The sequence below is a fragment of the Betta splendens genome, chromosome 14, assembly GCF_900634795.4.
Source record: "Betta splendens chromosome 14, fBetSpl5.4, whole genome shotgun sequence".
NCBI lineage: Eukaryota > Metazoa > Chordata > Actinopteri > Anabantiformes > Osphronemidae > Betta > Betta splendens.
In genome coordinates this window covers 14258598-14390944 of record NC_040894.2, presented here as the reverse complement: position 1 = coordinate 14390944, position 132347 = coordinate 14258598, and the positions used below count along the sequence as shown (strand labels likewise).

Below are 132347 nucleotides of genomic sequence, written 5' to 3'. Positions count from 1 at the left end.
AGGAACTGCGGACTAGAACGGCCTCTACTTGGCCGACGAGTGAACTAGAACTCGGCGTCCTCCTCTGAGGAGCCGACAGGAACTGGGGCTAGAACGGCCTCCATATGGCCGACAGGAACGGAGCGGCCTCAATATGGCGACAGGAACAGGGAGCGGCCTCAATATGGCCGACAGGAACGGGAAACTGAGGCCTGGTGTGACTGGCCAGGGGTGTCCGCTAGCTGGCGTAAGGATGGAGCTTGAGCTTGGCGTGGCGGGGCCGAGGCCTGAGCTTGAGCTGGAGCTGGGGCTTGAGCCTGACGTAGCTGAGCTGAGGCTTGAGCGGCTGCGGGCTGAGCTGAGGCTTGAGCGGCTGCGGGCTGAGCTGAGGCTTGAGCGGCTGCGGGCGAGGCTGAGGCTTGAGCGGCTGCGGGCGAGGCTGAGGCTTGAGCGGCTGCAGGCTGGGCTGAGGCTTGAGCGGCTGCAGGCTGGGCTGAGGCTTGAGCGGCTGCAGGCTGGGCTGAGGCTTGAGCGGCTGCAGGCTGGGCTGAGGCTTGGCAAGGCTGAGGTGAGGCTAGGGCGGGAGTTGCTGCCGCCAGTGATGCAGCCAGGGACGCTGCCGCCAGTGATGCAGCCAGAGACGCGGGGGCCAGTGGTGCAGCCAGAGACGCGGGGGCCAGTGGTGCAGCCAGAGACGCGGGGGCCAGTGGTGCAGCCAGAGACGCGGGGGCCAGTGGTGCAGCCAGAGACGCGGGGGCCAGTGGTGCAGCCAGAGACGCGGGGGGCCAGTGGGTGGCAGCCAGAGACGCGGGGGCCAGTGGTGCAGCCAGAGACGCGGGGGCCATGTGGTGGCAGCAGAGACGCGGGGGCCAGTGGTGGCAGGGCTCTGATGCAGAACGGGGTGCAGGCTCTGATGCAGGAACGGGTGCAGCTCTGATGCAGGACCGGGTGCAGGCTCTGATGCAGGACCGGGTGCAGGCTCTGATGCAGGACTCGGGGTGCAGGCTCTGATGCGGACCGGGTGCAGCTCTGATGCAGGACCGGGGGTGCAGGCTCTGATGCAGGGACCGGGGTGCAGGCTCTGATGGGGGTTCAATGAAACCCCAGGGCCTCGCGCAGCGCAGGCTTCCGGGCGATGAGCAGGGCGGCTTCACGGAAGTGACGCTCCTTGCTTACCGGGTCGGGTCTCTGCCTCAGGCGGAGTTCAGCCAGTGTGCAAACAGGAACCAGGACCGGAGGGGTGGGCATTGGGGCACGGATCCGCAGGAAGATACTGTCCTGGGATGCCTGCGATGGAGATGGGCATGTCGTATGATGGGGCGAGAGTGCCCTCTGCTGGCGAAGGAGGCAGTCTGATTTCCGTGACCGAGGTCTTCTGGAGCCTGGACAGGGGGAAACGGCTGTTCGTCGCGCCGTCTGGACCTCCGGACGACTAGCTGTGGGCTTCTCAACTGCCAGGGCTGAAGCAGAGGCTGGGACCACGGTACGGACTGGATCTGGAGAGGAGCGAGCTTGACTCGACTGAGCCGCGACAGGAACGTGAGCTTGGCTTGACTGAGCAGCGACAGGAACGTGAGCTTGGTTCGACTGAGCAGCGACAGGAACGTGAGCTTGGCTTGACTGGGTGACGACGGGAACGTGAGCTTGGCTTGACTGAGCGACGACGGGAGCGCTTTCCGGTGCAGCAGGAACAGCTGATGAGACGCCGGCGGGCGCCGCGCGCAGAGCGCGTGCCAAATCCCTCCGTACTGCCTGGAGCCTCTCAAAAAGCGTCTGCACTTCCGGGTAGTCAAGCCACCAAAATTCCTCCTCCAAGGATAAGCGAGGCCTTGTTGATTACGCGGAGCCGCGCCTTCAGACTGGGGGCTTCCGCGTAATTCCTTGCGAGCTCCCCGAAGCACCAGCGGAGGTCCTCCGGCAGCCTCGAGCAGGAAAACACATCACGACTTGCGCCGTCCGAGTACACAAAACAAAATCCCTTGCGGTCCTTAAACCGATGCAAGACGCCGGCTGGGTCCGAGTGTGGCCAGATTGTACTGTCACGGACTCAAGGTAGCGGACCCACACGCACAGCGGAGACAAGGCTCAGTTAACAACAGGGTTTATTCGAGCTCGTGGTCAGGCAGGCAAGGGTCGGTACACAGGTAGATCATCGGTAGCAGCACAGACGAGGATAAGGCAAGCGGATGTCAAAAACAGGCAATGGTCAAACTCACACAGGCAGACGGGATTATCACAGGCTGGGCTGGAGACGTGGTCAGGAACAAAACAGGATCAAAAATCACGGCAAGGTAAAGGTAAGAATGCTGGAAAGTTGAACGGGTGAATGAACAAACAATCTGGCAAGGTGCAGGGCTGAGAGGTGGTGCTTAAATCCTAAGTGATGATGACTAAACGACCGGCAGGTGAGTAGATTAGAATTGGAAGCAAGGCTGACTGAAACTAACAATGACTGAGACAGGAAGTGGTGACAAAATAAAACCGGAAACGACTGAGTGCAGTGGCTAAATGACATGAGCTGTGACAATGACAGGTACAAGCAAAAGACTTGATGAGCCATTTGATCAGATAAGCTTAATCAATCATGACTGCAACCTCTGTAATGTGGGCAACCAGTGGACATCTGCACAACTAGACACTCTAGACTTTTCTTCTAAAAGCCAAGAGACTATGGAGTCAATCCAGTGTCAAATAAAATTTGTACTTCTGCAGATTTCTGCGTCTGAAGGCACAGGGCAGTTTCATGTTGTTATTCAAATAAACTAAAAAAGTCTAGAAAAAAGTTTTTAAGACCAATAATGCAATGCATAATGCATTTTTTCTGTTCATCACTCAACTACAACTCTCACAAGGTCATCTTTAGGTAATGGTCTCCCAGCCATAGCATCTGATAAATAGATACAGTACAAGTCTGTTGTATAATACTGTAATCTCAGCAATTAATCTGTGACTCACCTTTTATGTCAGCATGAGTTCACTGAGAGGTCACTGGGACAGGTTTCTGTTCCCAAACCTCACAGAGGATGTGCATGTGAATTTTCTTGGTTCCACCATTTCCAGCATCCAGGACTAAAGTAATGTGACCCTGGCCCTCTCAGAAATAGATCCCTCCTCTGTACACTCATACTGTATTTTACTGAATATTTAAAGGTACAGAAAAAAACTAGATGGAAAACAGATGGATGCACGAGCAAAGGTCAATCCTGCCGCGGTGTTCCCTCGGCCCGGCAGTGCAAACAGAGAAGGGTTTAGATTCAACTTCCTCCCTCTTCGAGGGAGGGAGTTGGAGTGTCGGGAGACATTAACCCTTCAACTTTGACCCCTGCTCCCCACTTTAACTGTGTCTCCCAAGGTGTGGAGCGAAGGAAGGCCCTCTCAGGGAGAAGGCAGGTGCAAGTGGCGGTGGGAGGGCCGCGCTGGAAGTCACACCATACTGTAATCTTTGAACTGGAGTGAGTCGGGGCATGCTTGCGACATTCCCCACGTAACCAGCTGCGGGAAAGGTTTGACTGAAAACCACATGACGCCGCAGAAACCTGCCCACACACAGGGGTTTGGATTCTTCAACCATTGTGCTTGAATAAAAGTCTTCAGAGGCCACATATTTAATTCAAGAAAGCAAATAAAGGAAGGAGTTCAAGGCTGTGGGAAACAAGGGAGAAACAATTAGGGATTTCAGGGGAAAGGAAATGAAACTTGAAGCAGTTGGTAAATACTCAAGGCTGGACATCAAAACCTAAAATGGTGTTAAGCTGTGTTTTAATTTTTTGTGCGGTTAAATTTAAAAAAGGAGCAACTGACGTGCTGGACTTTCTGCAGCATCCTGCGAGCGGCATCGTTTCCATGCCGGTGTTACGACGAGTAGATTACTCATTAACAGACTGTCTTTATTGGAGCAACAAACGACAAAACGGAGAAGAAAATCCGTGACCTCTGTTCAAAATCAACAGGACGAGAGTGATTATGACTGGATTATGGCGGACGTGTTAAACAGGCGCCTCGGACGCCTTGGTAAATATTTCACTTTTGCCCTTGAAGTGTGTCAGAGAGACGCGGCTGTGTCCGATAGACCATGTAGATAATTGTGCTGTTTGAGAGGCGATACATGGAAGTCAGAGCTGTGCCAAGCAACTGATTACACGTGATGAACCTATCTCTGCTCTCACAAAAGGTTCTGTGCGTTTGGTGTGTTCCTTCGTGACGCCTCTGCCAGGAACAGGGCTCCAGGTGAGCAACAGTATATCTCATTGAGGTCATTGCAGGACGTTAAGAAGTGTCTTCTGGGGCTATTGACACTCAGACAGTTGATACCGTGTCCACTGTCCAGGTATGTCAGTGTTATTTAGTGCAGCGGATCAGTGTTAGGTTACCCCCTAATGCCAGTGAACTGACTGAAAGGATCCACGGCCTTCTGTGAAGGGATATCATGATGACAATGGGATGGTGTCTGCTTTCCTATTCAATGGTTCCTTCAGTGTGCTACTGATGCTCGAAGAATAGGTTTCATAAACACCCATGGCTTCGAAAAAAGGAGCGAAAACCTCTGCGGCCTTCCTGTCTGAAGCTGTTTTGTTAAGGTGTGACAGTGGAGCAGCAGAGATGCTATTCAATAGTCTATGACCTGAACTCAAAGAGCACCTGAGGTTTGGAGGTGAACGCGACTGGTTTACTCCACACGAGGAGCTTCTCATCACTTTGACCCAGCGAAGCAAATGCTCTGCCACTTAGTCGATTGTGCGGCGGCTGACAGCTGTGGGAATGTTTACATCTCCCTGTGTCTGTCCTCGCATCTTCTGCTTAGCATGAACCCAGTTGCTTTGAAAAGAGGGGAAGGAATCAAGAGGAATTTTGGAGTTGTTTTTGGATAACTGTCAAAATACGGGAAAACAGGTCACTCTGTAAGCGTGGCTGCCTCTGTGTGAGAGCACGGCGTTGGTGTTTATGTGGGAGAGACGAACACAGACACACACACACACACACACACACACACACACACACACACACACACACACACACTGAATTCACGCGTGTGAATAGCTTCGCAGGCAAAGACTAGGCCGGCTCCTGTGTGGGTGAGTTGCCTCATATTCCCCCGTACATGCGCTGGCCCTGCATCTTGTTGACCTAGTTGGTGCTCTTTGACTAATCCCTGACGCTTCTGCGGGTGGTCTGGGAGGAGCTCTCCTCTGGTTTCCTTCCATTTGAATATCAGATAGCAAAGGCGGGGCCTTGCGGAAAAAAACATCTCTGAACTGCCAAGGGATTTGACTGGAGAGCCAGCCAACACAACACGCAATGTTTTTAGTGCTCCCTGCACCTCGAGTCCCTGTTTCCTGTGTCTCTGTCTTGTGTGTGTGGGTTTTGTTCGACATAAAAGGCAGCCATATTTTTTGTCTGTATTGACCCAGTGATTCAAAGTGACATTGATACTTTCCATGTGTGTGTGTGTGTGTGTGTGTGTGTGTGTGTGTGTGTGTGTGTGTGTGTGTGTGTGTGTGTGTGTGTGTGTGGAGATCATGTAGCCTATCAGTGCTCGTCTCTCGCTTTACACATGTAACAGGAGTTCTGTCATGCTGTATTCTTGTATGAGCCTTCATTAATGATGTTTGCTGATCTAATTAGTTTTCACCTTGTGGTTTATGGCTTTTCTAATACACTCATTCTCCAGTATGCTCCATTTGCGAGGATAATGGGTCTGTTAATGCGTGCGCCACAAGATTCCTGCTCAACACCTTCGAAGTGACATCAAGAGCCACATTGAAACCAGCGCCAATTTTCTCCCACTGCTTGTACTAACCTGCGTTGGTTTGACAACTGTAGCAATGGTGCGACTTACCCGTTACTAACACAGATGGTGGTGAGTGAGGACAGTAAAAGCATAGCTCAGTGTCCCTGGGCCCTCGTCCTTCCTCCACCCATCCACCACCAGCCGTTCCCACAGGGCTGTTAACATCCTATTGACCCTGCTCACTCATTATCAAATCAGCATGGAACACGCTGGGACACTTTAACCCACCCTGCATATCACACACAGACACACACACACACACACACACACACACACACACACACACACACACACACACACACACACACACACACACACACACACACACACACACACACACACACAGTGAGAGATTACTCTGCTCTCAGAATAGTATTTTGGCCCACTGCTTCATAGCGACCCCACCCTCAAACCCACAGTAGGACACTAAGCTAGTTCTGGCAATCACTCCTCATTGTTGTTGCGTTTCGTAAGACTGCTCCACCGGGAGCTCGGTGCCCACTGGTACGTCTCCTCCGCAGATGCCTGCGGGTCCCGTGGGGACGGCCGAGGCTTCCCAGCATCTGCCTGCTGATTGTCACTGAGCACGCTGACATGTATGGAGTGTGGCTACTAATGAGCTGCCAACCACCAACCACACAGCTCCTAAAGTCCTGTCAGTAGCAGACAGTAGCTGCCTTTACCTCATTATACTTCGATGTCCAACTGAAGATTAACTCATATCCACTTGAAGGCCAAATGGTCGGCTGTGGCAGACATTAGAATGCAGGGTGGACACGTGTAGTTTGTGACAGCCCCCTTCCACCCATTGAAATTCATGACAGGTGTGAGGTGCGGTGATACTCGTGTAGGCACAAAGCCTGCACGCCTAATGTTTATTGATAGCCAAGCCTACATGCGGCTGTTATTATTTGAAGGCGGCATGGGAAGGCTTAGTTTCAGTGTCTGCGTGCGTGTGCTGCGTGTGTGTACGTGGACGTTGGCCCGGTGTTTGTTTGTGTCACACAAAAAACAGATTAGTGAAAACACTGAGGTAAAATAAGCAGCCTGACCTTGCTCTGAAACTGAAAGGCAATCCTCTGAATGATCCGTGGGTCAGTAGCTTTGTCCTTCAGACAGTTAAAGTCTATCCTTCTCATCCCCTCCCTCCTCCCTCGCCAGTCTCACTGTTTCCTCCTTAATGCCTCGCTCTCTCTCTGTCTTTCTTTTACTGTAGCTGTATTAAATCCCCTTTTTCTGCACTTTATGTAAAAGCTATTCTCTTCTCTATTCCTGCACACAACTGTCTGGTCTGTCTCACACACACACACACACACACACACACACACACACACACACACACACACACACACACACACACACACACACACACAGTCGTGTTGTGTTTCACATCTACGTGGGGACTCACCATTGACATAATGCCTTCCCGAGCCCCTTTCCCTTAGCCTTCAGACTAGTGGGGACCCGCCAAGTGTCCCCACGTTGTCACATTGCATTCACCTTGATACCAAAGATGTGGTTTATGGTCTCCGCATACAAGGAAACACACACACACACACATACACACACACACACACACACACACACACACACACACACACACACACACACACACACACACACACACACACACACACATCCCTTTCACCACTCTTGATGCATGTCATCTTTTCATATTTGGTCTTTGAACATGGCTGTTTGTGTTATTTCAAGATGCGATTGTTCCCCGTGACAAGCCGTGATAGCGCTGATGCGTCTGATCCGCCGCTGCGCCTCAAAGGCACCAAACGAGAGACGCAAAGGCGGCGGCAGCTACTACCAGCCGCATTAAAAGACTTCCCTGCGAAAGTCTCTGAGCTGTGAAGTGTTTGACGTTTCAGGGTTGCCAGGTGAGCGCCGAGCAGCACCTCCCCTCCATCCCTTCCTCTGTGTAGAGGATGCCTGTAAGAGAATTGCTGCATTTAATGGAAATCACAAGTGTGTCAGCAAGTTCCAGATGTCAGTTATGCAATGTCTAATTATAGAAGAAAGGCTTATTGTGTTACATAGACTAGTGGTGCGGTGAACGTATACAACACAAAGCAGCAATCAGGCACAAGAATCAACTGACCCCACTTTTTTCTCCTTCTGTTGTCTTATTTGTTGTTGTTCCTTTTTCCTTCCTGTAGCCTTTCAGGATCAGAAATAGTAACAAACAGTGGCACCCCACTGGAGTGAGTCCTCAGCCCCATTCACTACACATTCTACAAGCACGACCTCGTCGCCTCCCCCAAGGACATGGCAGCGATGGAAAGAACGACTGGAAGAGTTGAAGCAAACAGGAGGGAGGTGGCCGGTCTGGTGACCTGATTCGAGCTCATCTCACTGAGAGGGGACACACACCTCACCATCCACCATTAAGCTGGCAGCTTCAAACACCTGAGGATCCCTGTCATTTGCCGCCCAGCTGGTAAAGAAAGCACAATAGAAGGTACCACACCTGGCACGTCACCAAATGCCAACCTCTACAGATGTACTGTTGAGAACATCTTGACCAACTGAAGCATCTGATCCGATCTGTTGAGAAGAATGTAAACATTACTTTCAATAAGCATCAATATCTGCATGTGTGTTTCGTTCCATGCTCACCCTCGAGATCAAACCCCTCAGCTGTGTAGTGCAAAAAGATTCACCATGTTGTGAGGTTAAATGGGGTAAATGAGTCGCTGAGAGGTTAAAGTCCAGATTGTGAGAGAACATTAGCACATCTTAACGTGTCTGTGTCATTTAAACCTGCACATACCAAGTCATTCTGCTGAGTTAAATACTGATATGTAACAATCATTACTGTACATCGTCTTCTGATGACGCCATTTGCAAACGTGTCAGTTATGCCTGTGACAAAAGGAGGACGTTCACAGGTTAACATGTAGTTGTAGTTATGAGGAACCCACATCACAGTCCCAGATAAAGTGAGTGACCCCCACCTCACCCGACCACTTGGACCTCTGTGGCCTTTACTACTCTCTGCCCACTAGCAGAGGCCCACGTCTGGACTCAGACATGATGAAAAGACATTTATCGTTTGACATTACAGAAGAACAGAAAGGAATTATAGAGATGGAATTTATTAAGGAGTGAAATTTGTTCAGCTGAGACACCTCCACTCTGCATAAAGAAGGTTGTGTGTTGCTGTTGTGTAAGAGGAATCAGCCCTGTTTTCAGAGAATGCTGGGTCCTTCTCCACCCACTGAACGACGAGGTGATTGAGGAGGGAGAGCAATGAGAAAAAATTTACATTGTCCTCTGAAACGCTCCTATAAACACCCCTATGATAAAGAGACTACACTCTGACAAGGACACTGGTCCTCAGTTATCTGGTCAAAACTTAAAAGATTTGCCATCTCCTCTCTCTCTCTCGCTCGCCTTCTACCTCTCGCTGTCTTTTAGCAGATTTCAGTGCAAAGCGTATAACCTTTGTGAATTATTTAGTTTATTGACCTCTGCGGGGATTTAATATGAAGGTCATTTCCTGCTGGCAGAGTGAGCGCTGGCGGGGTCCTCAGGTGACATGGCCAAGGTCGCCTGTCTCCCTCCAGTTAATAATATATTTGTCACACGCAGTGTGTTAGCCCCCGACACAGCGCGGCTGCCTTCCACTTGATTAGTGCAACCAATAAGCACTGCCAAAGATAATAAAGTAGACGTTGGCTTAAAGAGATGTGTCAAACGTCCACAGCATCTCTCTCTATCTCCCCCCACACAGATACTCTGAGCATGAACACACACAGTCAAATTCACACCCTCTTTTTCCCACCTCCTCCTCCTCTCTCCGTTCTTGTTTTATTGTTTCCTAGATGAAGGTTAAAGGGAGATGCTGAACAGACAGAACAGCCTCGGGCTGTGGAGGCCGCGGCTGCGGCAGGCCGTGCTGTGGGTACCGGCAGTGGCCAACCTCTGCACTCCCCTACCCTCCGTCCCTCCCCAAAGGTCACGCAGTGTGCTGGCTTGTCACAGGGGCATGAGGGTGGGCTGGCCGGAGCTGCAGGGGCAAGTGGGTTAGAGCGTCTGATGTAGATGTGGGGGCAGTATAGAGCTGCTGGTCCCTGACCGTGTCTGTCACTGATAATAATCACAGAGAACTATGGAGCCTTATTAGCGCTGCTGCTTGGCTGAGACAAAATGGCGCCCCATAGGTGAAACCTGGGTGAAATATGGTGAACGGTTAGAAGGCAGGACAGCAGGCAGCTCAGATTTACGCACACATGGCTGCAGTGTTGTTGGTGGCTCCAGTGGAAATATATAACGAGGGGAGGGCCATATTTAAGAATGCAGGACGCTGTGTAATGACATGTAGATGATGGTGGGTGGGGGTGGGGTTATGCTGCAGTCCAGGCTGAGGTGCAATTTGTCTCCTATTTGTCCTTTTCCCGGAGTCATTTGCATTGATATGTTCCTGCAAGGTGAGTCTGACAAACGTATTCAGCAGAAGCTACACCTGTGGGCTTCTGAGGTAACACCTGACAGTGTTATCAGTCGCAGGTGTCACATGCTGCCTTTGTACGGTTCACATTAAAGACGAGACATCATCAACATCCCCACAACAATTTATGAATTAAAGATAATACATTTTTAGATTGGATCGTGGATTGGTCTCATATTTCAAATGCTTGTGGTTTCTCATGCTTAAGTCAACAATAGGCTTCCTTACATTTTGCTCCACCTGTCACGCATCAGTGTGTGTGGTGGAATCAACTCCACTCATACTTCAGCCTCAGGAAGGATATTCTCCAGTAAAATAGTCGTTCAGCTATTGTGTGTAATCTCCCATTTTTCAAAAGTGGATAAAAGCATTTTTGGACAGCGTGCGCTTCAGGCTTCTGGGTGGGCATTTACCTTAACCAAGCGTGATTTACATTTGAGTGTCGCTGTTGCTAGGAGATGCGCTGTCAATTTCCATGTTGCACAACACACTAGAATGGAGTGCAACGTTGATGCACTGGTGATTTACCCAGCTTTCCCCCATCCATAGCACCAGTCACAGTGTGTTAGTTGATTAAAATGTAAACAAATGATCTGTAGTAGTAATATTACCATCCATCCATCCATTCCTCCATCCATCCAGGGTACACCCTGAACTAGTCTGTCTGTCATAGGAACTAAATATTCACATCCATAACTGCAGCTCTTTTAGGTAACCAATTAACCTAACAATAATGAAACATTAGCAGCGTCATAACTACTGAGATGTTCCCTAGGCAAAGTTCAGTGAGACAAGCAGTCAGTGCTTTTCACCTGATCTTTTGCAATCATCCTGGAAATCAAAATGCTTTCCAAATCGTCACGTGTAACACTGTGTCTGCCGATATCATCCCAGATTAAATGGCAGAGAGAACAAGTGAGGTGAGATCTGCCGACCCATTAGCATGATCTATGATTGCACTGGTGGGAAGACACAGGGCCATGCTTTCCAAATGTCTGTTAATGACCTTCTATTCTGGACCTTTCTCTCTATTATCTGAACTGAGCAGCGCCATCCACGACCCAGCTGATTTCCATCTCATAAATCATCGTTCTTATCCCCCATCTTTGCTCAGCGATGACAATTAGGCTCAGCGCTAGGGTCCATGTTTGCGGAATCCGGATGAACTCGTCCCACCTGTAACTACATTATGGAACACATGAGGAGGTTTAATAGATACAGTGTGTCAGAAAGAATTAACATTAGTGAGGTCTTAATTGCTGCAGTTAGTCCTGATTTCGGAACACACAGTGACATTTGACAACATTTTTCCACGGTGATACAAAGATACCCAGCGTGAGTATTAATCCAACTGTAAACACCACTTATATAATAGATAAAGTGTACATTTAGAATGATTGTTCTGATTTGCCTCAGAGTCTATGCAAAGATAATGACACCCCCGTCCTGTGGGGATTTGTGCTGCAGGGCTCCCGGAGGCACTGGCCTGCTCAGGTCACCGGTGCAGACACTTACCGGCCTATTCATTAACGTACGCGAGGGCAGAAGTCCCAGGTAAGGTCTCCACTTCCAAAGTAACTCTGCTGCTCAGACCTCATTTGCAACCAGACAAGCCTATTGTAACAGCAAATAAAGCAATATTGATTCGGCGGGTGGGAACGTGGGCTGTGCATCTTATTGATCAGGATCAAGCACTTATCACTCTTCGCACCCGGAGTGTGCCAATGTTAAGCGTGGATCTCAGGTCTTAATTACGACAGTGGCCTTTAACGTGGTTCCTCACCTAATGATGTTCCAATAATGCCACGGTGGGTGACCTTCTCCATCTCTATCTCCAGCTGACTGGAAAGACTTCCACAAGAGTCTACTGGTATTGTTTGACTTCATACACTTGTGTGCTTCATTTGTGGATTCTACTCATAGCGCAGATGCCTCTGTCAGTCACGACGTGAGCAGGTGAGAGTCGTCTGGTAATAAAAGGGTTCCTGTGTTTCCCCAAACCTGCTGCACTCACGTGAACGAAGTTCTCAGACCTCAGTGTTGGAGAGAAGCTCAACACATTTACTCAGATGCAGCTTGAGCATCTCAGTCTGATGTTGTTATACGTCATCTACTGTAACAGGTATTTGGACATTGAAAAAGCCTATTGATTGACCATGAAGCATACAGTAGCATGCAGGAATTAGTGCATTTACTGTACTTAAAGGTTTCTAAAGGCACGTGTCACTATGAGTTTACCGATATGTTTGGATGAGAGAAGCCTGGACTTCTATCTGTGAGGATTTATGAAACATAGTGCTGGAACAGACCAGGTCTTTTAGTCAGAGATCGGTGGGTAAAGAAGGAGCATTGCGACTCAAGGCTTCGTTGTCAATTGATAAACGTCGGTACCAGGTCAATCAATGGTTCTTCTCTCCCTTTATCCATCTCCCTCCCTCCCTCTCTCTCTCTCTCTCTTTCCAGTGATCTTCTCAGATCAGTGGAGGAGGAAGAAAAATCAATGGAGTAAAGTAATCACTTGGCGGAAGATACAGTGAAGGCCCGAGGCCCGCCCAGCTACCTGAGTTCTATTTCACGCATCAGCAGCTGCAACACAAACACACAGCACCAGCCTGTGCTTCCATCTTAAACAACTTGAGCAGCCCAGCACGCCACAACCCCTGTGACCTATTCCTCCCCAGAGGAAACTCCCAGATTACACTGCAGCTCACCATTGTCGTCTACCCGGTAGCTGGCTATTGATCTGCAGCTGCACACGCTTCGACCCTAGCACGAAATGCCAAGCGTCAGAAATCTTCTTACATCTCCAGCTGATACGCGTGTGACCCATGTCATGTCAGGCTCATGAAGCCCTTGTTCAATACTTCAGATCCATGTCTAAAAACTGCTGCAACGAGCCGTTTAATAAATTAAACAAAGCAGCTCAATATGAATTGAGCCATTTCCTGTCAAGTTGAGAAGTCTGGGGCATTTTGATGCTGCAAATCTAGTTAAACTTTAATCCTTTTTGTTGAGTATGACTCCTCCAACCCCCGACCTCCCTGATCTCTCCGGCTATCGTTCAGAAGATCCCTCCCTCTTTTCACAGCACCATATGATCCGTGTTACCTTTGGATGGCTTGAGAGGGGAGTGGGTGGAGGGTCACAGTGGGTGGTAGGGAGAAGAAGCCATGGGTGGGTATTTGTTTAACAATTCCAAAATGCAAAAGACAGCGAGCGCAGATGAGCTGCTGTAGTAACGAAGGACTTAAGCGGGAGGTCAGCAGTGTTTCAGAAGGGTTGTGCTATGGAGGGATGGACTCTGCATTAAATTCTAACCAGACAGATTTCAGCATGCTCCCAGGTCTTATCACCCGTGTTGTTTATGCGTGGGGTCAGCACGGGCCACTCATTTCTGGTGGGGTTATTCATTTCAAGCTGCCCTCGTTCAGCTTTAATAGCTTGATTAGGCTGCACAGAAAGAGAATAGAGCACATTCACAGCGGTGAACTATGAAGTATAGGAGGTTATGTTTTGTTTTGGAGTTAGCTATTAATACACTTATCAGAAATGGTAAAATATTGCTCTGAGGGAAAGAATAAATATGCAATAGTGAGTCTAAGAAGCAGGATGAAAAGGGCATTTAGAAGAACAAACGCAAATCCACATATCTGAAATTAAATGACATTATCGTATCTACTAAACCAGTCTTTCTACTAGAAAGACTTTCTAAGTAGAATAACAATCACCACTGTGATTTGGCGTTATGTTCAGTGGTTCCGCGTAACGTAACCCCCCGGCCCCCGTGTGGCTAGGGATTTTTTTTTTTCGGGGAAAACAGGTTCAGATGGCTCTTTGGGTGTTTTGGGTTTCCGACCCCTGCTCTAATATAATCTTCATTGTTCACTAGAGTGAGTCTCTTGGCTCTTCTCTGTGATCGCAACACTGTTACCGTAAGTATTGAACAAATCGCCCACTTTAACTATAGCAACAGCTAATGTGACCACGGAAAAGCGAACAGCGGAAATGAATCAGAATAAGTCTGGTTTTGGGCTTATTTCAAGTAAACACTTACGTACACTTTAGGTTAGGTAATCTGGAAAGTTCAGGCTTATTTTTGGAGAACTCGCCTCTGGTTTTACTGTCAGAATTTGACATCAAGATGGTGGACAGTGTCTATACCTGAGACCCTAGCGAAGCTAGACATGAGTGGATTGAACAAGCATGGCTAGACATGAGGGAGGTTTAGCATGAGGAAGGCTAAGCATGAGGATGGTTAGAGCAAACAAAGGAGAGCATGGCTAGACAAGGCTAACACAGAGTGCTTTTAAGCCTAATGCCCTCCTCCGCCATTCTCATGAAAAATGCTAAAAAATCATCAGAATAAGTAAAATTTTTTTTTTTTGTAAATCACTTAAACAACTTCAGACCTGCCCAAAACTACCAAGCATGTAATTACTTTCAGGATTTTAAAAACACATGCTTTTAAGTTACCGGAGTTTAGCTCAGAATAACTTCAACACCAACTCTTGCACATCTTATGAGCGGAGCACTGCGTGACTAACTAGATTTTTAAAGAACTATAAAACACACTCAATGACTCAGACCATTAATCCCATTACTTAAAGTCCTTTTTGTTTCCCTGAATGTTCAAACCGGCGCTCCATATGGCTGTGGACATGTGGCAATGACCCTGTGATCATCAATGACCCAGCATCAAGAGAGGGTCTAGGTGAGTATTTAAAGGGAAAACCGAGCACAGGTGTATGACACTGGCTGACTGCCAAACCTTACTGAGGGGAATAGAGGGAGTGGGTGGGGTCCAGGGGAAGGGCATGGTGGTGAGCAAAACATAATGGCTGGCAGAGCCAGCCCAGGATAATAACATTTCCAGCTTTTTAAATTCTAGTCTAGCAGGATTAACTGAGCAAGTGAAGAATACACATTACGACAGCAAACAGCTTATTACCTATGCCGAAGGAAAGTGTCACACAAGACTTTGTGTTATTATTAAGCCCACAGCCTACAGATGCACACAACACTGATGGCCAAACACTACATGGCCACTAGGTAAGATTGACCTGTTTTATATAGAACTTGCTAATTAGTCTTAACTAAGTGATTTTAAATCATTAGATGCGGTTTTGAATTCTGATCCCGTAATGACACAAACCAAAAAGCCAGGGGATCACCCACATGATACATCTGAATCTAATGCAATTGGGACAATGTCAGAGGAAAGGTCATGGGGTCACCGGCAGCAGGGATCAGTCCTCTGGGAACCACGGATACAGCACTTGTTGCCCATGAATTCAATAGACAAACAAACAATAACCCACCTTTGCATCCTCATAGGATCAATATTTGTCTCATCCCTCTGGCCTCAGAGACGTTTGTCTTTTTTGCCATGAACTACAGTAATGCACGGCTTGGTCAGGCTCACTCCATTTAAGCAAGTTGTTTTGCTTTTGATGGTAGGTAAGTGCCATTAAAGCTGACATATATCAAAGTGAAAACACCATCTGCTGTGATGTTTTGGGAGCTTTGCGCCCTGCTTCGCCCTCCCCCGTGGAAATCTTCCCCCTTCCACGAGCTTCTGAGGATCCTTCAGTCTGTAATGTCTCTAATTCCCTCTTCCCATGAATGTCTAGAGCAGGTGAATGTTCAGCTAAGTGAAACCTGCCTAACGCGTCATATGATCTTGCTTCAGCCATGTGAACAGTGAAGCGAGGCTTGTGGGTGTTAGACTTTCGGGTTTTCTCTTTAGCTTATAGGAAGGACATGTTCCTGTTCCTGAGTGGCTCAGGGTCACCCTGATCTCTGATGGCTCTCCTCCTCCTCCTCCTCCTCCTCCTCCTGCTCTTTCCCTCATTCTCCCTCTCCTTGTCTGTGTTTCTTTTACGATGTTATCTTTTCGCTCTCCTCCCACTCACTGCTGTTCCTTGAAGCTGTCTCTGGGATGAACGCCTCATTGTTTTTGTCCTTGCATTGCTTTCCAAAAGTGCATGGGATGTCAGGCAGCTTCGTACTCTGTTTGACCTTTTTTGGATTCTGAAGGAGGGCAGGTCACGTCTAGGCCAGTTACACTTTATGCAATCATATATTTTATAAATGAGTAAATAATACTAAAGAGCTAACAGTCCTCAAACGCTTCATACTCATAAAATACCATATTGTTTTTGACAACTTTTGACATGTGCCAAACAACCAGTCAGTTGCCTTCCAGTGGCGACATGTTCTCCGAAGCCGCTGAGGTGCTATTCCTCTGTTCATCCCGGTTGCATCTGTTTGTTTTCAATTCTGATCATGCACGGCGCAGTTTCACACAAATCAAGTGCACCTCCAGCCGCCGTTTCTCCACAGTGGACTGAGTGATGGAGGAGGTGCATCGCCCTCCTCATGAGAGCTCTGAAATTGATGTGCCCTTTTGGCTCTGGCGAGGGTGACCTTACAAATTCAGAAACCCTCGGCGAGCGGCACAGACACCGTCTCACCGCTGATCAATCTCAATCCTCCACTTAGCGCTCCTCCACGCTACTCAGACTCCGACGCAGTCAAAAAACGGGCGCTTGTGTGCTTAAATTCCTGCTATGTGCAGGCAGGTTGAAAGAATGCCACACAGCCGTGAAGTCAGATAGTGTGTGCTTTGTTGAATATTGAGTGAATGTCTTGTGCATAACTACATTATGTCAGATAGTGAGACAGCCATGATGGAAAAGGAAAGCTATTAGGGAGGATGTATGAAATAGCAGATGGCCACAGAATTCAAATGCCCTGACTACGACTTACAGACTACCGGCATCTGACATTGTCTCAGAGTTGGTGAATTACTTAGGGAGGCAAAGGACGCAATCAAACCTTTTATCAAGCGATAGGCCCGGGAATAATTATCAGCTTTGTGGTTACTTATTTGATAATTACTGTTGTCCCCAGAGATTTCTCATTATGGTGTTGACCTTGGGGAGGCGCACGCATCACTGACATCTTAACCGAAGCCTGAGCACGCTCGCACAATGCACACGCGGGGACACTCTGATCACATTGTCCGCAGAGGAGCCAACTGGAGCGGAAAAGGCTGTGGAGGTTCAGGAAGCGTGGATAAAAAACGGAATGTGAAGAAATGCTGCAAGGGCAAGACATTTTCAGTGCCCCCATGCATGCACACACGCACACACACACACACACACACACACACTCGCCAGGACTTGAATACCGGCTCCCTATAGCCCATTACCTCACCTGCCTCTCCAGCTCCCCCTGACCCTGTCATCTTGTCCTCCCCCGTCCGACTCATTGCTCCCTCACCGCCTATCCAGCCCTCCACCTGTTCTCTCCACCCGTCTCATTCTCGCTCGCTCCCTGCAGGTCGGCTGTTTGTTGATGTGAAGGTAGGCAACGTGGTCCCAGTGATATCGGGCTCCTGACCTTTTATTGCACCTTAAGGAAGGAGGGATTTTTCCCCGGCATCACTCCTCATCGGCTGTGACGGCTCTCGATGCATTCTGGGGGCTCCAGCCTGGCCCGGACTGAGGAGCCGAGGGAGAGGGAGAGGGAGGCAAAGAAGTAGAGTTGGTGGGGAGAGCTTGTGCTGTCAGCACACTGAGTGTCAGACCTGACCCCCCTAGGTGGCCTGCAGGGTGACAGCAGACAGACCTGCTATTTGTCGCCCGCAACACCTCTGAGGAAGATGTCAGGCAGCATCGTGGGCAGCACATCACCTGCCCCCGAGGCCTGTCTATACACTCCGCTTTCACTTTTATGAACAACCTCCATCCAAGCACTGTACTTGTGACACATACCTCACATCCACTGTGTCCATAAAGCTGCCACCAGCCTTTGAACTGTCCCCTTATTTGGCATGTGATTGAAAATCTCTTCCGACCTACGGCAATGTCCCCATAGAGAGAAAGCCACACCTCTTATACTATACATACATATATAAACTTATAGTTTGTCCACTATATTTCAATGTACTGAATATAAATAATAAATAAATATACAGTATATACTATACATTTAAACTTGTGTTTTATCTGAGCTCACCTGACAGCCAACACTGTGGGTTTTCTGTGTTCTTTCGTTTGCCATGACGGAAAGTGTTTGATTTCCCTGTCACTAAGCCCTAGGAAAAAACAAAGCTGCTGTAGTAAACACATCACATGAGCATGAAGCTATGAGACAAGAACCTCAAGCTGAACAGGAAGCATCAGGAGGACAGACAGCGCTGAGGTGTAAGTCAAGCTGGTTAAGAAATGAACAGATGGTTTTAGTTTGTTACAACAAACTAGCACAAAGCCTGAACAGGTTTAGTTTGCTATGCTATTAAAAACACACATGGTGACAATGTCTTTCCTGCGCAACACTCATGCCCTCAGCTTCATGCAACTTAAGCCACTTTTGGGTGGGAATCTCAAAATAAGAAGTGGAATCACACCGCTGATCACAAGCCTCCTGCTCAGGAGGACTAATTTCTTCATGGTTCCTTAGTAGCAAAGTGTTTGTCTGCGTGGAGAGCTTTGGAGATATTTATGAGCCCGGGGAGAGAAATTATTTCATTATTATTATTCCCAACAATGGAGCTCACACAGGGACAGAAATGGGTCACAAATGGATTATCTGTTCCTTGTTTATATTTTGACAACAAATTCATTGCCTTCTATATTTAGACGTTGTTTGCTTTTTTTGTTTCTTTGATAAAGCGCAGGCTGTAGTTGTGCAGCTGCAGCGCAAAAGGGCTGTGTTAAGTTTTACAGTCAAGTTAACGCAATCAACTCAAGGCAACCTGCTAAGGTTCTGTCATAAAAGGCCCTGTGTTACAAAGAGGTAATTTGTTGTGTGGGTGTTTTGCATTCATCTGGCCTATTCCTTATACTTTAAGGAAATTGTTCATGCTCATCAGCTGTGATGCCACCACCACTGATAACCCAGTTCCCTGGATTGAGAATTTCCAAAATAAAATGGTTGCAGGTTTTAGTGGTTCTGTTATTATGCATCGTGTCATGAATATCTCTCATTAAAGGAACAGAGGAAGAAATTTGCAAAAGAATATAACCTTGCCTTAAAACTGTTTGGATTTTACTCCAATTTTGACAGAACGATTGTTGTTTGTAATTTGAAAATATAAGGGAGCAACAGTAAAAGGCTGCACAGAGCCTAGATCACAGTGATGTTTAATGCAGATGTGGACGGACTCAGGATGCTTATCATTACCTTTTGGATCGGCTTAGTAAACAGTGTTTCACTTTCAAATCAAACGGACAAAATGTAATTTGTTAGAAGTGTACAGGCAGCGTTGCCTGGACTAAAGATGTGAAGGCAGCAAACACTGGCACGTTGCTGCTAATTGTGGAGAATGAGGAATTCCAGTATGTTTCCGTCTTGAATGTTGATCCATTTACTCGTTTCACATAGAACGCACTGAGCTAAAAAAAAAAACATCAATAACTTGTTTCCATCTTACAGTCTGATATTTGTAATGGTTGGGCTTAACACTGAGACTGTAATAGAAACCATGACAACAATGACTCAGATTTTGACTGTGAAAAATGTATATATTTGTTTAAGGTTGTGTATTAGGCCAGAGGGCATCATGTGAATGTACGTAGCACAGAACCGGCCACAATAAGTATGTCCTTGTGTCAAGCCTGGCAGCTGCAACACATTCCCATTGGTTGAATGTTGTAATAAATGCATGGATCAGGCATCTTCTCTGACACCTGGTATCTCACTGCTGCAGGGCTCCTCAGTCTGTGACACATACAGGAAGCCTAAAGATACACTTCGAGCACATAACAATGATACTGCACATAGTACTTTGGTTCTGCTTAGGTAAGGTCCAATCACTACAGTATATGATATGAAGTACAGACTCGTAAACAGTAAAAAGGTCCTCAGTCAATAAATGAATAAGGGAATGAACTTGATCAAGCCTAATTGTTGGTACCATGCTTACAGTACATATGGATGTCCTTGAACTTAACAGGACACGAACCAGGGGTGACAGGAAGCATAGGCTCAAGCAAAATGAAAAAGGAGCAAAAATATCCACTATTCATCTCGCTTTTCAAAGGTTCTTTAGCAGGTGTTTTTGTACACATTTATATATTGTTGAATATTGTTGTATTGTTCTCCCTGTTTTAGGTGTACAATTATTCAGGTCTAGAATTGTTTTATCTTCTTTCTTTTTGATAATAAATATTAGTACAAAATAATCTATTGGAATTTGTGTATGACAAACATGCAGTAGATTTAGATATGAACATACAGTATTACAGTATTATATCTATGATGGGAAATGTTCCCTTCCTAAATCTATGTATCTACAGCATTAGTAACTGTAGAAAACAAAGGCAATAATGCATCTCTGAGGAAGGACCAGCATCATCCTACTCCAGGGGTGCTCAATCCTGGTCCTCAGGAGCTACCGTCCTGCTAGTTTTCCAACTCTCCTTGCCCCAGCTAATACCGATTAGCTTGACCAGGTGTGTTTACCCAGTCAGCAGCTAACTGACACACCTGATCTAGGTAATCAGCTGGGAGAGTTGGAAAACCAGCAGGACGATAGCTCTCGAGGACTAGGATTGATCACCCCTGTCCTACTCTGTCATCCCACAGCTGTAACTGTTTTTATGGCTCTAACAGAGAGATGGTATGGGTAATGAGCCTGGCTGTTACCATACTAGTGGGAATGAAAGGGCACAGTATGACCTCTGGGTCACGGGAGATCAAAGGTCACTTCAGGGCCAGAGGTACGATTAGTGCACATAAACACGCACACAGAGCAGCTATCTCAGCTCCACTGAGCCTCATTATGTTTTTTATTGCACCCCTGAGTTTAATGACCTACAGTGACACAATAGATTATGTAAAAGAGGAATAAACAGAGGCCGCAGAGAGACGCAGACGAGGTCTGGCCCCACTGTGGCTGCGCTTAGGCCGCGGTCTCCTATTCACTGCCTTACTGTAAGGTTGAAGGGTGAACGTGGCCCTCGAGACATGAGCCAGTAGATGGTGATGGGCTTACTGAGGCTGACATTTAAGATAGAAATGACATGAAGTGTGGCACTACTGTGCCCTGTGGCAAACCGCCACATGGAGGCAATGTCAGCGTGATCTGACTTCGCCCCAAAATGCTGTGGATTCCCCACTAGTCTGACACCACACACACACACACACACACACACACACACACACACACACACACACACACACACACACACACAAATATATATTTTACACGCGTCAACTATATCTCATGTCAAGTTCCAGTTAACAGGACCCGCCACCTTCCAGATGTGTATGTGCTGCTCTTGTCTTGGAGCAGATTTAGCAGCATGAGATCTCTTTAAAATACACAACAAATGGGTTTTTTTCTACTTTGGGGCCTTTTGTGGATTTTCTTTCTTTTTCTTCAGCAATGAAAACATTAAAGCTAAATTATCGTGCTAACATCTTGTTAATGTGACTGAGTTACTATATACTGTATCGTGTGAGACCAAAACAGGAAAAAATTACAGTTGTTCGTTCAAATAGCTGCATCTTCCTGTGCGCTCTCAGTATCAGCAAGCCACTAAATCCAATTATCTTATTCATACGTGACAGAATGCCCTTTGACTTAACACTGGCATGGTCATTTCCAGCAGGATTCACAGAACCACAGGAGGCAGGAGAAATTGTTTCCCCCCATCGCTGGGGGCTTATCTTGAACCGGGGCTATATTTTATGAAAGTCCCGTTTTGTGTCCTACATAAGTCATCAGAACTACAACTCCCAAGGAGAATGAGGATCAGATAGGGAGGTCCTGCATCAAGGACAGGGAAGCCATTTAAAGGTTACACTTCAGTCAACGCAGCAGATGCCACCGATCTGCTACCAATGCCATCTCTCATCTCTCCACTTCTCTCTCTCTGCCGCTGCCTTTCTCTCCACCTCTCTTTGTTTTCTGTTTTTCTTTCACTTTCCTCCTCTCTCTCAATTTGCTCGCCTGCCTGCCCTCCCCTGCTCTGTGATGTGCTGACGAGGCAACAGGGAGGAAGCGGTGTAATAAAAGGAAGCACTAATGAAAGGTTGAAGAGGGTCAGCATACTCACATACCTTTGCTGGACAAGGGCACAGGAGGTCATTTATTCCAAGGGAGCAAACTGTTTCACTTTTTGACTGTGGGGGGGGGGGGGGGGGGGGGAGAAGAAGTACAAAAGGTCGCAGTAAAGGGCAACAGGTCACAGCCTGTGGGATCAGACTCTGTGAATCCTGGGGTCAGAGGTCAGCACAAGAATTCTGGGTAAACAGGAGGTTAGGAGCTGGGTCAAAGGTGCTGTCTCCACGCCTTGTGAGTGAGTGAGAATTGGACTTTTACCTGCAACTGGAGGTCAAACTTCACCTATAGTAGCAGCAGATATAGGCTGTGCCGTAACTGTGATTTAATATTATAATTACACTCAATGGAGGGCTGTGTAATGAGAACTGCTGGATTATATTACATTCCGACTGTCAAAAGAATTACAGCTTTAAATTAAACTTATCAAGGATAACTGTTGCGGCATTAGGTAAAGAATTATGCAAGAAATATAAAATCACAGCGTGTTGCATATGGTAGTTTCATTATGAGACTGAAGAACGTTTAAGAATTTGAATAAACACATGTAAACCGTTGCATATCACAAAAGATAAAACTTAGAAACGCCTGATTACATAAATTCCTCAAATGCCGTCTTATGACATTATTAATGAGAAGAGCTGATATTATGTAGAACTAATCAGTGAAGACACAGATGAGCTTAGAGGCACTTTAAAATCAAGGGGTGTTACACTGCCATCTACAGGACAACAAAGACTATTCAGGTCAGCGTTGATGTCTTGTAGTCTATGAGTGTCCGACTGTGCGCACGGTCCCAGCAGAGGGCGGTGCACTGACAATGAAACAGTGCTCAGGTTGGACACAGGCGAAGGTGTCAGGGTGACATTGTTTCCCTGTTTTGAAATCAGATCTGTGACGGATAGATAATTCATTTCAAATGTTGATGAATGATTTCAACCACTTTATAAATTATTCGTAGATGAAGTACGAAAATAGAAAAACCCACAAACATCATGCCTTTGTCTACATTAACAGTAAAGCCACAAAACAATAAAAAAACATTTTCCTCATAAACAAATAACATCCATCCATCCATTTTCCAAGCCACTTATTCCCATATGCGGAGTCGCGGGGGTGCTGGAGCCTAACTGGCTATGGGCGAGAGGCAGGGTACACCCTGGACAGGTCGCCAGTCCATCACAGCAACACAGAGACAGACAACCATTCACTCACACACTCACACCTACGGGCAATGGAGAGAAGCCAATCAACCTAATGCACGTCTTTGGAGGAAGCCGGAGAACCCGGAGAGAACCCATGCATGCACGGGGAGAACGTGCAAACTCCACACAGAAAGGAACCAAATAACATTTTCAAATGAATGAATTACAGCTTTCTAAAACAAACTGGAATGAAATTTTTTGGTTGCCATAACAGAACTCTAATGGTGACAGATTATCTGAAACAGCTTCAGCTAAGACATTTCAAATAAGTAAGTCAGAACTCTGGTGCCGAGGTGCCCTTGAACCACCCCACGCCACCTGCTCATTGTGTTTGACTGTGTGTAACTACTTTCCAGAGTAGCCATATACAGTAGTTGTCTAGTCTAATAACATGACAGGACACTGTGACTGCATAAAGTGTAGGGCTGCAATGTTTTTCTGTGAGGAATGAAGTTTGTGTTTTGCTGCTCATTCTCATTCTCTGACCTAATTCTGCAGCTCGGCTCTGATCACCAGATAAAAAGGTCTTTTTCTTTCTTTATCTCACTAGTGTGTGAGGCTTTTGTTGTGATATTACTCTCAGACGCCTCTTTCCGAAGACCCATGTGGAACCTTCAGGTTAAAGCTGATGTTTATCCTCAGTGTGGCTGAGGAGAAATGGCTCCAATAACGACTTTGTATTGAGAGATTTAGTGAAACATGGATATTTCCTCAAGTACTTTAATTTTAAGAACAGGTAAGTGCCTCAGCAGCCTCTCAGTGGAAACACGCTGTTACAGTCACTGAATACTTCCATATCTCTCAGTGCTTATTCATATGTTCCACACCGTAGACACAGTGCTGTGTGTGCTGTTTGTTGTCTCTTTATTGTGTGTTTCCTGGTTCTGGGCAGCAATGGCTCACTGCATTTATTGGATTATGGCAAAGGATTTAAAAGTGGGATTAAGCCGTTGGGCTGTGGACAGCGCGGGGTCTGCATGGGCCTTTCCTCTAGAGGGTGCGTTAGGGTGCATGGGTGTGTGTTAGCGTTGTGTGTGTGTGGGGGGGCGGGGGGGGGGGGGGGGGGGGGGGGGGGGGGGTGGGGGGGTTGTTGGCGGCGTGTGAAAGTGTGAAAGTGTGTGTGCATCCTGGAGATCACAGCGCACAACTTGTCTCCACTCAGCTCCATTGCTGTTGTTGACGCAGAGCTTTTACCATGAACCTTTTCTGCTTCAGTCTGGTAAGATCCACTTTAGCTTTCTCTACCATTTGCCTATGTTCTATTCTTTGATAATGAGCTTTGTGCTACTTACAGACATAAATTTTATACTGTATACATGATTACATTAAATATTGTAAGGGTTTTTTATGAAACAGAAAATGAAATGCAAAGTCAGGATGCGAAACAGAAACCTTATGTCAAACAATATGTGGATAAATGAGCTCATGTATGATAAATTTGATGATTAGTGACAGTTTACAGTATGGGAAATTGCTTTGGTGCAGTCAGGAACAGTCAGGAATTTATTGTCTGATCATAAACAGAGTAATGCAGTCACACGAACGAGGCTGTGGTTGCACTTAAGGATTTTCTGAAACAAGCACCTTCGTTTGCTGTCAGATTGATTCTGCTTTGTGAACTGGACTATTCCTTCTCCAGGGTAAAGTCCAAACTGGTGTGTACGGTCATTTTTCAGGAGGGCTCCACAGAAAGCATTTATGAACCAGCCTGCAGTCAAACATTCACAGAGGCTGTGCCCAAATCCCAGAGGAGCTCTTCCCTTCTGACACCAAAGCCCGAGTGGGGAAGTTCACACGCATCCCTCCGTTCTGTACGTCTAATATCTTTAAATATGAACATTGCTGCTTATTACAGTTTGGCCAAAATCAGTATAGCAGGTGTCAAGGTCAGAGGGTTACACAAGAGAACACCTTCACTTAGTGCCTTGAAGTTTATCTGATGTCTATATTAATGTAAAGATTCCTCTAATCGGCGCTTTAATAACTGTATTTTTTTTTCACCCAAGGACGAACCTCGGAATGAAACAAAGTTAAAACAGGAGAACAAACAGTGAGTTTGAATTAACTTATAATTTGATGATTTTTCGTTTCACATGTTGGAATGAAAATGTTTAGAATTTGAAAATTAAAATATACATTTCTTACGTTTGTCTTTCCAGGTTGTGTCTACCAAACTCAACTTTGGAAAATACAACACGAGGTTGGTCCCAAACGATCACAAAAACTCTTTGTCACACGTGGGTACAAAGATAATACCCACAGACCCCTGCTGAGTGCAGTTCACTTGTGAATCTAAATTTTTAATATAAAAATCATTGAATTTCAGGTAATTTTATATTGGACATTATAACATATTCTATGTAAATTACTATTTATTTACTGGTTACAATTAAACGCTTGCCTTATGTGGGATTTGTTGGGTTTTAATTATGTAAGGTGACAACTCACCTTGTAAAATGCCTTGAGATAGCTTTCAATGGGAACTGGCGCTACACAAATAAAAGAGAATTGTATTGACTTTAGTTTTTTAGTTAATTTTGTAGAGCGGATGTCTTGTCCACCCCTGTCATGCGTTTCCATACCTGCTGATCTTGCTCTTGCACCCAACACTATAGAAGCGTCATCTGTTTCTTCTTCTGCTGCCCCTTCTCCTTTCCAGACAGATTAATCAGTCATGCCTGCTGTGTGTCATCTGCCAACAGGAGGGACTCGTCTTGTCAAAGGAATGCCCATAACAAAGGTAAGACCAAAGCAAACAGCACTTCCACCCGTAAGGCCGCTGGCTCTTAAAGTGTAACTCAACCATAACAGTAACTCATCTGATTACAGTATGTGATCAGTAAAGCATTGTCTGGCCTGTCTCCATCCATCCAGCAGACACACAAGCTTTCTGTCACAATAGCACCGTGGCAGGAGGCAGAGGAAAGGAGCTGAAGTGTGACAGGACATGCACAGATCATCCAGCTCAGGTAAACTGCAGGTGTCACCCTCTAGTAGAGCCACAGTGCACTGCAGACAAAAGCAAGTCAACCTGCTCCTAACTTAACACAAGCCTCTCTCACGGGTACAAACTCACTTTGGCACTAATGAGAATTATTTGCTTAGTCTTTTGTAAGTCCGTGGCCCCATGGCATCGCGACACCTGGCAGACCTGGACACTTGTGCACATGTTGGTGCATGTGACACTGGTTGTTTATCTCTGCACAGCATAGTGTACAGTGCAATGTGTGAGTAGATTACTGTACTTCAAGCAAGCCAGAAGTCAGGAAAAGTGGCACAAAGCACGAGAGAGAAAAAAGCTATTTTAAAATGACCATAAAAAGCCTTTTTAATCTAAATCTGTATTAACTCACTCACTCAGTTTGTTTGTTTGGGGGAAAGTAAAGTGAGGAAGGTCGGTGGTATGTCAGCCAAAACAGATCATCCACCGGTCACTTTAATCTGCTCCCTAATCTGCAAAATGTCATTTATAAAGGCATTGTATATGTCCTGTGTTCTTTAAAATTCCGGGATTTTGTCCTGTTCGAGGCTTTTCATGACAACAATCTGATAATAACGATGCAACAGCACAGCAATATCGTTCTTGCCTGCTCTCTTGTCTGAGCAGAAAGCAACAAGGGACGAGGGACTTAATGAGTACGCCACGGGATCTGTTTTCTCTGTGTTCAGTTTATTTAGCTGGAAACAAGTGTGGATAGATCGTTAGGTGCATGTTTTACTATTATAGAAGACTGAATCTGCAGCCGACACCGCAGAATCAACCCAAACAACAAGAAGGCTGACGAAGTTACAGAGTCTGCTCCAGGCGGAAGCTGGAAGAGGGGAGAACACATGTGAGAGTCACAGTGTGTTGTTTAACCTGGCAGATAAGCTATTTCATTAAAACCCGTGGTTATTAAAAACAATCTTGCATATCTTCAGATAATTCAACAGATGCATTGAGTAACACCAACCCAGTGTTGACCAGAGTGTTCAACCTTGGGAGGACAGCAAAGAAGCTTTGTGAAAATGCTCCATCGCCGCAGAAGAAACGGCCCAAAAACCATAAGGCGTCGGAGGAAGAAGAATCGTGGAGGCCATGTGTTCCACATCACCTGCCCAACATGTTTGAATGCCCCCAACCCTGGACTCCCCTGTACCACACCTGCCACCAAGCTCGCCACGAGCTGTGGGGTTGCAGTGGAGCCCTGTCGCTGCCTCAGGCCACACAGTGGGACGACTTTGAGACGCTGATGCAGCAGCTGGACAGCAAAGGGTGCAGTCCGGCTCCACAAATGGTACGCTCCATCACAGATCTACACCTCTGTCAAAATACGGTAAGACACGCCATTTGTTTTGAACCAAAGTACAAGGAATATCACGGTTAAAGTTCCACGTGAATGTTTAGCTGCTTCTGTTGGTGCAGATTTATTCACAGAGCTCCACAGTATCATCAGTGTGCTTTACAGGGTCTGACTTTCTAATTGCACCTCAGAGCTTCCCCCAGAACATTTAGACTAACTGATCTGTAATAAAAATTTGTAGCTAACACTTGTGAAACAAAGCATAACAGCTCACTTTCATTTTCAGCCTCATTAAGTGCTATTTAATGACGTCATAATCATATAAAAATCTAATGACATTGGTGCTTTGTTGGTGTTGATGATGCAGAACTTTGCAGTATTTATTTGGTTTTGGAGTTTTGGGTTCTGAAGTTTAATGTGGATGATAAATTAATATAAAAAAGACTGACTGCTGACCCAACACACCCTGCACACAAACTGTTCAATCTTTTCCCTCTGGCAGATGCCACAGAACTATAGCCACCAGAACCACCAGACACAGAGCTAGCTTCTTTCTCCAGGCTATGTCTGAGCTGAACTTCATCACATACAGTAGAGAAAGGACTCAGTAAAAACATATGTGTTGCAATTTTTTTTATTGTATTCTGTTCTTTATTTCCTTTATGCAAATAATTTATGTATATAATTCTAATTCATATGTAAATAATTGCTGTTCGGTATGAGGGTATGAAAAGACGAACCGGATGCAATTTCTTGTTTGTCTTGTACAAACCTGGCGAACAAAAACAATTCTGATTCTGATTCAGTATCACTTATATGAATGTAAGTAAATAATAATTAGCCAAAACAGTGACACAAAAGTTTAAGGTTGTAAATAGTGTTGAAGCTGAAGCTTATGGCTAAATTATATTCTCTCCATATGACACTGAACTTATATTTCAGTAAACAGTTAATACAAGTAATATCAGAATATTGATATAAATATGTTACTAAAGAGCTGTGCAGCTGCCAGGGTTTAACCTAATGCCAAATACATAAAGTGGTAATAAATGTTGTTTGGGTCAGAGAGAGAACACAGGCAGGCAGATAACACGGCCATCTGTCAAACACACGTTTTAATCTGCCTTTCACCTAAACAGTTGACCAGATTTGGCAGATCTGACGCCTTCAGACATCAGCCACTTCTAATGAAACTGCAGGATTATGGGAAAAGTCTGGTGAGAAAACCAATTTCCTCAAGCTGCCAGATCCATGTAGGAGTTAAGCTTTCTCACAGATCCCTCATGCTCTCACTCATTACAGCATTTGGTTTCATACTGTAGCAAAAACAAGGCGAGAGCGTTGATTCGTCCCAGCTGGGGCTGCTGGGAATGCCGCTGCTGAGCATCAGGGAGAACAGCGAGGCCACAGCAGAGGATGCGCCGGTGGCTGTCGTACGTCATGTGCCCTGCACAGCTGTTACGCTGACAATCAACCAGTGTAAAGTTCACAGCATCATGAATTTACCGACGTCCTCTTACACCCACATTTAAGATCAGGCTCAGACAGAACATCTGAATGAATATCTGCTTAGTTTCATGACTAATGCAGCTGTGAATCATGAACGGTATCACTGTGGTGCATAACACGTCTCAGAGAGTTTATTAAGTACATTTGCAAATGAATGATTTGATATGACATCATCACATCATCAAATAACGGATGCACACACATCATGATGAGATACAGCCCACACAAGCTGCAACACACATGGTTCTGTTGCACGTCATCAGGAATACCACTCATTCAACTGCTCTAAAGCAGCATCTACTGACCTAACGCTTAAGCCTCATACAGCACACATAACTGCAATGTCCACACTTCTATTCTCATCCAGACGAGGTTTGCTGCAAAAAAATACAGTGGGTACACTCTGATCCTGGCTACATGTCACATTTATAAAAGTTAACTGGAACACTTGAATACTGTGTACGGAAAGCTAAAAGGCGAGTCCAGGTACGAGGAGATTATGCTCACCATGCACCTCCTAAGTCTATAAAAAGCCAGGCAACTCTTGCAGGATTAAGGATTTCGCTTTGCCAGAGAAGCTGCGTGTCGCAGCATAAATAAGGATGCTGAGCTGCTCCATCACACGTGGAATCAGGCGCAGCAGCTTAGGGCCCTGACTCAGCGCTACGGTCAGCTGGAGTTGCCTTTTGTTTGCCTGCAGTGAGAGATGACAGGGATTCAAAAGCGACTTAGTGGAAGAGGAAATCAAAATGTGACTTAGGGGTTTCTTTCTTTTTGCAGAACGGAAAGAAACCGATAAATGAAGCGTCAAAGAAGGTGAAAGGTGGAAGGAGACAGTCCAGTGATTCTCTGGAAAGCCTCTACAGCCTCAACAGTGGACAAAGCTCCTCCAGTAAGCATACATGGGCACAGAGCCTAGTCCTCACTAATCTGATAAATTATATAGTTGTGGTAATTAGCTCCTCTCCCCATGAACCGTGTTGTTGTCGCTCTTCCTCAGGTGGAGTCACCAGCGGCTCAGACCTGTCAAGTAACAGTAACAGCCTGAGGCTCGAGGACGACCTCTTCTGTGGCAGAGCCAGAGTCCATACGGATCACGTGCCAAGTCCTTATGACACAGAGTCGCTCAAGCTTCAGGTAAATCACATCATCTACAAGGATCATCTGCTGTATTATGATCTTTATGTCCAGTGCAGATTGAATAAATAGATTGGTTTTAGATTTTGTTTGTCTTCAATAAATTAATGCAATCAAACTTCAACTTTCATCTACTGTAGGTAGGGGATGTGATTGACATCATCTCTAAGCCGCCTATGGGAATATGGACAGGAATGCTGAACGGCAGAGTCGGAAACTTCAAGTTCATTTATGTGGACATGTTGACAGAGGAGAGTCCTGAGCCACACAGTCACAGAGCGAGACACAAATCAACCGTCCAGGAAGTTTTAAGACGCCTCAGTCTGGAGGTAACTTCCATTTCATTCCTTTTAGACAGATCCTATGAAATGTTCCACACAGAAGGCTGTTGTAAATGGCATTTGTCTGTCCCTATTACCAGAAATACGCCTCGTCTCTGCAGCTGAATGGCTATCAGACTGTAGACGACCTGATAAGTCTGGAGGAGCGTCACCTGGCGAAGCTGAACATGACTGACCCAGAGCACAGGCGTCGTCTGCTCGCTGCCGTCGACTGCCTGCAGCAACTACTCTGTAAGTGATGGGCAGTGCATGAGAGGCTTTAAGGACAGCGTCATGGAGACGTGATAAACCTGACACTCAGAGGTGACATTAGTACGAGCTCCTCAAGAGGTCAGAGGTCAAGGATGACAAGCTGAAAATAGAGCAGGACGCTTGAGGACAGATGTGTGTGTTGCTCCTCTAATGCTACATCAACGTCGCTGTTCCTGCTTTACAGCTGAGAGTCCATCAGAGAATGAGGTCAGCGAGGAGACCGAGACCCCCGGCAAGAACCATAGCTACCCAGGAGATTCCAGCTGCCACACGTCATCTGACGGCCCTCACGGCAGCACGGGACATGCACACCTTCAACCCCCTCCACCAGCAGCTTCAGCATGAGAATCATTCATCATCATTCAATAAAACGGCTGTATTTTTTACTGCACTGCAAACAACATGAGCTCAGTTTTATTTACTGCAACTACAGAAAGACAAAATAAATATTTTCATTTTGCTTTCTATTAATTGCGACTGTGTGCTGCTCCACAGGTCGCAGTTACTCACAGTACTGATCAGATTTTCTCATTGAGCCTAATGCTTTCTAAAGCCAAGCTGCTGTTCCTTTCATACAGTTTAAAGCGGTTGATTTTATAAAATACACTATAATTATTACAAAATATTTTATCAACTATCGGTTTACTGTAGCACTGGTGATCAGTGTATTTATATTTTTTTATTATTATTGTTTGTATTTTGCTAATTGATTCATAGAAAAAAGATTCTACCTTTGTCAGAGATCCTTTTTATTTGTGATCTGCAGCTGTGGTTGTAGCCTGATCTATGTTTTTCATCTATGAAACTATGAAGACAAACCTGCTAACAGTCCATATGCATTTAACAAAAAGGCAGCCATGTGAAAGTTTTAACCTTTGCTACAACTACGGTATGCAGGAAATCCATCATGGCATGACGTGAGGCAGAATAGAAGATTAGAAGACAACAAGCACAAAGAATAACCCTCACCCCGTCACACTGCACCGAAGCGCACAGCAGCCTAAACAGTCTGTCATACAAAAACGCATGTCATGATGAGAATACAATTCATGTTCAAATCATTATTGATGAAGGAAAAATAAAAACATCATCACATTGTGAATAATACAGAACATTAATAAAATCATAAAATAAAAGTAATAGTACAGCTTTGCTAGTTCAAATACTGGAGGTGTGTCTACAAGGTTTAAGCAAATAAACCAGACTTTATCTATCATGTAACATTGTCAGACATGGAGTTCCATTGAATTGATACGTTAAAATTCACTTTGAAGATGTTCAGCCTTGTTTGGTTTCTGTGCTTCCATCACTTACTGCATCTGCATTCATAATAAGGTCCAAGTTGAAGAAATGAACTGACATCTACTGTGTTTTGCCCAGTTGTGGCTGTGCCCTCTGCTCAGCGACTGAGGCCTCCATGAGAGTATCTGGCGTAGCCATTCTCCGGATACAGAGAAAGCTCCTCTGTGCTGTTGACTCCATTATTCAAGTCTGGAAAAGATATATTATATAAATGTTGCAGTATGTCTATATGCTGCTACATCTGCAGAATTTGAGCATTCATAGTACATATACAGGTCATCATGGCCACTATTTGCCTTTAGTTAATAATGCAAAGGAGTCTAGTCTGAGTTTAGTGGATTTGCATATACTGTACTGCCTTAAATATGACTATTAAACATCTGTCTGATAATACAAAAGTGTCCTGTGAACTACTGAACTTGAATATAATATGTGCTCCATAAACAAAAGTTACAAACTCAAACTTTTTCAGCTAAATCATTTCCTTTCTTCTCTTTAACTTTCAGCAAATAAAGGGAAATGCAGCGTCACAGTTTATTGTAGCATCAACAGACTGAGATCAGCTTCTTACACCAAAGCAATGCTTTAACACCATGCAGTGGTAATGTGTAGTACTGCACACAGAACGCCCTGCACCCGTTTGAATAACAATATAACAAAAACATCTACATGTACAGTATTTGTCATTACAACCTAATATTGTACTGGAGCTAAATACCTGACAGCAGCCAATTAAGGACCTCAAAACTCCCTCTAGTCATAATCACAGGAAACCTCTGTGAGTGTAGGCAGAGCTGCACCTGAAAATATGAGCTTCTCCTTCATGATGTTGACATCCCGGCTTGACCGCTGTGCTACAGCACTCAGCATAATCTGTTCTGGGTTACAGTTATGCATCCCGTTTATCCTCCACCTGTTACAGTACAGACACAGTCTATTAGGAGAAGACAGGAAGAGGTAGATTATTCAGTTCACCTTTAATTGGAACATTTTAATAAATGGATATTGGATGAACAAATGATTTATCTTGCAACGACAAAAAGGGCAGATAAGCGTCAGGGTGTGGAACAGGAAAAGCACAAAGACAGCAGTTACCTGATCATATGATAGCTGACAGATACCAGGGGGCAGCGGAGGGAGGTTGAATGCACGTCAGGCAAAGCACAGGACAAAGAAAGAATGTCAGAGCAGAAGAAAAAGGCACAGGAAGACAGCAGGAGGGTATAACATGGAAACGGGAAGGAGAAAGAAATAAAAAAGAAAAGCAGAATGAACAGTCAGTGTGGAAGCAGCAAAATAAATGCGGAGACACTGTATAACACATAATGTCATGTAGCACAGAGATACCATTTATTATATTAATACCAACCTTTAAACTAAACTTAACTTACTTTTGAAAACAGAAGATCCCAGTCACTATAGCTAGGGACACCAGATCCGAAGTGATCCAGATGAAGTTGTAGGCGTTCTGGCTCTGCAAGACCATGAAAAGAGGAGAGCTGTTTCTAGTCAGAGGTCACCATCAACATGTGTGCATCCTGAGGCGAACACAAGATAGGAACCACGCTAAAAAAACAAACACTGCAAGACAGCTGTTAGTCAGTGCAGACACATGCCCTTGTGTCTGACTCGTCCACAGGATTGCCACACTGAGCTCCCTCGTGTATCTGTGTCTTTGCCTTCGAGCTGTGCTGGGCCGTCATCGGCCTCCCTCCTCCCTCCTTCTGTTCTTGTGCGTGCGTGCGTGCGTGCGTGCGTGCGTGAAAGATGCCAGATAAAAAAGACAGAGGGCAGAGCTGTTTACCATGAGCCAGATGGGGTAAGGCACCTTTTGGAGGACTTGTGGGGCATTGGAGGACACAGAAGGCACCCCACTACACCAAAGAATGGAGAAGAGCCAGGGCTCATTCACTGGGTAGACAGTCACACTCACGTTGTTGGCCAGATACTCCCTAGGGGAAAAAAAGACAGCACTGACAATAAAGGCTTCTCTGCTTCCTGGTCACTGAAGCCACAACAAATGTTACAAACCTAACACATACACGTCTTCCATAACTAATCAACACACTTGGTGCCTATCAGCAGCCGTCCGGTCTTACTGTATGTCTTTGTGGCTGGCCTTGCTGTAGTGGAGGGTCAGGCTCGTAATTCCCCTCGCCCTTATCTCGTCCACTGACAGCTTCTCATTCGCGGCCTGCTGCAGCCCTCGCACCCTCCCCCTATCTGTGTCAGGGGTCCACGTCACCTGGCAACAGCGCATACGACGGGGAAAGTACAGACGAGTTACTGCACAGTAAGTGGGATGCGCTGGAGTATGCAGAGGTTGCCATGGGAGACCAGCGGCTAGTTAGGATACTACATGTACACCAGCACATCTCAAATAATCAGAGGATACTCATGAAGGGACCCACAGTCCTCACCCGCTTCTGTGAGATCCCTGCTTTCTGCACGGCCCACAGTGTGTCCATGAACCAGCTCCGGTAGCGCGGGTGTTCTGGCGGAGGTTTGCGGATGTTCAGCAGCGTCGAGCTGTTGGCCCTGGCTGCCAAACGCAGCAGCTCCAGCAAACTGCAAACTGTCTGGTTGCCTATTCTGCTCCGGTCCCTGACTGTGAGGGTCTCCACTGTCCAGTATGGGTCATTCTGAAAGGAAAACAAGAAGGCACTGAAAGGGAGGAAACATGTGGCTCTGCTTATGGACAAAACACATTTATTAGCTGTGTATGATCAATTCGAAGCCCAAGTGGATATTCAGTACCTCTAAAAACCACTGGCCTGCATTTAGAGAGCGAATCTCTGTCCAGTTGAAGAGAGATGCGTCTTCAAACTGTCTGGCTGGAAAGACTTTACCAACATCTGTGGTTCGCCTCAGTGTGCGGTCTCTCATGAGGAAGGGAACCCCGTCCACACTGGGAGAGACAAAGTGGGAACATCTGTAATTACTGCAGACGGGATTCATGGCAGATGTGCTGACCCACAGATCTCACGTTTTCATATCTCCTGCACACGCACTCACAAGCTCACATTTTGTTGAATCTGTGTCATCACATTTAATCATGTCAACCAAACCAGCCATATCTTACCTGTAGGACTCATGTGCAAAACGTCAGAGAACTTATAAAATATGAATAAGCCTGGAATAAAGTGTTATGAACGTGAGTGTGAGTAATAACCTGATAGTGACATCGGCCTCCAGGGAGTCGACTCCGTGCTGCAGAGCCCTGTTGAAAGAAATCAGGGTATTTTCTGGAGCCAGCTGAAAAAAAAGAACATGGTTTTAAGAAGTTTTAATCAATGCACTTTTTAGAAAAGTTCCATTCTTTAGATTCACCATCGGAGCTCCACGTTGACCAATGATGTCTGGTCGAGGCTTGAGGCGATGCTGGTCCATGATGCAGGGGCAGGTAAACATGAGTGGTGCCAAATACACGGCAATAAGGATGATGACGTACACCAACAACACCATCACCTGGAAATCTGAAACAGAGGCAGGAGAAAACTGTTGTGGCTGTATGATACAGTTTTATAAACGAAAAAGGAGTGCACAGATTGAGCTTTATTCCTTTGAAATACAGTTAAGACTTACTGGTTCTCTCTTTGTGGACCACATATCCAGCTACCAACCAGCTGACAGCAGTGACTGACAGCAAGACTCCAAGGTGTAGGAAAGGTGCTGTGGCCTGGCAACAGACATAAAGATAGGATAGGTTAGCTCATGCCCACTTTACAGACAGGAAGAAAAAAATACACCTACCAGAAATAAGCATAAAAATAAGATCTTATAGATTGTCCTGTCTGGACCAAACCAACCTGCAGCGATACAAGCATGATGTCCCACTCATCTCCCCAAATGTCATCAACAGAAACCACACCAGAGACGGTGGTGAGCAACGCAGCCAACACGCCGATCTGCACAGATGAAACAGTGAACAGCAATCAACACAAGTGCGTGTGGAGCAGATTGATTTCAGCGTTGCAAGTGGTAAGTCACGAACCTTGTGAACCCAGTAGAGGTTCAGCTGCTGGCCCAGGGAGATATGGAAGAGCGCTAAGATCTGGAAGAGAGGTCAGGTTTAGTTGGTGGTAGTCGCGCTCCTCAATAAGCATGTGAGTTAAAGAAGGCTGTTACCAGTAGAAATGTGATGTAGCTGAACCCTACGGTGGTGGACGCGAGGAGCGGAACTGTCTCATCTCGCCATTCTCCAGAGCGATTGTACACTGACCTATAAAAAGCAAAATGCCTGCCTTTAGTTATTTATTTATATCTATATGAAACGTGCACAACAGTGGGAAGCACACTCACCAGTTGAATTCATTAAAGTCATTCTGCGCCACCAACCAAAAGTAGGCCCAGAAGAGAAGCAGAAGGAAGGAGCTACACAAGATGAGGAACCACGTACACTCCCACTGCAAAGGAAAACACAGACGACAGGCAAAGTGTTTGTGATGAAAGAATAAGTCAAGTTACAGGAAGGTTTAAATGAAAGCTGTGATCATTTTTAACCATGAACAAGTCATCAAGCCACATTATTACCAATCTTCTAACCAGTCTGTGCTCAGGATTCAGCCATTTCCTGACATTCAAGGTTTAGTAAAGGCCCAGAGGAGAGCTTGTGCAGCACTCAAGGACTCTTCCCTTCAGTAGTTAATAGGTTTAGCAGCTAATGCTGTGTGAAGGGAGGTGTAGACCATGATAGGCCAATCCAAACATCCTGCTGAGCATTGATCAGCTTTACCCCACACCGTGCCTGGACTTCCACTGGCTTATATAAGAGGGCGCTGGATAATGAGACGTGTGAGCAAGTAAAGAGCAAATGGCTCTACTGAAGAAGGGAGGTTCAGGTGCATCAGGGAGGCCTAGGGCCCAACTCTGAACAAGGAGTAGCCAGCCAAACCACAGGGGTTGATTCATCTCTGTGTATTATATGATGTATTGTTCTTAATTATTATATTAAAGCATCAATCACTACTACACCCTGCCTTTGGCTGGGTTACTGTAACATAGTTGTGTGCCATTAGTGCATTACTCTCAATACAGTAAGTGCAGTTAGGTTCAGTATTGATTACTTCTAAAAATGCAATTAAGCTGAAACATATGGAAGCTTTAAATTCAGACTGGATGAACTCACTGATTGTCCAAAGTAATAAAATCGATGCTGCACTGTCCTGCAGTATGAGGAGCATATGAATGCTCATCTGTCTGCTCAGGTCTCCTCCTCTTTGCATGTGTGACTACATGGCGCTTTGTAAATGGAGGCAGTGGCGGCACACAAGCGTCTGAGATCTGGTGTTTTACCCCCCAGTCTGCATCCAGCGTCATCTGCGATGGCCTCACATTCAGCAGATGGACTAATTTATGGCTGAGTCGATGGCTGTTTGTGATAAGACACATAGCTAAAGTAGCTGGGAACACACAGTGGGTCCACAACACAGCTGGGTGTCTGGCCCCACTTCTTAACACTGCGCTCATTCAGTCACCAGAGCCTGATCAAATGGTCGCTTCAGATTTTAGGAAAAAAAATCAAGAAAATAGAATGAGAGATTAATGTCTGGTAGCAGTCCCCTCGACTATTTATTATTATTATATTATTTTTCACAGTGAACTAAATATATTAATTATATGACTACAGGAGTAGTTACTATCGCAACTCAGTAGGTGGACAGAGGGACAGACAGACATAGATGCTATGATATGACATGATATCTATAATACATGAAAAGGTGTCACCTTACCCTGGAGCTATTGTCTTGGGAACGCTGGTAACGTTTCCAGCGGCAACCATAGATCCCAGTGACAAAGGACACAAAGACCTGCTTCTCGTAGACCTGTAAGGGTTGGTGTTTCACCATGCTCCTTCAGCGCCAATGCACCACCATTTCATTAACATCCCACATAGGACTGGGAGCCTTAAAGAGGACCAAAGTGTTACCACGACAAACCTAACTAAACTATTATCAAACTAAACCTATCAAACATAGGACCAGAGTACAGAGCTTAAACGTACCATGCCCAGTCGTATTATATTTTCATAAAACGGCTTGAACATGTTGACAGACCTGGAGCTTGTTTACAGACACAACATTAGAGATCAAGCCAACAGACTATTTTTGTTCATAAGTAACATCTGGGACAGACATAATACCACAGTATACCGTATGCTTGACAGTCGCTGAGCCTTCACAGATCTAGGAATTTATGATGGTGGTAAATTAGCAGGTAGAGGTAGACGTTGGTAACTATGACTTAATCCAAAAACGAAAACACATCAGCAACAGAAATAATCGAGCAAGTTGTCCTCAAAGTTGCGTCTTCTAAACGTAAAAAATTACGTTGCCTTGGTATCAGACAAAATGTCTTGGCACAGCATATATTTTCCATGGCTTGTGGTGGTGATGTGTCTGTTACTTTTTGGGGGATGTTGTAGCTTAGTTTCTTAAATTGAACAACTGTGTCAACATCTGAGTTAGTTAGTAAGGTTTTGAGTTTGAATGTAGAGCTGTTCAGCCTGACTATCTTTACCAAAACCCACCAAGCATTTTACTATGAAACACACAACCCACTTTACAGGGTTAGAAATGATATTGTTTATTTAAAGCCTTGTACTAAAGCTGAGATAATATAATGTTTTTGATGAACATTGCTCTTGCTGTGTCTTTTACCTGTGAAATACGAGAAAAACTATGAGAACATGTGCCCTAGGCAACTTTCCTATCTGCAATTAGTCATAAGTGACTTTGACCGCATGACCGGAGAACAAATTTCACCTCAGAAAATTCATACATTGACCCAGTCTTCAAACAAATGAGGAAAATGGATATCAAGCTTTTTAACAGTAACCATTAAAGACATACATTATGTTTTTTTAGATTAAGCCTGCCACTTTTTTTCTAATTAAACATATGTTGCATTTGAAACTGAATCCCATGAGCAAAAGTGGATCCTGTAACACCCACAACTACCAATTCCCCATATATAGAAAAAAGGTTTGTGAAGAAAAGGGTACCTTTTAAAAAAAAAGTATAGCATGAATTCTGCTGCTCCTGTTAACAGCTGGCATAAGTTGAGCCTCCTTTACATATTTGTCATTTACTGTACATACATGTGTAACAATATAAAGACTGTCCACTTGCTGCTCAGTCTTCAGAAGTTACTTGGTTACGTGCAACCTTACTTACCTCTAAGGCTGCAAACAGCCCACGCAATTATGTGCTCATTGAAAAATAATAATACAATAATTCACTAAATCTCAGTCAACCAACTACCACAGGGCCGCTGCCATATCTTTTTTATTATTAGCCTTTTAGCTCGGTCAGCGTTGCCTCTTTCCAGACTTTCATCATTCACTCCTTCATATAATTTTTATACGTATTCATTAATATTGTCTTTAATCTTTTAGCAGATTAGGCCAAAAATAGAGACTCAATTAAGGTTCATTATCCATGAGGGCAAGAACTGCTAACAAAGCTGCTGTCAAACCCATGACGTTTTTATTCATCAGGTTGTCAAAGAAGAACAGCATGTTCACTGTGAAATGCAGCTCCTCACTACACGTGCACGTGCAGGTCGCGAATGAGTCTGACTCAGTGAAGATAATTAAAGTCTAACAGATAATGGAAATTATGCTACAGGGCCGCCAGGGTACAGATAGAGATCAAAACTAATCAGATAATTCTTGGGCTAATCGGGTTTGTGTGGACAAACTCACCAAAGCAATTAAAGCTGGATTAATTTGCTTTACAAAAATTATATCACTACTAACTAATATTTTATTCCCAAACTAGTAAAACGTACCATGTCAACTACCCTTCTCATAGCTTTATAAGTATGTAATATTTTGGTCAAATTGCTCAGTGAACTGTAGCAGTTTCATAATGTTGTTCAGCATAAAATAATTTTAAATTAATTTAAAAATGAGCAGCCATACTTGCCAGATCACATTCTAATTGCACAAACACAACATTGTGATAACAGTTACACAGAAGTGCGCACAGTCACTCACTTTACCTCCACGGTAGCGCGTTTTATCCCACAACACCGAACGCCTGGAGTTTCTCGTTAATCTCTTATTTCCACCGTCGCTGACATGCTGTCTCTTCTCTGTTAGACTTTACGGATTCATATCTATAAAGTAGCTTTCGGCCAGTGTGAGGGAACGAGGAGGCGCACAACAGACTGGTTTTGCGCTCACTAACACCGCTTTTTACGCACGTTTAACGCAGTACCGGCGCAGCGAGTAAGGGACATTTCACTGAATGAAACAAGAAAACAACGAGTCTTCTTAATATAAACGCATCTTTACTGCTCACACGGCAGAGTTAGAAACTGTAATCCGTACCGTCGGAGGCGTGGGTGGAGCCGTGGCCCACACTGCACAAAATATCTAGTCTTTGCAGGGTTTAGACAACGTGAGTTGAGGAAGGATATTTTTTAGAGCGTGCATAATACCGCGGTCAAAGGAGCCACTGTTTGCGTTTCCGTGATCAAATGAGCCGTCGCTATATTCGAGGTGCGCGATTCGTGGGATAGTTACGGTAACCGAGTTGCGATCACCGAGAAGAGCGGACTCACTCATTCTAATGAGCAACTGAGGCGATATTAGGATTAATTTCGTAAGGAGACGAAGCAAATGTAAGAAATTATGGAATTTAGAGTGAATGTTTAAAAAAATATTTACTGATGGAAAATATAAAAAGGGAATTGGCCTCTATTCTAAAACTTGGATTTGAATAAAATGACTTCTTTCAAATTGGTACATCACCATTCCTTCACAGTTCTGCTTAGTACTACCTCGACTACTACCACAGCAAATATCAAATACCTTTACTGTATGGTTTTGTAGTTATCCATCAATAAACTATCGTACAGTAAGTAAGTTCAATTCACAACAATACCAGAAATTTGACCTTTAATAACTCCTCTTCCTCGAATTGGTACATCAATGTTCCTTCAGGGTTCTGCTTAATACTACCTCACCTTGTTTAAAGTTTAAATACAATAGACATAAATAAATCATATAATTTACACATACAAACAATTGTAAAACTACTTCTGTCACTTTCTGTTCTGTAGCATAGTCCTAAAATTGTCTGTCTACTTCTCAAAAATTCAAAAACAAATTAAAATGGAGTCAGCTACAATATGTATTGATGTCAGTATTGTATTATTCTATTATCAAATAGTTAAATTTAACTAATTTCCAATAGCGTGACACATGGCTTCCAGGTGAAGCCTAAGCAGGCCATGAAACACAAATGAAACACACAAAAAGTACACAACCTAGCCGGACAACTGGTTTAGAGAAGCATTTATCTGAGTTTTGGCTTGGTTGGGTAAAGAAGCCACAATGATTCAAAATGAGATAAGTGAATTAGGGCTCCCAGTAGGAGGCCTGAAGTCCTCACGCAGGGTGGGCTGGATTTGGTCCCTTCAGGGACATGCTGCTGTTAGTGTAGTTACCCTTCTTGGAACTGAGCAAGCGTGAGAACATTAGAGGTTATGAGGATGTTTGAGGATGGTGCACTGCGAACAAGACTTTCCAAGAAACATGAGCTCAAAGGCTTAACAACATCAGACGGTCACGTTCCATATAACGGAGGAGGATGTGCCTTAATGGGAATTAGTTTTTACTAATTAAATGCTATTACACTTTCCAACACTATAAGCAGCTGTATTTCAGTTTCTATCCATTTTCTGATGTTATTACATTTCCATTTGTGAATTTATAGTTCTCACAGCAGCAGAGAGTTACTGTACATAAGAAGAAGATTTTCCACCCAGGAACGTGCACGAGTTTGGTTGTTCGAGTAAGGTTTGTGGTTATAAAACAAATCGCACTAAAGTAAGAGTTAAGTTGTTATAACTTGGAAAATAGATTAATTTAAAACATTTTGAGACATTAATAATAGGCCAGACATAAATAGGACTGCATTACTATTTAAATATTATTCATTGTCAACACACACTTACTCACACACAGCTCTTCTACACATGCCTGTTACATCAGCTGGACACATCACTGTACTGTACTGAGGCCATGTGTTACCAAGAGCTGCAAAGAAGACACAGCAGATGAGCGACGTCTTGAACGAGAGCTATTCTGAGCCGAGCAGTCAACAGATTAACCCTTGGCTTGGGACAATTACGTCACACTCCTTAAATCCATGACATTCGCAGTTCTGCACTACTCTACCAGAGCTTCTGTTAGAAGTTCGATCTGTGACAGTGCACCTGTAAATGTGTAGCCATGAGACATTTTAGACAACATCATTAATGGTAATTCAAAATCTGGATTTCTAGTGTAACATAACATGAATGTAAAATTCTAGTATGTGCTTAGCTCTACTAACAATGAGAATAACCTGCCACTGGTTGTTGTAACACCAGCAGAAGTGAGTCTTCCATCTGTGTTCACTGCTCTCTGACTACCTCTGCTGGTCATGGGAATTACTTGCTTCAGTGACAGTTACTGCTTCTGCCAAAAGAGGACTTATGTACCAATAACGTGTTGGTAGAAAGGTAAGCAGTGTAAAAACAACCAAAATGCATTACAACATATTATTATTATGTTAATGACACCAACATCTCCCTATGCCACACCCAGACAATGTTTTGTTTAGATACAGTACAACACAGTAAATGACAACGATGCATGCAGTGTCACACCAGACACGCATCCGCTCATTCTTTAACTTCCTGGTGCCTGCTCCACTTCTCCATGTCCACAGAGTGACTCCCATCCAGGGGGGAGGATACGCATGACCTAATGAAGGACAGAATTAAGCATTCTTGGGAAAACATGCAACCTGAGATTTAGACAAGTATAAAGGTGACCAAGGTGAAATGATGACAAGATTAAAAAGATGACAATGATTCAAAAGTTGACCGAGGTGCATTGTTGACAATCTGACAATCAGACATATTTGTTGAGCTGTCGGACTTGAAGCTTTGGGTTTTGTCCCGTTCATGTTACTGTTCGTTCTGCTAGTGATAGCCTTCAAAATTTGTCCTGGGTTCCTTATGGAGGATTGTTCAAAAGGAACACTCCAGTAGCTTTACACATTAAAGACGACACATTACAAATGAGATTAAAACTCTCTTTAAAGCTAATTTCAACTTCTTTTAGTTATCTGACAAATACAATCATGGTTATAAATTTATGATTGAGTTTTAACCCATAAGAGCCCAGACCCAGGAAGAACCATGTGCAACACATATCTGAACAAATTGTGGAAAGTTTGTAGATATCTCAGCATTTGCTTTACAAGGGTGTGCTGTATATGTCACCAAAGTTGATACAAATTAAAGAAATCAGAGTTAAATTATTAATTGCCTCTATTGTTGACTACTACAACTAAATGTCTGATAAAAAAAAAAAAAAGCTTTTACTGTAACAGGTTATGTGTTGTGTCTAGGTCAGAAACCATACAGCACCTAAGTAAGTACAGGTTTTACTGTGCAGCTCCCACATTCACTCTGTGCTCCAGCGTTCCCGCATACAGTATTCAGGCTTTAGGACCTTGGGGGGCAGGATGTTTTCCCACTGACCACAAACACTAGGTGGGTTTGGCCTGAAAGTAAGATTCCAGTGCGCACACTTTAGATAAGAACTGCTAGTTCTGCAACTGTGCAACCCAGACACACTAGCCTCATAGGGGAGATCAGCACCAGGGGATAACTTAAGCGATTAAAGGATAACTTTCTAAAATACTGAAAAAACCAAATAAGGTAAGATAAAATGAGTGAGACAGGAAGTGTGTGTGTGTGTTTGGGGGGGGGGGGGGGGGGGGTCACGAAAGGCATAAAAAAGACAGTGCAGAGCCACATTCAAAGAATAATATTTGGGTAAAGAGTTTGTTACCGACTAAATGTTGGTCAAGAAGCTATAAAATGCTAAGAGGAACATTTTGCTGTATCAAAGCTGTAGGTTTAATAGCACTCCTGGACTTTTCTGCACCTAACTTCCACAACTAGGCCGGGTCGAAAAACCCCGTTTGCTGTGTCTAACATCCAAACTCATGTGTGAACAGCTGCTTTTGTTCCACAAACAGGGCCGGTACTGCTTTAACACAGGGGTGTGGGTTTGCAGGCTGAACCTGTGTCTCACTATGCCATCTTATGGAGACATCCACACACATGGTTTTTTTCCTTTTATACAACTGATTTTTTTCATAAAAACAGTACTGAAAGAACATTTTACACATATGCAAAGAATAAAAGGCATGTGATAGTTTCTTCAGGCTTTTCTTGATTTCTCGTAAAAATCAAATGAAACACAGATCCCCCCTTCTCTTGCTGACTTCATGCTCTCACTTGTGAGTTGTGGTTTTATATTAAAAATTATAGTATGTGTTAGTAGGAATTACAACAAAACTCATTTTATTGTTATATTTCCAGTAGCTCATATTATGACCAGTAGCACGCACAAGTTTCTACTACATATTGTCAGAACTCAAAAATGCCCCATTTTGAAGGGAATAGCTATCTGTTATAAGCAACCCATAACAGAATGAGCTGGTGGTGGCCAGTAAGCCGGATCGATAGACACTGCCACGTGTTGTCCTGCAGGGGGCGCGGTCAGCCGGGGATGGGCACATTATAATATTTCAATTTCGATTGTGGATGACTGCTAAAATCAAACTCACCTTTTGTTGGTATATTTCCAAATATATGTAAAAATGTTTTTTCTGTATTTTTATCAATGCCTCACTTTTTGCGCTACTTGTGCGCGTGATGGCCCTGTTTACATGACAAAAGCAGCCGTTCACAGTATGTCTGCTAGAGCAGTGATTCCCAACCCCCGGGCCGCGGACCAGTACTGGTCCGTGGGTCAATTGGTACTGGGACACGAAAGAAATCTCACATAATTTCCGTTTTATTTATTGTGTGATTCTGAACAATGTTATTTTGAAAAATTACCGGAATCTCTTGGCTAAATTCGCCCACGACTTGATCTTGACACATGTTAAGACGCTTGTCTCGGTCACGTGTCTTACTTACAAGCGCTACCTTTTAAACGGGCTGCTTCGGTTGGTAACACGTAACACTTTACCGCTAAATTAAAACCCCCAAGCTAGCAAACACGTTTCTTTGCACAGCGTAAAATAGCCAGTGTGGCAGAAGAAGAGCCAACGACTAAAATTAAAAAGAAAGCTGCATTTAATAGACAATACCAGGAGTCCTACCTGAAACATTGACTTATTACGACTGGTTGTTCCAAGTCCGCTCTGCATAATGTGCAGCGACTGGTTCTAACGAGGCAATGAAGCTTTCAAGCTGCACAACTTGGAGATCAAGCATTCTACATGTTAGGCGATGTTACGAGAATGCTGCTAATAAAGTTGCACACATGGTGGATGCACGTTTATTATTATAAAAAGAAAATACCAGTTTTCGTAATATTTTATTTCGTTAGTGTTAGGGTTATATTTCGGCCCCACCATAAAGACTGGTCCGTGAAAATATTGTAACATTAAACCGGTCTGTGGCTCAAAAAAGGCTGGGCTAGAGCAAGGGTTTTTTTGTCCACTGCCTATGTGTGTAAGGTAGAAAAACTCAAATGACACCTTCTAAGTGTGCTAGAGTTTTAGACACTGAAGGGTGAAGACAAAAAAATTCCACCTTATAGTTCAAGCCTGTTAAAGCCACATATCACTCCATCTCTGTGTTTGCTTTAAGGCTCAGCGAACTTGTAAAAAGCTGCATTGTTGATATGGGGTGCCGAAAGTAGAAGGAGCACCTATAACCAGTTTTCTCACATTTAACTAAATGACACAACATGTTTTCTCACATTAGTTAAATTTGCAAAAGTCTAAATGTAAATGTTAAATATAAATGTAAATGTTAAATATAAATATTACATTTTAAATATAAATGTTAAATGTTATTTTTATTATTTTTATTTTTTTATGTTGAATGTAAATGTTAAATCCATCCATCCATTTTCCAAGCCGCTGAATCCCATATGCGGGGTCGCGGGGTGCTGGAGCCTAACCCAGCTTATGGGCGAGAGGCAGGGTACACCCTGGACGGGTCGCCAGTCCATCGCAGGGAGTAAATGTTAAATGTCAATGTTAAATGATCGCCTGGTGTCAAACTGAATATTTAAGTAGACTCCACCCCCTACGATCCTAGATCAATGACGCCGACTCAAACACCTCAAACAGTACGCATAGCTCTGCCCACATCTGACTCTGGATCAGTGGACAACAATACTGAAGAGAAACCTGAATTCGAAGCCATCATGGCCGTTAGCTCCGACTCCCTCCCGTTGGGGGAGATTGAACGGGCTGTAACAGCAGGTGTGCGGGCTGAGGCTCCGCTTTAAACTGCTGTTTTGTCGTAAGCACCATTAATGGGGAGTTAAGTAGGTTTGAATAGAATATTTCTGTGGCGCCGATGGAGAATTAGTTAGCTAACTTTACTAGCTAGCCGAAGTTACGTCCAGGCTAAAAACAAAAGTTTCCAGATCAGATGTGGGCGGGGTTTGCGTGCACTGTTTGAGGTTTTTGAGTTCGCATCTCTGATCTGAGACCAGTGCTGTTTGAGGGTAGGGGTGGAGTTTACTTGCACATTCATGAATATTCAGTCTTACGCTCGGCGATCATTTAACATCTACATTTAACATCTACATTTAACATTTAACATTTACATTTACATTTACATTTACATTTACATTTACATTTACATTTAACATTTACATTTAAACTTTTGCACATTTAACTAAATGTGAGAAAACATGTTGTGTTGCGTTGTTTAGTTAATTGTGAGAAAAATAGTTATAGGTGCTCCTTTTACATTCGGCACCCCATATGTTGATGGACATAGTCTTTAGTGTAAAGCAGACAAACTACATATTAGCGCTTTTCATTATAAGTGTCTTCCTTAGCCATTAAATGACATGAATATAACCTCCTCATCTTTATCCACTATGGATAAAAAACTTAAACTGGAGTCAGTTGTGTATCCAACCATGCGGCCAATGTTCTGGGTCAGACACATCTTGCATTTACGGTTATGTACAGTAAGTCTTGCTTTGCCTCAACATTCACTGGGAGACATCTACAACACAGTGATTAGCACTCTCCTCCTATTTAGGTTTAGATTTAAAAAACACATTGCAGAGAAAATTATAAATATGCTTTTAGACATTAATATGAGGTATTTGAAAACTGAACGAGCATCAAACTAATATTTTAATTTTCTAGGTTGACCGGCATTACATCATGTGGGTAACCAACCTAGCAGCTCTGGTCCTTCTGGCCGTGTCTGAATCAGCTGCCACCGCTGCATCAGCAGAAAAGGTTCTCAGTAACCATGCCACCATCCTGGCTAATAACAGTGCTAACTTGGCTTTTAGTCTCTACCAGAACATAGCAAAGGACGAGACTGTAGAGAACATTCTTATTTCCCCTGTAGTGGTGGCCTCGTCTCTGGGCCTGGTGGCTCTAGGGGGAAGAGCCTCCACACCCATTCAGGTAAAAAACATTCTAAATGCAGCTGGAGTTAAAGACGAGCAGCTGCACTCTGGCCTTGCTGAGCTTCTGACCAATGTGAGCGACCCCAAGACCCGAAACGTGACCTGGAAAATCAGCAACCGCCTGTACGGACCCAGCTCAGTCACCTTTGAGGATGACTTTGTAAAGAGCAGCAAAAAGCACTACAACTTTGACCATTCCAAGATCAACTTCAGAGACAAGAAGAGCGCTGTGAACTCCATCAATGAATGGGCAGCCAAGTCTACGGATGGTAAGCTGTCTGAAGTCACAAAGGATGTGGAGAAGACTGATGGTGCGATGATCATCAATGCCATGTTTTTCAAACGTAAGCCTGCAGGAAGTCTGTACATTCCCACTGTTCCTTTAAACAATGATAAAGCCAACACTGTTTCTTTCTCACAGCTCACTGGGATGAGCAGTTTCATCACAAGATGGTGGACAACCGTGGATTCATGGTGTCTCGCAGCTACACAGTTTCAGTACAAATGATGCACCGCACAGGTAAATGACTTGAAACCTGTTTAGAAATTAATACTGTGCTTATTTATGGTCTGTGCTTTTTTCATACATTTAATGACTTTCTCAGGTGTCCTAGACTTCTACGATGACAAAAGCAATACATTATACATCCTGAGCATGCCCCTGGCTCATAAAAAGTCCACTGTTGTGTTCATCATGCCCTACCACCTGGAATCTCTGGAAAGACTGGAGAAGATGTTGAATAAAAAGCAGCTGGATACGTGGATGGGAAAGCTGCAGAAAACCGCTGTGGCCGTGTCTCTGCCCAAAGTCACCATGGAAGTCAGTCACAACTTGCAGGTAAAAGAGAGACGCTAAGTGGCTAGATGACTGCACACCATCTCAGTCTTTGTTTTCACTTCCAACCTTGTTTTCTCTTCCTCTCATTAGAAATACCTCAGGGAGCTGGGTCTGACAGAGGCTGTGGACAAATCCAAAACTGACTTGTCCAAGATGTCAGGAAAGAAAGATCTCTATCTGGCAGACGTGTTTCACGCCTCTGCCATAGAATGGGACACTGATGGAAATGAAATCGACGTCAGTGTCTTTGGCACGAACAAGTTGAAAAGCCCCAAACTGTTTTATGCTGATCACCCCTTCATCTTCCTGGTGAAGGACCAGAAGACAAACTCTGTTCTGTTTATTGGCAGGATGGTCAGACCTAAGGGTGAAAAGATGCGAGATGAATTGTAAGAACGTTTTAGCCTGTGCATCCAAAATTTGTGTCTTTCTGAGTGTGCTGAGTTCAGAGTTTTTGCTACATTATGCTGAGAGAAGTGGTAATGACTTTATTCCTAGTGCCAACAGCATTCCACACAGCACAGATTATATTTAAACATCCATCCATCCATTTTCTAAACCGCTTATTCCCATATGCGGGGTCGCGGGGGTGCTGGAGCCCAACCCAGCAGGCTATGGGCGAGAGGCAGGGTACACCCTGGACGGGTTGACAGTCCATCGCAGCAACACAGAGACAGACAACCATGCACACACACACACTCACACACACACACACTCACACAATGAAGAGAGTCCAATCAACCTAATGCACGTCTTTGGACGGTGGGAGGAAGCCAGAGAACCCGGAGAGAACCCATGCAAACACGGGGAGAACGTGCAAACTCCACACAGAAAGGCACCAGGGAATCAAACCCAGAACCTGCTAGCCATATTTAAACATGTTACCCTGTTTTATGAGAAGTAGATTGCACCACACTGTAGAAAGCACAGTTTAAGCCCTGACAGTCCTTGTGCAAGAATTACTTCCTTTACTGTCTTTTTTAATTTGCCCTAAATACACTGATCTACATTGGCACACAGTCCAAAATGGCAGTGTTTTGCAATAAATCTTTAGCTTAATTTCAGAAGTTTTAGTCAGTTTGCCTCTTGTTTTATTTGTTTGAATATCTGTTTATCCCAGAGAAAAAACAAAAACATATTTATAATTAAATAATTTAAAACATAGCTCAATTGATCAAAACAGTAAATGTATAGAAACCCTCAGGATATGCTAAAGAATAAGTAGAAGTGTTTTACATTAGTCTTCTTCGCAATCAATTAACAATTTGATGTTTTTTAAGGGATGTTTAAAATGGGCTTTTATCCTGAAATGAATTGACGGACGTACGAGTTAAAAAATTGTTGCTACTGAGTCACCAGTCAGCCACTATAGAAAACTGAAAATCCGCCGAAAACTACCCAATACCTAAACTATAGAGTAAATGCTATTACAAAACTGAATTGAATTTACAGTTTATATGTCCTGAGACTTCAATTTAATTTAAGTACTTTACAGGGTCCACAGTATTGCTATTATTACCAGGTACACACAGTATCTTGAATATTGTTTTATTGCTTCACTGTAATCTTAGACAATTCATCAGTACAGTCCGCCATCTAGAGGATAAGTAGAGGTATGACAGGTCAGTTATTTTATGATGGTTTTACTTGTAGACGCGTTGCATTAATTGCTTACGCAAAACGTATACTATGTCTTATTTTATTTGATTAATTCTCTGGTCAACTCTACTGTTTTTATAAAGCACTACTTAATATAGAAAACTACAGAAGCATAAAAGATTGCTTCAGAGAGTATATTGCACCATTGCATTTTAAGACTTTTTTTTCTATGACAAACCAGAAGGTTCTGCACCGCGGTTAAGTTAGTTTGAGGTTGGACATTCAACAGACATTCGACTGAAAGTACCTCCAGACAAGCAGTCCATATTTGAACAATGATCCGCGTTTCGTGTTCGTCACGCGGACACAGAGCGAGACTGCTCGGCACACGAAGACGTTGACTTAGGGACCGTCAATAAATTATTCGGATTTTCAAGAAATTAATATTTCAATACCATCCACACCATATGAACTACTGGTTCAAAACCTGCTCCAAAATGTGTGTCTACATCTCCTTCACAAGGCACAACCATTTATATGAGGAAATAGTCATGCTGCATGTTTTTCTAATATATAATATATATCAATAGTTTAGTATATTATGAATGAAGTATAGCTTCATTATGTGGCTCATTAACGTTATTCCTCTGTGGTTGCTGCAGTTCTGCGTGTCACCCTTGTTCTTAAAGATCGACACCAGAATGTTTCTCCTCCATTCTTCAGGCATCTTCTCACTCTCAAACAAACTGGTTGGAAACTCCAAAGCTGTCTCTCCTGGACACTTTCACACCTCTACTTTCCACTCTTCATTCTTCTCAGAGCTTTCCTCACCTCATCCTTTCTAATTTCTGTTATTTCCTGCTCCACAACCTCCACATCTTCATCCCTTCTTTCCCTGTGATTCTCTTCATTGATCAGCTCCTCAGAATCCTCCTTGCGTCTTCTCTGTACACTCTCCTGGGTTGTTAGCACCTTTCCATCACTGTCTTTAATCACCCTTATCTGTTGCACATCCTTCCCATCGCTATCAGGATGCAGCCCTGTACTACCTCATTCCACCACCAAGTGTTCCTATCTTGTTTCCTCCATCCAGATGACAGATGAACTTTCCTACCTGTTTCCCTGATAACCTCTGCTGTAGTTACCCATTCATCTGGAAGCTCTTCCTGACCACCCAGAGCCTCCCTCAACTTCTACCTGAATTCACAGGTTACTTCATTTGTTAGCTTCCACCACTTTGTCTTATTTTCTGTCATCTTACTCACCACCATGCAGTGCTGTTTGGCTACACTCTCTCCTACCACCACTTTGCAGTCACTAAGCTCTCAAATTACTTCATCTAAGAAGAAGAAAGAAAGAAGAAATTAACTCTTAATAGTCCCACAGTGGGGAAATTCATTCTCTGCATTTGACCCATCCCCCTTGGGGGAGCAGGGAGCTGCCACATGAGCGGCGCTCGGGGAGGTAGCGCGAAGTGTCTTACTCAAGGACACACCTGATGCCGAGGCGGGGGATCGAACCAGAGACCTTTTGCCTTCCGAGGTCGACACGCTACCAACTGAGCTACCAGGCCTACTTAGGATGTAGTCCACCTGCATGCTCCTACCTCCACTCTTGTATGTCACTCTGTGTGCCCTTTCCATCCTCTTAGCAAAATCCACCACCATCTGCCCTTCTAGGATTCTTTCCTTTACACCAAACCTGCCCATCTCCTCATCATCACCTCTGTTCCCCTCACCAACATGGCTATTGAAGTCTGCTCCAACCACTACCCTCTCTCCTCTGGGTATACTCTCTATGACCTCAGCAAACTCACTCCAGGATCTCTCCTTCTCTTCCAACTCACAGCTACTTGTGGAGCATACCCACTGACTACATTCACCATCACCGCTTCGATTTCTAGCTTTAAGCTCATCGCCCTGTCTGAGACTCTTTTCATCTCTAGAACATTGTTCACAAACTCCGACTGTTCGACTCACTCCTACTCTGTTTTTCTTCCTATCCACACCATGGTAGAACAGTTTGTATCCTCCTCCAATACCAAGTGTTTTGCTGCCCTTCTACTTCGTTTCCTGCACACAGTACATCCACCTTCCTTCTCTCCATTATGTCTACCAGCTCTCTGCCTTACCCTGTCATTGTGCCAACGTTAAGAGTCCCTATTCTCAGATCTAGCCCCCTGCCTTTTCTCTTCTCTCTCTGTCCACAAACCATTCTGCCTTGTCTCCTTCTTCGACCAATAGTAGTCCAATTTCCACCGGCACCCTGTCGGTTAACGGCATCGGTTGTCGTTGTTAACCCAGGCCTCGACCGATCCAGTATGAAATTCTTATGGACGATTCACATAGTTGTTATTGGCATGGTATTGAAATATTACAGTATTATTTATACTAAAATGTTATAGAAAAATATGCAACATTACTATGTCCTCATATAAATGGTTGTGCCTTGTGAAGGAGAAGTAGACACACATTTTGGATTAGGTTTTGAACCAGTAGGTCACATAGTTTGGACGCAATTGAATTATTACAGTATTATTTATACTAAAATATTATACAAAAATATGCAACATACTGTAACTATGTCCTCATATAAATGGTTGTGTCTTGTGAAGGAGAAGTAGACACACATTTTGGATTAGGTTTTTTTGAACCAGTAGGTCACATGGTTTGGACGCTATTAAATTATCAATTTCTTGAAAATCCAAATAATTTATCTACGGTCCTTAAGTCAACTTCTTCACGTGCCGATCGGTCTCGTTCTGTGTCCGCGTAGCGAACGCGAAACGCGGAAACGCGTAGCGAACGCGAAATGAGGACCGCTTGTTCAAACACGGACCGCTTGTCTGGAGGTACTCTCAGTTGAATGTCTGTTGAATGCCCAACGTCAAAACAACTTCACCGCGGTATCACACCGCTAATTTAAATAGATACTAATACAGTACAAACATTAATAACCCACAGACCATGGCTAATGGAGGTAAAACGCAATACACTTTCATTTCAAACAATAAAGTGCTAGAAAATTATTATAATTTTGATAAAATATTGACTAATGAAATTCCATAACTAAGCCATTAATGTAATATAAATCGTGCCTTATTTGCTGCTTTTATTAGCTTCTATTTGTTGCTTTGCATATTTGTTGTGTAACTTGCTGTGGCTGTACTGGACTTTGTTACCTGTCTGCAGTCTGTCTGCTTGGTCGCGCGAGGAGGAGGGGGAGTGCTCGCGCCGTGAAGGTACTACCACGGTCTGGTTAGCGACCACACAGCCTCCTCCTCTTCCATCATGGCTCCCTCGTTAGACAGGCAAGGGTACTGGGGGCGGCCGACCTCGACGCTGGACTGGTGTGAAGAAAATTATGTCGTCTCTTTTTACGTAGCGGAATTTTGTGAGTAAAACACGCCAGCATGTTTTACGCGGACAACCGTAAGGTTGGCTTGCTGTATAGGAGGCTTTTGTGCAGGGAGCCGCGCTGTCTACGTACGGTAGCCTCTGGATAACGTAATCACGAAGCTGGAGCAGCGGTTGTATTGATACTTGACAGGGTTTATGTTGTCTGGACGGTTTAGTTCAGCGCTACTCTGTTCGTGTTGCTAATGTAATTGTAGGTCCACGCGACATTTTACCAACTAACGTCTGAGCTATAGCGACAGAAAAGACAAGGTGGGCGCCATAGACGTAGTAAGACTGTTGTGTGTGGAGCTCTGGCCACAGTTATCCTCTACGCTAAATCCTTCTATAGCGCATTGTTGACTAACTTCTTCTTTTTCCCACCGTTTATTACTTCCCTTCAGAATGTATTCGTCACATGACATCGCTAGACGTGAGATAAAGCGTTTGTCGTTCTACCACAACGCCTTGTTGCTTTGTCTAACGATAAAAACTGGTTCATCAGGAGCCGTTATCTCACATTTACACACTATCAGTGGGCGTCAGCTTTGCTCCGGTTGACATAGCGTCAATGCAGCTTTGTTTACCCACATCTGCTCTATTAGTTAATAATTAATGTCCATGCAATTTCAGCTCAGTCAACTAGGTAAGTATTAGTAGCATTGTGCTTCAGGTAGCATGAATAAATGGCAACGTAAAAAAGGACTTTGCTTTAACTTGATCTCATATAAAACCTAGAATGTATTGTAGATTGTATAATTAAAGATAACCCGTCCAATAGCTGTTCTGGAAGATAGTTACTGTACTCTACTGTAAACTCCAGCTACGTAGCTCAGAGTTTAGATACAGTAGCCTACTTCTTTTTCATCTTCTGTGTATCCTGGTTATGCCAACACGTCCTTTTATACTACACACTTTCTTTGTGTTTAATACAAAGCTTCACATCCTACTCTAAGCTGCTGTTGTACTGTTATGTACAAACAGCAGGACAGCTGTGTTCATGAATTGTGTTGAAACACTTTTAAACATTGACACTTGAATGTAGCGCAATATGTGTAAAAGGTTTGTTTGGACAGATGACACTGTGGCTTACCTACATAGTTCACCCACAGGGACATTGTTTTGCATTTAATCTCTTATTCTGGTTACAATGGCTGGAATGTGTCATTGTTCATGTGGAGAAAAAAAGAGACCAGCCGTGGTTTTAGTTCTCCTTTGGTCATATGTGGCAATGGTATAAGGCAGACTCAGAGAGAGAACTGTCACACAGCGAGCAGGTGTCTCATAACTCTCGATGTTTGCATGTAAATGCAAAATAGCCTGTGTGCATTTATTATCAGCTCCCAAAGTCATGCATTGTGAAATGGTCACTCCAAGGACTCACCTTGGTTTTTATCAGATGGCTGTCCATCGCTGCCTATGTGGGTTAGGAAACCTCCACTAAGCAATATTTGTTTTTATCTGCTAACATCCTGGTGAGCCAGATTTTTTTTCCTTCCATGCCACAGTTTGAACATCACCACACCCAGAAAGCAATGGCCTATGACAGAATGGTTAACATATATAAATACTTACAGGAGTTGTAGCTGTAGGCACATTCTCATAATAATAACAGTTACTGTAGGTTTGTGCTATGAAGGACAAAACTGGGCCTAATACACTGATGACAACTGTATTAATTTGTCATTACCATTGGCCACCTTTTGGTTTTTTCAAACATATATGTAAGACTTGAAATAAATATTAAGCCCAAAACATTAAAACGACCATTCTTTATGCAAATTAAAAAGTTTATGACCCATAAAATAGTAAGATATTGTAATATTCCTAATTTTCTTTGCTCTGACAGTGGTTTAATCAAATGACATTTCCAGCTGTCCAGATTCTAATTCACTTGTGTTTTTGTACAGGGAACACAGTCAGCAATCTGATTATGATCCTGCCTCCTATTTGTGGGGCCATTCAGACGTTTCGTGATGGCCTCGAGTTACGCTACATCTGCTCTTTCCTCGGACTAGCAGGTTAGTCTGTTAAAAATACAATTGGCCTGGCTGTATCTACTGCTGACATATTCATGTGCTACAATGCTACAGTAAAAAACACTGTCATAAAGTAATGTTTCATTGACTTGTTTGTGTGTGATCCAGCTGTTGGTATTGGCTCGTGGTGCTTCCACATGACGCTGCTATATGAGATGCAGGTGAGCCACGTTGTTAAAATGAAAGTTTAATTAAGTAAGTAAGTAATAAAAAAGCCTTCAACCACGTATCTAACTTTAACAATTGTTTAATTGAAATTCAAGCTCATGTTCAACTGAAACACGTGTCAAACCTGCTGTGATGTAATAAAGTTTGTCTCTGTTTACTAATTTTCAGCTACTGGATGAGCTGCCAATGATTTACAGTACCTGTGTGTTTGTCTACTGTCTGTAAGTATGTATACTGTTGATGTACTTACAAACAACTTTATTGTTACTTTGGCTTTAGTAAGTATAGAAATGGCATTTGTGATCATGTAACAAACACGTTCATTTATTTTTCAGATATGAGTGTTTCAAACATAAGAACAGTATCAATTTATTTCCGATTGTTTTATTATGCATCTTTAGCATCTCAGTCACCTTGGTGAGCATCCACTTGCACTTCAATACATTTATTCATCATATTATATAACAACATCCTCACGTGTAGCGTATGTGTTTGTGGTCTGCAGGTGTATCTGCAGTGGAAGGAGCCAGTGTTCCACCAGGTTAGTGCAGTGCTCTGTGCTATGATCGCATAGCTCAGGTTGCTCATTGTTTGCGATTAGGTCATGGTGTGCCCTAAGTGATTTGTTTTTTGTGTAAACTCTAGGCTTTCCACACAGTGTGCAACATACACTCTCTTAGGTGATTGCGTTGTAACAGTTCTCAAACCCAAGCTAGGCTCAGGACTTAAATTTGGGATCAAACCACAGTTAAGACCTGGTCAAAAAAGAAAACCTCTCACCCACCTTATAGTGCGACCACAGACACCTTTAAATTTATACACACAAGTCTTCTATCAAAGTGTCTGTGTCTGCCTACTCTCACACTGTGTCAATTTACGACAAAGGCAGTGGCAACAAAACCACCTGTGTGTACTCTTTGGAACTGGCGCTGTTTACTAATAACACGACTGTATGGTGGTTCATAACGATTATGATAATTGCTGTTTCACCATAGGAAATCCACTCAGTGTAACTCAGGCAAACAAAATTATTGGAAGGAACCTTCGAGACAACCCTGTTTGTGTTGGTAGGGCTGTGGGCAGGCATTGAAAGCACAGAAAAGCCATCATGATGAACATTTGATTTTGTCCATGTTGCCCCACAGTTTCTCGCTATGTTCCGTTTGTAAATGTGTGCCCCTTCTTTCAGGTCATGTATGGTGCTCTAGTAGCCTGCCTGGTGATGCGATCTGTCTTCATTGTTACGTGGTAAGTTATACCAGGTAATATCAAATTTGAATCATTACACTTTTATAGCTGCTAATTAATAGCCACTGGAAAAGTCACTTGCTCAAAGCTTTTCTTTGTTCTTTTAGGGTGTATCCATGGCTCAGAGCACTGTGTTACACCTCGTTAGGTGTCTTTATGTTAGGGTTCGTACTGTGGAACATTGACAATGCCTTCTGTGACTCATTAAGGTAAGATAGACAAGATAAGATAATGAAAACATGATATTGTTAGTAATTAAATACTGTACACTGAGTGAAATTGAGTTATGGATCCCTTTACACATATATGTAATCTAATCTGACATATCTCAGCCCTGGGAAAGGTCAGGGTTTGTGTTTAGTACTGTATGTATCAGTTCCCTAGTATAAACCAGGCTGTGATAAAACAATTATGAATGTGAAACACTTTTAATTGAACATGTTCATAAAGTAGAATAATGAACTTTTGACTTGTGGCATCATTAATTATCATTATCATCAGAATAATATCATTTGACAGTGGTTTGTTGTGTACCACAGAGCCAGCAGACAATCACTGCCCTCTGGCATTGGAGTAGTAACACAGTTCCATGCTTGGTGGCACATCTTCACAGGCCTAGGTTCATACCTGCACATACTTCTCAGGTAAGCTCCTATTACAGCAATAGGAGTTTGCAGCTGCTGTCTTTTTTTGTTCTCTGAAATATATTTTCATGTTCATTATCTTTCAGCCTGCAGATCAGGTCGACCTACCTCAAGTACAGACCAAAAGTTAAGGTTTGTCTTACATAGATTGACACACATATTCATTTAGGCTGCATGCCTTGTTGATTTCATGTATCCTATTAATTAACTGATTTGTCTTTTTTTTCTCCTAACATTGTTAGTTTGTGTGTGGAGTCTGGCCCACGTTGCATGTTGAACCACAGAAGGCAAGCTGAATATAAAGGACAAGAACCAAGTAAAGGCTGGTGACTGCCATCGGCACAGAGACCTTCCAGTGTCCACTGGTGGGAACCACGTCCACAGCCAGGGGACAGGCGGACCCTGAACAGCACAGACCCTTCAGTTCAGCACTGTGGTGATTGACTAAGTACAGTATAGCATTGAACCTAGTTTTAGACATGGAAGTTTTTGTGAATCAATCATAATTTATTAGAATAACTTTTCTGTAATTTTATTGAATTGAGTTGTAATAATTTAATTTACTTCTCCATTGTCATTGCAGTTATGTGTAGTGTAATGCAGGTGTTGAAAGGACTGGATCTGAAATCTAAATAAGGGAAAGCGGTGTAATGAATTCATAATTTACATTCAGCATTTTCATCACTCATCATTGTCATTAGTTAAATATAATTTTGTGGATACTCATGAATTAATATGCAAATAAATCCCAGTTTCACATACAGCTGGAGAAGCTCTGCTCAGAAGCTTCCTTCATGTTGTTGTGGATGTATTCACATGGCACTGCTCTTATAACTCAGCCTGTCGTGACTAGTTACACAGGCTTGGTGTTTTTACTTGAATTTTTTCTCCTAAAACAAGCCAAGACTGGAGTTTTTTATTTTGTTGCTGTTGCTGTCACTGTTGCCAAAGTTGAAGGAATCTGACACTTGTACACTTATGTAGTGACCTTAAGTTAAGAAAGGTTTAAGCCCAATCCCAATTACACAGAACAATCTGATCCTCCTGAACACTTAACACTCCAGGCAATGTTGTGATCCATGATGGGTTATAAACAGCTAAATGCTTCTTTGCAAACCAATTTGTTGGAACATTTTAACACAGATCTGACAGAATAATGGAAATTTGCACAAATGTCACTGTAAACACATGAACATAATAAGCCTGTAATCCTACCACACCTTATCAGTGACCGTATTGAGTGTTTGCAAGAAGTGAAATGTTTTCAGCTCTTCATCTTTTCTCTCTGCAAGGTACTACAAAGACACCAATCTGCATTAAGTATTGTCTCCTATAACATTAGTACTGTTAACAAGTACTAACAAAATTAACAAGTATCACTCTAGAAACCTGCATTGTGCCGTTAAGAGGAAATATTGAAAATTCCTTCAACTGCAATCTCTCAACATACACATTATTAGTTATTATTATATTAGTTCATTGTGTATTAGTAGCAGCAGATGAAAGCATGAAATGGCACCTACTGAAGTTGTAGACTGATATCTTTGTGATGTAACCACTAGGTGGCAGTACTTGACAGCTTTTCTCAGTGCCAAGCATTGAAGATCTATCCACAGTTAAACACTAGATCTGTTGTGTTAAATGAAGGGCTTTTTATTTACCATGTTTGTTTTACCTACTGTGAAATTTTGAATATTTTAAACATTACAACCTGCAGCTTGAGCTCAGAAACTGAACTTTGTCTAACAGTATTGTTGTAGCTACAGCTTCATATTTGTGCAGCCTCCTGAACTGCAGTGTTGACACAGCACATCATCTATCATTATACATAACTCTACTACCATATCAACTGCTTAAACCCAGTGTTACAAATATTCAGAAGCACAAAACCAGTTCAATGTTTGACACCGTGAATACTGACACAGCTTGATTTCTGTCTGTGTCTGTGTCATCACTGCGTGTTAGTGGAGCAGTAATCCTACGACAAAGAGGGTGCCTTACTGATATCTTTGCAGTTTAATCCAAGTTGACTCAATGTTTGTGATAAACCATTTAAACAGTGTCTTGTGTTTCGAATTGTTCCATTTCCCTGGTTATCAGCAGTTAAGGCAAACCGCAACAGCTTCTAATGAGTCTGCTGCGTCCTTTGGCCATGGTTCATGTCATACCGCTCATTCACAGGCCATTCTGCTGTAGCTCAGAGTGATACGTGCTGGGAATTTTTTTTAACTTTGTGCCAGTCTTTGTCCTGTACTAAAATAAAATGTATCTACAGAATTTGAATGCTTCTAACATTTTAAGTTTCCTCAATTCGAAATTCAACTACTTCTGCAAATATTCAGCTCTGTTTACACAACTCAAAATTCTCTTTAGGTACATTCATCTATGCTTTACATGCTTCAGCTATTTTCAGCTATGTTTTAGATGTTTCAGCTACTTTCAGCAATTCATCAGTAATACATTCAGCATGGAAGCATTGACTATGCGTTTCCCCCTGGAAATGCTTTATCTAGTTATAAATACTGTGCTATCATCATCCACCAACAGATTCTCTGGCTCTTTTAGAACAAATAACTCTTCATTTGAGCTGCAGTTGGCAGTGTGCGCTTCACTGGTCTAAAATAAGCAGTACGTTGGGACGTTCAACTTTAAATGGAAAAAACTACAGCACACAGAGCTTCCTGTGTCATAGACTAGTGTGACCAGATATCATATCAACTGTGTGCAGAGATTCACAATATTTGAGCCAGTATAGTTTTAATCTTGAATTAGTGTAACTGCTGCCTCCACCACAGTGTTATTTTTCTCACACATCGCATGCACTGTGCTATGTTGAGAATACACCAATATGTTTAGTATGACACTTTTTTCTGAGTACATTTCTATAGAATTAGCTGCTGACCCAGGAAGACAAACCACAAACCACTTTCATCACCCAAACAGGTCCAAGGAGGGGTTAGATAAGGTCCTGCTTATTTTATTACTTTAATCAATTCAGTAGCTATAAGTTTTTGAGCATAGAGACATATGAAGGTGTGTATGGTGTGATTCAGTGTTCGCTTGTCTTGACTCAGCCACCAGCCTCCAGTGACTCTCATTAATGACAATGACTATCTGATTGACTCGTAGCAGAACTGTCAGTTCCTACAGAAGCACATATTTACTCTCAAAACAGAACTTCTGTCTTTAACTTGTCACTACAGCCACAATTTTCACTCTATCAATGTAATTAATTCACCAGCCATACGTGTCTTCTTTCTAATGATGTGTCTGGCTAAGCCATCAGACCTAGTCGCTATTGACCTCAAAGCGCAGAGTTATCCTGAATTTCTACCATAGACTCTAATGATGATTTTTGGCAGACGTCAGGGAAAAAAACAGAAGGAGACATATTTTGAAATTGCGACAGTGGCTAAAAAATTTTTGTCTTCAAACATAAAATTAACTCCAGTTGTTGAGGGAAGCCTTGGGATTCATAAAATGAAAATATTTTTGTAATCACTATTATCCTGGAATGAGCCTATTTATCAAGGGTGAAAGTCTGCTTTCACAGAGCAGTTATAGCAGTTTAGATATAGGGTGTTTTTTGAGGATTTTTCAGCTTTTCCATTAGTGTGTGTTGCATCTGATTGAGTAAGTGATGTCACAGCTAGAGTGAGAGGAGGCTTTCTTACGCCAGAACCTTTCTCTTTAACTTGTCTCTACAGCCACAGTTTTCACTCTATCAATGTATTTTCTTCACTCATTTATAGTCATACAGTACTTGTCTTCTTACCAACGATGTGCCTGGCTAAGCCATCAAAACTATACTTTAGTCTGTATCTGAATGAAAGCGAACACAGTTCTAGAAATCCTCCCATTTACTCCAATGGAAAATATTTTCTGACTTCTGGGTAAAATCACAGAGGGACAGGCATTTTTAAATCGCATGACCCCCACCAATTGCTGGCCTTGTGCTGCAGGCCGCTGTGGTGCCAGGGGATGAGGTCGGGCCGATGGGGTTGGCCACGCTCCGCTCGTGTGGGGGTGGTGGACTGGGGGTGGGCCCCACTCTGGGCGCTGGGGCATCTTCTGGCGGGCTCCCTATGGACCGTGGGTCCTCGGGCTCTACTCTTTAAGGCCGACCCTCCTGCCGGGGGGGGTGTTTGCCCCTTGTTCTCATGGGGCGGACAGCGTTGACCCCCGGTGACCCGCTCTGACCTCAGGTGCTGTCTCTGTGGCTGCTGCAGCTCTGCCTGGGGGGCTCTGTGTGGGCGGCTTGGGTCGCAACACCTGCCCTCCTGGACCTGAAGGTGTGTGGGCTCCCTGGCTGCTAGGATTCCTTCCTCTGCTTGCTGGATGGGCGTAGTGGCCGAGCCGCTCACATCACCCTGGCTTCCACAAGTGGCATTGTTCATGCACCAACGTCTGCCCCACCCTTTGGGTGAATAATATTAAGCTACAGCCTTACTAACCTTGTAGTGGGACACTTTCCAAATCCAACTGTAAGTATTATTGATACTTATCACTACCAATATCAATAATGTGTGAATATGGAATTTGTGGTGTTGTATGTCATGACTTTTATTAAGTAGTATGGGATATGTATAATAATGCACATATGTATGTATATTATATGTATGTGTTCGTATGAGTATGTGCACATACCTTAGCATTATTATTGGATTGGTATTAGTATTAATCTCCAAGGTAAACCACAGTACAAACGTTGTTTAGTTATGAATGTGTTAGCCTAAGGTACATCCCTGCTTTTTTTTTTTTTGCTCCGATTGTTTACTTAACAAATTTGCTTGGTTTCAGCAGCTGGTTGCACCCCTATATATTCTATATATACTCTTCTTGTTAAAGCAAAGCTGTCCATCACAATATGGCATTCAGCGTAATATATGCTGCTTGCTAAACTGCTGGACTGAACAAAAAATATATATATATTTTCTGACTTCTGGGTAAAATCACAGAGGGACAGGCATTTTTAAATCGCAACTGTGGCCACAATTTTCACTCCTCGAGCATAAAACGCTCACCAGTTGCTCACTGAAGCCTTGGGATTCATAAAGTGAAGTTATTTTTGTGATAACCTTTATGGTTTTGGTGTAACAAGCCTGTTAAGCTAGGGTGGAAATCAGCCTCACTGCAGCTCTTCGTGCTGATCAGTGGAGGTTCCTGCCTGTTCCATGACAACGGCGCAGCTGCAGCAGATAAGGGATTGAGCTCAATAGCACTTTGACTTACAAGTCAATCTCCTAATGCTCAGTGTCCACAGCAGCTCTTTGCATATTACTGATGACTTCAATGTATGTTGATTCTTCTAGACATTAAGCTTTTTTAAACTACCTGGTCTTTCATATAGTTGAGGGGGTGGTTTTAAGTAATTAATTCAATATTACAGCATTCAACAACATATGCAAATTTATAGCACAATGCATTGTGGGTGATGCACCATAACAGGAACTGGTGTTAATAGGAGTGACTCTGCATTAGACTCTTCATGTTGACGTAAGAAACTAATCTTTACCTTTAATTACAATATTTTAAAGTATGCCAATATTATCAAAATTTTATTTAAATTGTTTTTTAATCACAGATTGCTCTTCAGCTTTGTCCTTTTGCTTACACAGTAGAAAAATAATTTGGTAGTTTCAGTTATCTTTTAACTGATTAATTACAAATAGTTAATTAGAATAATTTACGGTATAGTGAAAACCCACACTCCCTCTCTCAAAATCCTTTCACAATAAAAGCAATCCAATTGCTTATTAGCATTTTTTCTGCTTTTCATTGGATAGTTACTGACACTGTTTTAACTTTACCAGTTGAGCACACACATCCTCCAAATCCTTGCAGAATTAACGCATAAGTCTAAATCATTAGCTTTCGTAGAAAATCTTCTGCTTCAAACTGCTTCAGCTTTTTCTCATCCACCACTCATATACTGTGGCTCAATGGTAAGTCCTTGACTCGAGAGTAGGAGATCTGATTTTATTACCTATTGGAGGCATGTTTATGCATTCAGTTCTTAATATAACTACATCGATTTCCTTCACATAAATTGAGTTATATATTTAATATATCAACAACTCTCTGATTTCCTTAACATATATTGAGTTATATATTTAATATATCAGCAACTTTCAGCTATATTATAAAAGGGTCATATGTGACTAGTGTGTAATGCAGCCACATGAAACAATACCAGTAGCTACTTAGGCTGAGTGGATAGGGTCCCTGACTGTAAAGCTTGCAGTCCCAGGACTCTGATTCAAGTCCTGTCTAAGGCAGCAGGGAAATTACATGTTTTGCATGAAATTTTTAAGAATATATGCAAAACTGATTTTTAGATACATGCAGCTATTCATTAAATTCCTCAGGCGCTTCCAACTGTTTTCAGTGCTTAAGCTAGTTTTAGCAATTCTTCAGCAATACATGGAAGCATTCACTTTGCAATTTCTTATGGAAATGCGTTTTCTAGTTATTATTTTCTTTGTTGTTCCATACGTTTTTCCGTTCTGCATCCTTTCAGCTACAGAAACCATTCCAATATCAAAATGTTTAGCTTTTTTAAGTGCTATTACTTTTCTCATTTCTATGTTTCATAGAAGAGTACATATAGAATATATATACTCTTCCTGATTTATGGTTTATTTAGCTAATCCAAAATGTGTGTGATGTTGCTGTGTTAGGTTTCAGCTTTAGGGTGTGTATGCGGGAGGGTGGGGGGGGGCTAAGGGGTGCAACCAGCTGCTGAAACCAAGCAAATCTGTTAAGTAAACAATCGGAGCAAAAAAAAAAAAAGCAGGGATGTACCTTAGGCTGACACATTCATAACTAAACAACTTTTGTACTGTGGTTTACCTTGGAGATTAATACTAATACCAATCCAATAATAATGCTAAGGTATGTGCACATACTCATACAAACACATACATATAATATACATACATATGTGCATTATTATACATATACCATACTACTTAATAAAAGTCATGACATACAACACCACAAATTCCATATTCACACATTATTGATATTGGTAGTGATAAGTATCAATAATACTTACAGTTGGATTTGGAAAGTGTCCCACTACAAGGTTAGTAAGGCTGTAGCTTAATATTATTCACCCAAAGGGTGAGGCAGACGTTGGTGCATGAACAATGCCACATATTTTTCAAGTTATTAACTTTTTTCCCTATTGAAATGAATGGAAAAAAGTGTTTCAAATCTTCTTCAGCTTTATCTACTTTCAGCTTTAACTACTTCTGCATACTTTAAGTTACAGACTTTAAATTAAAGACAGACACATTATTTTAAATTTCAAAGTAATCTTCAACTATTCAACTATTAATCTGTTGTTCAGCTTTTTAATATAGGTAATACTTTCTGAGTTATAGCAGTTTAAGCAGAGTGTTTTTGAGGAATTCTCAGCTTTTTCATTAGTGTGTACTGCTAGAGTGTGTGTTGTCACACGTCTTTTTAAGACAGACCTTTTCTCTTTAACTCATCACTACAGCCACAGTTTTCACTCTATGAACACATTTTCACTCAAGTCATAGTCATACTTGTCTTCTTTCTAATGATGTGTCTGGTTAACCCTTTAGAGCAATACTTTAGTCTGTAGCTGCCTCAGAGTGCAGAGGGTTCTAGAAATCCTCCCATAGACTACAATTGAAATATTTTGCTGACTTCTGGTGAGAGTCGCAGGGGTGCAAATCAGCTTCGCTACAACTGACTAGGCTGATCTGTGGAGGTTCCTACCTTTGGAGAATCGTCTCCATGACAATGACACAGCTGAGGTACTGTAGATAAGTGATTAAGCTCAGTAACAGATTGACTGAGAAGTCAAACTCCTAATGCTCAGTGTCCAGTGTATATTACTGATGAGCAAATAAGCAAATTTATAGCACAATGCCTTGTGGGTAATGCACCATAACAGAAACTGGTGTAAATAGGAGTGACCCTTGCAATGATTGCTGAATTACTTTTGCATTAAACTCTTTACATTTACATCAGAGCTCTTCAGCTTTGTCCTTTCACTTATAGATACAATGATTGACAGCATATTTTGTATTAAAATATTATCATTATCCTTATATTAACACACTTGAAAATGTTGCAACATTCAAGTCTCTGCGTAATAAAATAAATTTTTAGTGAGAGCTAAGCTATGCCAATTGAGTAACTGTGCCGGTAATTGCTATTGTTGTCTGTAAGTGAAAAGATCTGTGTCTCATACACTGCACAACCCCAGATAGTTCTGTGCATGATGAGCAACACGAAGAGATTGTCTCTTTTTGGGTGCTCCCTTAGTAAAGTGCAAACCATTGTAACTGTAATCAGTAATAACCTAGGATCAAGTCATTGAGTATTTAAATTTCATTTGTGTTTCCCTGTAATTTATTTTGAAGGTGTGCTTTCATTTTGAAGGCGCTTTAAGAAGCCCCGAGGGAGAAACAAAACTTAAGGAGTGAAGATGTAACCATTAATGTTAGACTTAAAGGTCCATGCACACGCTTGCTAAATAATTGGACCTTGATGTCTCAGTGGTGTCTGTAACTTTTCATGCCAAAAAGCGCTGTAGATCGCCCACACGGCCTGTCTGAAAATGTGTGTTTTAAGCTCTCGTCCACAACGCTCTATTTTCGGAGTGTGTCGGAAGCTAAACTGATCGCCACACCCGTTTGAGGAAGCGCATAGCCGTGTTTCGCCGCGGGAATGAAAAGTCACGGTCACTGAATCCATTGTAACAGCAAAACTGACTACCTCGTCCTCGTAGTGGAGTTCAACCGTATGTTTGATCCAAAATCTGACTCTGAAGTCGAATGGGAGGCTGTTGAAGTGGTTACACTTTGACTGGCGCAAGGTACGTCTAACTGGCAGATTCACGTTTAATTTAATTTGATTTATATAATACACAAATTGACTAGCTGATAACGCTAATACTAATGGTTGCAAATTAGCAGCCTGAATTAATACAACAGAATATTCATAACACGACTACAGGTTGCTTGGGAGCATAGCTCGATAAACTAATATAAACTCATTTTTACATGTTCTTTTATTTCTTGTTCTGCTGCTGTGTGAAAATAATTTTTCTATAATGGGAACTTCAGCTGCAGCTTGTATTTTGCCGTATTTGTCTGTAAATAAGTGCCAATGTAGGAACAGTGAATGCCTACAGAGGCATGGTGTGACAGCAACTATTGCTTTCAAGATATTGCATGTGTTTATTACTTTTATTAATAAATTAAAATTGTGATAAACCTTACCTCAAGACGCCTGAACTAGTTGCCAAACCTACTGTCATGTATGGTTGATGATCCAGGACTGGAGCCAGTATGAATGAATGTGTATTCATTACAGAACACATTTAATATACAGTATATCAGACAATTACACATGCATGGAATAAATCAGTATCTAAGAAATTCATAAAAAACTTTAGAACATTTTACTATTTACAGATTAATCATAATGTACCTGGGAACTCTGGTTTACAAACATAGTTTTGTTTCTAAATATATATTGACCTAATATTTTTTTAATTGCTTTTAGTAAGGTGTATGATATATCAAGTGCTAATATATAACTAATAAAAATGTAGTTATTGTTTTTTTCAGTACTATGTCTGTGTGTATCCCAAGTTGTTGCAGGTATCTAGCCTAGAAGTCTTTTCAGCTGGTGCTGGGGACTTCTAGGGCCAAGAGTCCAAGTCATCCCACCTTCCCTGGTCTGGATCAGGGCAGTGTTTCCTTAGGGACAAGGCTAAATTATTCTTTTTTGGCAATACCTCAATAAAAGCTGAAATATTATAAAACATTTGTCTGTTTTCCCTCATTAGGTATATACATACAAAAATAGTTCAGTGAAACGGCAATAGTCAAAGCCAACTTTATTTTTAACCAATGCACCAGCAATATAATGCTGGATAAGTTACCGTCACAGTTCAGTTTGCAGACCACAAAATGAACGGGTAGGATTCATAGTTATGTTGAAAGCATAGTTTCTGGAGTGGATCAGGTACAGTCATGGGCAGTTGGCTGGGGAGATGTGAGGATCTTTTTTGTCTTCACGTGTTGGAAGACATCGAAAGCAGTGCAGCTGCTATTACAGATGGAGGATGCAGCTGTTTTCCTTGACACCACTCTAGAAGGTATAAGGAATAGAATAGCAGATTAATGAAATGACCAGTATTTCCTATGTATCTCACAACCTTTACAGATCTAAACAATAAATATAGGTAGTTAGATCAGTTTTAATGGTGTTTGAAGCAAACACATTTTCAATTTATTTTATAGTGCTGGTTTGTTAAATCTTAACATGACATTAATGACCTCCTTTCTGTCAGGTTGCTCAAATTCTGCTCAGGGGGCCGGTGGGACAGGGATGTTTACAAGGTCCTCCATAGAGCAACCTGAGTCCAGCAGTGATGGTCTCCATCACATTTTCCACATAATCTGCACCATAACACTAGAGTTACAAATTACCCGTCAACAGACTAAAATATCAAAATAAGTTGACCAACTGCATACAGAGTAAATACATAGACAATAATATAGATCAGATTAAGAATACCACAACTACTGAAATGTGAAATGCAAAATCTCTGTCAAATAAAACTGCATATTGGCCAACAAATGATTATACTGCTGTTCAATGTACATACCTTTGCTCCTGAGGTGAGCAATTTTCTACTCGCCGCTAACGCTGCGCTACCATCACGCTAGCAGCTACAATGTGAGCTCAGTGAATGACCTCAGTACCATATATCACACAATTCGAACCGGACAAATGTTGGAGAGGCTTGGACTCATCCAAATTGCGTGTCAGCACCTTGCAACACTGTCTCTCTCTGTTGCTGTAGCTGTTAGATTCAACGGTTCTAGCAATTAGCATTCCTTACACAAGAGGGAAGCTACATTATAAACAGAGAAACTTCTGGAGTACATACATCAAATAAGAATCAAGCATGTACTTACGTTTGGGGAAGCAGCAGGTGGATAACGTCTTGAGGAACAGCGCGCTTCTTCAACCTGAGTGACTTCTTCTTTTTGTCTTTTAAATGGCGGGTGGCAACCAACTGAAAGGTGCATTAGTGCCACCTCCTATGGTAGAATGCGCAGTGAGTGACTTCTTCTTCTTTTGTCTGTGACTGGAGTGACTGAAACGAAATGTTTCAGGTACATTTAGGGGTCCAGGTTTGTCTGGGGGGGCGAAGCTGGTTCTGTGATTGGTCAGCGCGAATGCAGACGTATCCAGGCCGCCAAATTTGAAACGATGCTTCTTGAACCAGATTGGATAAACTCTCAAAAATTTGAAATAAGTAGGGGGGCGTACTTCTAACACACCAGGAGTGTCTTAACATGACCCAGGGAGTCAAATAAATGTACCAGAATACCCAAAAAGTGAATTTTGCATGTGCAGGCACCTTTAAGAGAAGAGACACACAGTGTGTTTCCAAATGTTACTGGTTATACTGGATGAAAACTAAAATAACTCCTTCTACTCTGCAGCATACACCACTTTGACCACTTTTAAGGTGTGTGTGAGAATGTCACGTCTTAGATCATGTTCCTGTTTTATTTTGAAAGGACTTCCGTTTTTGGTCACATCACAGTAGTTTCAGTGTCACTTCTGGTTCTCATTACTCACACCTGTCTGTCGTTTGCAATCACCCACCAGTATTTAAACTCCAGTACTCACCCCGTCTGTTCTGTAACCCGTGTCTGCCTGGTAATTATCTTGCTAACATTTTTGATCTGAGCCTGCCTTGCTCTGAACTGTACCGTAGCCAAGCCCGCCTGTTACTGACCCTTGCCTGCTTTTGATCTGAGATTGCCTGAACCCATTCTGTTCCAATGCCAAGCCTTACTGTGTCTGACCCTGTCTACGTAGGCTGTGGGACGCCAAAACCTTTAACTTCATTTTTTTAAATGCTCTTCTTATGGTATTTCACACAAGTCTGGCAAACTACCACTGCTAACTTGTAGAGGATATTATAAAACAAAAAATAATAAAAGGAATAAACTCTCTCTAGGCGACACCTCACAGCGAGAAGGTTCTGGATTTGATTCCTAGAGGCGGCCCTGGTGCCTTTCTGTGTGGAGTTTGCACGTTCTCCTCGTGTTTTGTGGGTTGTCTCTGGGTTCTCCGGCTTCCTCCCACAGTCCAAAGACGTGCATTAGGTTGATTGGCTTCTCTCCATTGCCCGTAGGTGTGAGTGTGTGTTTGAATGGTTGTCTGTCTGTGCTTTGCCCTGCGATGGGCTGGCGACCTGTCCAGGGTGTACCCCGCCTCTCGCCCATAGCCAGCTGGGTTAGGCTCCAGCACCCTAGCGACCCTGCATATGGGACTCAGCGATATGGAGAATGGATGGATGGAAACTCTTTCTATGGTATGCCAGAACACCAGGACTCAGTAGATCTCCGACTTATTAGTGCAGCAAATTGTTTGTTCTGCATATATTGATTCTGCATGAGTAATAAGGACTGTTTTATTAGTCTTTATTTAGCCAAAGACAAAACTCAAAAGGAGATCGGACAATTCGCTCAGCTGCACCTAGTCTGTGGACGCTTCGTAAAATGTTTTTATTTACTAAAATCCAGAGTTGCTCAGCTTAATTTGCGACATCTGATTCTCCTGCAGGAATAATGTCATAATAAAATCGAACGCTGTACGTGGGAGCGCGCACTCGGTCTGTCTAAGCATACAGTACAGCTGCTTATTTTGGTTTTGAACTGCCATAACTTGGAAATACTACTATACTAAATACTACAATGGTCTGCTAAATAATACAGACAGACAGCCCTACTAGTCATTTGTTATTATCTTGTATGCCAAAATATAAAAATGAGATAACAACGCTGATTGTTCAGTAATTACTACTTCTGCTTCCACCGAGATTCGTACCCGGGACAGAAAAACTTCAACAATAACTAACCATTACACCACCAAGACATTGTAACATTACTGTAGGTGGGCCCATATAACATGGTCTTAGTACGGCGTCATAGGGGCCAGTGTGGGGGCTGATCACCACCTATAGGCCAAAAAGACGCAACACACGCTCCAAGGCGGTAAAAACAAGGTGATACCGCGCTGTAAATGAAAACTGATTGGGGTAAAGGCTGACACTTTTAAGTGCTACGACTGTAGCTCGGAGAAGGGAAAGTGTAACCTCCAAAAAGGTTATAAGGCAAGTGGTGCTGAAAACCAACAAGAGTAGTCACTAAGACGGAGTCAAAGAGCAATAATCTCACAGAGAAGGCTAGAAAACTGCAAGCGGACATGATCCAGGCTCTTTAACAAAGATTCACCTATATCTAACGGACAAGTCAAACAAGTTGATCAATGCGTGGAGATTTCAAAATTTATTGTTGGTACAGCTGCAGGGCAGTTAGGTGGAAAGCTTCCAGAAGAAGGTCAAGAATGGACAGAAGTGGTCTCTGTCTTCGACTCAAGCATCTGTAAGTCAGGATCTCTCATGTCCATCCTAAAAGGTGCCTCAGATCGTTCAAGCAGGTAGACAAGAAGCTGCTGCTGATGCTGCTGCTGCAAGCCAGGCTGTTCTAAAAGTAGAAGAGCAAGAAAGAGAGCAACTGGTAATATAGCACATAGAAGCAGAAGGCCAAAGGAAGATAGCTGAGCAAGAAGCAGCAGACATAAAGCGTCGCTTGACACGAGAAGAAGAAGTTTGAATTAAATCACAGTTAAAACAAGAACATTTGCCACTGCAAAAGGCTTTAGAGGAGAAAAAGACAAGAATACAGCATTTGGAGGTAGTAAAGAAATTCAGTGAAGCAAGTGCAAGAATGCTAGTGTATGACCAAGTGCAGGATGTAGAAGAAGAGGAGAAGACAGTAACAATTAACAAAGTGCCTGTTTCTACATGTCCTGTCTCCCCACAAATATCATCTAAGCCAGCAGCCAAGACCTCCTTGTGGAGGACACAGTAGAGCTTGTGAAGGTGCTAGGAAGTGCTTTAACACTAGAACACCTAAAGGACGTACACCTTTACATATACCACTATCCCCGGCTGGGAGTTCAGGTGACCGGCACGCTTCAGCTGGCATCCTGCCAAGAGCCACTTTTGTTACGTAAAGAGGGCCATTACTGTGGGGTGGGACACGAGGGTTTGCTGGCCCTGCTCCTGCCTGCAAGGCTGAACAGTTCCCATGAGTCTATGAGTGAAATCCACTGTTACAATGTTCCACCGCTATGTGCTTGGATTTACAATGTGAAAGGATGAGTGTCATTGTTGCGGTCGCACCGAAGGAAGCAATAAAAGACAGAAACAATACAATTAGACAGTTTCAGATCTTTATCAAATGTGGCGAAGCTTTGTTTATTTACAAAAAAACCTGAATAAAGTTCACATATTTTTTGCACTGTAACGTCACCAAAAATTACAGAAAAGATGACAGTACACCCATCTAGTTTTGCAATAAACTAGACGGGACGTGGATGGCCCCGCCCACTTCCATTCATCAGAAAGATATGAAAGGGGGAATAATAAAATAAACGTAATGTAAAGTAAACCGCATTGCTGAGTTTTGTGTCTACATGAAAGCGGGCAGAACGATATCCGTGTGTGTGTCACGGCTGAAAGCGGCTGGTGAATTTCGTAGGAAATTGCCTGTCGCGCTGCGATGACTTTTATGTGGTACATGTGAAAGGGGGAATAACGCCCCAATGCAACTGGCTGTTGTAAGAGGAGGGTGTAGCGGGCAGAGGAACACAGGTCTATGTCCTAGATGCGCCCATCCCCAGCCCCCACAGTCAGCGCTTACGTTTGCGACGGGACGTGGATGGCCCCTCCCACAGATATGAAAGTGGGAATAACGAAATAAACAGAAAGTAAAGTAAAACGCTTTGAAGAGTTTTGTCTACATCACAGCGGGCAAATCATATGAGAACGTTTTAATTTTGTTTGTAAATAAAAATAATGTTTGCCCTGTTCAAACCCGGGGAATAAAAACGATTGTGATTCAGAAAGCGGCTGATCAACTTCGTAGGAACACATTTTATATGGTACAGTGAAAGGGAGACTAATAACCCAACGCAGCCGAGGCACTCACTCACATGCACACTCGCCTCCCTCAGGTTGCAGCACTTAAAAAACAAGAACACAATACACATAAACAAAATGCTAAATTAATTTCACCAAAGTTATAACATTACTTAAATCCTAACTTTAACTATAACATTCTTATATACTCCTCTTATAAAAGCAAAACTGTCCATCACAATACGACATTCAGCCTAATACTGTACATGCTGCTTGTGGAACTGCTGGACAGGACACACACACAAAAAAGAAGAAAAAAAAAGATATGTTGAACAAGTTTCGCTGCGGTGTAACCAAAAATGCGTTGCCGGTGCGTTGCCGGTGCTGCGCTAGGTGGCGTTAATGAGTATTGCTATTTTTGTTTATTACTGCGGCTGTGTTTGATGCATGTGAAAGACCTTTATAGAGCAGTAAAGCCAGCTGAGACTTTACTTCTTAATTTGTTGTATAGCACATATATTTCAGATATTTCATCCATCCATTTCCAAGCCGCTTATTCCCATATGTCCATACGTCATGGGGTGCTGGAGCCTAACCCAGCTGGCTATGGGCAACAGGAGACATACAACCATTCACACACTCACAATGGAGAAGGCCAATCAATCTAATGCTCGTCTTTGTGGGGGAGGAAGCCGGAGAACCCGGAGAGAACCCTGAGAGAACCCATGCAAGCAAGGGGAGAACATGCAAACTCACACAGAAAGGCACCAGGGCATCAAACCCAGAACCTTGGCGGTGAGACGGTGCTACCCACCGCACCACCATGCCGCCCTTACGTCCATATTCCTTCCAAAAACCTACAAATCCCAGTGTCCTCAAATTTGGGGACCATTTTTCATTTGTGAATTTATACATCCCACATAGAAGTAGCTCAGCAACACAGTTGTTGTAGATTTTTATTGTAATTAATGCTGAGTCTGTACAGGGTACATTTTTTAGTAGAAACCCCAACCTCCAAGATTAACCCCCTCCATTAACCTGTACTAATCCTGCTGCACTATTAGACATGTAAAAACTAATACTTCTCTCATGTCTCACAACTTCAAAACATAATCCTTCAGGAACATGCCGGGACAGTGAAGGATTAGTCTTTGCGAGTGTCACTGTTATCCGTGTACCCACTTGCTACAGTATGACTCAGAGTTGTTGTTCGCTTTTCTACAGCTGATGACTGAGGTGGTTTTATGTGTGTGATGACTAATGCTGGGAATGCCCAGGCCACTAGAAATGTGATTGTTTCTCACGTCCCTTGCTGTGGGTTTTATGAGCAGTTTTTATAGTAATATCATTTACTGTACAGTACTTCGCAATTGTTTTGGGTTGTTTTTTTCCAGTCTCAGTATTGTTTATGCTTTATTGGCTGATCAACACATCCTATACATGATAGAAGGTGAAAACACAAAATTCTTATGATAAAAGTATATTATGATTATCACACAATAAAATATATGTCTAAGGGCTAAATTAAAACAACATCACTGAACAAACAAATACAAAAACAAACAGAATCCTTCTCACAGCAGCTACAGAACACTGAGCCTTCAATTTAATGGACAGATCCTTTCATCCAAAACAAGAGGAAAACACCCAAGTGATGCAACCATGCAACTGCACACCATTCTGTTGTAATGTCCTCACAGGTTTAACACACGAATTAACGAATGGATGAGTGTCTGACAGGTTTTTATAATTGAGTTTATCATCATAGTCAAACCATTAAAGAATGTGTATACTGTAAGCTGTGAAGAATAGGTTGCTCTTTAGTTTTGATCAGTGAGTAAATAACAAATTATTTCTGCAATTATTTTCTGTAAATTTGTATACATTTGTTCAAACTTCTACTTGGTCCAAAACAAGACAATTTGCTTGAATTAGAAAGTTCTGCATCCAGCTAATAGTTCTGGCAAATGTCAAAAATACCACTAGTGAACATGTTAACTCTAATTTAATGTAAACCTACTTGTTTCATTTTATCATAATGACAAACTCAAATGTGCTAATTACTACTACGGGTGGGCAGAACAGCTGAAACTCTCTGTAGCAAAAGTTCAAGTACAGACAGAACCAAATAAACTTTGATTAAGTCTCTCAAATGACATCACTGGAGCTAAGCCATAAAAACCTTCATCCCCTGCTAGTAACACTGCAATGCATTACATTGTAGGTAATGTAGTTAGTCACGTTTTAAAGGACAGTGAGTAGCAGTGACTCAACTGACTGATCAGTTCTGATTTCTTTATATGACACTGGACAATTAACAGTTTTGAAGCTTCTGCAAAAAATGTGATTGTAAGTTCATCTTTTGTGTTTTTTAAGACAACATAAAATGTACATAAGACAAGGGTTGCATTATAATGTTCTTGTAACTGTTACACACAACTAGCTTATAAACCACTTCCTTTATCATCATAGGAAGCCAACAGCTATGATTGACTAATGGGAAGTACTGGAAGGTTTTTTACAGCTTTAACATGGATGAGATTAAAACTTGCATGAAACAATGTCACTTCAAAGCAACATTCATTAACTTATGCAGGGTAAACCCTAGAGCCTTCAGACCCCAGACATTAATTATATTGTGTCTTATGAGATCCTCTGGTTAAGCCAAGAGCTCTTGGCTTTAAACATTGTGAATCACAGATCTATTTCCAAACAGTTTGTGATTCCATTATCAGCACAATAGTTATTTATATTTGTAGCATTTGTGAGTAGGTTTTTTAGACATCACCTGCTCTGAACCCTGAAGCAGACAGTGGATTCAGGTGGTCCCCACTGCTTTGTATACAGCCCTGTGCATAAACAGCTGGAAATTTCAAACCCGGACTGACTCGCTGAGACTCCTTTTCGTTAAACACGAGGATGCTCGGCTACGGCTGCTGATTCTTGTGACCAGCTTACTTCCTACACTTGCCCTTCCTGACGGAAGCCCGGACCTGCAGGCTGGACCATCTGAGGCTGACCAGGAGTTTGCAGAGGTATGTATCACATTTGCTGCATTTACTTTACTAGTGGTGCTCCAATTTATTACTATTATTTTTAATAAACAGTACTACAATCACCATTAATTGCTACTGTAGTAACTTTTTTGTAGATTCGATTAGATCAATCTAAACTAATAAATGCTTGTGTATTGTTATGGATTGTGCTTCAAATTAGTTTCAACTTCACTGACTGCTGGTTTTAGTCTTCAGGTTCTGGTAACTTTTGTGGACTATAATCTTTTGTCACCATAATTTTTTTATCTTCAAGTATGGAATCATGTACCTTGTAAATGATGCCCCTGAGCTCCCTAACGAATTACGTCGCACAACTCTACTTTAAGTCTCACTAGAGCCACATCTGAAGATGAAAAACACCAGGAGCTGTGAAGTTTGCACAACCTACATTATCTTGTCATATTAGACAGTCAAATCGGTCTAAGGTCTGCAAGGGAGCAGCTGCGGCTTAACATTAAATGACATTCAATCCTGCACATGCTTAAACATCAGCTTGTTGTTGGAATTTATCAGCAGATTATGGAAAACTAGATAACAGCTTTGTTGCGCACGTAACATTTTCTTCTCCGTCTGTCATCTTTCTTCAGTAATGCACACGTAGGATCTTACTTAGTTGTCTCTTCATTTAACAAGTGCATGGCACAACATCTCTCACATGCATTCGCGCCACCAACATCCTTACAGAAAAAAAAAGGGGAAGTGCCGTCACCACATCACAACAGATCTCTACAAAATAAAGTGACAATAGCCTCAACAAATATAGTGCAACAGAAAATGTCCACACAAAATGACAAACAAATACTACAACAACACATATGAGAACACAAGTCCAATAAGCTTCATTAATGCCTCGGCGATCCATCAGATAGGAACTGGAATGTGATGACTGCGCAGCTGACCCTAACAATTATATGAGTAGAGCAACATGTCTGTACTGTATTGGTTTGAGAAAATGTTTGGAATGTAGTCATTTCAGTAGATGGACATTTGCATTATGCTTTAGCTACTGTAGCATAACAGTACTGACATTGTGACCTGCAAAATTATTTCAAACCTAACTAAGCATTTGATTGACAAATCTCTGCACACATCTGCACACTGTCATATATATTTTTTCTTTAGGCTTATCTGCGTAACTTCTACAGCTACCAGCCCAATTCAGGGTGACCCAAAAGGAATGCAGGCACAGGCCAAGGCACTGACTTGATCACTGGTCTGTGCTACATAGTCAAGACAATGCAGCGCTTCATCGACTTGCCTCCCAGTGGTGAATTGACCAAAGAGACTCTGGCGATTATGAAGAAGCAGCGTTGTGGTCTGTCAGACTTGGAGCAGTTCGAAGACATTATTCACTGGACGAAGATGACACTCAGCTACAGGTTTGAGAATGATCAATAAGCCAATATTTGTATAATATATGTATATATAATATTTCTTACTTAAAACCAGGATGTCTCACAGAATCAGAATGATAAAAGAATACTTTGGCTTCAATATCATAAAAGTTCACTAATAACTCTTGCTGTGAGAAAGACCGTTCAGTAACAGAACACAGCGTTGATTATATTAGTCCTGTAAGAAGTATAATACAGTATAATCAAATATTTCATGGCTTAGGATAGCTGGTTCCACTTTACCCACATTAGACTTAAAGGTTAAAAAGGACATCAGGGCTGCATGGAAGTACTAGTCTAATGCTGCAGCCATGAAGTTCCATAAGTGAAACAGGAAAGAGACTGAAGTTGTGATCTCATTCCAACAAGGAGGTGAGCTCTCACTAATCAAACAGCTTCCTGACAGCGATGTATGTGATCAGTTGCAGTCAAACGTGTCGGCTCAGTGCAGACCACGGGGATGGCTTACTGTTTGATGGCAAAGGAGGGATCCTGCCTTAACCCTTCCTGCAGGGGTCTGGCATTGGTGGGGATGTACTCTTTGATGCTGATGAAGAGTGGAGCTCACATTCCAAAGCACAGGTGGTCTGTCAGATATACAACAACTGACCTACCAAATATTTGGCAATAATAGCTGAAAAGCTTGATGCCATTTCACTCTCATTTTCAGGTTTTAGCCTTCTTGCTGTGGCCGCTGTCCGTGAGTTCGGCCATGCGCTCGGCCTGCCCCACTCCTCTGACCCTGGAGCTGTCATGTACCCGGCGTACAACTTTGTTCACATGGCGTGAACCTAAACTCTGTGTGGAAGTTGATTCCTTTCCAAAGCAGACAAATATAATATAATGAGAAACCCATGTGACTACAGTATGTTGTAAAGATTCAAAAATTGCACATTTTATTGTAAACATGTTTGCATATTAGTGTGGTTAAGTGACAAATGATGCAGAAAGATGAGTTTGTATAGACAACTGGGGAAGTGAGGACACAAAACTATAAACCACAACATCCTCTTTGCTTTGTCATTGTTACACTGCAACAGTGAAGTCATCAGTAATTTCTGCTGCATGTCTGAGTAACAGTCTTTTTTTTACTTTGCGTCATCAATGTAAGCAAAGATAATGTCACCTGCTCCTTACAGCAAATGTGTAATGGTTAAAATACAGACCCCTAAGAGCCGAGGGCTTGCTGATATATTGAATATATAGCTCAATTGATCTGAAGGAAATCAATGTAGTTATATTAAGAACTGAATGCATAAACAGGCCTCCGATGGGAATCAAAACTAGATCTCCTACTCTCGAGTCAAGGACTTACCATTGAGCCATAGTATATGAGTGGTGGATGAGAAAAAGCTGAAGCAGTTGAAAGATTTTCTACGAAAGCTAATGATTTTGACGTATGCTTTAATTCTGAACGGATTTGAGGGATGTCTGTGCTTAACTGGTAAAGTTAAAACAGTGTCAGAAACTATCCAATCAAAAGCAGAAAACATGTTAATAAGCAATTGAATAGCTTTTATTGTGAAAAGATTTTGAGGGAGTGTGGGTTTTTATTATACTGTAAAATCATCTAAATAACTATTTGTAATTAATCAGTTGAAACATTATTGAAACTACCTGATGAGTTGAATGTATAGCTGATCAGATCTGCAAAGATAAAGCTGCAGAGCTGAATGTGCACAAATAAAACAAAAGCAGTTTGATTTTAATAAAAAAATGTTTTGCACATGACTACAGCCCTGTAAATCCTTATTCTGAATTTTGTTAAAAGACTTGTTCTAGTCAGGTTTTGAACCAGTATAGCCTGTATCAGAATCTTGATCCTTCACCACTCAGCCACACTAGCTGCTTAACACACTGCTCAGAGGAGCAGGTCAGCTCAATGACTGTAGTGAAGCTGATTTCCACTCTAACTTAACAGGCTTGTTACAGCAAAACCACAAGGGTTATCACAAAAATAACTTCACTTTATAAATCCCAAGGCTTCAGTGAGCAACTGGTGTGAGTTTAAAGTGTGTGGAGTGAAAATTGATTTAATCGATTTAAAAATTCTAATCCTCCTTCATTTTTCCAGAGAAGTCTTACGGATAAATGCATTAGAGTCTATGGGAGGATTTCTGGAACGTTCTGTGCTTTGAGGCAGATACAGACTAAAGTGTAGGTCTGAGGGCTTAACCACGCACATTATTAGAAACACAGAGAAAAGTTCTGTCTTAAAGATTAGAAAAACAATACAGTGAAGTATGCTTTCAAACCTATGAACAGTTAACCTTATTAGGAAGAGATCTCATGTGTAGTTAAGGTATTTGATTAATTTTCACTCCAGATGGAGTGCAGGTTACATCTACAGACATTCTAAATAATCCCTCTTTTGTTGGTGTTAACTTCAGCTCTGCTGTACTCCTATCAGCGGCTGCTGAGGGGGGGGCTGCAACTGAGGCCCTCATGCTACATGACAGCTTGGTTCCCTATGTGATACGACCTTCAGTGATGCATCTGACCTGTCCTGTACAGCTCATGTGTCTTCTGGTCCTGATGAGAGGAACTGACTGACGGCTGACTGACGGTAAGCGTATCGCGTCACTTCCGGTTACTGAGGTTTGCTGCCGCTGTGTGTGTACAGCGTTACTCTCCGCTCTTTTCTAAATATTATCGTTTTATATCCGATAGCGACTGCTAAAAGTTTCAAAACAAGCTTGTAACACTCAAGCATCTTTTCCTTTCATTAAACGTCCTGCTAATTTACACTGTTATCTAAGTGTTTTCTCCGCTAGCGTAGCTCCATCCATCCATCCATCCATTTTCATCCGCTTATCCGGGGCCGGGTCGCGGGGGCAGCAGTCTAAGCAGAGAGTTCCAGACTTCCCTCTCCCCGGACACTTCCTCCAGCTCTTCCGGTGGGACCCCAAGACGTTCCCAGGCCAGCCGAGAGACGTAGTCTCTCCAGCGAGTCCTAGGTCTTCCTCGGGGCCTCCTACCGGTGGGACATGCCCGGAACACCTCCCCAGGGAGGCGTCCAGGAGGCATCCGAACTAGATGCCCGAGCCACCTCAGCTGGCTCCTCTCGATGTGGAGGAGCAGCGACTCTACTCCGAGCTCCTCCCGGGTGACAGAGCTCCTCACCCTATCTCTAAGGGAGCGCCCAGCCACCCTGCGGAGGAAGCTCATTTCAGCCGCTTGTATCCGTGACCTTGCCCTTTCGGTCATGACCCAAAGCTCATGACCATAGGTGAGGGTAGGAACGTAGATTGACCGGTAAATTGAGAGCTTTGCCTTTCGGCTCAGCTCCCTCTTCACCACGACGGACCGATACACCGACCGCATTACTGCAGCCGCCGCACCGATCCGTCTGTCAAACTCACGCTCCCTCCTTCCCTCACTCGTGAACAAGACCCCAAGATACTTAAACTCCTCCACTTGAGGCAGGAACTCTTCTCCAACCTGGAGAGAGCAAACCACCTTTTTCCGGTCGAGAACCATGGCCTCAGATTTGGAGGAACTGATTCTCATCCCAGCCGCTTCACACTCAGCTGCAAACCGCACCAGCGCACGCTGGAGGTCCTGGCCTGATGAAGCCAACAGGACAACATCATCTGCAAAAAGCAGAGATGCAATCCTGTGGTCCCCAAACCAGACCCCCTCCGGCCCCTGGCTGCGCCTAGAAATTCTGTCCATAAAAATAATGAACAGAACCGGTGACAAAGGGCAGCCCTGCCGAAGTCCAACATGCACCGGGAACAGGTCTGACTTATTGCTGGCAATGCGAACCAAGCTCCTGCTCCGGTTGTACAGAGACCGAACAGCCCTTAGCAAAGGGCCCCGGACTCCATACTCCCGGAGCACCCCCCACAGGATGTCACGAGGGACGCGGTCGAATGCCTTCTCCAGATCCACAAAGCACATGTAGACTGGTTGGGCAAACTCCCACAAACCCTCAAGCACCCTGCTGAGGGTATAAAGCTGGTCCAGCGTTCCACGACCAGGCCGAAAACCACATTGTTCCTCCTGTATCCGAGGTTCGACTATCGGCCGAATTCTCCTCTCCAGTACCCTGGCATAGACTTTCCCAGGGAGGCTGAGAAGTGTGATCCCCCTATAGTTGGAACACACTCTCCTGTCCCCCTTTTTGTAAAGAGGGACAACCACCCCGGTTGTCCAGTCCAGAGGAACTGTCCCCCTCCTCCACGCGATGTTGCAGAGGCGTGTCACCCAAGACAGCCCCACAACATCCAGAGACTTGAGGTACTCAGGACGGATCTCATCCACCCCCGCTGCTCTGCCACCGAGGAGCTTACTAACTACCTCGGTGACCTCAGCCTGGGTGATGGGCGAGTCCGCCTCTGAGTCCCCTGCCTCTGCTTCCTCAGCAGAAGGCATGTCGGAGGGGTTGAGGAGATCCTCAAAGTACTCCTTCCACCGTCCGATAACATCCCCAGTTGAGGTCAACAGCTCCCCACCTCCACTGAAAACAGAGTTGGTAAAGAACTGCTTCCCCCTCCTGAGGCGCCGGACGGTTTGCCAGAATCTCTTTGAGGCCGAGCGATAGTCCTCCTCCATGGCCTCCCCGAACTCCTCCCAAGCCCGAGTTTTTGCCTCCGCAACGGCACGGGCTGCAGCACGCTTGGCCTGCCGGTACCCATCAGCTGCCTCAGGAGTCCTACAGGTCAACCATACCTGGTAGGACTCCTTCTTCAGCTTGATGGCGTCCCTTACCTCCGGCGTCCACCACCGGGTTCGCGGATTACCACCACGACAGGCACCGGAGACCCTGCGTCCACAGCTCCGAACGGCCGCGTTGACAATGGAGACGGAGAACATGGTCCACTCGGACTCTATGTCTCCCACCTCCCTCGGAATCTGGTCGAAGCTCTCCCGGAGGTGTGAGTTAAAGGTCCGTCTGACAGAGGGTTCAGCCAGGCGTTCCCAACAGACCCTCACAATACGTTTGGGCCTGCCAAGTCGTTCCAGCCTCCTTCTCTGCCAGCGGATCCTACTCACCACCAGGTGGTGATCAGTTGACAGCTCAGCCCCTCTCTTCACCCGAGTGTCCAAAACATATGGCCGAAGGTCAGGTGAAACGACTACAAAGTCTATCATCGACCTCCGGCCTAGGGTGTCCTGGTGCCACGTGCACCGATGGACACCCTTATGTTCGAACATGGTGTTAGTTATGGCCAAACTGTGCCTAGCACAGAAGTCCAATAACATAACACCATTCGGGTTCAGATCAGGGAGGCCGTTCCTCCCAATCACGCCTCTCCAGGTATCACTGTCGTTACCTACGTGGGCATTGAAATCTCCCAGAAGAACGATGGGGTCCCCAGTTGGAGCGCTTTCCAACACTCCCTCCAGGGACCCCAAGAAGGCCGGGTACTCCACACTGCCATTCGGCCCGTAAGCACAAATGACGGTGAGTGACCTATCCCCCACCCGAAGGCGCAGGGAAGCGACCCTCTCGTCCACCGGGGAAAACTCCAACACATGGCGACTAAGCTGGGGAGCTATGAGCAAGCCCACACCAGCCCGCCGCCTCTCACCGCAGGCAACTCCAGAGTAGAAAAGGGTCCAGCCCCTCTCAAGGAGTTGGGTTCCAGAGCCCAGGCTGTGTGTGGAGGTGAGCCCGACTATTTCTAGCCGGTACCGCTCGACCTCCTGCACAAGCTCAGGCTCCTTTCCCCCCAGTGACGTGACATTCCATGTCCCAATAACCAGATTGGTTATCCAGGGATTGGGGCGCCCAGGCTCCCGCCTTCGACTGCCGCCCAATCCACTCTGCACCTGCCCCCTACGGTTCCTCCCGCGGATGGTGGGTCCACTTGAGGACGGCCCCACGTCGCTCTTTCGGGCTGTGCCCGGCCGGGCCCCGTGGGAATAGGCCCGGCCACCAGGCGCTCGCATACGAGCCCCAACCCCGGGCCTGGCTCCAGGGTGGGGCCCCGGCTGCGCCATACCGGGCGACGTCTCTGGCCTTGGTGGTTTATCTTTCATAGGGGGGTTGTGAACCGCTCTTGGTCTGGCCCGTCGCCCAGGACCTGTTTGCCTTGGGAGACCCTACCAGGGGCATTTTGCCCCCGACAACATAGCTCCCGGGGTCATTCGGGCACACAAACTCCTCCACCACGGTAAGGCGGCGGTTCAGGGAGGAGTAGCTCCTAGCTTACTTTCCTGCTATGGCTTCCCCCTTTTCCTCTCCCTCTCGCTCTGTTCGGTGCTCGGTGTGTTTTATGTTTAGCTTATCCTCTGCCTCCTTTAGTGATGGTAGTGGTATCTGTAATAGGTGTACGCTAGTTGCAGGGTTGGAGGCGAGGTTGTTAGACTTAGAGTCTCGGCTTCGCACTTTAGAAAACAGGCCAGCTAGCCAGGTCCCTTTAGCCGGTGCGGAGCCTCCTAGCTTAGCTGCTACCAGTCCCCCAGCAGGTCCCAGGCAGCTGGGCAACGACTGGGTCACGGCTCGTAAGAAACGTAGCTTTAGGCAGGCGCCCACGGTGCACCACCAACCGCTTCACGTTTCAAACAGATTTTCCCCACTCAGCGACACACCCGCTGAGAGACCCACTCTGATCATTGGTGACTCCATAGTCCGAAACGTGAAGTTAGAGAATCCAGCGGTCACAGTTAGGTGTTTGCCAGGGGCCAGAGCGGGCGACATTGAGTCTTATCTTAAGCTCCTGTCTAAGGATAAACGTAAGTACGCTAAGATCGTAATACACGCAGGAGCTAATGACGCCCGGTTACGCCAATCGGAAGTCACTAAAACTAACATTGAGTCGGTGTGTTCGTTCGCCAAAACAATGTCGGACTCCGTAGTTTTCTCTGGACCCCTCCCCAATGTGACCAGCGATGACATGTATAGCCGGCTGTCATCGCTCCACCGCTGGTTGTCTAGGTGGTGTCCTGCAAACGATGTGGGCTTTGTGGCTAATTGGAGCACTTTTTGGGGAAAACCTGGGCTGATTAGAAGAGACGGCATCCATCCCACGTTGAACGGAGCCTCTCTGCTCTCTAGTAACATGTTCTCTACAGCCGCGACCCACTCTTAGTCTTAGTTATCGCATAGAGACTGTGTCTGCTTCTCGACCACCTAAACTATACAAGTCACAAACAAATCAAAGAGGAGTGACTTACCAGAATTTAATAAACATCAAAACAACATTTAATAAACATCCTCTTACGGAACAAAGTAATAGTAAGCTAATGAAGTGTGGTTTATTAAATATCAGATCTCTCTCATCTAAATCCTTTTTAATAAATGACTTGATAAGTGACCATCACATAGATCTGTTCTGTCTCACTGAAACCTGGCTGCAGCAGGATGAATATGTTACTTTAAATGAGTCGACTCCAATGAGTCACATCAACTATCATGTTCCAAGAAGTACAGGTAGAGGTGGAGGAGTAGCAGCAGTTTATAAATCAGATTTATTAATTACTCCTAAACCTAAACATAGTTATAACTCATTTGAGAGCCTCACTCTGAGCCTTTCTCACCCAGACTCTAAGACTCAGAAACCAGTTGTGTTTTGTATTGTTTACCGTCCTCCTGCTCCATATTCAGAGTTCTTAACTGAATTCTCTGAATTCTTATCTGACTTAGTTCTTAGCACAGATAAAGTCATTGTAGTGGGAGACTTTAACATTCATGTAGATGTTGACAGCAACTGTCTCAGCACTGCTTTTAACTCCTTAATAGACACTATTGGTTTTACACAGCAGGTAAATGAACCCACTCATCGTTTTAACCACACTCTAGATCTTGTCCTGACATATGGAGTTGAAATTGATAATTTAATAGTTCTTCCCCAAAACCCTCTGTTATCTGACCATTTCTTATTAACTTTTGAATTTAGCACAACTGACCCTATAACAGCTGGAAAGAAATGTTACTATAGCAGATGTTTATCTGACAATGCTGTTGCCAGATTCAAGCAGATGATTCCATCATCTTTTGCCTCAATGTCTTGCAGATACACAGAGAACAGTCACCTTAATCCTTATGAACAGGTTGACTGTCTTGTAGATGATGCTGCAGCTTCTCTACGTACAATGTTAGACACAGTGGCTCCTCTGAAGAAGAAGACAGTGAATCAGAGGAGGTTAGCTCCGTGGTATAACTCAGACATCCGCAGTCTAAAGCAAAGGACTAGACAACTAGAAAGACAGTGGCGTTCCAACAAAATAAATGTAAACTGCATTGCATGGAAGGACAGTCTAATGAAATATAAAAAAGCACTTTGTGCTGCTAGAAAAACATATTATTCCTCCCTAATTGAGGAAAACAAAAACAACCCCAGGTTTCTTTTCAGCACTGTAGCCAGGCTGACAAAGAGTCATAGCTGTATTGAGTCTACTATCCCCTTAAATCTCAGCAGCAATGACTTTATGAACTACTTTACTAATAAAATTATTATCATTAGAAAAAACATTCAGCAGCGACTTCTTCCAAATGACAGAAAGCACTGTCTAGATCCATTAACTTTAAATTTATTAAATCCTCTGTCTTACCTAGACAGCTTCTCCCCCATAACTCATATGGAGTTAACCTCAATAATTAACTCTTCCAAGTCGTCCACTTGTCTTTTAGATCCAATCCCAACCAGATTACTCAAAGAAGTTCTACCTTTAATCAGCTCATCCATATTAAATCAAATCAACCAATCTTTACAACTAGGCTATGTACCACAGGCTTTTAAGGTGGCTGTGGTCAAACCTCTATTGAAAAAACCAACCCTTGACCCTGGACAACTAGCCAACTATAGGCCCATTTCAAATTTACCCTTTATTTCTAAGATTCTGGAAAAAATCGTGGCTAAACAATTATCTGACCACCTTAGTGGGAATAACCTGTATGAAGATTTTCAGTCAGGATTTAGAAAACATCATAGCACAGAAACAGCTCTGGTTAGAGTCACTAATGATCTTCTATTAGCTTCGGACAATGGTCTAGTTTCTGTCCTTGTCCTGTTAGATCTTAGTGCTGCATTTGATACAATTGATCATCACATTCTATTACAGACACTAGAACATAGAATCGGGATTAATGGAACAGCATTGGGATGGTTTAAATCCTATTTGTTGAACAGATTCCAGTTTGTTCATGTTAATGATAAATTCTCCACATGCACAAGGATTAGCTATGGAGTTCCACAGGGTTCTGTGCTGGGTCCAATTCTGTTTAGCTTATACATGTCTCCTCTAGGTGAGATTATTAGAAAGCATTCTATTAATTTTCATTTTTACGCAGATGATACTCAGCTATACATGTCCTTGGAACCAAATGAAACAGATCAACTAGTCAAAATTCAGGGTTGTTTAAAAGACATCAAATCCTGGATGTCCCAAAACTTCCTTCAACTAAACTCAGATAAAACCGAGATTCTTATTGTTGGGCCTAAAAATCTGAGAGAGACACTATTGAGTCAGATAGCCACCCTGGATGGCATAACATTAGCTTCAGATTCTACTGTGAGGAACCTTGGTGTCATGTTTGACCAGGATCTCTCTTTTACATCATACATTAAACAAATCTCCAGAACCGCCTACTTCCACCTTAGAAATATAGTTAAAATCAGAAGCATCCTCTCTCAGAGCGATGCAGAGAAACTGATCCATGCATTTGTTACCTCTAGGCTGGACTACTGTAACTCCTTACTCATAGGATGTCCTAACAGCTCCTTAAAAAACCTACAGCTCATTCAAAATGCTGCAGCCAGAGTTCTGACAGGACTTAGAAAGAGAGATCACATTTCTCCTACATTAGCTTCTCTGCACTGGCTGCCTGTAAAATGTAGGATAGAATTTAAAATTCTCCTACTCACATACAAAGTACTCAATGATAAAGCTCCTTCTTATCTTAAAGACCTTATAGTTCCTTATGCTCCCAGCAGAACACTTTGTTCTCAGAGCGCTGGGCTACTTGCGGTTCCTAGAGTGTTTAAATGTAGAACAGGGGGCAGAGCTTTTAGCTACCAAGCTCCTCTCCTCTGGAACCAGCTCCCTCTTCAGGTTCGAGAAGCTGACACACTCTCCACCTTTAAGATTAGGCTTAAAACCTTCCTTTTTGATAAAGCTTATAGTTAGAGATGGTTCAGGTCACTGGCAATTATTGTTAGTCACAGGAACCATCTCTTAGTTAAGCTGCAATAGACATAGACTGCTGGGGGACTTAATTTATACACTGAGCTCCTCTGTTTCCTTCTACCTCCTCTGTCCCATAACCTCCCATCATTGTCCCATGTTTAACTAACCTTGTCTCTTTCTGTCCAGTAGTTGTGCTTCTCTCCTCTCCCCCCCCACCCCCACTCTTTCTCCCTCTCTGTCCTCACCCACAGGTATCATTGGACTCAAAGTTTGGTGTCTGTGATGGGCAGCTGCGGATCCAACCATCCTGCCTGCATCCAGTCCCTGGTCCTACCATCCTGCCTGTGCTCTGTTGTTGCTTGTTGCTGTTGCTGTGCTTTTCTATCTCTCTATCCTCTCACCCCAACCGGTCGAGGCAGATGGCCGCCCACATCCAGTCTGGTTCTGCTGGAGGTTTCTTCCTCGTTAGAGAGGGAGTTTTTCCTCTCCACTGTTGCTGTCAAATTAAATGCTTGCTGTATGTGGGATTTGTTGGGTTTAGTTGTGTGAGGTTTTAAACCTTACTTTGTAAAGTGCCTTGAAATAACTTTGTTGTGATTTGGCGCTATATAAATAAAATTGAATTGAATTGAAATTGAAGAGTTATGATCTCTCTCTCTCTCTCTCTCACACACACACACACACACACACACACCTTAACTTCCCTCTTTTGGGATGAACACAGGGCTGCGCTTATGATTTCTTTTACTAATGAACAAAAAGATTCTTGATTTTTATTCTACAGTTCCACACGTCCCTCTGTCAAACCATGATAGAGACAGATGGCAGGACGTGGGTCATTTCTTGAACAGATGTCAACGGGCTGGAGACTGATTAATGACTTCCGACCCCATGTGACATATTTACCTACTTTGCATGCCTTTAGAAAACTTTTTTTTTAATCTGCCTGTCATGCGCAGCAAACAGTGGCTCCTTCATCAAGCTGATGAAGGAGACTCCTGAGGCAGCTGATGGGTACCGACAGGCCAAGCGTGCTGCAGCCCGTGCCGTTGCGGAAGCAAAAACTCGGGCCCGGGAGAAGTTTGGGGAGGCCATGGAGGAGGACTATTGCTCGGCCTCAAACAGATTCCGGCAAACCGTTCGACGCCTCGGGGGGGGGAGCAGTCCTTTACCAATTTTGTTTTCAGTGGAGGTGGGAAGCTGTTTACGGGACTCAGGTGGACTTTCCCATCACTCAGACTGAGATCACCGAGATAGTTTGTAAGCTACTTGGTGGCAGGGCAGTGGGGGTGGATGGATGAGATCCTTTCTGAGTACCTCACGTCTCTGGATGTTGTGGGTCTGTCTTGGGTAACACGCCTCTGCAATATCGCCTGGACGAGGGGCAGCTCCTCTGGACTGGACACCGGGGTGGTTGTCCCTCTTCACAAAAAGGGCGACAGGAGCGTGTGTTCCAACTATAGGGGATCACACTTCTCAGCCTCCCTGGGAAAGTCCATGCCAGGGTACTGGAGAGGAGAATTCGGCTGATAGTCAAACCTCGGATACAGAAGGAACAATGTGGTTTTCAGCCTGGTTGTGGAACGCTGGACCAGCTTTATACCCTCAGCAGGGTGCTTGAGGGTTTGTGGGAGTTTGCCCAACCAGTCTACATGTGTTTTGTGGACCTGGAGAAGGTATTCAACCACATCCCTTGTGACATCCTGTGGAGGGTGCACCTGGAGTATTGAGTCCAAGGCTCTTTAAGGGCTTTTTGGTCTCTGTACAACCCGAGCAGGAGCTTGGTTTGCATTGCCAGCAGTAAGTCAGACCTGTTCCCATGTTGGACTTCGGCAGAGCTGCCCTTTGTCATCGGTTCTGTTCATTATTTTTATGGACAGAATTTCTAGGCGCAGCCAGGGGCCGAAGGGGGTCTGGTTTGGGGACCACAGGATAGCATCTCTGCTTTTTGCAGATGATGTTGTCTTGATGGCTTCATCAAGCCAGGACCTTCAGCGTGCGCTGGTGCGGTTTGCAGCTGAGCGTGAAGAGGTTGGGATGAGAATCAGTTCCTCCAAATCTGAGGCCATGGTTTTCGACCGGAAAAAGGTGGTTTGCTCTCTCCAGGTTGGAGGAGAGTTCCTGCCCCAAGTGGAGAAGTTTAAGTATCTTTGGGTCTTGTTCACAAGTGAGGGTAGAAAGGAGCGTGAGATTGACAGACAGATCAGTTGGGGCAATGCGAGGGTGGTGGTAGTGCCAAGTGAATTAACAACACCACCTAGTCTCAGAAAGGGCTGACTTTGATTAACCACACAGGTTTGCACCAATTATGTTTGGGATATGCAAGGAGCACAAATTATAAGTATTGTATTAATTGCTCTTGAGTGGAGATACCAATTATGTTTATAATTTAGATTCACAAATTTTGGTTATTAGCTTAAATATATATATAACTATATAACAAATTCTATAGTTTGGTAAGTGAAACACTTAACTATTATTGATTTAATAATTATTATTTGAATTAATAATTACTTAATTTACAGGGCACCACCTTGTTTCCAGGGACCAATAACCAATTTGGAATAGCCAATACAGTCTCAATTGTTTTTAAGTTAGTTGAAGGGTACCATAGCCGACTCAATTCACCAATTTGCTGTAAAACCAGATACAAATAATCACAGACAACGACCAATTAAATTCTGAATGCTTTATTAAACAATTAATATTAACTCTAGTGTTAACACTATCTTGAATAACTCAGCAAATCACAACTTAAACAACAATCTTATGGTGTTCGTCTGGACGTACTGTATGCGTAGGCGCGTTACCTGAGATAAGTAGTGTGTGTGTGTGTGTGTGTGTGTGTGTGTGTGTGTGAGAGAGAGAGAGAGAGAGGAGGGAGAGCGCCCCCCTTTAGGGGCGTGGTGAGGTGGCACAGCTGCGCGCGTGTGCCGGTGAGCCCTTTGAATGGAGCGCGCGTGTCTGGCGCTCACAGGGAAAGAAGCGTGTAGAGGAGTGTGATGTGGGACTAGCGTGGATAAGGCTTGCGGTCACAAACACGTGGGGCTATATTCGGTGATGTAGTCACGTGATCGCGGAAGCGCGCAGTGGTTGAAACATGCTCGTGGCGTGGTCGCTGCAGAAACAGAGCACCGAATCGCGGAAATACAGTGATCAGATCGCGTATTCAGGAAAAGAAAACAACACAATAAAAACAATTACTGATCCCCTAAGAGTTGTACTCTGCTCAGACTTATGAATGCCTCTGCCTTACTGCTCAATCCTGGTGAGACGATCCGGCGTTGCGGGCGTGCGTGCTGTCGCGGTCCGGTCCAGGTGTGCGTCGCGATGATCGCGTCGTGATCAGCTGATGCGGCGGCGGGTGAGGCGGTTAAGCTGGCGGTTTCCTGCCGGATGTCTGGAAGTAGATGGGTGATCAGGCCCGTTCTCTGTGACGACGTCCCCGTTAGTTCAGCTGCTGGCTGCGGTGGAGGATCCAGGTGCGCAGAGGGAAGCTCCAGGTGGGGAAGGGACAAGGGTCGAAGAGAACAAGGGGCGAGACTTCGGTCACGGCGGCTTTTATAACCGTTTTTTTGGTCACGCCCCTCCTATTGTGTGATCCAATCAGGATGGCTGACGTCCAAGTTTCTCCTCCGTTGCCGTGGGGAGTCCTGACGTTTAAGCGGGGAGCCAGGTATGGGTCCCCAGCCTGGCGCCTGGTTTTGGCGCTCAGATTTCTCTTTGTTCCCACTCACTACTATCAGGATGAAGACTTTACATGCAGGCCGCAGTACCTCCTTTGTCTGAGCATGTGGGACCTTAATAATAATTCTGTTTGTGGCTGGGTGCTCCCTTATAGATAAGGTGAGGAGCTCTTTCAGCTGGGAGGAGCTCAGAGTAGAGTCGCTGCTCCTCCACATCGAGAGGAGCAAGTTGAGATGGCTTGGGCATCTGGTTCGAAAGCCCCCTGGACGCCTCCCTGCACCGGTAGAAGGCCCCCGCTGGAGAGACTATGTCGCTCGGCTGGCCTGGGAACACGTTGGGGTCCCACCAAAAGAGCTGGAGGAAGTGTCCAGGGAGAGGGAAGTCTGGAACTCTCTGCTCAGACTGTTGCCCCCGCAAACCGGCCCCGGATAAAGCAGTTGAAAATGTATGTATGTATGTATGTATGTATGTATGTATGTATGTATGTATGTATGTATGTATGTATGTATGGATGGATGGATGGATGGATGGATGGATGGAGGTTTTTTTTCTGGGTGATTGTAATTACAGCTGATGGCAATCGATCTCACCCAACAGAATTGATGCAATTCGAAACCTACACATATAAACCACTCATGTCTTTTCCAGGTCTTTGTTCTTATTGTAGGACCTTCATTCCTAACTTTACTGTCTTTGAGGCTGTCAGGGTGCGGCAGAGAGCGGACCCACATGCACAGCGCGCGGTGACAGGATAGGTGATAATAATTGAAGTTTAATCCATAAATCGTGGTACAAGGCAGTCCAGGTCATTCACAGAGAATCTCAGTATTGCAGAACAGTGGATGAGAAATCAGGTTGTACGACTACTGGTCTTTTGTCTTGTAGCCTATTTTTCTGCCAAGCTTGATCCAGCTGCTGCTGAACTTCCACTGTAACTATGAGGAGTGGCTGCGGCAGACAAAAACCGTGCTGGCTTCATGTGACATTGTTGGCTACTCTGAGGTCACCTTGTTGGTTCCTCATGCTGTGTCTTTGATCCTTTAGGAATAGAAAACATCACATCTTTATACAGCCTGATGGCTTAGATGCAACACCATCTTGCTTTACATGCTGAACATTACTGTCAAGAGGTGCAATGTGCTTAACCCATCCATTTTTCTTCCAGGTCCTGACGATGGCGAGCCTCAGACTGTGTTGATGGCTCCGCCTCTAGAGACCCTGCTTCAGGCCAATGTCAGGTTGGGTATGCAGTCTGCACTCCTCAGGCCGTCTTGAAGCCTGGCACTTTGCTAAGACACTACTCTGCTCAGGCTGCAGAGTTTATTGCGTTGACTGAACCTAGTAAACTAGCAGAATGCCTGTTATCATTTACACAGACTCCAGAGATGCTTTTGGTGTTACACTTTGGTGCTCTGTGGATCCATAGGAAGTTTTTGAAGTCTGATTGCAAACCTGTCTAACATCATGATTAGGTTGCTGCTTTGCTGGACAGCTAATGCTGTTTTTAACTGACTGTTTCACACCGTCAGTGACGACCTTGTTTCTGCCAACATGCAGCTGCAGACGCTGCAGACCCCTTCGCACCCCTCCCTCTCCTCATCCTCGAGGCTGCGTTGACCGTTCAGCTGAAGGTGAGAGCCAAGTGCTGCCTGAAGCTGCGCTGGTGAATAACACTGTCAGACATACGCTCCTGAGAAAACACACACACGAGCATCCTTGAGTTGCCGACGCTGGATGAAGTGTAGACTTTTCACATCACGGGAGTGACAGTGACTCAGACGACATTGGGAGGAAACCTGGTGGTGATAACAAATCCCAAGTGTCTCTGTGATCAGCTGATCACAACCTGAAGGACTCCAACGAAAAATCAATGTGTCAACACACAGGTTGGAAACAATCTAACGCTACTGTTCAACAGGACGAAGCAGATCGTTACAAGACATTAATTGTAACCATGCTGTTAGACTTCATTTTATGTTACTCTGATTATTGCCTTAATTATATGATGTTTCTATGTAATTTTACACACTAATTTTGAATGAGAAACTTTCACGACACTGAGTTTAAATATACTAAAATTGATGTGGTGTTTAATTTGCTTATAATCGCTTTATTCACTGCTACAATTAGTTTTTATCCTCATCTACAGATGATAGAGGTTATAAGACAACACAAGCAATATGCATCATCATTCGGGATAATCCCTGATTCTCCCATTCACTCTAGACCCAAATGTACAATTAAATATCTGATCTGAAAACTAGCTCAAATTATATGAAACAGAAAGTTACCTGAATTTTATGTAAAGGTGCATTTTTGAATCTTGATGATTTAATACACTCAGTCATTTTCACTCGTTTCATTTGCAGGGGTCTTTTATTATTATGAAATGTGATGTTTGACAATTTTTATTTTTTTAGTGTTTGATTATTGTGTAATCAAAAGGGGGGAATTGTAATGGGAAAATAGTTTCTTCCTTATTCTATGTGGTTGTCACATGATTTATGACTTATGTTGTCTTACTTCTGTTTTATATATTTGACATTTCACCTAGATTGTTCAATGGTTGTCTCTGCCTTAGACAACTCTAGCTTCCAAACCCAAGGCCGGGGAGTTGAATCTCACTGTCTGTTGAAGCTCAGCACTCCTCCCTTTTTGATAGTTAGACGCCAACGATGCAGGTGTGAGAATGTAAACATCTCCACACACACAGCGACAGGGATGAGATTGTGCATGCAGTTTGAACAGGGTACACAGACGTTCCACCCTAGTCGGACAGAGGAGTTAAAAGGCAGAAGCAACTTAAGGATTGTGGGTCTTTGCATCGGCCTTCGTGGTGTATGCACTGATCTCCCCAGCTGTTTTGTAGTTTGTTGATGTGCACGATGAACATCCATGTTTTTGATTCGCTTTCCCCATTATTTTTATTTTTGATAATTTTTATAATAAGTCACACAAAAGACAACTCTCTCATCCACTTGTTTATGGGATATTTCCACTACAACCTGTCATGTGTGACAGTTGCAGTGTTCTGGTTTCAGGTCAGTAGTACTGGAAGCTGAGGCTGAGGCCAAAAACTTCACAGACTTGGGATTTCCATCCGGAATAACATCTGGATGGACTGTCGTCAAGGCAGCTAATAAGCTTATGAAAAAATCTCTAACAATATTGAGTTGGTTTTAAGGTTAAGTGCAATTTTAAAACACACATAGTACATATAGTATATTATTAAACTAACGTTTAATTGCTTCAAGTTTCATGAATAGTTGGTCAGTCGTGTCTTGCTGCAATATCTTTGTAACATTTCCATTTTCGAACGATGGATTGAAAAGTGAGAAGTTATAGAGAATTTTTAATAACCTAAAGCTGCTTAAACCGTCCTCGCAACTTTATTCCTGCCCCATTTTGGCATCTTCCTCTGATCTCTGCCGTTTTTTCACTAATGTTCTTTAGCAAACCTCTGAGGGCACACTCACAGAACATTTCTACTAAGATAAAACCACACGCAGATGGTTATTCATGAGTTTCTGAATACAAACTCCTGCCGCAAACTATATTTGTTCTACCCTGATAAATACATTTGTTCTTACAGCTGTAACGTGACGACATGTGGAAAAGTTAAATGGGTAGTGAATAGTTTTGCAAGGCACTGTATGTAGCAAGGACTATAACCAATATGGCACCGATTTGTCAGTCAAGTGTTAAAAGACGCTCATCTTGCAATGTTTAGCCGTATTGTGTTGAGTGCAAACCTGCCTGGACCAGATCAGGCCTCTTATGTCTCATGTATTACACTACACGTTTCCTGTATGAGTAAATTTATTGTCACTGTCTTCTCATAAAATAACTGGATTTAAACTGCATTAACCAATATGCCTTTGGCTTCGCTTCATGTAACCATTCACCGCTCAGGGAAACATTGTAGCATAAGCATATGAATGTTTAGAAATTATTGTGTTTTTGGATGTAATTTCCCCTGTAGGTACAACGAGCAGCAGGAGACAGGGGAGGAGTCATCCAAACTTACAAAGCATGACTGGCCAGATGTACACAATATTTATCCCCCCACAGGTTTTGTGCACTTTTTATGGCAAACATCCACTACAAATATGACTTTGAATCCAGACAGGTTATCTCCACAGGCCCCTCTAACAACCTCCTGGAATGCACGAAGCACAACACTGGAATGCTGCTGAGAGAAGATAATTGGAGGCTAACACTGTGTGTTTACTCTGGGATCAAATCGCTGTACATTCAGTTATAAGCACAGTCTGCTGAACCTACAAAACAAGGAACAAATGAATAATCCAGGGATGTGGTTGAAAGCATCACCTCACTGTGTAATCCAGTGTTGTAATAGGGCAGTTTTTGTGTTTGATAGTAAAGTTTTCATTTTTTCATTTGTTCTTTGAAAAAAAGCATAAATTTAATTCATATGTCGCTGCTAAATAAGTTTTGTTCTAACATGTGAAGCACAATGTGTAAATAATAATGTGACACTGAGATTTGTTGATCACTGCTTGTGAGTTTTTTTCTGTTTGTTTGTACTAGTGAATAAAAAAGAACATAACACTTTATATTGTGTTTTTATATTTATTGTGACGCATAAAGTCAGTCTGACTGTCTGCATTGGATGGTGTTGCACAATCCACCGGAGGCAAAGTATTACCCAACAAAATCACCTTCCTCATCACAAGCAAAATGTAACTTTAACTCTGATATGGTATAAAACACTGGCCTTTTTATTTTAACAATACTCTGTACTCTCAAACATTGGACCTGGGTTCAGATTCAGTGGCTGGCAACTGGCAATACAAAGCCGTCACAAAGAACTAGGAGCAAATGGGAAAGACAGTGGTATATAATGCTGGTACACAGTTGACATGGGCCTGTTTAATAAATGACAAAGAAACAGCACATTTCCAAAATGTAGCTGGATCCACTCCAGTGACAACGGTTACTAATAAAACTAATGTTTGTTTGTATTATTTAACCACCATTTTCATCACCAATATATTCACTGGCACCTTGGGAGGTTTTGATCAGATGAAATGATCATCGTTAGAAGATGAAATACATAAGTTTAAATATTTCTTTAGACACATTTTACATTGGCATTTTAGCCTAGTTTGAGATGTTGGCTTTTACTGTTTTTATTTTTATTCTTATTTTTATTATTTTACTTTTTCTTATATTGTGTGTCTGCTACTAAATATCTTGTTAAGTGTTTGTCTGTGTACAGCACTTTTGCCATCTATGTTGATTTTAAGGTGCTTTGTAAATAAAGTTGTATTGTATTGTAATTATCTGCAGTTTCCTAACTGTAATAATGCCATGTGCCATAAATTTCAGTGTCTTCCTATAAAAACATAAATTAAAACATTATTATATTATATACGCATTTATTATTACTAATAATAACATTTCCCCCCTAATTCAACAATTTAAGTTACAATCTTCCCATGCATCTGCTCCACGTAAGAAACAGACGTCACAGCTGCATTGTGTTGTTTTGGGAAAGCTTTTACGCTGGGTGACTCACAAAAACTCAGCTTCCTGTTCCTCTTCCTTAAATGGACATTTTTCTTAGTCAGAATCCTGGAGGTAGTTGCTCAACACACCTGAAACTCAGCCTATAAAACTGCTGCTCCCAGCACAGAGAATCAAGTCAGTCAAGGAGGAAGCATGAAGTCCTTGAATCTGAGCCTTCTACTGAGCCTGGCAGTCACAGTTTACTGTTTGCCAATGGCAAAGGTGACCGTGAAAGATGAAAAGTTTGCAGAGGTGAGTGTAATTTGTTGCGTTCTCACAGAAGAAGCTTTTGTTGCTTCATCAGGCTCTTGCAGCACATGCAGCTGCTGCATGTGTATGAATCTAAGGTTTTCTTCTCATTCACAGAGCTACCTGAAGAAGTTCTTCAACCTGACAGAGGAAAGTGAGACGGGGACTGTTAGACGGGGACTCAACCCTGTTACCATCAAGCTCACCGAGATGCAGAAATTCTTTGGTCTCAAAATCACAGGGACGCTCGACTCAGACACTTTGGCCATGATGAAGAAGCCTCGCTGTGGCGTTCCTGATGGAGCTGTCGCTCGTTTCTCCACCTTTGGAAACAACCTGAAGTGGGAGAAAAACAGCCTCACCTACAGGTGAGTGAATCACATAGAGAGCGACCAATTGAAGAAAGCATTTCATCAAGTATGGGTATGCGTATACATCAATTTCTCTGTGCCACAGGATTGTGAACTACACTCCTGACATGTCCAACGCAGAGGTAGATGACTCCATTGACAAAGCTCTGCAGGTCTGGTCCAGAGTGACTCCACTGAGGTTCACAAAAATTAGAAGTGGCACTGCTGACATTATGATCTCCTTTGGCCGCCAAAGTAAGCACACACAATATTCTTTTTATACTTATATACTTTTAATGTGCAGTTTCTGTATTGGTGAATGACATTTGTTGTTGTTGTTGTTACTAGATCATGGTGATTTCTACCCGTTTGATGGCCCTGATGGAACTCTTGCCCACGCCTTCGCTCCAGGTCCTGACATTGGAGGAGACGCTCATTTTGACGAAGATGAGACTTTCACTTATCGTTCAACTGCAGGTAGGTGTGTTATTTATACAGATCACATGAACTACTTGATTAATATGTGTGATTTTATTTTTTAAAATTAACTTACACTACATGTGTTTTGGCTCCAGGCTATGTTCTCTTCATGGTAGCTGCCCATGAGTTTGGTCACTCCCTGGGTCTGTCTCACTCTGATGATCCTGGTGCTCTCATGTATCCTGTGTATTCATACAGCAATCCAGATACTTTTGTTTTGCCCCGTGATGATGTCAACGGCATCCAGTCTCTCTATGGTTAGTAAAACCTAACTACAGTACGTAGTTGCCTGTTTAACAAAACATTTCGAACTGATTTGCCTCTTTGGCTTTACATAAAGTAGGTTTCATATAATCTATTAAACTCACAGGTCCAAACCCTGACAAGGTGCCTGGGCCCACACCCCCCACCACCCCTGATTCCTGTGATTCAACCTTGGTCTTGGATGCCGTGGCCACTCTGAGAGGAGAGACGCTCTTTTTCAAGAACAGGTACTGTTTGGTAGAAACTACATGCTTACATTTCTGAGGCTGAAGTATTGGTATTATCACACAGTAGCTTATTGGGCTAATGAACTGATTTGTGTTTGTTCTCAGCTTCTTCTGGCGCAGTTACTCCCAGAGAAATACACCTGAGCAAACTCTTATCACAAACTTCTGGCCTGACGCCCCCATCAACATTGACGCTGCTTATGAGAGTTATGAGTTAGACAGTGTGTTACTCTTTAAAGGTGTGTATTGTGTGTCTCTATCTGAAGATCTTAATACTTTATTATTTTTTTGCTTACATTTACAATAATAGAACTTCTTGTCATGTCTGTATAGATCAGAAGGTATGGGCTTTCAGCGGCTATGACCTTCTACGTGGTTATCCTAAACCAATCTCCAGCTTTGGTCTGCCCAGCTCAGTGAAGAAAATTGATGCAGCCCTTTATAACTCAGACACTGGAAAGACTCTCTTCTTTGTTGGCACCAGCTACTACAGGTGTGTTAGAATCATAATTTTACCGTGGTCTTGGTTAACGACAAGGTTATTAAGTTTTTCTAATCGTTGTCTGTACGTGACTCCAGTTACGATGAGGCCAAGAAGAAGATGGACCCAGGATTCCCCAAACAAGTGCATGCAACCTTCTCTGGATTGACCACTAAGGTGACGGCAGCTTTGCACTTCAAAGGTGAGAGGCATTCAACTCTGATTTTACTGAAATTATATTTTTTTTTACATTTCTTGCAAGTCAAATAATTGCAGAATATCTAACACGTAATGTCTGGTATGCAGGTTTCACTTATCTCTACACTGGATCTTACTTGAACGAGTACAGTGGTGGGAGGTTGATGCGTGTTCTGAGGAACAACTACTTCTTGCCCTGCACTAAACCCTAGAACACTTTACTACTTAATGACAGGGAAGCTGCTTACAATAAAAGTATCCATAATATGCAATGATTCAGTATTTTGATCATATAAAAATATTTTTTTGCACACTTGTACCGTATACAGTATCAATTCTCAGGACAAAGAAAGTCATTTTACTTTAAAAAAGTTTTTTTTTAATTAGCATTTTGTCATTTTAGCCAGTATTCTACATATCTGTAGTGTGTTTTATTTATACAATTCACAAAACAATGTTATTATACTAATTTGTAATTGTTTGTTGCTTAAATTTACTGTGAATTGATCAAAATTATAATTATTTCCATTGCACATTGTTGTAAATGCATGTTCACATAAGTATGTTCTTAATTGTGACTGAACATATTAAAGTATGTGTTAAAGTTGGAATTTGTCTGTCTGTCTAAATCCTGTGGTAATATTTCCTTTTACTTTACATCTAAGGGCTTCTTTAGTTGTGACTGTTATAATTACGCTAACAGGACACAAACTCCAAGCTCCATGGAGGCTGGAAGTGGCTGCTACAGCCAACATAAAAACTAAAGAACAAACTAATCAGTTAATGAGAAATATGGGATCACCTAGAGCCTGTGGCTAGATCAACTAACAAACAAAGACGCAAATGTAACAACCCATGTACAGTACTAACTTAATAATGAATTAGAAGTAATTAGAAATACAAACAAGGTTAATAATAAATGTAATATACTAAAAACAAAATCTCTGTGGCAGAGAGAAACTTAGCTCTGAACACAAGAATGTAAGAGACTAAGAATCACAGAAGGCAAAATATAATAGTAGCAAGCAAGAAGTGGCACTAAACCAACAGATAGCAAACTAAAAAAAAACTAATAAAGAAACAATACCTGCACCAGAGCACCGGAACCAACAACATAAGACAAGGACAACAGACCTTTAAATAATGACAGACAGATGTACAGTACTGTAACATACTGTGATATCTACTGTACAGTGAACCAATAAAGGAATTAATCTGAACAGAGAACTTTCAGTAAATACATACAGGTGAAAGTAATGACATTGATTACCAAGCATATAAACTAATCAGGAGGTGATGCAACACAGCAATAATAGACAAAATCAAAAGCACCACCAGGTGGCTGAAAGGATGCTCTGTAACATTAACTCATGTCACAGTTCATAGCAGTGAAGGACTGTATGCAGATACAGTTTGTGGAGGTTTATTGCAAACTCTTTAATGCAAAAGCAGGGTGAAGGTAACAATACAGACAGGGATCAGGCAATGTTTAATCAACAAGGCAGAGTCCAAAAAAAGTACAGGGAGCAAGCAGGGCACGGTCAAAAACGAGATCTAGGGTCGGTACGCAAAAGGATTTACTTGAATGAATGCTGTAGAGTAGACACAGGGACGGCCGCTATGGGGCTGACAATGGATGGAATTAGACGTGGGTATACGCTTGAGCAGGAGCCTGAACTGGGGGGTGGTTGGTGCACTGGAGCTTGAGCTGGGCAAGATGGCTGCACTGGAGCTTAAGATAGGCAAGATGGCTGCACTGGAGCTTGAGCTGGGCAAGATGGCTGCACTGGAGTATAAACTGGGCAAGATGGCTGCACTGGAGCTTAAGATAGGCAAGATGGCTGCACTGGAGCTTGAGCTGGGCAAGATGGCTGCACTGGAGTATAAACTGGGCAAGATGGCTGCACTGGAGCTTAAGATAGGCAAGATGGCTGCACTGGAGCTTGAGCTGGGCAAGATGGCTGCACTGGAGCTTAAGCTGGGCAAGATGGCTGCACTGGAGCTTAAGATAGGCAAGATGGCTGCACTGGAGCTTGAGCTGGGCAAGATGGCTGCACTGGAGTATAAGCTGGGCAGGAGCAGCTGAGGTCCTGTCGCAATGAAGAGCTTTATTGCCAGGTCCTTTAGAGTGCACTTTACAGAACTAGCAACTTGTCTTGGTGCTGGCACACCCTGGCAGCCGTCTATGGTGCAACGTCTCATCTGGCAGTGGAAGCAAGTTGCAATACAGAGTCACAGTCTTACATGGCTCACTGCATGTTCTCTACAGCCGCCACCCCCTCTTAGTCTTACATGTAGTTATAGCGAAGTGACTGTGTCTGCTCCCTGACCACCTAAACTATACAAGTTACAAACTAATCAAAGAGGAGTGACATCAAAACGTTTCCTCTTACAGAACAATGTAACAGTAAGTTAATAAAGTGTGGTTTATTAAATCAGACCTCTCTTATCTAAATCCTTGTTAATAAATGATAAGTGACCATCACATAGATCTGTTCTGTCTCACTGAAACCTGGCTGCAGCAGGATGAATATGTTAGTTTAAATGAGTCGACTCCAATGAGTCACGTCAACTATTATGTTCCTAGAAGTACAGGTACTGTAGAGGTGGAGGAGTAGTGATTTATAACTCAGACTTATTAATTACTCCTGAACCTAGACATAGTTATAACTCATTTGAGAGCCTCACTCTGAGCCTTTCTCACCCAGACTCTAAAACCCAGAAGCCAGTTTTTGTCAGGTTTTGGCTCTGTTTTCAGTTTTATTTTGAAGGCACTTTGTTGTTCAGTCATATCATCATGTTTTGGGTTCCAGTTTCCACTTCCTGTCTTTATTTTGGTAGTCTCCCGGTTTCTGTTTTCGGTTCCAGCTTTACTTCCGGTCCTCATTAGTCACACCTGCTCCGTATCAGTAATCACTCACCGTGTACTTAAGCACCACCAGTCCCAGAACACCTTGCCAGATCGTTGTATGCTAGACATCATTTTCCAGCACTTAGTCATCCTGTCCGCGCGTTTCTTGATCCTGTTTTGTTTCCTGACGTCTGACTCTCGCCTGTTCCTGATCTGTACTGTTGCCTGGAAAACTCTAGAATGCCGAACCTGACCGCCCGACTACGAGACAGCCTACTGTAATCTGTGTTCTCCCGTTACCGAAACTCTGCCTGTTCTTGGACCTGAACCTGCCTGCCCCACCTGTACCGAAGCCTGCGATTCCCCGTGTACGACCCGGACCGTCTGAGATATCGAATACTGAATTAAAACCGTTTAACTCTACTACCTGTCTGAGGTCTCTGTGCTGTGCATGTGGGTCCTCATCCGTGCGATCGTGACAGAACGATCTGGCCAGACTTGGACCCAGCCAGCACTCCGTCTCCGTCCAGGTCAGTGACTGTTTTTGTTTATTGCTTTTTGGCTGCGAGTATCAGTCAACCGAGGGGAGAATGGAGTTTACATGCGCCGAGCTACCCAGCGACCTACGTGCTTATTTTAAAATCCTCGCGGACGATTACCGAAGCTCGACCCGAAAACCCAGCGATGCGCCGTGGAGGTGGCGGTGTGGACCTTGGAGGACGAGGACAGCATGCTAGAACGCCCCAGTGTCCGTCTCCTCTACGAGCGATTGTGCGCGCGACTCGGAGAGTTGAACAGCGCGCTCCGCACCACACCAGCCCCCACGCCGTCCGCTCGGATTACGCCAGCCCTGGTCGCACCGCCGATGGTTTCGGTTTCCTCCTCCCAGCCCCGTCGGACCGTCGTGACTGCACCAGCCTGCCCAGCTCCACGTTTACTCCGCTGGGAGGACTTCCTGCACTCATGCGGTCCCCCGTCCTTGTGCTCCGCTCAGTTTCCAACCCAGCCGTGCTCTGCTCAGTTTTCAGCCCAGCCGTGCTCTGCTCAGTTTTCAGCCCAGCCGTACTCTGCTCAGTTTTCAGCCCAGCCGTGCTCTGCTCAGTTTTCAGCCCAGCCGTGCTCTGCTCAGGTCCCAGTTCAGCCGGGCTCTGCTCGGTGTCCAGCCCCAGTTCAGCCGAGCTCCGCTCGGTGTCCAGCCCCAGTTCAGTCATGCTCCGTTCATGCTCCAGCCCCAGTTCAGTCATGCTCCGTTCAGGCTCCAGCTCAGCCTTGTCGCATCCAGAGTCCAGCTCAGGCCGGTCACGTTCCAGTCCCGTCGAGTCACAATGAGTTTCCAGCCCCGTCGAGTCACTTTCAGGTTCCAGCCCCGTCGGGTCACGTTCAGGTTCCAGCCCCGTCGAGTCACGTTCAGGTTCGTTCACGGCCAGGTTCCAGCGCAGCCCTGTCATGCTCAAGTTCCAGCCCCAGTCCAGTCGTGCTCCGCTCAGGCTCCAGACCCAGTCCAGTCGAGCTTCGTTCAGGCGCTAGTCCCAGTCCGGTCGAGCTCCGTTCAGGCGCAAACCCCAGTCCGGTCGAGCTCCGTTCGGAGTGCTGGCTGGGTCCAAGTCTGGCAGAGTCCAGCTCAGGCCGGTCACGTTCCAGTCCCGTCGAGTCACAATGAGTTTCCAGCCCCGTCGAGTCACTTTCAGGTTCCAGCCCCGTCGGGTCACGTTCAGGTTCCAGCCCCGTCGAGTCACGTTCAGGTTCCAGCCCCGTCGAGTCACGTTCAGGTTCCAGCCCAGTCGAGTCACGTTCAGGTTCCAGCCCAGTTGAGTCACGCTCAGGTCCCAGCCCAGTCGAGTCACGGCCAGGTTCCAGCGCAGCCCTGTCATGCTCAAGTTCCAGCCCCAGTCCAGTCGTGCTCCGCTCAGGCTCCAGACCCAGTCCAGTCGAGCTTCGTTCAGGCGCTAGTCCCAGTCCGGTCGAGCTCCGTTCAGGCGCAAACCCCAGTCCGGTCGAGCTCCGTTCAGGCGCTAGCCCCAGTCCGGTCGAGCTCCGTTCAGGCGCTAGCCCCAGTCCGGTCGAGCTCCGTTCAGGCGCTAGCCCCAGTCCGGTCGAGCTCCGTTCAGGCGCTAGCCCCAGTCCGGTCGAGCTCTGTTCAGGCGCTAGCCCCAGTCCAGTCGAGTCACGCTCAGGCCCCAGTCCAGTCGAGTCACGCTCAGTCCCCCGTCTAGCCGAATCCCGTCCAGGTCCCAGTCCAGTCGAGTCCCGTTCAGGTCCCAGTCCAGTCCCGTTCAGGTCCCAGTCCAGTCGAGTCCCGTTCAGGTCTTGTTCCAGCCAGAGGGCACCACCCGTCGAACAAGTGCTATGCACACCCGATCAGTCCCGACGTCTACTCCGTCGAGCGCGGCAGCTGCAAGCAGCCATGCCGGCTCCAGAGTAGATGCCGTCTCAGTCCCTGCCGGCTCCAGTGAGGAGCCAGAGGGCAGCACTGCCGGCACCAGTGAGGAGCCAGAGGGCAGCACTGCCGGCTCCAGTGAGGAGCCAGAGGGCAGCACTGCCGGCTCCGGTAAGGACGCCGTTCCTGTTCCTGTCGGCCAAGCAGAGGCCGTTCCAGTTCCTGTTCCTGTCGGCCAAGTAGAGGCCGTTCCAGTTCCTGTTCCTGTCGGCCAAGTAGAGGCCGTTCCTGTTCCTGTCGGCCAAGTAAAGGTCGTTCCTGTTCCTGTCGGCCAAGTAGAGGTCGTTCCTGTTCCTGTCGGCCAAGTAGAGGTCGTTCCTGTTCCTGTCGGCCAAGTAGAGGCCGTTCCTGTTCCTGTCAGCCATGTAGAGGTCGTTCCTGTTCCTGTCGGCCCCCGAGAGGACGCCGTTCTAGTCCCCGTTCCTGCCGGCTCCCGCGAGGACGCCGTTCTAGCCCCCGTTCCTGTCAGTCTTGGAATGGCAGTTCCCGCTGACCTCCAGGAGGAGGTCGCGCCAGCTGGAGTGGCTGCCGCGGTTCCCGCCGACCTCCAGGAGGAGGTCGCGCCAGCTGGAGTGGCTGCCGCGGTTCCCGCCGACCTCCAGGAGGAGGTCGCGCCAGCTGGAGTTGCTGCCGCGGTCCCCGCTGACCTCCAGGAGGTGGTCGCGCCAGCTGGAGTTGCTGCCGCGGTCCCCGCTGACCTCCAGGAGGAGGTCGCACTGGTCGCAGTTCCCGCCGACCTCCAGGAGGAGGTCGCACCGGTCGCAGTCCCCGCCGACCTCCAGGAGGAAGCCGCACCGGTCGCAGTTCCCGCCGACCTCCAGGAGGAGGCCGCACCGCATCGGTTCCCGGCGGCTCGGCTCCGGCCGCACCTGCATCGGTTCCCGGCGGCTCGGCTCCGGCCGCACCTGCATCGGTTCCCGGCGGCTCGGCTCCGGCCGCACCTGCATCGGTTCCCGGCGGCTCGGCTCCGGCCGCACCTGCATCGGTTCCTGGCGGTCCGGCTCCGGCCGCACCTGCATCGGTTCCTGGCGCCGACCACGTCTCCACGTCTGTTCTCGCCTCATCTGCCAGACTGGTGGCCTCGCCCTCGGTGCCTCATCTGCCAGACTGGTGGCCTCGCCCTCGGCGCCTCCTGCTGTTTGGATGGCGCTGCCTCCTTCAGCGCCGTCCGTCTTGACTCCGCCACCGTCACGGCCGTTCGCCTGGGGTGAGCCCCCTCCTGCCACGGCGATGGCGCAGCCTCTGCCGTCGTCGCCCACCACGATCCTGGGACTCCCCTGCTGCCACCCTCCAAAAGAGGGGGGTTTCTGGGCCCCATGGGGCCATTGGGGATGAACTCTGAACTTTCGGTTTCCGGTTTATGAACTCCTGATTTGACCCTCCTCCCGTCCTCCCTCCGCCCACCCTGCTTGTTTGCCTTGAGGGGGAGGGATTCGGTCCCTCCTCCTGCGACCACCCTCCGCCCGCCCTGGTTTGGGGCGGGGGGCTTCCGTGGGCGCCGTGGAAGACGCCCTAGAGGGAGGGGTACTGTCAGGTTCTGGCTCTGTTTTTAGTTTTATTTTGAAGGCACTTTGTTGTTCAGTCATATCATCATGTTTTGGGTTCCAGTTTCCACTTCCTGTCTTTATTTTGATAGTCTCCCGGTTTCTGTTTTCGGTTCCAGCTTTACTTCCGGTCCTCATTAGTCACACCTGCTCTGTATCAGTAATCACTCACCGTGTACTTAAGCACCACCAGTCCCAGAACACCTTGCCAGATTGTTGTATGCTAGACATAATTTTCCAGCACTTAGTCATCCTGTCCGCGCGTTTCTTGATCCTGTTTTGTTTCCTGACGTCTGACTCTCGCCTGTTCCTGATCTGTACTGTTGCCTGGAAAACTCTAGAATACCGAACCTGACCGCCCGACTACGAGACAGCCTGCTCCTAAACGGTACTGTAATCTGTGTTCTCCCGTTACCGAAACTCTGCCTGTTCTTGGACCTGAACCTGCCTGCCCCACCTGTACCGAAGCCTGCGATTCCCCGTGTACGACCCGGACCGTCTGAGATATCGAATACTGAATTAAAACCGTTTAACTCTACTACCTGTCTGAGGTCTCTGTGCTGTGCATGTGGGTCCTCATCCGTTCGACCGTGACAGTTTTGTTTTGTATTGTTTATTGTCCTCCTGCTCTCCTGCTCTATCTTCAGAGTTCTTAACGGAATTCCTATTCTTATATAACTTAGTTCTTAAATACAGATAGAGTCATTGTAGTGGGAGACTTTAATATTCATGTAGATGTTGATAGCAACTGTCTCAGCACTACCTTTGACTCTTTAAAAGACTCTATTGGTTTTACTTAGCAGGTAAATGAACCCACTTATCGTTTTAATCATACCCTCGATTTTGTTTTGACATATGGGGTTGAAATTGATAATTTAATAAACCCTCTGTTATCTGACCATTTCTTATTAACTTTTGAATTTACCATAATTGACCTTACAGCAGCTGGAAAGAAATTTTGCTATAGAAGATTTTTATCAGACGATGCTGTTGCCAGATTCAAGCAGATGATTCCATCATCTTTTGCCTTATTGCCATGTAGCTTCGAAGAGGAGAACAGTCACTTTAATCCTTATAAACAGGTTGATTGTTTTGTAGATGATGTTGCAGCTTCTTTACTTACACTGTTGGACACAGTGGCTCCTCTGAAGAAGAGGGCAGTGAATCAGAGGAGGTTAGCTCCATGGTATAACTCAGTGATCCGCAGCCTAAAGCACAGGACCAGACTAGGTCTAGAGTCAGACTAGAAAGGCAGTTCCAACAAAATAAATGTAAACTGCATTGCATGGAAGGATAGTCTAATAATATAAAAAAAGCACTTTGTGCTGCTAGAAAAACACATTATTCCTTCTTAATTGAGGAAAACAAAAACAACCCCAGGTTTCTTTTCAGCACTGTAGCCAGGCTGACTAAGCATCATAGCTGTGTTGAGCCTACTATCCCCTTAATCTCAGCAGCAATGACTTTATGAACTACTTTACTAATAAAATTTTCACCATTAAAAAAACATTCAGCAGCAACTTCCTTTAAATGATAGAAATAACCCTCTAGATCCATCAACTTTAAATTTACCAAGTCCTCTGTCCTAGACAGCTTCTTCCCCATAACTCATATGGAGTTAACCCCAATAACCTCAACTTTTCCAACCAGATTACTTAAAAAAGTTTTACCTTTAATCAGTTTGTCCATATTAAATCAAATCAACCAATCTTTACTAATGGGCTATGTACAGTACCACAGGCTTTTAAGGTGGTTGTGGTCAAACCTTTACTGAAAAAACCTACTCTGGAGAACTAGCCAACTATAGGCAAATTTCAAATTTACCATTTACTAGATTCTTGAAAAAAATCGTAGCTAAAGAATTATCTGACCACCTGAGTGGGAATAACCTGTATGAAGATTTTTAGTCAGGATTTAGAAAACATCATAGCACAGAAACAGCTCTGGTTACTAATCAGCTCTGGTCACTAATGATCTTCTCTTCAGACAATAGTCTGGTCTCTGTCCTTGTCCTGTTAGATCTTAGTGCTGCATTTGATACAACTGAACACAACATTCTATTAGAGACTAGAACATAGCATTGGAATTAAAGGAACAGCACTAAGATTGTTTAAATCCTATTTGTTGAACAGTTTTGTTCATGTTAATGACAAATCCTCCACACGCACAAGTACCGCTTAGCTATGGAGTACCGCAGGGCTCTGTTCTTGGTCCAATTCTGTTCCACCTATACATGTCTTCTCTAGGTAGTATAATTAGGAAGGAATATCATTGTATAAATTTTCATTGTTATGCAGATGATACTTAGCTATATATGTCTTTGGAACCAAAGAAACAGATCAACTCAAAATTCAGAGTTGTTTAAAAGACATCAAATCCTGGATGTCCCAAAACTAAACTAAATTCAGATAAAACTGAGGTTCTTACCCTACAAAACTGTTAAGTCAGATAGTTACTTTTAATGATGTAACATTAGCTTCAGATTCTACTGTAAGGAATCTTGGTCTAATGTTCGACCAGGATCTCTCTTTTACATTGTATATTAAACAAATCTCCAGAACCACCTACTTTCATCTTAGAAATATAGCTAGAATTAGAAGCATCCTCTCTCAGAGCGATGCAGAGAAACAGATCCATGCATTTGTTAATCCTTACTCATAGGATGTTTTAACAGCTTCTTAAAAAAGCCTACAGCTAATTCAAAATGCTGCAGCCAGAGTTCTGATGGGACTTAGAAAAAGAGATCACATTTTACCCACATTAGCTTCGCTGCACTAGCTGACTGTAAAATGTAGGATAGAATTTAAAATTCTCCTACTCACCTACAAAACACTTAATGATAAATCTCCATCGTATCTTAAAGACCTCCCAGCAGAACGCTTGTTGTCAGAGTGCTGAGCTACTTGTGGTTCCTAGAGTCTTTAAATGTAGAATTAGAGGCAGAGCTTTTAGCTCCCAAGCCCCTCTCCTCTGGAACCAGCTCCCTGTTCAGATTTGAGAAGCTGACACACTCACCACCTTTAAGATCAGGCTTAAAAACTTCCTTTTTGATAAAGCTTATAGTTAGAGATGGTTTAAATCACTGGCAATGATTGTTAGTCACAGGAACCATCTCTTAGTTAAGCTGCAATAGACATGGACTGCTGTAGTACTTAATTTATACACTGAGCTCGTCTGTTCCTTCTATTTCTTCTATTCAATAACCTTCTATCATTGTTCTATGTTTAACCTTGTCTCTTTCTTTCCAGTCGTTGTGCTTCTCCCCCCTCTTTTTCCCATGCTGTCCATCATTGGACTCAGAGCTGTGTCTGTGATGGGCAGCTGCAGAAAGAACCATCCTGCCTGTATCCAGTCCCTGGTCCAACCATCCTGCCTGTGCGCTGTTGTTACTTGTTTGTTGTTGCTGTGCCTTTTTCTCTATTTCCTGTATCCCCTCATCCCAACCGGTCGACACATTCCGCGTGGTTCTGCTGGAGTTTTTTTTCCCTTTCCACTGTGCTGTTAAATTGCAATTATTACAATGAAAGGCTTGCTGTATGTGGGATTTGTTGGGTTTAGTTGTTTAAGGTCTTAAACCTTACTTTGTGCCTTGAGATACCTTTGTTGTGATTTGGGGCTATATAAATAAGATTGATTGAATTGAATTAAAATAATACAATACAGAAACAGACGCACAAGTTGAAACCTTGCGGGAATTTTTTCTTGGATACATCAGGACAGATAGAAAAGGTTAGAGAGCAGACGGCAAGACTGTAAGGTGGGGGGTGGTTAAGACCAGCCTTAGCTCCTGTGGTGAATGAGGCAGAGGTGCACTTATCTGTGTTTCCCTGAACTATTCTGCCTGCAGTAGCTGCTATAAATGTTATTAAGTTAAATCAATTTGGTAATTAGTGCAGTGAACAGTAAAGTTTTAAGTGGAGTAGACTACAACACAAGTTGATATTATTTAAGATTTTGAGTCAAATCAACTTTGCCTTTAGTGTAATGAACTCAAAATAAACATTTCAGTCTACTAATTTTGTCGAATTGAGCTTAATTATGTTTTTAAGGCAACCGGTTTACTCTTCTTTTAAGTAAACTCACCTCCCCTGGCTTGTAGCCACTCCTATTTTAGCACCAATGCTGCACTTTCTTGACCCAAGAGAACCAGAGGTATATGACCTTCGAAGTCCTGTAGGTGGACTCACTTAGAACTGTTTTTTTTAAATCATATCTATTAACTGAATTTCTATACAGATACATAATATAATTCTATTTAAATTGGAATGCATATTCAGTGTAATTTTGTTCAGTTTTATATAAGTAATACAGCCTTTAATAATAATAATAATTATAATAATAATTTAGTTACTGTACTTAGTCATATGAAATGTTTCAGACTGACATAAAATTGAGAATATTCTTCTGCTTTTGACCTACATTAATTGTTCGGGGCCTGTGGTTTTTGCTTCTTTGTCTTAAGACATCTTCACAATGTTGCAAGTTAATGGTAAGTGGATATTACTTTTCTTGGAAATTAAACAAGACCATATTACACAAATATTATCTTTGCACCACGACTTGCTGTAGAAATATTTTTTCTACTATTAAGCCATTTGATTTGAGACAGTCATCACAATCATGCATTAATACAGATTGCACTTTGTTTATTTATTTAGTGTTCTTGACATTTGCAGGAAATGTGTTTTTCTGGTCTTCTTTGTTTTTGGTAAATTTGTCACAATGAATCTTCTACAATCTTCTTCAATGAATCACATCTTCGCTCTATATAAATTGATCTTGAACACTGTTGTGGGAAGTGTTTTATTTGTGCTTCATGACAGGACAACTTCATTAACTGGACTGTTAATTAGGGACTGATATACTGTACGTATATGTGAGAGATTGTGCGAGGATCCCTACAGTAATACATAAAACATAAAGACATAGTACATTCTCTAGCCCCTCACCATAACCCTAACCATTATGAGTAAAAGCACAAGTTGGGTTCTCACTATGTGATGAGTACACACGCACGCATGACACATGCACACACGTGAAATACTCGTGTGAATTCAAGTACCAATCTTTATAGCACTACTACTCTACTACTTTTACAACATATATCTTCTCCTCAAACAGATCCAGCTATATTTACTGTATGATCGAGCTGGAGGCCTCACCACTGTTGTCACCTTAATCCCGGAGCATAATTCTATTTGTTTTTACTTTTTGTTAATTCTTAAAATTACTCAGTTCTGTTTCTGACTGTAAATTGGGTCCAGCACCTGAATTATAATGTAAGTCTCCCTACAGGAAACACTGCTGAGTGCCACAGCTTTAAACAGCATTCCACCAGCTAGAATGGAACCCAGACACAGGCTGTTCAATCACACATGTTGGTTTCCACTTGGGTACAGTAAGTGCACCACCACAGTGGCTCAGGGATGAGTAGATTCAGGCTGATGTGAACTTTATGGTTTTTGCTCTGTCATTTCCTTGTCTTATTACATCCAAGCATTGTTGCAAGCTGAGGGTAAATAGCTAGACATTCCTTTCCGTTACTGTGCAAATGTTAGGTGGAAATTGTGCAAGACTTCATTAAAAAAAATATCCTGTTTGCAAAATGGATTTGTGTAGAATTAGTTTTGCTACTTTTTAAATATTTAATTTGATACAGTCATGATAAAGACATGTGTCTGCCTTCATGTACATGTATTAATACAAAGTTTCCTTTACAGTTTTTATCAGTCGCTTTGACGCAGCCGTCCAGCTAAACAACACATTCTCTTAACAGTTCACATACAGGTCTAAACAGCGACTCAAATGTCACAATGACACGCTTTGTTTGTAAAAGGCTCCAACCGTGTAAAGACACTGCAAATATGCCGCAAAAACTCATTTTGCCTTCAAACAATACAACTTGCAACCAAGTACATGAACACATCCAATCAGTCATAACACAGTGGACAGCAAAATACAAACCACTGATCTCATTGGGAATCAGTGCTTCATTGATTGCCATTGTAGCCTGTTGCTATTTGTTGTCTTTGTAGTTTAAAATAAATTTACCTTTTATGCAAAGAATTGGATCCAGATGAAGAAATGCTTTGATTTATTAAATCCATGACATTAATTTTTTTAAACAGTGGCAGAAAACTGAAATATTGTAAATATTACAGAAAATACATGTAGAATACAGAATACAGAATACAGTCAAAACTATTGGAGGATGAGACACAGACACTATTGATACTCAGTCTCTGCTTTAGACCTCCTCCATCCATGCTGGTAAAGAACAACACCAACCTGGTACCATTTTTAAGGTCTAAAGACTCATAGCAAATTGAAGATTTTTGTGTAGTGTCAATCAGGTGCTATAGTGAGTTCATACTGGTCTTAATGGTTTCTAATAGTTAGGAACGGATGATTTTCCTTTGGTTTAAACCATTTGAATGACGTCAGTGTCAACTGTTTTTCAAAAGGGAGGAGAAAATGTGTCAATCCAATGAGAACAGGTTTACACATTTGCTAAATGTGTCTGATACACTGCTGGAATAGTGATGATGAAAATAAATGGAACCTAGTTATGCAAAACAGGTCAAAGCGACCGATAAAAACTGTAACTGCCTGACATTGAGAGAGTGGACACACTCAGGTATAAATACCTGGGTATTGTCACAGTCTGGACTCACTTCCTGCTTTATTTTCTTATACTTCCGGTTTTGTCTTGTCACTTTTGTTTTAGCTTTACTTTGCAGTCACGTGATATCACCAGCTGTATTCTATCAATCATTACTCACCTGTGTTCTCATTAGTATTTAAGCACCACCTCTAAGCCCAGCACCTTGCCAGATTGTCTCCGTGTGTTATTGCCAGCAATCCAGTGTTTCTTCATCCCTTGTTTTTTGTTACCGATCCTGTTGTTTCCTGACCTTGCCATCCGCCTCACCTGTGATATCGCCTTGCCGTAAGTCCGACCTAAGCCTGTCCTTTGACCACCGATTGCCAGATCCTTGCCTGTACTGAAACCGCTGTCCTTGTGTACCGACCCTTGCCTGCCTGACCACGAGCTCAAACAAACCCTTGTTGTTCACTGAGCCTTGTCTCCGCTGTGCGTGTGGGTCCGCTACCTAGAGCGCTGTGACAGGTATAAATACCTGGGTGTGTCCACTCTCTCAATGTTCCTTCACTGGATGTGCATCGGTGGGATGACAGCAGCCTGCTTTTGGCGGAAATCCACCAACATCTCCTTGGTTTTTCCTGTGTTGATCAGGAGGTGGTTCCGCTGGCACCAGTCCACAAAGTTCTGAGTGAGTCCTCTATACTCTGGATTGTCGGTCCAGAGTATCAGTCATATCATATCAGTCCGACAGTCGCAGAATCATCAGAGAACTTCTGCAGAACACAGTTGTCCATGTTGTGTCTGAAAGGTAAAGGGCCAGTACAGTCCCCTGTGGGGCCCTCACACTACAGGTCAGAGTGTCAGACACACAGCCCCTGGCTCTCACAAACTGAGGCCTATGTATGTAGGTATGTATCTTTTCATGACTTGCTGTGTATTAACTTTTTGTTTGGGTCTTGTGATTTATAATACAAATTATATACTGTATGCGTGTATCACAGTGCTTTGCAGGTTTGGGCCATATTGACTCTATAATGGATTTAGTTATGAGCGTGTGTGTAGCTAACGGCCTCTCTCCTGTCTATTCCCAGGCTTGCTGTCTATTCTTTGGGGTCCACAAACCAAACATTTAGACCAAACAAGCTCTTACACAAAAGTGTGACTAATTTAACATATTTAGAGCATTTTTTGTAATAACAGTAATAACAGTTATTTTAGTAATATCACCACAATATTTATTAATATTATATTATTTATTAACAGGTAAAACATAAATATGGCATACTGTACTGGTATTATATCAATATCTGCAGTTTTTGTTTGATGTACAGCAAGATTATTGGGATTAAGAACATTGCATTCATTTGTTAAATAAATGAAATAATATATATTTTTTTAAAAACAGTGAAATATGTCACATAAAATGATGAGCATGAGTAAAAATCCTTCTCATGCATATGCTGAATGCATATGCATGAGAAGAAATACAAGAAAAAAGTTATTATTGCATTGTGTTGTTTTGGGCACGTGAAGGCTCAGCTTCCTTTCCTTAAATGGACATTTTTCTCAGTCATGTAGTTGTTCAACACACCTAAAGCTCAGACTATAAAATTGCTGCTTCCAGCACGGAGATTTAAGCTGCAGTCAGGGAGGAAGCATGAAGTCCTTAAATCTGAGCCTTCTACTGAGCCTGGCAGTTACAGTTTACTGTTTGCCAATGGCAAAGGTGGCCGGAAAGGATAAACAGTTTGCAGAGGCGAGAGTGATTTGTTGCGTTCTCACAGAAGAAGCTTTTGTTGCTTCATCAGGCTCTTGCAGCTTCTGCAACTGCTGCATGTGTATGAATCTAATGTTTTCTTCTCATTCACAGAGCTACCTGAAGAAATTCTTCAACCTGACAGAGGAAAGTGGTCCAGCTGTTAGACGGGGACTCAACCCTGTTACCATCAAGCTCACAGAGAATGCAGAAATTCTTTGGTCTCAAAATCACCAGGACGCCCGACTCAGACACTTTGGCCATGATGAAGAAGCCTCGCTGTGGCATTCCTGATGGAGCTGTCGCTCGTTTCTCCATCTTTGGAAAAAAACTGAAGTGGGAGAAAAACAGCCTCACCTACAGGTGAGTGATGCACACAGAGAGCGACCAATTGTAGACAGCATTTCATAAAGTATGGGTATGCGTATACATTAATTTCTCTGTGCCACAGGATTGTGAACTACACTCCTGACATGTCCAACGCAGAGGTGGATGACTCCATAGATAAAGCTCTGCAGGTCTGGTCCAGAGTGATTCCCCTGAGGTTAACAAATTAAAATTGAAGATTTTTGTGTAGTGTCAATCAGGTGCTATAGTGAGTTCATACTGGTGTTAAAACCTATGCCATGCTTCACATGCCATGCTTCACATGGCATAGGTTTTATATAATCTATTCAACTTACAGGTCCAAACCCTGACAAGGTGCCTGGGCCCACACCCCCCACCACCCCTGATTCCTGTAATTCAACCTTGGTCTTGGATGCCGTGGTCACTCTGAGAGGAGAGACGCTCTTCTTTAAGAACAGGTACTGTTTGGTAGAAACTACATGCTTACATTTCTGAGGCTGGAGTATTGATATTTTCACACAGTAGCCTTTTGGGCTATGGAACTGATTTGTGTTTGTTCTCAGCTTCTTCTGGCGCAGTTACTCCCAGAGAAATACACCTGAGCAAACTCTTATCACAAACTTCTGGCCTGATGCCCCCATCAACATTGACGCTGCTTATGAGAGTTATGAGTTAAACCAGGGGTGTCAAAGTGATGCCGATGAGGGCCGCTGCCCTGCTGGTTTTCCACCTCTCCCTGCCGCAGCTCCTATTGATCACCTTGACCAGGTGTGTTCAGTCAATGACAAGCTGGAAAAGCCAACTGACACACCTGATCAAGGTAATCAGCAGAGAGAGCTGGAAAACCAGCAGGGACACCGGCCCTTGAGGACCGGAGCTTGACACATGTGAGTTAAACTATGGGGTGCCGAATGTAAAAGGAGCACCTATAACTAGTTTTCTTACATTTAACTAAATGACACAACAAGTTTTCTCACATTTAGTTAAATGTGGAAAAAGTCTAAATGTAAATGTTAAATCTTAAATGTAAATGTTAAATGTAAATGTTAAGGGTCCCTGCACATGCAAAATTCACTTTTTGGACATTCTGGTACGTTTTTTTTCGACTCCCTGGGTCACGTTAAGACATTCCTGGTGTCTTAGAAGTACGCCCCCTACTTATTTCACATTTTTTAAGGTTTATCCAATCCGGTTCAAGAACCATCGTTTCAAATTTGGCGGCCTGGATACGTCTGCATTCGTGCTGGCCAATCACAGAACCAGCTTCGCCCCAGTAAATATATGGACAATAATATAGATCAGATTATGAATACTACAACTACTGAAATGTGAAATCCAAAATATCTGTCAAAAAAACTGCATATTGGCCAACAAATTATCATACCGCTGTTAAATGTACATACCTTTGCTCCTGAAGTGAGCAACAACTCTTCTACAAGGTAGCCGTGTGTTCACAGCCTGCAGTGGCATCAGTTTGAGAAGCAAACTCCTTGCGTTTCGGTAGCTGGCATGCGTTGCCCTGTATAAAATAATAAAAAAAAAAATTGTCACATTTACAGCTACAGTAGCTGACTAGATAAGCAACACATATGAGACAATAGCAACAACATCCATGTTAGACTTAGATAGAACTTGCCATAACCCAAATTCACAGGTCTACTTAGTGTTACGGACGAGGGTCAAACTAGACTTCACGAGATTCTAAAAACACGCTCCTTGAGCGGGAAGAACTACGGCTCTCACGGAGCCGGGAGGAGAACGCGCTCACACTGAGCGGAGGCTTCAGGCACCACGGCCGACGTGCTTCTAGCACACAGCTCTCTGTGTAATCCCTCACACAGACACCTGGCCGCAACCGGCAGACCAGGTCGCAGGGAACACAAGAGAGGGAAGACCCCAAATGCACGACCCAAACACAGTGTCTTAACGGTTAACATAAAGTGGTTGATTTAAATACAACAAAAACTCACTGCACAGCAGGACTCAGTTCAACACAAAGGAAGAACTAAAAATCACTGCATTGCAGGAAAACGATTAACAACCTAATTCACTATCAAAAACTAAACGCTCCGTACACTACGGGCAAAAATCCTAAACATGAAACATAAGACCTAAACATGGAACATAAGACACTCGCAAAAACTTACGTGGTGAGACAGGACATAAACAAAACCAAACTCCTTGCATCACAACTCTCCTCAACGTAACAATGGGGTAGCATCCAGCTACACCAAGCGTACACACCAGCGAACTGAGAAACAAAAACCATCCCTTAAATACTAACACAAACCAGGTGGGTCCACTAATTACAAAGGAAATAAACTTCAACCACCGACCCACATCAAAACCCGAGGAGCGCCTCTAGCGGCGCGGAGGCAGAACGTCACAGAACCCCCCTCTCAACGGCTGGCTCCCAGACAGCCGCCAAAGAAAACACCCGACCTGGGCGGGCGGAGGGGGAACAACACAGGAGGCGGGCAGAACACAACCCCTCCTCAAACAAAACAGGAGTCCATTACATGTCTATAAAAGTCCATTGCCTTTCAAGGCGGGCGACGAACCTCTTCCAGCCCCCGCTGCAGAGGAGTAGGCAGTTTGACCGTCCCCAGAATGACAGTGTGACCTCTGGGCGGCCGCCGACGAAACATGAGCCCTCCAGGGGCTTGACGCGGCCGAAACCGTCGGTCCATCAGACGTTGAGACCCCCGTGGCGGCCGACGGCGTAGGAGGCAGCGCCACCGTGGCAGCTGTTGACGCCGAAGGCGAGGCCACCAGTCCACGAGACAACTACGCTGCTCCGGACCACCGCCGGAGTGCAGGGAACCCAGCGGCGTCCTCCTTGGACCACCGCGACGACAAACAGGAACCAGCGGCGTCCTCCTTGGACCACCGCAACGACAAACAGGAACCAGCGGCGTCCTCCTTGGACCACCGCGACGACAAACAGGAACCAGCGGCGTCCTCCTTGGACCACCGCGACGACAAACAGGAACCAGCGGCGTCCTCCTTGGACCACCGCGACGACAAACAGGAACCAGCGGCGTCCTCCTTGGACCACCGCGACGACAAACAGGAACCAGCGGCGTCCTCCTTGGACCACCGCGACGACAAACAGGAACCAGCGGCGTCCTCCTTGGACCACCGCGACGACAAACAGGAACAAACAGCGTCCTCTTTGGACCACCGCGACGAAAAGTGGCCTCTACTGGACCACCGGGAACCTCGAGGGTCACACATGGCTTGGCGACAGGAACCGTACGTGGTGCTGCCCTCGGGGAAACAAGAAGCAGCCCCACCCTCAGAGAAGCGCCCTTCTTGGAGGGCAGACGTGGAGCCGGAACCGGAGACAAAACCAGACGTGGAGCCGGGACCGGACCACCCTCAGGAACAGACGTGGCCTTCTCCAGACCACCAGGAACGGACGTGGTCTCCACCAGACCACCAGGAACGGATATGGTCGAACGTGGCTTGGCGACAGGACCATGACGCGGTGATGCCATTGGAACAACACGAAGCAAACCCACCCTCACACTACTCTTGTAGGCCAGACGAGGTGCTGGCACAGGTGAGCCGACTCGTGATGCCGCAGGCAAACCGTTCGTTGCTACCAAGTTCTCTGTCCTTTCAGCAGTCACCATAAAATCCACCTCCGATGAGGTACGTCCCTTAATTGTCCGTTTAAAATCCACCGTTCCATCACCCTGTCCCTTCAGCTCCCTCCATATCCTTCGAGCCTCGGATGGAGAGAGATAAACAGCTCCGGGCACGGTCTCCATCTGAGTGACGGGAGCCGTGGGCGGAGCTACGGCAGACACTGCTGCCGGTTGAGAGTCTGTTGGCGCCCCTGAATAAAAATCGGCCACCGCTGTTCTGGCCGCTGCCAAAAATCCAGACCGCAGTGCTGGATCCCCCTGTGATGGCGGGCGTCCGGCCCACTGGGCAGCCAACTGGGCAGCCAACTCCTCCCGTAGCGCGGGGAACCACGTGACCAATTCCGGAACTCCCGGAATTGCGTGGAACTGCGGCACGACAACGATTAAATCGTCCAATCGATTTAATCCGTACAGCCGGTCCCATGGAGCCGGCGAGGTGCACGCAGCCCTGATATGCTCACAAAACAGCCCCCAGAAGCGAGGGTTGATCTACTCTGAAGCAGCCGAAGCCATGTGGACACTCCGGTGCCAAAACGAAACAAAACACAGAGCAGAAACAAAAGCACGCACACAAAACACAGACAAGCTAACACGGACTAAACACTTAGCTGGCTAGCTAACCTAAACCAAACACGAACTAAACACAAACTATGGGTCGGCTGGGATCTGGGTCGCTGGTGTGTTCTGTTACGGACGAGGGTCAAACTAGACCGAACGGTTTACTATAGTTAGAACGAGGGTCAAACTAGACTTCACGAGATTCTAAAAACACGCTCCTTGAGCGGGGAGAACTACGGCTCTCACGGAGCCGGGAGGAGAACGCGCTCACACCGAGCGGAGGCTTCAGGCACCACGGCCGACGTGCTTCTAGCACACAGCTCTCTGTGTAATCCCTCACACAGACACCTGGCCGCAACCGGCAGACCAGGTCGCAGGGAACACAAGAGAGGGAAGACCCCAAATGCACGACCCAAACACAGTGTCTTAACGGTTAACATAAAGTGGTTGATTTAAATACAACAAAAACTCACTGCACAGCAGGACTCAGTTCAACACAAAGGAAGAACTAAAAATCACTGCATTGCAGGAAAACGATTAACAACCTAATTCACTATCAAAAACTAAACGCTCCGTACACTACGGGCAAAAAATCCTAAACATGAAACATAAGACCTAAACATGGAACATAAGACACTCGCAAAAACTTACGTGGTGAGACAGGGCATAAACAAAACCAAACTCCTTGCAGCACAACTCTCCTCAACGTAACAATGGGGTAGCATCCAGCTACACCAAGCGTACACACCAGCGAACTGAGAAACAAAAACCATCCCTTAAATACTAACACAAACCAGGTGGGTCCACTAATTACGAAGGAAATTAACTTCAACCACCGACCCACATCAAAACCCCAGGAGCGCCTCTAGCGGCGCGGAGGCAGAACGTCACACTTAGGCTACCACATACACACGACAGAGTTTATCGGGATTGGATAAACGCTCAAAAAATGTGAAATAAGTAGGGGGCGTACTTCTAACACACCAGGAGTGTCTTAACATGATCCATGGAGTCAAATAGACTTATCAGAATGTCCAAAAAAAGAATTTTGCATGTGCAGGCAACCTAATAAATGTTTTCCAGCAGTCGTAGATTTTGCGTAAATAACTGTAATTATCATAGGAATTTGTTTTACAGTTTCTTTTTTGCAGTTGTCGATCGTAACTCTGACAGGACGCCAGAACTCAGCAGATCTATAGCGACGCATTACAGCAACATATTTGTTCGTATGTGTTTACTCTGTGTCTGCAGAACTGCAGTTTGACTTGTTTTGACTGTGCGTGTCATTGTAACTGAGTGGCTGAGATAACTTAATCGGCCCGTGTACGTTTCAACAATTTGATTTCCCATCCGTCCATCCATCCACCTTCACTGGCTTTCTCGATTCTCTTGCTATGAGCGGCAAACTGATTTTAATCAAAGCACTGCCTTACAAACCAATAAACCAGGCAAAAATATTTGTCTTTTACAAAAAATCATCAAACTCTTAAAAGTTACACAAACCTTAATGGCCTATAGTTTGCATACACGACCAATCATTGACTCTGAATAAAACGCAAGACACCGGATGCTATGTGTTTCGGAGTCATGCGTCCAGACAGAGTGACCAATACACAAATGTATGCGTGTGCAAATGCAGGCTACGAGAGAAACGGGGGAGTCGTGCACTAGATTTAGTGAGAAATTATTTTGACTGTGTGTGTGTCATTGTAACTGAATGAGTTGGTGAAAAGACTTATTCGGTCAGTGTACATTTCAACACTTTGATTTTCCATCCGCCTATCCATCCACCTTCACCGGCTTTCTCCTTTCTCTTGCTATGGGCAGCAAACTGATTTTAATCAAAGCACCGCCTTACAAACCAATAAACAGCAATTTTTTTTTAACAAAAACAAAATTTGATTTAAAACTGTTCTTTCATTTAGAGAAAAATAGAAAACAAAAAAATATACTTCTTGCGATACCTCTGCTTTGAATTTTTAATCAAAGCTTATCTGGGGATGGGTCGCGACTTAGCAGAGAGCTCCAGACTGCCTCTTGAATGAAACACAAGACCAAATGATATGTGATGTGTTTCGTATTGTGGTCTTACAGTCACAAAGGCAAACTTCAAATCCCTTCCCCCTCCTCCGTAGAGGCGACTAGACATGCTAATGTGTTGCTAGTAGTTTGTTCTACATATCTTTACTCTGCAAGAATAAACCTATATATTTATTGTATCTTTCTGGTCTAATTTATTTGTAGCACTTTGACATTCATTTAAAGGGCTCATATCATGCAAAATCCACTTTTTAGACATTTTGGAGCGTCCCTATGACTCTATGGGTCACATATACACACACTGAGCACGGTAGAAATGCATTTCCTGCTTTTTTCACATTTTGAAAACGTAAATTTTCTCATCCAATGGAGAGAGAGATCTACTGTTCTGAGGCCGTTCCCCAGGTTTCGTCATACTGGTTGAAAGTTCTCCCTGCAAATCCGGAACCACCACCCCCACAATGATCCCGAACCAAAACTGGACTTCCGCCATTTCCCCCCTCTCACTCACCGTGAACAGACCAGCACGGCAGCGCCCAAGTCCTCCCATAGAAATAGTTCATTTCTTAGGTGTTCTAACCAACACCAAAGTCTATTCACTTTACCAAGGGATCGACAAGTGAGGATTTGTGGGTCACTTTTATTTTTAACGGACCGGTGCCAGAAACACTGCCTCAGCATTTATACGTATGTGCATTTCAAACAAAGGTGCGTACAATGCTGGATTTTTTTCACGGCTCCTGTTGGAAAAAAAAGGACCTATTCCTAAAGTCCGTCATCCACTCACTGCAGTAAGTACATGCTTGATATTTATAATGTTTTAAAATGTTAGTTTGTCCGTTTAAAATGTAGTAACCTATGTGTGGGGCAAGTTACTAGCTAGCTAAGCTAACGGCTACAGCAAGTCGAGCCTTTGTCCCCTTCAAATGTGCTCATGTGGGCTCCTGCAGTGGCACACACCTGTGTGGAGAAAAGCTAATGACTAACGGCATCGAGCGGCTACAGGCAGGGAGCGGTGGGTCTAGCGTCTGTCCTTTTTCTGTAATCACATACACCTGCGGGGAACAGCTGATCGTTATCGCCCTTCCAGCGGCGACAGGCAGGAAGCGGTGGATCTAGCTCGCTGTAGTAAGTTTGTGCTTGATACTTGTGATATCTAAATATGTTAGTTGGGTCTGTTTAAAATGCAGTTACCCACATGTGAGACAAGCTAATCGCTAGCGTCGCTAACGGCTACAGTGAGTCAACCGAGCCTTTGTCCCTTTCAAATGTGCTACTCTGAGTTGGCGCAGTCACACACCTGTGTGGGGAACAGCTAATAGTGATGGGCCTTCGATCGGCGACAGGCAGGAAACGGTGGATCGAGCTTTTGTCCTGTTGACGTGCTGCCGCTCCTGTTTGTGTTGCGTTAGCCGTTAGCATGCCTTTAGGCCTTTGCACTTTAGAGCTACAGCTGGTCGATCGCTACAAAAAGAACCTGCAGATGAACGCGGTTATGTTTATTACCCAGTCCTGTGTCACAGCCTAAATCAACTTGTGATTTGGGGTTATGTCATTGTTCTATCAAATTCTAACATGATTAGTTGGAATGATTACTGTGTTGTGTTTCAAGCTTATTTGCTAATTAGTCACCTCTCTACAATACCTGCTGCTTATCTGGTCAGTTACCTATAGCTTGTACCATAGCCATTTGTAGGACCAATGCAATTTACAGTAAATGTAACAGTCTTTTCTATACTGTAGGAGGGCAAATCCCAGTTGCCCACATGCAAGGAGGCTGTCAAACAGAGAAATCACTGCAGACTGTTGGTACACGGACATCTGCTGCCCAGCTCAGGAGTAAAGGTATGTACGTTTGTATGTACCAACAGTAAGATAGGTAATAGAAGATTTTAATTGGTATATACTGTTTAGATTTTATATTTGAATTGTAACAACTGTTTATCTGTTGTTTTAGCACAGACAGGCCTGTCCTCTTGTTTGGTTTAATTTTTTGTCTGGTATTGTGTGTTCTTACATTAGAGAAGGTTTTGACCTACATAATAATGAACATTTCACTAATCTACAATTCTGATTGCAGTACCTTTTGTTTTGATGAGGTGATGGTGAGGACAGCCACAGCTTCCATCTGGTAGAGGACTGCTTCCGCTCAGTCTTCCTAATAGTGATGAGAACAAGGATCACCACATCTCCCTGTTTACCCTACTTTCATGCATTTCGTCTTCAAGGCCCTGCAAAAGCTTCTGACCTCAAACCCCCAGACTTCTTAATTAACTCAGTAACCTATACATTGCACATTGGAGTGTGAAGGTAACAGTTTGTTCTAACTTTGGAGTAGTGGTGTATTTTTTTGGTTTACAATAAAGTTGGCTTTAACTATTATGTATTTCACTAAACTCTGTTTCTGAAGGTAAAACACTTTTATTTAGGAAATCATAGTATTGAAATTACATGTTTTTCTCTTTCTAATATGGTAAGCTATAAAGTTGAATCGGCCATAAATAAAAAGCATATAAATTATATATAAATAAAATAAAAAAATTCTTAATGAGTGTTGCACTCACAAAAAACACATTTTTACTCAAATGGTAAAGGAGTTATTCCACAGGTGGTCTACATCAATCATACTATGAGTGTTTTAGTGTTTTATCCATCAGGAAACTGCCTTCATCTACAACCCAAGCATGAAGAGATGGCAACTCAGATTCTTCACCCCAGGAATTCTCGGCACCAGCTCACTAGCCTCTGTAGACTAGATACCTGTAACAACTTCAGATACAGAGACATATTACTGTCAAATTTATCAAGAATGACAAAAAACAATTAAAAGCAGTAAAAATACGTTAGGTCAATATATAATTTGAACCAATGCTTTTTGTTCCCAGGAAGGTCATGCAGTGATTGCTCTAAATATTAATGCACATTTTTAAAATAAAATTGTCAGAGCAGCAGCACAAGTAAGACAAAAACAGTGAAATGTGTAAATGTAAAATGTATTTATATTATTTCAGCTATGCTCTCAAACTTATTTATTTGTATAATGTAATCTAAAGTAGTGTTTTCTATTAACGAGAGTTTTCCAGGTAAGTCGTGTTGTGAATATTCAAGCTGCACACGCCATTTAGCATACGCATTAGCAACCGCTAGTCGCTTTGCAAATTACATAAATCAATTAAATTGAAGTAAATGCGACATTACCAATGAGACACATCTTGCATCAGCCGAAATGTGGCGACTTCAACAGCCTCCTCTTCAGCTTCAGGGTCAGATTCGGGATCGTAGACGTATGGTTCTACAACGCTACGAATCAGCTGGCTAATGTTGTGCAGTCCTGTAGTGGGTCTTCTTCTTCTGTGGAGGATTGCGGTGGATTGCATTCTCAATGTCGCACTACTGCCACCTATTGTATTGTAACCGTGCGGTGGCTCGTATCCATGGAGCCAATTTAAAAAAAAACAACAACAACAAAAAAGGTATGCGCTTCCGCACAGAGGTGTGTTGAGCAGCTTCGCTTGCGACACGCCCAGAAAACACAGCGTTTGCTGATGGGGAGTGAGAACCACATATTGACAGGGGCAGTGTGGACGATCTAAAGGGTTTTATGGGATGAAAATTTACAGAGACCTTACTGAGACATTAAACTCTAATATTTTTTAGAATGAAAAGTATGATATGACTCCTTTAAAATATGCAGTGCATTTTAAATTGAAATTAATATTACTATTGTTTATTAACTTTATTGAAAACACAGTATTATTGGCACAATTTGTCAGCGGGGAAGACATCAACTCTATTCAGTCGCTCTTCAGTCACTGCTGCTGTCTTCACACGCTTAAAGTGCCCTAACCGCTGCTTATGAATGCGTTTCCACATTGACTGGCGATGTCGCACTGGTTGCTCTCAGTTACAGCAGGATTGAAGCAGGGAAAAGCGAGTTAGCTGTCCTTGTTGATGCCATGACAATGTTTTGTCGTCTGTAAACGATCTGAACAGACTTTACAGTTTTATAAGGCGTAATATGATGCTTACGCTTCATTGTTGCTCCTATTCCATTTACGGCAGTGGCTAAAAGAGAACGAGGACTCAATAAGTATGCTATGATTTTCTGTCAATAAAAAATAAAATGTTAAACCTCTGACCCCTGTCTTTTGGGTCTTCTTTGGATTAAAAAACAAATGTTGAATGTTCTCAGATAATATAATATTGCTGCCCCCAGCAGCTCCCGGTGTTTTTTTTTTCCATGGAAAACGTGGGTGTTACGGGTGGTTTGCTACCACTGTATATGTGTGTGTGTGTGTGTGTGTTTATATATGTTTATATTTATATATCATATATTTGTGCTTTTCCTTCTTTCAAATTTTTCTTAAACTCTGCAGAAAAGCTTAATGAAGACGATTTTTTTAAATGTAATTTATTTATATAATCTATTAAACAATGAATCTGTTCTGAGACGGAACAGAACCATTCAGTGTGCATACAAATTCTAGTACATTCACTGTAGTTTTGAATGTGATCAGACTGGAGCCTCCATCACCTTGTACGATGGTTGAGAGAAAATATGAGACGGCCATTCAACCAAAACTGGGGTTTTTACCTAGAGGATGAACAAGAGTCAAGTATTCAGACTGTCCTGCATCAAGCAAGTGTTCTGTTCAAGCATTATTTGTCCAGTCAGTTCATACCAACCATAAAGTGACTGGATGCCGGTGACATCATCGCTGGGGAGAACAAAGGTGTCTGGGTTTTTGTACGTGTACACAGGATACATCAGAGCGCTCCGATCATTAGAGTGAGATAGGCCCAGGGAGTGGCCAAACTCATGGGCCGCCACCAGGAAGAGGATGGTGCCTACGAGTCAGAGATGTTATGGAATTAGACAGTGACGTAATTCTGTACTCTGCAGAGACTTAACTCACCTCTGCTGGAGCGGAAGGTGAAGTTCTCATCATCATCAAAATGAGCATCACCTCCGATTGCAGCACCCGGGGAGAAGGCGTGGGCCAAAGTCTTACCACGGCCATCAAAGGGGGAGGAATCACCATGAGCTGTGGCACAAATCCAGAAATGGTTCTTGTTAAACAGTATATGCAGTGTTTTTTACATTTGTGTAAGTAGTTCACAACACCATCATTTATCAGTAAGTATAAGTTGAAACTAGTGTGCTGATCACACAACCTGTTTTTAATTTCATTTGAAATGGTAATGTGGGGTAACTTGAAGAACTCACCTCCTGTAGCAAAGGAGATCATGATGTCAGCGGTGCCACTCATGATTCTTGTGAAGCTCAGAGGAGTGACTTTAGCCCAGACCTGCAGCGCTTTGTTTATGGAGTCGTCAACCTCTGCCTTGGCCATGTCAGGAGTGTAGTTTACAATCCTGCAGCCCAGAATAGAGTAGCATTTAACATTGTTATTAGACCGAAATCTTATGTGTCTTCAGCTCTGTCACCTGTAGGTAAGACTGTTCTTCTGCCACTTCACGTTGGTGCCAAACGTGGAGAATCGGGCCATATTGACATCTGGAACGCCACAACGAGGCTTCTTCATTACGGCCAGAGTCTCAGCATCCAGCTTCCCGGTGACTTGGAGACCCATGAATTTCTGCATCTCACTGAGCTTCTTAGTCATCGGGCTGATTACCCGTCTGATTGATGAGTTCCTTTGCTCCGTCAGGTTGAAGAATTTCTTCAGGTAGCCCTAAAACAGATTCAACACTCCTTTATTAACCATTCTTAAAAATATTCAGGATACAAGAGATGAGTTGAAGCAAAAGCACGCACTTCTGCCAAAAGTTCATCTTTCTGACTAGCTTCTGTTACCGGCATAGAGTAAACAGCACTTGCCAGACCTAGCAGCACAAACATGCTGACAGACCTCATGCTGCCTCCTTTACCTTGCTTGCATGTCTGTACTGGAGGCTACTGTTTTATACTGTAGCTGAGACCTGCTGGGAAGTGTGTTGCGAAACACCAATTGTGACTCAAACTATTAAGTGATTATTGCTTTCATGGTTGAGTCAAACAAGAAACACAGACTGTAATTGACGTGACACATACCACTTTGGTAAGATATTGATGGACAGTTTGTCAAAGACAACCTAACTGATTCCTCTGTATTTTTGTTTTATTTTGCTTTTGTTTTATTTAAGGGTCTCTATCCATTACTTGAAGTTTTATTCAGAGTGATTTTTGGACATATCTAGACATTGATACTGGCTAACTCTTTACTCCTGTTGCTACTGGTTTTATAGGGATGTGTAACACAGACATGCTGGATCTTGTCCTCATCAAAATCCTTGTTACTGTCTGACAGTTTTCAGACAGTAGAGCAGCCACCCCAGAATTGCAAAAACGTGTCAAAATCTGTGTTATTTGTAATGTTTCAGGAATCAGGTTTGAAGTCAGCAGATACAATACTGGTGATTTATTTTATTGCTGTATCGATATTATGTTCTGTAGACTCTACAGGTCCTTTGCTTGTGCTTTACTTGATAAGGCTGTGTATGTTTTATTTACTATTTTCTTATTTATTAAGTAAATTTGTAATAATCAGTACAAGAGTATGCACTACAATATTTACTTATTATTACTGTGTAAGTAGGTGGTGGCTTTTACAGTATTTGCTAATATTTGCAGAAGGGTGCGGCAAACACGTCTTTGTTTTGCAAGTGATGCGTTAGATAACTTAGCTAAGACTAGACACAGACAGACAGTCACAACAATCTGCACCGCAGCACTTCGCCAATTTAAATGATCACTGTTATTGCATTGTATGTGTAACCAGTGGATTTCTGCGTTGTGTAGTAGATAGATGTAGTAGATTCACAGACGGGGTATTGAAAATTTCCAGTTTATTCTGGCAAAAAGGAAAACCTATAACCCACACCAGGGTAAATATCTGCCCCCACTCCTGTATCTCTCCCACTGGAGTCATGCGAAAAAGGGTCAGGCCATGTTAAGCAGGTATGAGCATGCTGTAGTATGAGCATGCTTGAGAGGGAAAATGTGCACGTGTGACAGAGAAGGGGGGTGGTCCTGGCTGTGCTGTTTGTGATGCCCTGGGTAGTAGTACCGTGGCACCTGGGTCTGGCTTGCCTGTTTGTTGCTGGGGGGTGGTGGGGGACAGTGGGATAAGTAGCAGAGCCAGTCACAAACCTGGCTCTGTGGACTCTGGTGCCTTGCTTCCCAACTACTGTATCTCACACTCATCCACTTAGGTCTGTGAGGGGCGTCCTACTGATGAAGGGACTGGGGGGGTGGGCTACTGGGAAGTGCCTCAGGAGTTGCCACAGGCCCTGCCTGGGGTAGCAGGCCAGAGATCTACCAGTGTGGTTGGTGTATGAGGGGGGTCTGTTCTCCGCTTGCATGGAACCGCTGCCTGAGTGGTCTCTTCTTCTGCCGACTCCACCAAAGGCCCCATGCTGCGGGACATACCTTGCACTAGGTGATACGATCAGGCTGGTGGGGTAGGCCCCGGGTCACTCTTGTGAGGGTGGAGGACTCTCTGGGCGCGGGGGCTTTTCCTGGTGGGCTCACTACGGATCGTGGGTTCTCTGGCTCCATTCTCTCAGGCTGACCCCTTCCACTAGGCTGGAGCCCATATATAAATAAAATAAAATAAAATGTCTTTGAAATAAAAAAATCTTCTATCCTGGCGCTTGTCCCGCTTGCGCAGGGTCCACTCTTTGGCAAAGATTTCTCTATTTGGTCCTGTCGAGGGCATCTTCTGGTGATGCGCCGATGATCTTTAGGTCTTCCTTGATTCGGTCCATCCAACGCTTTTTTCCTTTTTTTTCTTCCTCTTGGCCGACGAATATTTGAAATAAAAAATATTATATATTATATATATATATATATATATATATATATATATATATATATATATATATATATATATATATATATATATATATAGCATATTTATATAAATAAAAAAATTCACATGAAAGGCAGGCCTAACCTAGTATATTTTAAGCTCCCACAGTATTCTCTGTTCAGTGTACACGTTGGTGCGTGGTCAGAAATCGGCCACACTTCGCCAGTTAGACATGACTGTTGTAAATTTGTCCAGGATTTTCCAGGTATGATTTATAAACTGTAGCTAGCTGTAGGGTACTACAGTTGTTGTTACATTTAGGTGCAAGCTAATCTGCCGCTTGCCTATCATATGCTAGCTAACAATATGTAAAGCTACAAATTGCTAAAAAAATGCAGGTAAACTAAATTTTTATGATTCACCTTTTAAATTGATTGATTGATTGATTGATTGATTGATTGATTGATTGATTGATTGATTGATTGATTGATTGATTGATTGATTGTCATTTATGTTCCCTGCAAGTAAAGTATATATCACTATTGCTTTCATTTTTAGAGAGAGAGATACAGGGATTGTTATTTTTCCATCAGCTGATTACTTTTCAGATGTGGACCTGAAACCTGGGAGTAACTACCTTGTCGATGGCAGCACCCAGTCATCCATTAGCACGCCGGGAAGACAACAGACATTAAGGTTCTTCTCAACTCCACCATTCCGTCCACCTCAGCCTCTGCCTAAGACATTTACAAGGTAAGTGGGTTTTTGAAAAGATGATAAAATATATAATTTCTTTTTAATTCAGATGTGTTATTGGCACCTTATTAACCAAACAGACAGACGTTTTAAATAAAATAATAATAAAAAGAGTGAAAAATAAATCAGAAATTTGTTCTGTTTTATTTTTCATTAGACAAATTATTGTTGCAAAGCTTGTCAATGACCAAGTAAATCTTCAGGAAAATGTGACAAATATTTTCAGAGAAGACCAAGCCAATGTAAGTGACATAGCAAAGTTGGTGAGGACAGCTCTGCAGATGGAGTCAGAAGTTGCCCTGACAGTTGAAGCAGGAAGGGTCACACCTGAAACGTGGTAATTATTATTTTTTTCATAATAAACAGTTTACTTCAGCTGTGTGCCACGTGTTACCTGCCCAGTGTTAAGTATGGGGTGCCGAATGTAAAAGAAGCACCTATAACTAGTTTTCTCACATTTATCTAAATGTCACAACATGTTTTCTCACATTTAGTTAAATGTGCAAAAGTCTAAATGTAAATGTTAAATGTAAATGTTAAGTGTTAAATGTAAATGTTCGCTGAGTGTAAACTGAATATTCATGAATGTGCAAGTAGACTCCACCTCTACCCTCAAACAGCGCTGGTCTAAGATCAGAGACGCGAACTCAATCACCTCAAACAGTGCGCACAAACCCCGCCCACATCCGATCTGGAAACTTTTGTTTTTAGCCTGGACGTAACTTTGGCTAGCTAGTATAGTTAGCTAACTAATTCTCCACCGGCGCCACAGAAATATTCTATTTAAACCTACTTAACTCCCCATTAATGGTGTTTACGACAGAACAGCAGTTTGAAGCGGAGCCTCAGCCCGCACACCTGCCGTTACAGCCCGTTCAATCTCCCCCAACGGGAGGGAGTCGAAGCTGGCGGCCATGATGGCTTCGACTTCAGGCTTCTCTCCAGTATTCTCGTGCACCGATCCAGAGTCAGATATGGGCGGAGCTATGCGTACTGTTTGACGTGTTTGAGTCCGCGTCACTGATCTAGGATAATAGGGGGTGGAGTCTACTTAAATATTTAGTTAGATCATTTAACATTTACATTTAGATTTAACATTTAGATTTACATTTAACATTTACATTAAACATTTATTTTTAACATTTATATTTATATTTAACATTTGAATTTATATTTAATATTTACATTTAGACTTATGCACATTTAACTAAATATGAGAAAACATGTGTCATGTAGTTAAGTGTGAGAAAACTAGTTATAGGTGCTCCTTTTACATTCGGCACCCCATAGTTAAGGGTAGGCACGTGCACATGAAACAATACAAATGTTGATTTTATATTAGTTTGTCAATGGAAGTTCCAAAATATGATACTGAATCTTACAAAATGCAATTTTATCTTCTGTTTATTGGATTTAGACTTGGACTTTTGGAAGAAAGAAGCAAGGAAGATTGTGGCCTTCAGTAACGATTTATGAAGAGTGGACCAAGAAGAAGAAAATGGTGAATTGAGCATAAAGTGTATAATGTTGGAGTGTATAAAGCTTGTTACAGTAGTTCCAGGAATAGGCCTTTTTATGGCCTGTCCAGTTATTCAGTAAATAACTAAAATTGTTTTAAGTTCGTCAGACGAGCACTTGGAACGAGTCCATTCCACGATAGAAAAGGTTGTGTTGGCAGCTGAAGCACTGCCAAGCATTGCCACCAGTCTGAGGGAGTTAGTTCATCTCAGCACAGGACTTACCAGACATCAGTGGAAACAATTAAGTCATCCTTCAAATGCCTCATGTAACTCTAAGTAATTAACAGTAGATTATTAGTGAGGTTTTTTTTTGTTCATCAAATCCTATTTAGTGTTTAAAACAATATATACATAATTGGAATATAGTGCAAACCTTAACCCTCAGAACTTTATTTTAAAAATATAGGACTGTTTTATAAAAAGTAGTTTAGAAGTATATTTTATGATCAAAATATACTGTAAATCCAAACACAATATAAATTCATACAATACCATATGGCAGACTGCCTGTAAATAAATAAATTGAGAGAAGGCAACTGTAAATCTCCTCACATACTTACAATTTGATATATATTTGATATCAATGGTGGATGCAATGTTATCTGCATGCTGCCAATCCTTAATTGCATGTCAGCAATGCATCAACATTCTTCTTGAAGGAGGAGACAGTTGTGCTAGGTGCAGGGGGCAGTTGTGTTCTGACAATCTAATCCAGGTAGCAGGATTTTCAGACATCCTGAACCTGGCAAACAGTTTGTAGCTGTTTTAGCACATTGTTTTTGTAACACACTGTTAAGACATTGTTTTGTACTGTTAATAGATTTTAACATAGAACATTTTTACATATTCTATAAAGTTAAGTCACGAAAAAGTAGAAGATTTTGTGATATGGCAGATGCTTTTACCAAAGTGACTGGGAAAACTATTAAACATTGTTTTAAAGAATGTTTGTTTAATTTGTCTTGAGAAGAAAATGAATTTAAACTTGGAAAATCCAGGACCCTACACCGCGCTCATCCGGAGGATCCTTCCTAGGTCGCCTGGAGGCGACGTAGAGGGGGGGGCTCTGTGACACCTGGTGTCACCACCCATTGCTGGGAGGTGCTAATGTGTAGCAGGTGTTCCTTATGTGGGTAATCAGGGGTCTGGCATTTAATCCATGACGGAGGCGCACTCCAGTCGCTGGTGTGTTACTCCATGAGCGGAAGCCTTATCGCTGCATTTGTGTCTATAAGTATGTTGTCCAAGTTGACCCAGGTCTGATGTACGTTTTGTAAGTTGCCTTTTTGAACCTGCTTCCATGCTTCATGTGCCTTTTGTTTTTTTGTTCATAGACTACTAGTTTAAGAGGAACCGGTACTAGTGTAGTTCCAGCTGCTTGGTTCTTTCCGTGCCTTGGCACGCTCTTTTTGTTAGTTACAATTTGTTAAGTACCTTGCCATTGCAAGCCGTTTTTTGTTACGCTCCCTTGTTTTATTAAATACTGTGGATATACTCATTGGTCTGCCTGCTTTTCTGCAATTGGGTACCAGTTCTGCACAGCGTTGTAACAGAACACACCAGCCACTATGGACCCAGCAGAGCAGGGTAATTTAGTTTCGGCTGTTCGTACACAAGGAGCTACCCTTGGGCGAGCCATGCAGCAGCTTGATGAAATGTCAAAGTCTCTGCTTGCTGTTAACACGTTAGCTCAAGAAGCTCACCGTTTAGCTTCCACCCATCCGTCCGTGAGG

General features: G+C 43.6%; 7 protein-coding genes and 3 long non-coding RNA genes across 27 annotated transcripts; 8 read left to right on the top strand and 2 right to left on the bottom strand.

Annotated features, from left to right (window-relative positions):
* The first annotated feature begins 24613 nt into the window (after nucleotides 1-24613).
* On the top strand, nucleotides 24614-31483 carry samsn1b (SAM domain, SH3 domain and nuclear localisation signals 1b). 5 transcript variants are annotated; one of them, XM_055514649.1, is made up of 15 exons: nucleotides 24614-24726; nucleotides 25184-25318; nucleotides 25514-25557; nucleotides 25667-25707; nucleotides 26167-26247; nucleotides 26385-26476; nucleotides 27235-27340; nucleotides 27429-27823; nucleotides 28930-29007; nucleotides 29113-29223; nucleotides 30080-30191; nucleotides 30300-30436; nucleotides 30577-30765; nucleotides 30858-31008; nucleotides 31214-31483. In XM_055514649.1, exons 1-15 carry the CDS (start codon nucleotides 24703-24705, stop codon nucleotides 31372-31374), a joined length of 1857 nt encoding a protein of 618 aa, XP_055370624.1. In that variant the 5' UTR covers nucleotides 24614-24702; the 3' UTR covers nucleotides 31375-31483. The 5 variants fall into 5 exon arrangements, with proteins under 5 accessions (XP_055370624.1, XP_055370623.1, XP_055370625.1 ...); XM_055514648.1 differs by having other exon boundaries at nucleotides 26382-26476; XM_055514650.1 differs by lacking the exon at nucleotides 25184-25318 and having other exon boundaries at nucleotides 26382-26476.
* A 278-nt stretch (nucleotides 31484-31761) lies between these two features.
* On the bottom strand, nucleotides 31762-53558 carry gdpd5a (glycerophosphodiester phosphodiesterase domain containing 5a). 8 transcript variants are annotated; one of them, XM_029174386.3, is made up of 18 exons: nucleotides 53425-53558; nucleotides 40336-43090; nucleotides 38064-38237; nucleotides 36634-36737; nucleotides 36460-36553; nucleotides 36326-36385; nucleotides 36141-36239; nucleotides 35917-36010; nucleotides 35662-35807; nucleotides 35504-35586; nucleotides 35089-35239; nucleotides 34752-34973; nucleotides 34431-34576; nucleotides 34136-34283; nucleotides 33723-33805; nucleotides 33427-33441; nucleotides 33132-33265; nucleotides 31762-32520 (listed from the first exon to the last, which is right to left on the bottom strand). In XM_029174386.3, the coding sequence occupies exons 3-18, from the start codon at nucleotides 38178-38180 to the stop codon at nucleotides 32429-32431; spliced, it is 1788 nt and encodes a 595-aa protein (XP_029030219.1). In that variant the 5' UTR covers nucleotides 38181-38237; nucleotides 40336-43090; nucleotides 53425-53558; the 3' UTR covers nucleotides 31762-32428. The 8 variants fall into 8 exon arrangements, with proteins under 8 accessions (XP_029030219.1, XP_055370627.1, XP_029030222.1 ...); XM_055514652.1 differs by lacking the exon at nucleotides 53425-53558 and having other exon boundaries at nucleotides 40331-43292; XM_029174389.3 differs by lacking the exon at nucleotides 53425-53558 and having other exon boundaries at nucleotides 33132-33244; nucleotides 40336-43292.
* Nucleotides 43900-49717, top strand: serpinh1a (serpin peptidase inhibitor, clade H (heat shock protein 47), member 1a). Its single transcript, XM_029173858.3, has 5 exons — nucleotides 43900-44055; nucleotides 47535-48150; nucleotides 48228-48326; nucleotides 48412-48644; nucleotides 48735-49717. The coding sequence occupies exons 2-5, from the start codon at nucleotides 47553-47555 to the stop codon at nucleotides 49035-49037; spliced, it is 1233 nt and encodes a 410-aa protein (XP_029029691.1). The 5' UTR covers nucleotides 43900-44055; nucleotides 47535-47552; the 3' UTR covers nucleotides 49038-49717.
* Nucleotides 53077-60014, top strand: acer3 (alkaline ceramidase 3). 2 transcript variants are annotated; one of them, XM_055514654.1, is made up of 11 exons: nucleotides 53077-53094; nucleotides 55549-55659; nucleotides 55786-55838; nucleotides 56014-56066; nucleotides 56181-56262; nucleotides 56351-56386; nucleotides 57035-57093; nucleotides 57201-57302; nucleotides 57633-57737; nucleotides 57824-57869; nucleotides 57980-60014. In XM_055514654.1, the coding sequence occupies exons 2-11, from the start codon at nucleotides 55572-55574 to the stop codon at nucleotides 58031-58033; spliced, it is 678 nt and encodes a 225-aa protein (XP_055370629.1). In that variant the 5' UTR covers nucleotides 53077-53094; nucleotides 55549-55571; the 3' UTR covers nucleotides 58034-60014. The 2 variants fall into 2 exon arrangements, with proteins under 2 accessions (XP_055370629.1, XP_029029692.1); XM_029173859.3 differs by lacking the exon at nucleotides 53077-53094 and adding an exon at nucleotides 53504-53636.
* Nucleotides 60015-70158: 10144 nt separating this feature from the next.
* On the top strand, nucleotides 70159-79966 carry LOC114870017 (uncharacterized). Its single transcript, XR_003788238.3, has 3 exons — nucleotides 70159-77173; nucleotides 77611-77770; nucleotides 77859-79966. It is a non-coding gene; the product is annotated as an uncharacterized LOC114870017 (long non-coding RNA).
* Nucleotides 79967-96575: 16609 nt separating this feature from the next.
* LOC114869183 (collagenase 3-like) lies at nucleotides 96576-99344 on the top strand. The gene is made up of 10 exons (XM_029173167.3): nucleotides 96576-96736; nucleotides 96851-97101; nucleotides 97190-97338; nucleotides 97432-97560; nucleotides 97659-97820; nucleotides 97934-98054; nucleotides 98160-98293; nucleotides 98388-98547; nucleotides 98634-98737; nucleotides 98842-99344. The coding sequence occupies exons 1-10, from the start codon at nucleotides 96638-96640 to the stop codon at nucleotides 98943-98945; spliced, it is 1413 nt and encodes a 470-aa protein (XP_029029000.1). The 5' UTR covers nucleotides 96576-96637; the 3' UTR covers nucleotides 98946-99344.
* A 12298-nt stretch (nucleotides 99345-111642) lies between these two features.
* On the bottom strand, nucleotides 111643-126430 carry LOC114869185 (collagenase 3-like). 6 transcript variants are annotated; one of them, XM_055514412.1, is made up of 10 exons: nucleotides 126304-126430; nucleotides 125973-126220; nucleotides 125752-125900; nucleotides 125441-125569; nucleotides 125211-125372; nucleotides 123723-125118; nucleotides 122608-123293; nucleotides 115677-115792; nucleotides 114356-114464; nucleotides 111643-114256 (listed from the first exon to the last, which is right to left on the bottom strand). In XM_055514412.1, exons 1-6 carry the CDS (start codon nucleotides 126400-126402, stop codon nucleotides 125096-125098), a joined length of 810 nt encoding a protein of 269 aa, XP_055370387.1. In that variant the 5' UTR covers nucleotides 126403-126430; the 3' UTR covers nucleotides 111643-114256; nucleotides 114356-114464; nucleotides 115677-115792; nucleotides 122608-123293; nucleotides 123723-125095. The 6 variants fall into 6 exon arrangements, with proteins under 6 accessions (XP_055370387.1, XP_055370391.1, XP_055370392.1 ...); XM_055514416.1 differs by having other exon boundaries at nucleotides 111643-114464; nucleotides 122608-122682; nucleotides 123089-123293; XM_055514417.1 differs by having other exon boundaries at nucleotides 111643-114464; nucleotides 122608-122682; nucleotides 123238-123293.
* Nucleotides 113887-114467, top strand: LOC129602966 (interstitial collagenase-like; the record flags this gene model as incomplete). Its single annotated transcript, XM_055502096.1, is given in 4 exon segments — nucleotides 113887-113931; nucleotides 114040-114129; nucleotides 114131-114288; nucleotides 114377-114467. Coding segments are annotated over 4 exon segments (384 nt in total), but the record flags the coding sequence as incomplete, so codon positions are not given.
* Nucleotides 120787-122906, top strand: LOC129605096 (uncharacterized). The gene is made up of 3 exons (XR_008696609.1): nucleotides 120787-121315; nucleotides 122268-122369; nucleotides 122605-122906. It is a non-coding gene; the product is annotated as an uncharacterized LOC129605096 (long non-coding RNA).
* A 2075-nt stretch (nucleotides 126431-128505) lies between the features above and the next one.
* LOC129605097 (uncharacterized) lies at nucleotides 128506-132254 on the top strand. The gene is made up of 3 exons (XR_008696610.1): nucleotides 128506-129091; nucleotides 129321-129431; nucleotides 130512-132254. It is a non-coding gene; the product is annotated as an uncharacterized LOC129605097 (long non-coding RNA).
* The last annotated feature ends 93 nt before the right edge of the window (nucleotides 132255-132347 follow it).

What these genes read in the sequence shown, in the direction of transcription:
- samsn1b (XM_055514648.1), top strand. Translation starts at nt 24,703, where the DNA reads ATGAACCTTTTCTGCTTCAGTCTG. An exon ending in ACCTTTTCTGCTTCAGTCTG is followed by an intron (nt 24,727 to 25,183) that starts GTAAGATCCACT and finishes GTCATTTTTCAG; the next exon opens with GAGGGCTCCACAGAAAGCAT. An exon ending in CAGAGTCGCTCAAGCTTCAG is followed by an intron (nt 30,437 to 30,576) that starts GTAAATCACATC and finishes CATCTACTGTAG; the next exon opens with GTAGGGGATGTGATTGACAT.
- serpinh1a (XM_029173858.3), top strand. Translation starts at nt 47,553, where the DNA reads ATGTGGGTAACCAACCTAGCAGCTCTGGTCCTTCTGGCCGTGTCTGAA. An exon ending in CAATGCCATGTTTTTCAAAC is followed by an intron (nt 48,151 to 48,227) that starts GTAAGCCTGCAG and finishes TCTTTCTCACAG; the next exon opens with CTCACTGGGATGAGCAGTTT. An exon ending in AAGTCAGTCACAACTTGCAG is followed by an intron (nt 48,645 to 48,734) that starts GTAAAAGAGAGA and finishes TCCTCTCATTAG; the next exon opens with AAATACCTCAGGGAGCTGGG.
- gdpd5a (XM_029174386.3), bottom strand. Translation starts at nt 38,180, where the DNA reads ATGGTGAAACACCAACCCTTACAGGTCTACGAGAAGCAGGTCTTTGTG. An exon ending in TCATGCTTGTATCGCTGCAG is followed by an intron (nt 36,011 to 36,140) that starts GTTGGTTTGGTC and finishes GTCTGTTGCCAG; the next exon opens with GCCACAGCACCTTTCCTACA. An exon ending in GGAGAAGCTCATATTTTCAG is followed by an intron (nt 32,521 to 33,131) that starts GTGCAGCTCTGC and finishes TATCTTTTCCAG; the next exon opens with ACTTGAATAATGGAGTCAAC.
- acer3 (XM_029173859.3), top strand. Translation starts at nt 53,534, where the DNA reads ATGGCTCCCTCGTTAGACAGGCAAGGGTACTGGGGGCGGCCGACCTCG. An exon ending in CTCTTTCCTCGGACTAGCAG is followed by an intron (nt 55,660 to 55,785) that starts GTTAGTCTGTTA and finishes TGTGTGATCCAG; the next exon opens with CTGTTGGTATTGGCTCGTGG. An exon ending in GCCTTCTGTGACTCATTAAG is followed by an intron (nt 57,303 to 57,632) that starts GTAAGATAGACA and finishes TGTGTACCACAG; the next exon opens with AGCCAGCAGACAATCACTGC.
- LOC114869183 (XM_029173167.3), top strand. Translation starts at nt 96,638, where the DNA reads ATGAAGTCCTTGAATCTGAGCCTTCTACTGAGCCTGGCAGTCACAGTT. An exon ending in AAGATGAAAAGTTTGCAGAG is followed by an intron (nt 96,737 to 96,850) that starts GTGAGTGTAATT and finishes TCTCATTCACAG; the next exon opens with AGCTACCTGAAGAAGTTCTT. An exon ending in GATCTCCTTTGGCCGCCAAA is followed by an intron (nt 97,339 to 97,431) that starts GTAAGCACACAC and finishes TGTTGTTACTAG; the next exon opens with ATCATGGTGATTTCTACCCG.
- LOC114869185 (XM_029173169.2), bottom strand. Translation starts at nt 126,402, where the DNA reads ATGAGGTCTGTCAGCATGTTTGTGCTGCTAGGTCTGGCAAGTGCTGTT. An exon ending in CACCTTCCGCTCCAGCAGAG is followed by an intron (nt 125,373 to 125,440) that starts GTGAGTTAAGTC and finishes TCTGACTCGTAG; the next exon opens with GCACCATCCTCTTCCTGGTG. An exon ending in CGGCATCCAGTCACTTTATG is followed by an intron (nt 125,119 to 125,210) that starts GTTGGTATGAAC and finishes TTCATCCTCTAG; the next exon opens with GTAAAAACCCCAGTTTTGGT.